General features: G+C 36.8%; 8 protein-coding genes and 1 long non-coding RNA gene across 11 annotated transcripts; 4 read left to right on the top strand and 5 right to left on the bottom strand.

The window, feature by feature from the left end:
• Positions 1–2,577: 2,577 nt before the first annotated feature.
• On the bottom strand, positions 2,578–7,434 carry LOC110943918. Its single transcript, XM_022185649.1, has 6 exons — positions 6,448–7,434; positions 6,125–6,365; positions 5,347–6,032; positions 3,202–5,281; positions 2,813–3,093; positions 2,578–2,586 (listed from the first exon to the last, which is right to left on the bottom strand). Exons 1-6 carry the CDS (start codon positions 7,432–7,434, stop codon positions 2,578–2,580), a joined length of 4,284 nt encoding a protein of 1,427 aa, XP_022041341.1.
• Positions 7,435–10,695: 3,261 nt separating this feature from the next.
• On the top strand, positions 10,696–16,856 carry LOC118492392. 2 transcript variants are annotated; one of them, XR_004893540.1, is made up of 7 exons: positions 10,696–11,061; positions 11,726–12,019; positions 12,107–12,174; positions 12,535–12,686; positions 13,730–13,775; positions 14,015–14,060; positions 16,697–16,856. It is a non-coding gene; the product is annotated as an uncharacterized LOC118492392 (long non-coding RNA). The 2 variants fall into 2 exon arrangements; XR_004893541.1 differs by lacking the exon at positions 11,726–12,019 and having other exon boundaries at positions 10,697–11,061.
• A 7,335-nt stretch (positions 16,857–24,191) lies between these two features.
• Positions 24,192–25,818, top strand: LOC118492393. Its single transcript, XM_035990362.1, has 2 exons — positions 24,192–25,393; positions 25,573–25,818. Exons 1-2 carry the CDS (start codon positions 24,268–24,270, stop codon positions 25,611–25,613), a joined length of 1,167 nt encoding a protein of 388 aa, XP_035846255.1. The 5' UTR covers positions 24,192–24,267; the 3' UTR covers positions 25,614–25,818.
• Positions 25,819–36,410: 10,592 nt separating this feature from the next.
• LOC110941796 lies at positions 36,411–41,594 on the bottom strand. Its single transcript, XM_022183461.2, has 8 exons — positions 41,438–41,594; positions 40,851–41,099; positions 40,623–40,694; positions 39,312–39,373; positions 39,073–39,229; positions 38,390–38,473; positions 38,201–38,290; positions 36,411–36,737 (listed from the first exon to the last, which is right to left on the bottom strand). Exons 2-8 carry the CDS (start codon positions 41,097–41,099, stop codon positions 36,585–36,587), a joined length of 867 nt encoding a protein of 288 aa, XP_022039153.1. The 5' UTR covers positions 41,438–41,594; the 3' UTR covers positions 36,411–36,584.
• Positions 41,595–54,702: 13,108 nt separating this feature from the next.
• Positions 54,703–69,288, bottom strand: LOC110943917. Its single transcript, XM_022185648.2, has 6 exons — positions 69,216–69,288; positions 56,735–56,864; positions 56,395–56,622; positions 56,052–56,183; positions 55,120–55,272; positions 54,703–54,969 (listed from the first exon to the last, which is right to left on the bottom strand). Coding segments are annotated over exons 1-6 (897 nt in total). The 5' UTR covers positions 69,218–69,288; the 3' UTR covers positions 54,703–54,717.
• A 4,049-nt stretch (positions 69,289–73,337) lies between these two features.
• LOC110939367 (protein RKD3) lies at positions 73,338–75,250 on the bottom strand. 2 transcript variants are annotated; one of them, XM_022181027.2, is made up of 4 exons: positions 75,060–75,246; positions 74,867–74,991; positions 74,186–74,796; positions 73,338–73,777 (listed from the first exon to the last, which is right to left on the bottom strand). In XM_022181027.2, exons 1-4 carry the CDS (start codon positions 75,164–75,166, stop codon positions 73,493–73,495), a joined length of 1,128 nt encoding a protein of 375 aa, XP_022036719.1. In that variant the 5' UTR covers positions 75,167–75,246; the 3' UTR covers positions 73,338–73,492. The 2 variants fall into 2 exon arrangements, with proteins under 2 accessions (XP_022036719.1, XP_035846256.1); XM_035990363.1 differs by lacking the exon at positions 73,338–73,777 and adding an exon at positions 73,797–73,907 and having other exon boundaries at positions 75,060–75,250.
• A 12,152-nt stretch (positions 75,251–87,402) lies between these two features.
• On the bottom strand, positions 87,403–89,350 carry LOC110941795 (geranylgeranyl diphosphate reductase, chloroplastic). The gene has a single exon (XM_022183460.2). It carries the CDS (start codon positions 88,947–88,949, stop codon positions 87,561–87,563), a length of 1,389 nt encoding a protein of 462 aa, XP_022039152.1. The 5' UTR covers positions 88,950–89,350; the 3' UTR covers positions 87,403–87,560.
• Positions 89,351–112,657: 23,307 nt separating this feature from the next.
• On the top strand, positions 112,658–115,728 carry LOC110941793 (GDSL esterase/lipase At1g74460). The gene is made up of 5 exons (XM_022183459.2): positions 112,658–112,909; positions 113,744–113,874; positions 114,118–114,357; positions 114,444–114,693; positions 115,299–115,728. Exons 1-5 carry the CDS (start codon positions 112,672–112,674, stop codon positions 115,544–115,546), a joined length of 1,107 nt encoding a protein of 368 aa, XP_022039151.1. The 5' UTR covers positions 112,658–112,671; the 3' UTR covers positions 115,547–115,728.
• Positions 115,729–140,242: 24,514 nt separating this feature from the next.
• Positions 140,243–141,412, top strand: LOC110943916. Its single transcript, XM_022185647.1, has 2 exons — positions 140,243–140,953; positions 141,176–141,412. The coding sequence occupies exons 1-2, from the start codon at positions 140,243–140,245 to the stop codon at positions 141,410–141,412; spliced, it is 948 nt and encodes a 315-aa protein (XP_022041339.1).
• Positions 141,413–144,179: the final 2,767 nt, after the last annotated feature.

Below are 144,179 nucleotides of genomic sequence, written 5' to 3' on the forward strand. Positions count from 1 at the left end.
CGCCCTTATGAGGCATAGTTTTGGTTTAAAATCATTTGGGGCATAATGAAAGGTATCATTCTGATATCACAACATATTTTAAGCATATTGACTTCAGAAACTTGTATTTGACTCTTATGGTTACTCGTTACGCATTATACGCGTTCGGATCGGCTTATGTGACTAGTTTGGCCATTTTAGCCGAAACGGGTCAAACCATATCTTTTCGGTCTCAAAATCCAGAATGTGATTATATTACCCATGTTAAACAAGTATGCAAGCTTGTTGGGTCAAAACCACATTCTAAAACGGTCTTCGCCTTATTGTGCGCTTAAAACCGTAATCTTCCTTTATAACTAACCGGTCTAAGCTTAAGACCCGTTAGAATTCTAATAGGTTATTAAAACCTTAATTTACATCTTTCTAGGAGCCCAGTAAAAGCTACGTGCATTCGCTATTTTTGAATTATACTTTGCGCAGGTAAATACGTTTAACTTATTTTCCCTATACGGGCTTGGCGTACGGTATATAAAATACCGCTTGGTCGGGAATTGACCTTAACCGGTCTTGGTTATGTGCAGTCAAATTAACCCGTTTGAAAATGTTGTTTTGTTTGTTTAACGCCTTTGGGGGCTTAATGACCATGTCCCGGATATCCTTGGCATCATTCAAAGAATGGCCACGACCTTAGCACTCGGGTGTAGGCGTACACCCGTAGTGTAGTACAACATGTATAATCGTCGGTACGAGAGAAGTCTCGCGGCGGAATTATATTAAGTGGTGTGTCTATTAATCTTTAACCCGGCACGACCCGGGCTACCGAACGCAGAATAAACATGTAATTCTTTTACAAGATTATTAAGCAAATAATTATCCCAAGTTATAAAAAGTTTTATGCCACGAGCATTTAAATCAATTTTAAACATTTTCAAAATGAGTCAGTTGAATTGTATTTACCAGTGTAAACTGACGTATTTTCCAAAAAGACTAAGTGCAGGTACTACGCGTAATAGGCTGGTCACTCCTTAAGCATCCATAGAAGTCTCGCAAGCTTAGGATGCAAGAAGTCTGTTGAAATGAAGTTTCCTTTTTATTTGATTCTGCCTGTGGATTTTATTTCGACATTTTGTGATACTCGAATATTACAATAAATTAAGTTGAAATAAATCTATCTTTGCTTCCGCTGTGCATTATAATTTGTGTCGTTTGACTATGATGATATCAACTACGTCACGGTAATCCCCCACCGGGCCCACCGGTGACACGTGGAAATTAGGGGTGTGACATCGGGATGCCAAAAATGTCTTTCGCCATCTTACACAAAACCGGAAACTTGCTACAATGTTGGCTCCACCACTTCAACACATCAAATTTTGGATCTATACATTTTAGGTTCGGCTTATCCAAATACTCCACAAGTTCAGATTTTCTTTAAATCGAAATGGTTCTTGAATTGAGGCAAGCAAAAAAATCATTTGGATCCTCAACAATCGAACTTGAACTTGAGCAGCAGCGGCGATTGTACCGTATCCGTATGAGTTGAACACTTGAACTTGAGCAGCAGTGGCGAGGTATGTAGCAGACTAGAAGGAGGTATGTAGCAGGAGATTAGGTGCTGATGAATTTTTAGGAATTAGGGTGGTATTGGGTTGGGCTAGTATGTTTCTTAGGCTTTTAATTTTTCTTGGGCTACTTATCTATATAAATATAGATATATAGGGTTAGGTTCATTTTAGAACTCTAATAATTACAGAACTTTCAGAACTCCAAATAAACAATCAATTATTATATATATTTTTTATACTTAACATACTTTAATCATTTATTATATGTAATTTTATAATTACAGACATGTTAAGAGTAGTTTACATATATGTAATAGCCAAATTATATATATGTGTAATAATTAGTTACATATATGCAAAAAACTAGTTTACATATGTGTAATTATAAAACTAGTAGGGTGCCCGCGCGATGCGGCGGGGGCGACACTTTGCATTGCGGCACTCATTTCTGGTAGTTTTCTTATTCGTATAATATTTTTATTATTGTGGTGGATATATGTCATAGGTGTTACATATGTCTAGAATTTTAATTATACCCTAATTCAAGAAACCATTGGTGTAATAAAGTAATACACGAATAAGAAAAAATAATCTTAAACATAATTAAAAGTTATATAAAGTAGCACACAAATAAGGAAAGATAAGTCTTAAACATAAATGTTGAAAACTAAAAGCTCAAATATCAAGTACTTGCATGACGAGGTTAAAAATTTAGTGATCATATGGCTTAAACATCTCAAGGATCTCATCCATATTGTCATGCCACCATTTCTCATCATCGAGATCAACGTCCTCTGGAATTTCTTGTATCTCTTCCTGTTTGATTGTTACATCTTTTGGAGGATGAGTTTCTTCTTTGATCTCCTCTTTTACTGATACATCAGTAGTAGCTGCTGGAGCAGTTTGGGGAACTGAAAGAAATGTTAAGTATTTTAGTTACATATGTTTTATCATGTAAGTTATAAGATATGATAGATAGGTAGATACCTGACACATCTTCCATTTTGCTCTCTGTCTTATCCATAACAAATTCTTAATCAATCTGCAAGAGAAAAATAAATAAGTGAGTAAAAGAGACCAAAGTGTGTAAAATAATAACATCATCTATACTATATTTAGAACGTAATTGCGTAAACCACCAAATGCATAAAAAAATCATCACATTCTCACTCACAAGTATTTCATTCGTCATGTAACACCTCTCGATAGACAACATTTGAGGTGTATACCCCTTCTCGTCTGAAGTCTTTGGCAGGATGTACTAATACCTTTGTATTAGCACGTGATATCCCTCTTGATAAAGCGACATAAAGTTGTCCATGCGAAAATACTGAATCCGGAAGATAAACACCAACATGCGGAATTGTTTGACCTTGAGCTTTGTTGATTGTCATGGAAAAGCTAAGTCGAATGGGGAATTGTTTTCTTTTTAGCTTGAACGGGAACATGTCGTCTTCAGAAAGACACAAAGGGATTCTTGGCAAAAATACTCTTTTTCCGGCATGTTGCCCGACAGCTATCTCTGCATCAATAACATTACGCTGGAAGCCTTTACATATCAATCTTGTACCATTACATAAACCATGTGATGGATCGATATTCCGCAACAATATTATAGGTCAACCGATTTTTAAACGAAGCTTATGAGGCGGCAAACCACTAACAGTTAGTGAGTTTAAGAACTCGACCGGATAGAAGTTGTGGCGATTGTCTTCGACTTCATCGAAACTATAGTAAACCTTTTCATCCCCTTGAAACATGTCAATCATTTGATCATTGATCTCGTCAACACTGTCATTTTTAGTGGACAATATTGCTCTAGAGATTATATAATCAGAAGAATATACATTACTTTGAATTGACGGAAAGACTGCATTGATCAATTCTTTTATAGAGTTTTCTGGAATACTGAAAGGAATTGTCATGTCGTCTGGTATGCGAATATAGCTTCCTTCGATCGATTCTTCAGACCCATCACCGACTCTTAAAAGAAAATCAGAATACCACGGATCATTTAGCGCTCTCATGTTTATCGTCAACCACATCTTTTTAGTCAAATGCCAAAGAGGCGACATCCGCAGGCTGGAGTCTACAATCTGTGCTCTAGTTCCGCGTTTAACAACCGGCAACACTTGTCTAAAATCTCCCCCCATAACCATTATCTTTCCACCAAATGGGGGATTAACACCTATAATGTCTTTCAATGTTCGATCGACTGCCTCTATCACCTGACGTTTTGTCATTGATGCCTCATCCCATATGATTAACCTTGAGGACCTAATTAGTTCAGCTACCCCACTTTGTTTTTTTATGTTGCACATCGAATTGTTATTGACACAAATGGGAATCTTGAATCTCGAGTGAGCCGTTCTCCCACCTGGCATATTATTAGCGGCGGCACCTGATGAAGCTGTCGCAAGAGCAATAAGACCACGTGAACGTACTTGAGCAAGCAAAGCTTTGTACAGAAATGTTTTTCCCGTTCCACCCGGACCATCTATAAAGAACACACCTGGACGATTATTATCCAAATGTGCCATGATCTCATCAAACACTCTTCTTTGGTCTGAATTAAGTTCATCTATGGCAGATAAGTGTTCAGGTTCCACAACTATCCCATACTCCTCTTGCACCTCACGTTGAACTGGATGTTGTAAGTTGAGTTCTGTTATTTTCGGAAGATCGAAATCATCAATATTTTTACCCATAGATTGTAGGATGACACTGATGTCAGTAAGAACCATATTTTGAACGTGTTCCAAACTTTCACATTGTAACCTGTGATCTTCAGATAGTGCATCAAAGTGATCATTCCACAGCTTACGAATATCACCAGGTTCGTAGAAAATCATTATTGTTGCGAATAACCTTCTAAGAGCATTGGGAAACTGAAATAGAGACGCTTCTGTGAGACATTGCGATAGACTATTATCATTCTCTATCAAGCCTACCTCAAGAGCTGCTCTTCTGAATGACGTGTACTTAATACCATTAACCGTGCAAAGATCTTCAAAAGAAGTAGGTCCTCTGACATTACACAAGAGTAGGGGTAAGTAGTACCTTTCCCCTTCGGCTGGATTGGCATTAACAATACGACCTCTTTGTGGCCTAGTAGCACGAGGACACCAACAACGTGAGGATGCGTTCCATGTGAAGTGTTTCGGGAAATCCTTATACAAATATTGCCTTGACGGTTCATTCCCATGGTTATACTCAAAAAATGCAGTCAGCATGGTTCTTTTATCTCTTTCCCTATCAACAATTGCCAACCTAGAATAATCTTCTCTAAATCTAACCATCTGCTTATTCGGGAGATGAAGTTGTAAGGCTAAAACAGCAGGATAGATATTAGAAAGAGGGAAAGAAAAAATACGCCACATAGCCTCCGGGGGGGATACGTAGCGTGTATCCTGAAATCTCTTTATCTCATTAATAATAACATCAGGTGCGTCTGGATCAACATGAATAACCTGTTTGTCATGTCCTTTGTATACATATTTGAACAGATATTTAACAGATTTTATACTCGAGCAAACCTCGACATTCATGTGGCAATTATACATCATTAAAAGCCTTGGGTTATAAGGGACAACCCATCTGTTATCAAGAGTTTGTCCTCGTACGTCCACCGTTATTCCAGTGTCTCTCCTTCGGTATAATGGATATGCATCTTCTCCTTGTGTTGTCTGCTCATTAAACTGTCTAGGATAATGAAAGCGACATACCTTTGGATCACCCTGCATACAAGGACTCTTGTCCGTAAATTTCCGCATGGACCATGAATCATGTTCTTGACAACAACCTCATGTAGTTGTGGATGTCGTTCTTTGTCAGGAATTTCAGCACAAACAACCTTATCATAATGGTCTGGATTATTAATCTTGTATGGCGGGTGCATGATAAGGAGGAAATGTGCATGCGGCAAACCACGCTTTTGAAACTCAATGACATAAACGTATGCCAGAACCTTTCCAAGTAAATGTTTCTTGAAGAGCTGCTCTTTAAGATCCTCTAATTTAGCACGAAATATTCGTGAAACAAGATCTGGACGATCTTGTGCGGTTTGACCAGGTTTCAAATTATCACATATCTCTGGCCATTGAGGATTACACGTCATCGTAAGGAATAAATCAGGTTTTCCATCATCTTGCACTAAAGTCATAGCATCTAGAAACCGTCGACGCATGTCACGAGGCCCTCCAATGAATGACGCAGGCAATACAATACGTTGACCGACTCTGCTAGGACGCACCTCACCTGCATGGACACAATCCACAAGACCTTGATATAATTCAGCTCGTATCTTAATTTGGTTTCGTTCACAAAATTGTAAACGTGATGTCTCAAGCTTTATATAGACATCTACAACAAATTGCTGTAGCAATCTACCGCCAAGCAAAAGCACGTTCTCCGTACTGCGAATTTGAAACTTGTAACAGTAGTATTCTCGCATAGCTACGGTTGTCCTACCCCCTCGTGGGTTAGCCACTGAGTCAAATAAAGAACATATAATTATATTACATTAAAATTTGGGGTATTTATGTGATTGACATGTAAAAACATAATAAAGTTCTTCCTACCTTCAGCGTCTTCGTCGATGTCATCGTAATCATTATGAACGTTATTGATTGATACTCCATTACGTGGTATGTTAGGATGCCAACCCGCCTCACCATTAGGGAAGAATAAAGGATACGATAATGGATCGTAACATCCATAGTACGGCTGAATAGTTTGAGGGTATTCAGACCTACCGTACACTACAATACTTCTTTTGTAGGCAGTGATATTGTCATTACCTTCAACCCAAATACCGGCAACCTATATAAATGTGTAGTAGAAATCATTAATATATTTCTAATATATCAATGTTATTTGTAAATAAAAATAATGTTAATCAAACCTCAGATGTGGTTGGTCGGTTGTACACCCTCTGGTCAAGTTCAACTGAAGCGTTCAGAGTGACTTTATAGTTGTCTAGAGGACCTAGCTCCGCAAGACTTCGAAATGTCTCGACATAAGGGTTGCTGGAAAGAACACGTGCCAACGTTTGTGTAATATTTCGATCAAGATTTGGCCATTGGAGTCTAAGATCTAACTCAGTGTCAGGATCAAAAAAATATAGCTGTAAGTACCTAGGTGTTCCATCTCTGGGAACTAATTGGTCAATTCTGTGATATATTCCTTTATGTGCACGAAAAGTATATACACCGTCTCTCATATTGGCCAACGTATCATCCAATGTCACACCCATCGAGGCGAAAGAAAAATTGGTGTTATAAGCACGTATATTTGTCCTAAACATTTTCCCAATTTCATCTTGGGATGTGAAGAGCAGGTACAATTCATCCGGAATTACTGAAGTTGCTAATTTTGTTTTCCCACTCATGCAACAAAAGGTAGGGAATTCATATTTAAATCGTTTTGCTCCACAATGTGGACATGGAATGCGTTCATTTAAGATGAGAGATTGTCTAGGTAAACCATCGTACACAAAATTATATGGATCATGTTCTACGGTATCGTCTCGTATGGGCGGTTGATCACCGGTCGAAATCTGTGTACTCGGGCCACCATTTGAAATACGTTGTCTATTAGACTCGTTTCTTGCATTGACCAAAGTACATGAGACAGGCTCATTTCTCATTCGTATAGCGTGACCACGATTATTAGTTTGTAATGTGCTTAGCGGCGTCCTCTCATTTGACTGATTAGTCCTAAATGGTACAGATGAATTGCTTTGAGAGGCATTGCCGTTACAAACTCTTGCTTCTTTGGTATTATCTTTCTGTAAGTAGTATCGTCTATTGTACTCTTTTCGTTTTCCATGTGACGTTGATGCAGTTGAGGCCGATGCGCCAGTACGATGGTTTTGTTGATTGTTACTCATAGTAGTAGAATGATGACTACCTTTTGTATAAATAATAACGTTGTGAATATTAGTAGAGATTATATAAGATACTACAAACATTTTTAACAACCATTTAAATAACTAATCATGTACATTCATGAAAAAATAAAATAATATACAACTTAAAACTGGCTACCATCTTCTTCTTTCTAAATAAAGGTAAGTGTAAAAATATGGAACATACCATTATATTTTTTTTCACATACTCTAATTTTTATTTTTGCTTAGTTTTAAAATTATAAATCATATATAATTTTTATAGTTGTGTATTATTTTTGTATTTGTTGGAGGTTGATTTGGATGTTTCTTTATTTCATTTAGCTATTTTGTGCATCTAATTAACATCCTGCAATATCATCTTAGATTAAATTTGTAAGAAATATCAATAATAATTATTCGCAATGTAGTAATGTATATAAATGTAAAAGGAACCAAAACACCAATACAAAATGTATAAATAAATTATTAATATAAAAAGGAGGTCAAACTGAATTAAAAACTACATTAATAATCGAACATTTAAATAGCATGAGCCTCATGCATGTTTGGTTCAATGACAATGGTAGTGAAATCAGTTGACCGCAAAATATACCCTATAAGTGAAACAAAATAAAGTATAAGTTTCGTTTAATGTAAGTAAGTCTTTAAAAAACAAGTATAGTATAACATACTGTCTGGAGATCGAACCAACTTGACAAGAGACACATAGACAATAGATTTTCTTAACATCGCACGGAAAGTTATGACCATTTGAATCTGTCTCGAGTCGTATAAAAATAATTGTATCGTGTGACCGCTGCCACATATTATAATTGAGATAGATTAGTTAACATAATCAAAACTGTATATATAAGCCTATTAAAAGAACATTATTTTTTTTCACAAGAATAGTGCCTCACGTAAAATCTTGAAGATCCATAAGAAAATGTCCAAATCGTCTCTCACCCTTGACAATCTTCCCAACGACATCTAAAACCAATAATGAATTGTTCTTTATATATATAATGTAGTAATAAAGTATCATGTCATAAAAGTTTGTATGTATCTAAACAACTTTTACGTACCAGTAATTATTTTTTCGTATCTCGTGTCGTCCAACAGATTTTTTATAGAAGGCACTATTGGATACATACGAAACCCTCGTGGAACATGACTGTTAAATTGAATAAGTTTAGTGTGCTTTGTAAATACAATCTTGAATTCACTCCAAACCAAGAGGTAGTTTTCATGTTTTGGCCATTCTTGGTAATCGAATTTTTCTCTTTGGAAATGCTTAAGTACGAACATGTTGCCCACCAAATTCATATCTTTGAAGAATTGCATGAATGGTGCTGGGACAAAACCGACCAACTTTTGTCTCTAAAAAATAAAATAGTTATTAATATACCAATTACACTTTTTGGAATTTAATAAGATGAACGGATCTTACGTGTTGGTCTAGAAAAACTACTAATAATTTGTTTTCACCTACAATAGGCAAAACAAAGTCGACCCAAACGAAACACACAGTATACGAAACTCCGTACTGTGTGACTGATGAGAAAGAGTCAACAATGAAATGCAAATCCATGAGCAAGTATACCTTCAAATATAAAAGAAATAAAAGTTGAATTTTGATATTAAAATATAAGATGCATGCCATTGAAACAAAAGTTCAAAAAAAAAAAAAAATACGGGTCGAATAACCGGGAAAAGTAAATATTACTGCAATAAACATAAAGACAATAACTCTTAACAAATGCATGAAACTAAAATCCCGGTGAAAGAATTGTCTCTGTGTAGACGGAACCATGGATAATACGGCCAAAAGTAGCAGGACTAAAGAAATCCCACTCATCCAAGTGTAAATCAAATTCGATCACTTGTCCCCACTCCGTGATCATAAGACATGAGTCTTTCAAATTGAGATATGTGATGGATGTAATTTCTGGAAATGGAAGACACCTCCTAAAAGGAAAAGAGCACAACAACATCCACGATCCATTGTGAAGCTTCCACAAATCCACAGGCCGTTCGTAGTAACCGCTAGCAACAAACATATGAAGTTCGGATCTTATGCTGACTAAAGCACCATTAGGTCCCTCACCGGAGGCATTCGGAAATGGTAATTCGGAAAACTGCTTTGTGTTTACTTCGAAGCGAATTATCATCTTGTGACCTGCAAGCCAATATTGCGAAACTCGGAAGTATAAACCATCACCACTGAAAGTCGCCGAAGACCAGCTGTATGTCTGGCCATGGTATGGGCGCTTTTTAAGGAAGCGTACAGACTTCCACGAGCCAAGTCGCAATGAATAGATGTAAACCGCAATAGTACCTCATCTACGTTTTATGTGAACTATATTGTAGTCAAAAGAAGAGTCAACATAGAACCCAATAGCATCGTGTTGGACTTTGTAAAAACCCTGCTTAATAGAGTTTGACAATATCTTGCAGGCACGGGTTAGCGGATTCCATAGAAGTAACTCACATGTGTTTTTAAGGCAAACACAGAGCATGCCATCCAAGATTGCTAAGAATAACAAATTCCTTGGACGAACATTAAATGGGGTTGGAACGTCGGTGGCTAAGAAGTAGTTAGCATCCGCAAAGTTCAACGAACGTACTAAACACAAGCTAGGGTTTCCAACAGTGAGGATTTTCTGATCGGGTGATGCTCGCATGAAATGACAATGCACCCTTAGAAATTCCGGTTTTGAGATGTAGGCCAACCATTTCTTGCTGACCGTCTTGCATTTTGCGACAGCTAAGGGGGGGGGGGAGCCTTGCAATTATATCCAGCATAATTACATAAAATGGTAGTGACGACATACTGACCTTGATCTAAAAAAATGAAAAAATAACAAATATGTCACTGTATACTAATGAAATGTAATTGGACACACTCTCGTAGCTCCTAAAGTGCATGTCATAAAAAACGAAAGGAAATAATAAAAGTTCATTCGATTAAAATAAGAAACTAAAGTGCATGTCATGTGATTTTGATGTAAAACAAAAGGAAATAGTAAAAGTTCATTCGATTCAAATGAAAACAAAAGGAAATAATAAAATATTCAAATGAAGATGACAAAAATATATATAAATAAGAAACTAAATATTTGGTGACATAAGTCTCCGTATAAAGAGCTTCTTGTAGGCCCACTATTCCAGCTCACAGGACATTACCGGTTTCCAAGTTTCTCGAACCGGCATTTGCCAGTCATTATCTTTATCTTTGTTTCCCCACTAATTTTATACACATCTAATGGATGATTTGGGTAATCTAAAGAAAAATTCCAAGGTGGGTGGTTGAGCTTGAGAGGAGCCGAAGAAAAAGAAATGCAAAGACAAACAAAAGCAAGGTGGTCACGGTGGTTTCCTGGCGCCAACGACCGTCATTCCAAGGTAGGAAAGCCACATGTGGTGGTGGTTTGTGCATACGAGGGGCGGTGATTGGGTCCAACAGCGTGCCAGCTCTCACACCGGCATCACCAGTACTCAACATCGACGACATCTTTGATGAATTTGGTGGCGGTAGTGCAAGATGTGGATTTGGTTTTACGGTGGCCCTTGGTGGCGGTAGGCAGGATTCGTGATGGCCAAACTATTCAGCACAAATCACTTCAGGTACTTTCTTTTCTTTATGTTTCTATTTTTAATGTTGTCCATAAGTTGGGTATTTAGTTTTCTGATTGTATTGAAAATTGGGTGTAGTTTTTGGTTAAAGCTTATGACTTTAAGATTCCAATTTGGGTTTTCTTGAATTTCTAATTGATTGTGTATTTTCAGCAATTTAGATTAGATGACCCTTTTGTTTTGTTTTTTATTGAAAAAAATGGAAAATTTTGATTTGTTATTAATAGGAAACAACATGCTCATAAGTTTATGATCATGTGATTTTGATGTAAAAAATTAATAAAATTTGTATTTGATTCTTAATAAAATTTATATTCAAATGAATCTGTGTATTTAAAAAAAAGTTAATAAATTAAAGTTATTATGTGAAAACAAAATAAAAAATCATATATTATATAAAATTTCACGAATAAAATTGAAACTTATATTAAATAATACTATTCTTTCCCCATCTTTTTATCAAGTAGTATTATTTGTGAGTGAAACTTTAATATTATTAAGAGTATTTATTTCTATAATCTGAATCCTTTATTTAAAATATTACTGAATAAATAAAAAAAGTTATAGTTGGTTCTAGAACCATACCACATTTTATTTTAATAAATTCAAAATAAATAATATGTTGGTATGGACGGTGGATGATGTGTATTGGAAGATGAGATGTGTGTGGACGGTGGATGATTGTATTGAGACATGGGATGAATATCAGACAAACACTTCAATGATTTTACACAATCGAAACCCTAAGATGCCGCCTCCTCCTCCTAAGTTAGAATATCTCTCATAAACACCATCTGTTGCACATCGCTCACACTTCAGATGCCGCCGCCTCCTCCTCCTCCTCCTAAGTCCTCTCTCCTTCTATCCTTCACTTTCCGATTCGATTAATTCGTTCTGTTCAGTTCAGGCTTCAAAGTTCAACCGTGTCGTGTTATAAACTGCCAATTAGGTATTATTGTTAGCATAAGTGAAGTTTTTGATTGTGTTTTTCAGTTCGTATTTGTGTCTTAACTGGTGGTGTTATTATCTTAAACAGGTCGCATTCCGTCCCGGAGATCCACCTCCGGCGGCTCTTTTTCACACAGATTCTTCTCATCTGAATCGGTAATCTATTACTACCTCCGTTTGTTTTCAGTTATATCGATTCGAGCTTTGTTTTCAAGGCTCGAGCTCGGCTCGTTTGTATTTTCTCAAGCTCGAGCTCGGCTCGGGCTCGGCTCGTTTATTATCTATTAAAATTAATATATTAAATAAAAATAATATAAATAATAGACTCAAGCTCGGCTCGGGCTCGATAAGGCTCGGCTCGTTTCGAGCTTTTTCTCGAGCCGATCTCGAGTAGCTCGCGAGCCGCTCGGCTCGTTTGCACCCCTACGCTAGATGTTTGAAATTTGATTTGTTCGAAATGCATGTGTCAGTGTGTGTGTGTGTGTGTTAATAGTGTTTCTGGATGTGTGTGAACAGAAAGTTGGAGGATCAGCGTATATGATAGTTGATCATACATACGAGCCGGAGGTGCGGGTTTACGAGCTGCAATTGGTCTATCTGAGCATGGCTTTAATACTGCTTGTATAACTAAGCTGTTTCCAACTCGTTCTCACACTGTTGCCGCTCAGGTTTGCTGTATTTTTTAATTAATTGGCTGTATTTATGCTTGCTTTGTTTAGATTTTGATGAATTGATCTTAGAGAGTTTGCAACTTTACTGAATGGAGATCTAGATTATTGGCTTCATGTGATCCTACAAACCTCCTTTAACAATTGATTTTGTAACCTTTGGGAATAGAAGCAAAAAGAATTGGGGCAAATAATGTAAAAAAGGGGACAAGTGATCACATGACTCTTGTTTCCTACACTTTATCGCTTTCTCATTTGAACCAAATAAGTAGTTTAAGCATAGTTGTAGGGGCGTGAATTTTTAACACGACCCGAAAACCCGACACGAACCTAACACGAAATTCGCGGGTTTAGGTTTAGTTTAAACGGGTTCGGGTCAGTTTTAGGTTGAACCCGTGAACCCGTTTAGGTTAACGGGTCGGGTTCGGGTCAACCTGGTTGGGTTGGCAGGTTGACCCGTTTAACACATTTATACTATATTATATTCTTTTACAATATATTTTATGTCATAAATTAAATGGGGTATGTATTTATGCAATGATTACAATTTAAAAAGAGAAATTAACAAAGATTTTATAATTTAAATATGATATTATTATATACATTAGTGTTTTTTTAAGTAAATTTTAATTTTAATATATTAATTTCAGAAAAAAATAAAAAAAATTCGGGTTGAACGGGTCGTGTTCGGGTCAACCCACGAAACTTCGGATCGTGTTCGGGTTCTTATGTATGATATGATTTTCGGGTTCAGGTCGTGTTCGGGTTTGTGTAAAATTTTCGGGTTCGGGTCGGGTTGAACCCGCCAACCCGCGAACACGACCTGTTTAGCACCCTTACATAGTTGTATATCTCACCTCAAAAAGTTTTTTATTGCAATATACCATTTACGTTTGGAACATGAAAGTAGACTAATATGATCATAGATGTACTGTAAGTATAAAAACATGTAAAAAATATTATTGTTAGCCTAAGTGAAGTTTTTTATTGTGTTTTTCAGTTCGTATTTGTGTCTTAACTGGTGGTGTTATTTTCTTAAACAGGTCGCATCGTGTCTTTACAAGCGCTATATTTTCCGGCAAAATCAAGGTATCATCCTATTTTATGTACATAAGTAGTTTAAGCATAGTTGTATATCTCACCTCAAAAAGTTTTTTATTACAATATTCCATTTACGTTTGGAACATGAAAATAGACTAATATGATCACAGATGTACTGTAAGTATAAAAACATGTAAAAAATATTATTGTTAGCCTAAGTGAAGTTTTTTATTGTGTTTTTCAGTTCGTATTTGTGTCTTAACTGGTGGTGTTATTTTCTTAAACAGGTCGCATCGTGTCTTTACAAGCGCTATATTTTCCGGCAAAATCAAGGTATCATCCTATTTTATGTACATATACATTCCCCTAAAAGTTTTTTGTTGATTTTTTTATAGCTTATTAGGGTTATAATTGGGGGAAATGGTTTACTGTATAAAACGTGAGATCTAAACTGTTTGAAAACGGAATGATTAATATATCTAAACATGATGCATCTTTAGAAGAACAAAGAAAATTATAAAACACAACAGTTAGAAACATATAATTTTATAAAATAAAGCATACATCATAATCATTTTTATGAAAGAATCCATACCTGTCTAAGATCAACTCAGGATGAACTTTGATCAACTAAAACCACTGCAAGGATGAATGTTTAGATTAAGAATTGTTTGCAAAAGTTATTGTGTATTGACGATGTAGAAAAACTTGAATACGGTTCTTACCTGCTAAACCCGCCAATTGAGAAGAACTGGCTTTTTGTTGGAGTAAAACAAGTAATGAATAAGGGAGTTGTATCTATATATAACACACTTAAAACCTATGAATTTTTAACAAACTGTAGCTTTTTTGAATCAACTAATCTTATCTTATTAGTCAAAATTTTAAATAATAATCCCTATTATAATGCAACAGTATCTAGTTTACTTGCTGTAGCTTTTTTAAAATAACTTAATCTTATCTTATGCTGTTTTTAAATGATAATCCCTAAAAAAATGCAAAAAGATCTAGTTTAAATTTGCTGTAGCGTTTTTGAAATAAAGTAATATTATCTTATGAGTCTAATTTTTAAATAATATCTCCTAAAAAAATGCAACAAATACGAACTATCTAGTTTAACTTGATGTAACTGTTTCTTATAATATGATACTTACCCAAATTAGGGCTTTTTTTAGGGATTTTTTATATTGGTTACGTGCTATATATAATGCATAGTTATTACGCTTTTTTTAAAGGTGTTAAATTTTCACATTAATCATTAATTGATTTAGATTTTAGTAAGTTTATGGATTTGTGTTAAAGAGAAATTTATGAGTATAAATTTACAAAATTACGTTATAATATAACAGGACTTCAAAAATTTGGTAGTATATGATATTTACCCACTACCAGATTATTTAATTGTATATAACTATTTTTAAAAATTTAAATTTATCATCATCTCATCACTATCAGATTATTTAATTGTATATCTTTTCTTTTCAAACGACAGACATGTGTATTGTAACCTATATGAATTTTTATCACCGTTTTCCTTTTCGAATGGCACATAGATACACATTACGAGAAGGTAAAGTTTTACAAAGAATATATATGGTGTCTAATGCAGTAAAAATATATAAATAAATTGAAGTTTAATATATATTTATTATTACGAAAATATAGCTATGCAAATTATTTTTTTTATTACTGTAACTGCAATAATTGTTCACTGGATTTAAGAGGATGTGGGAATTCAAACACTGAAAATTTAAAATATAAAATAAAGTTTATTAGACTGCATTAATTCTAAAAAAACTGAAAATGAAAACAAAACAAGTGAAAATGAAATTGTCTAGATCAAACATAATTAAAAATGAAAAAAAAAAATAAAAGCACTTGAAAGATTTCATATTATGCTGAATGAAATCTATTCCTCTTCTGAATTGACACTTGAGGAATTTTTAATTCGGTTTTCTTCTTTGCGCTTGAATCGGCTGTGTCTTCTAGTTCTTCTTCTTTGTCATCTTCTTTAGAATCATCTAAATTGATAACTTGACTCCATTTCCATTCTGATAGCCTCTTGTATCTCTTCCTTTGAGCTTCAAATGTTCGATCCTTAAAAAAACAAAAACTGAATAAATTCGATCCTTAAAAAAAGACAAAAACTGAATAAAAAAGTTAAAAAAAGATTAAATAAACCCTAAAATTACCTCTTCAGAAAATTCACGTTGAAGATGAGACTTGTACGGGCTGAACATGTGACCGTAACTGATTATCTCAACAGATTTATCACCGTCATCCTGCAAAAAACCCGTTAATATGAACAGCTCATAATTTATTTTTTCGTTTGAACAGAAAAAATTAATAAAACAATCAAAATCGAAACCTTAGAAGCGGGAGCTGCAACTGGAGTGTTCAAATCGACGCGTTCACCTTCCAACTGAAACGAAAAAAATAACATAACAGCTCGTTATTTAATCGATGTTTGAACATAAAAATTAATAAAACAATCAAAATCAAAACCTTAGAAGCGGGAGCTGCAACTGGATTGTTTAAATCGGCGCGTTCACCTTCCAACTGAAACGAAAAAATAACATATATTATAAAATTAAAACAGAATTTATAAATTGATACGAATTAACAATCTAACCTTTGAAAGTACTACATCATATGATTGTTTTTTCGCAATCACTGGATTCGAAATTGGATCCATAATCAAATGTTATGTTAAGCAATAGAAATGGGTGCCCTACTATAATAGTATTTATAGTAGGAATATAGAGGTGAATTAGGGTTATTTTGAAATCTAGCACCCTTTTGTTTAGAAAGTTAGTTGCATAATCTGGCACCCTTTTGTTTAGAAAGTTAGTTGCATAATCTGGCACCCTTTATGTTTATATCTTGCTTTAAAAAAAAAACAAACGATTAGCTATTTATTTAGAATTTATTGGCAGCCCATTTGAAGTCTTTTTGTTTATATCTTGCAGATTAATGACGTGGAGTTGAGCTGAATAGAAAATATTGAAGGAAAAAAAAAAGATAAAGGAAACTAAAATATAAGAAATGATGTTGCTATTACTTGGCTTTCAGTTGTCATTTTCAGGTTTTTTTTCGTATGCATTAAAAATATCGAGATATGTTGTCTCCCTTTTTTTCGTATGCATTAAAAATTTGTTTTATAGAACAGAATAATACAGTACAAATTTTTGATACAATAAAGATGTCAAATTTTTGTTTTAAGAAGTTTGTTTTGTAATAGTAAAAAGTATTAATAATTCACCTTTAAAAAGTATTAATTATCATTTTAACTGATTAATAATTAAAGGATATTAAAATTGTGTTAAATTTAGTTAACAAGTTTACTTGCGTTTAACAATGTTAAATGGTATTAATTTACAAATTAATTGTGACATTAGTTAATAAAAACGTATTTGAAAAACTTATTTTAGTCCAAAATGAAGACCAGTTCAACCTTTTGAAAGTTTCCGTAGCTTTATTCTTTATTGATTTGAGATTTGGTTGGTCAAAGAAAAGGATTAAAATGTAATTAATTTGAGGGGTTAAAAAATAAATAGTGTTTAAAAGACCACTTTACCCTCATTTTAGGGGTTTATTTATAAATAAGGGGGGAAGAAGTTCTTAACTTTTGGGAATCCCTTCCTCATGCATTATAATATAGTATAGATTACAAACAAAAAATGATAAAATTAAACTTAACATGTATGTAATCTTAAAAATACATATAATAAATTATTAAAAAACCCTAAATATAAAAAATATGAATAAAAAGATTGTTTATTAAGAGTTCTGCCAGTTCTGTAAATATTTAGGGTTCTGAAATGATCTTCACCCTATATATATATATATATATATATATATTATTTAATAAAAATAATTCGAGCGAAACCGAGCGATCGACGAGCAAGCGGACCTTTGCTCATGCTTGGCTCGTTTTCAAATCGAACCGAGCCTAGGGGCTCATTTACAAACTGAGCAGGAATCGAACGAGCATTTTTCGGGCATTTTTCGAGCGATCTTCGAGCAGTTTGGATAGCCCTAATGTCAAAACATGTTTCATTAGTATATATAAATTGATATGATGTCAAAATAATTGGTTTAGATAGTTAAAAGTCCAATTAGCGCAAAACGCATATTTACTAGTTTTTACTTTTTAGATATAACATGCTTGACTCATCATTTTGCCTATTAAACGTGATTGTCGGAGGGTATGATCACAGGGGAAATCACATAGGAAAGTTCGATTCGAACTTTGACTTGACCATAATGGTCAGAACTGAAAGTCAAACTGTTTGACTTTGAGTTGAATTCTAACTAAATAATCGGAATTGACCAATGGAAATGACTTACTACATAAAGGGACTATTGAGAACAATAGGGGCAACTTCTAGCTCCAGAAATGCTCCAAGAAAGATTTAGCAGTGAATTGTGAAGGTGTGAGTTGAATGAACAACTTGATCATCTATTTATACCACTCTAAATGGCCTCAAATCATGACAAGTGTTGCCAAAGATCATTAGGAGCTGATTAGTGTCGCAACACATGGAGGAAGGAGAGTTAGAGCGGCATAAACCAGAGAGCTAGGTGGCAACATGGCAGGCAAGCTGCCATATTTCTGTCGCTGGGCACCTCTTACGGACCATAAGAGGTGGGTTACGGTCCGTAAGGGGTGTTTTCACTGCCTTACGTTTTCAAAACCCCTTACGGTCTGTAAGGAGTACGTTACGGTCCGTAAGGGACCTCCGGAAGCTGAATTTTTGGCATTTTATCATTTTAGTCCTTGGACTTTTATATTATTCCCTTTTTTTGACGTAATTTGACCCTCTCCTTCCACAAATCGAAATTAAACGGAGAGTTTGGACACGTGTCGCGTCAAAATATGATAATTTGTACAGTATGTTACATAGACGGTCCACTTTGGGTAATTATGATTACTTGGGTGATTATCTTATTTCTTGGTCATCTAAAAGACAACCCATAGTCTCACGTTCCAGTACCGAAACTGAAATATCGTGGAGTTGCTAACGTTGTTGTTGAAACAAGTTGGCTACATAACTTATTTCTTTAATTGCATGTTCCAGTTTGCTGTGCCACTATTGTCTATTGTGACAACTGTCAACGTATCAGATGTTTATTTATCTAGAAATCTTGTTCAGCATCAAAGGACCAAACATGTAGAACTTGATATCCACTTTGTTTGAGAAAAGGTTCGCCTAGGCACATCCGTGTTCTTTAAGTGCTAACCTCCTACCAATACACGCACATCTTCACCAAAAGCCTTTCAAGACAGTTATTTCCTAATTTTCGTTTCAGTTTAACAGTGTGTCAAAACTCCGTTTAAACTGGGTAATATTAGCGGAATATATTATGTATCTTAGGAAAGGATTATGATGTCCATAATCATAAGAGGTTAGTTAGACTAGAGTCCTCTATATATTGTATTGAAAGGATGACAAACATTATACCATAAACACTTTTAGGTTGGTCAATAGAAAGATGGAAATATGGAAAACTAAACTTACGTCCAAATGCATTCATGATTTAATACTCGGAGAAGATATCCCAAGAAGAACTATAGTGAATTTACAGTTTCTTTTTGGTTGAAAAGTAAGAACAAGGATGACGAGTTGCAAACATAATTCGTTTTAAATGGCTAATTTAGTTTCAACATAATTGTTTATAAAAAAGGTAAAATAAAGTAGCACCAAATTTCAATTTGCTTTAAACTTTTTGGAATATAAATTATGAAGGCATATTTCTCTTGACTATTCTTCACATACATAATGTTGGAAGGAAGTTTGTATAAATTAGATATATGCTCTAAACTTTTTGGAATATAAATTATGAAGACATATTTCTCTTGACTATTCTTCACATACATAATGTTGGAAGGAAGTTTGTATAAATTAGATATAAAATAACACGAATTATTGGGTCATCTTATTTCCACATCTCAATGTCTTATTCTCACATTTTTTTTTACTCACTCTCTCTCTCTCTCTCTCTCTATCTACCTATCTTTTGAACGATAAAGAATCTCACTGTAAACTCACTCTGCTCGGGGCTATGTCCAAGGTCGACTCCTCAACCGTGCACCCCTGATGCGCAGAAATCGGATCGAATCCGTAAACTCTCACCCTCGTCAGGTTCGAACCTGGGATTAAAGCTTCGATTCATCCCTTCACCCAAATGTCCCTCGGAAATGGCCCAAATGAGAATGGAACCTACATCTCCACTAGGGAGGGCAGACATTTTAACCACTGAATCAACATCTCAGGACACACACTCTCTCTCTCTATTTATATAGAGAGAGATAGAGGGGAGGGGTGTGTGAGTATTAACACCCAAAAGGGTCAATTTATCATTGTAAATCATTATAATTTATAACCCACATTTTATTTTATTAGTATAAATAAGCAACAAAAATATGCAATACAACTTGTACCTTGTGCTTTGAGACTTTTTCAAAAAAAAATTGATTTTTTACTTTTAATCCAAAAGTTTTTACCTTTTGCAATTTTAACCCTGCATAATTTGTTTTTTTTAACTTTAACCCAAAACTTTTCATTATTTGCAATTTAACTTCACAACTTTTCTCACTTATAGTTTTCATTTTTTGCAAATTTTCGTTTTACGTATAGTTCTAAATTTTTCGAGTTAATACGACGCAACGTACGACTGTGGTCCAACTTTTTTATGTTTTGTTTCAAATTTTGCAAGTTAATACGGCGTAGCGTGTATGTGTGGTTCAACGTTTTTACCTCTGTTTTTCCATGTTTGTCAGGTTCGTCGCAACACGTAGATCCTAGGTCGAGTCAGTGTTGGTGGTCGATGACGGTTTTGTGGCATTAGTACTATTTGACACCGTTTTACGCCCCGCCGCAACGCTGGGTGGCTTTAGCGGTTTCTCAAAGAAAAAATGGTTATGCATATGGTTGTTGTAACCTTGGCTTTGGGGGTTTTCCAAAAAAAAGTTGATTTTTTTTACATTTCACCCAAAACTAATTCATAAATTATTTTTAACCCAAAACTATTTGTTTTTTTACTTTCAACTTTGCTCCTTTATAGTTTTCATTTTCCGCAAATTTTTCGCTTTATGCTTGGTTCTAAATTTTGTGACTTAACACATCGCAATGTGCGTCTTTGGTTCAACGTTTTTACGCTTCGTTCTAAATTTTGCGAGTTAACGCGACACAACGTGCGCGTGTGGGTGAACATTTTTACATCGTCTACTTTTTCCCATTTGACAGGTTTAACATAACGTGCGGGTCCTAGATCGACTTAGTTATAACTAAAGAATCCCCGCCGCATTGCGGCGGGTCGCAATATTTGTTATTTTACTTTTAACCCAAAACTTTTTATCTTTTGCAATCTATCCTCACAACTTTTTTTACTTTCAACTTTGCTCCTTTATAGTTTTCATTTTCCGCAAATTTTTCGCTTTATGCTTGGTTCTAAATTTTGTGACTAAACACATCGCAACGTGCGTCTTTGGTTTAACGTTTTTACGTTTCGTTCTAAATTTTGCGAGTTAACACGACGCAACGTGCGTGTGTGGGTGAACGTTTTTTTCCCATTTGACAGGTTTAACATAACGTGTGGGTCCTAGATCGACTTATAACTAAAGAATCATCGCCGTATTGTGGCGGGTAATAATTCTAGTTTATCATAAATTCTTTTCCATTTTTAATCTCAGTACTTTTCTACTTTCAAACTTTGGGCCTTATAATTTTAACGTCGCAACGCGTGGGTACTAAGTCGACTTAGTTTTTTCTATGTTTTACGTTTCGCTCTATCTTTTATGAATTAGCACGCTCTAACGCGAGTGCATAATTTAACGTTTTTTTATGTAAAATTTTTTATTTAAAGATTTAGTCGTAAAGCTCGAGTGCTAAATAGTAGTATTTTTAAAAATAGTAGTATTTTTAAAAGTGCATAAAGAGACCGACGGGTGGGCCGTTCCTGTGCTCTGGTCGGATCCCCAAATCGAAATATACCCAAATTGAATTTCCCCAAAAGCGAGAGGCAGATTTTGTTGGAGAAAGAAAGAAAGAAAGGATCTGCTGCAGGGGAATTGAAGGAAGGAAGATGAGCGTGGCAGAGAAAGAAAGCATTGAAGTCATCGCACAAAGCATCGGCGTGACCAATTATCCCCCGATATCTTGCCTTCTCTCGCCGCCGATATCGAATACCGAGTTCGCGAGATCATGCAGGTTTTACCTTTTTCTAAATTATTCATTGATTGATAATCAGTGCGTGCTAGTTAGTATTGTATATAAAGATATATTAAGTTGGCATGTCCGGTTTTTTATTAGAACAACAATCTAGTTAACATAGAATACGATATGAAGAGTTAATTACGTTTTTGATCCTTTTAGTTTGTTGAAAGTAACCATTATAGTCTATTAGTTTAAAAATTGCTAAAACAATCTCCGTACTTTCATTTTTTGTAACAATTACAGTCCACCCTCACTAATGTCATCCAATTATTTTGTTAGTTTATTTGAAATGACCATAATGCCCCTTTTATTAAAACTGCAATAATAAATAAATAAAGTGTTATTTACACTTTCCATCCTTGTGGTTTGTTGAAATAACTATTACAATCCATTAATTTAAAAATTGTCAAAACAGTACTAGTACTTTCACAACTTCCCTTTCAAGTCACCAACAATGGCGGTTAGCAGCTTCATCTATCTATTATCCTTCACTCTAGTCTTCACTTTCTTTGTTTCTTCAGGTCCAGTCGAAACATCACCTGCTCCGGCTCCACACTTTCTCCACTTCATCCATCTTCAACATCTCCCACCACCACACACACATACTTGAACGATGACCATCTCCACCACCCATTCTGCTTACCACCGTCATCAAACTACCACCCACGGGGGCAGAGCTAGTGTATTAGAAAGGGTAGCACGTGCTACCCCTCAACCCCGTCTTCGTACCATTTTAGTAGTGTAAAAAAACAAAAAACTCTGGTTTTATACAAAGGATACGCCTAATCCCCAAAAAAATAAATTGGGATGTCCTTAAACGTTTAGGCTAGCTCTGCCACTGACCACACACCCCTACCCCTACACCACATGGCCATTCTCTTCAAACAAATCATTAACAAACTCCTTTTCTACCGATGAATTCTACCCATTCCGACCACTACACAGGGCACCGCCCAGACTTCGTCTCCTCCCCTCAAGTTTTTCGGGTAGGCCTCAAGTTTTTTCATTAACGTCGATTGTGATGGGGAAAAATAGGTAGCCAACGATTTCGATTTTGATGTCGGATAGTTAGATAGTTGACGATTTTGATTCTGATGTAACGGTTGATGGAGACAGAATTAGCGCTCGTGGAGGTGACGGAGGAAATCCGGTTGACGGTGATACGACGAAGGGGAGCGGTGGTGAAACTGAGTCGTCAGAACAAAGTTGTGGAGCCGGAGTAAGTGATGTTTTGGCAGGATATGAAGAAACGGAGAGAGTGAAAAGAAAAGTAAAGTGAAAGATACTGGTAGTGTTTTGGCAATTTTTAAACTAACGGACTGTAGTGTTTATTTTCAACAAACAGTATGGGTGAAAAACGTAACTAACTGTTTATTTATTTTTCTTTTAATAACATGGGCATTATGGTCATTTTAAATAAACTAACAGAATAGTTGGATGGCGTTAGTGAGGGTGGATTATTGTTACAAAAACGAAAGTACAGGGACTATTTTAGCAATTTTTAAACTAATGGACTGTAGTGATTATTTTCAACAAACCACATGAACGAAAACGTAATTAACTCTTACATAAAAATAGACTAAGTTATTATAAAAAGGTTTAAAATTCGGCCGTTTTGGATTAAATGATTGAAAAAAAAAAGATGATAATTGTACATACTTGCATTCACATCCTACCCACCAAAATATGTGAGAAGTGGTTTTTATATTATAAAAGGTATAAAAAGTGGTTGTAAGTGGAGGAGAGAGAAAATGTTACTGTTTACTTTTATATTTAAGGGGACATTGTTCACCCTCTATAATTTGTTAATATATTTTGATAGTGGTTGTGACTGGAAGTGAGAGAAAATGTAATGATAAAGGTATTTCAAGGTAAAAAATGATGAATATGATGTGAATGCTCTTAGGCTGGATGGTATGGGGACCGTCCCGCCCCGTCGTCGTGTGATAGACCATATAATTAAGTTACAGATTAGTTTTATATATCATTATATTTAGTGGTACTAAAGTGTATCTTTATGTTCTATATATATATGACATTCCTGTAATCATTATTCAAGATCAATAATACAATCTTTACGTTCTATTATGGCATCAGAGCCATTCTAACCCTACCCAAACCCTACTGCCGTCGCAGCTCCTTCTCTCTAAACTTGCTGCCGTCACGCAATTCTGTTCTTTTTTTTAAACCTCTGATCATCTTCTAAACCAACCATTCCAATGGCGATGCTCTCACCCTTCACCACTGTAGAGAAAACTGCCCACAATTCGCATAAATTCGCCTTTAAATTAACTCCCACAAACTATGGCTTCTGGAAGAACATGATTCATCCCTTCCTAGTCACTAATGGCCTGTTTGGATACATTGATGGTACCATACCATGCCCACCTTCCAGAACTGCGGCCACCACCGACACAGCTTCTGTTGATAATCCCAGCCACTTGTATTGGGTTTCCAATGATGCCCACGTCCGAATGATTCTCATCTCCACCATCTCTGAATCCAGTTTTTCGCATGTTCAGGGTGTAACATCTCGTGACTTGTGGCTGTCCCTTGAAAGAGCCTACGCCCCGAATAACTCATCCAGGGAATACACACTAAAAACGCAGCTGTTGAAGCTTCAGATGAAGGCTGATGAGACTTCTGCCTCTTATCTGAGTCGTGTGCAGGAATATGCAACAGCCTTGGCCAATATTGGTGAGCCCTTTAAAGACAAAGATATAGTAATGCTTACACTTGCTGGTCTACGAGATGAATATAGCGGACTTAAAGCCAATTTACTTGCTCGTTCACCACCTGTTGCCTTTACTGAATTACACGGCCTGCTGAGTGATCATGAGTTCATGATGACTCGACATACACCAGCCATTCCTACTGCCTTCACAGCCTCCACTTTCTCAGCCCCACCTACGGCCAACAGCACTGCTGGCCTTCTCCCCAACCCGGCACCACCACAGAATCAACTGGCTACTTTACAACAATTGGCTGCTCAGCTAGGGTATAACATCAGCCCTGCTTTTACCCAAAACCAACAGCCGCAGGCCTTCTTTACCAACCGTCAACCAACCAATTATCGCGGTAACCGTCGTGGTAATTCTCGTGGCAACTATCGTGGTAATTATAACAGGAACCGTGATGAGTCTCAAACATCTGGTGCCCAGAACCGTCAACCACAGTTTGCTTGGGCCTCTACTCAGAACACCGTGTATGGTCATTGTAACCGGTGTGGTATTGGCCACATTCCTGCACAATGTCCTAACAAGGCTGGTCAATCTTCCACACGCGACTCGCCCCAAGCAAATTATGCAGCCTTTTCTGAAGCTGGGTCTACAACTGGTTCACTCTGGAAACCTGACACAGGAGCAAATGGTCATGCTACACCCGACCTTGCAAGTTTGGACAACTCTGAGGCCTATCTTGGTAACAATTTCCTTCATGTTGGCGATGGTAATCCTCTCCCTATTTGTCATATTGGTTCCTCAAAATTCTATTCTCCTAATAAAACCTTTTCTCTCAATAATATTCTTCATGTACCCGAACTCAAACAAAATCTCTTATCAGTTCAACAATTTTGCTTAGATAATAACGTTTTCTTTGAATTTCATTCCTCTTTTTTTGTTGTGAAGGACGAGTCTACACATACCATCCTACTCACGGGCCCAAGTGAACAAGGTCTCTACTCACTTTATCTTCCAAAATTGAAGTCCCTTCCACATGTTTCCTTCACAGCAACTAAAGCTCCGTCAGCGATCTGGCATCAACGCCTCGGCCATCCCAATGCTCGAGTTTTTCAATCTATAATGTCTAGTAGTCAATTACCTGTTTCCAATAAAGTGTCTTCTTCTTTATGTTCTTCTTGTCAAATGGGGAAATCCTCCAAATTGTCGTTAAAACTATCAAATTTTCGTAGTAACAATGTTTTGGATTTGGTTTATTGTGATGTTTGGGGTCCCGCACCCTCTATTTCCTTTAATGGTTGTCGCTTTTTCTTATTATGTGTTGACCATCATTCACGCTATATGTGGTTTTACCCTTTAAGGAATAAATCTGATGTTTTCTCTGTTTTTCAATTGTTTGTTAAAATGGTTGAAAGACAATTCAATACGAAACTTAAAAGAGTTCAATCTGATTGGGGTGGTGAATTTCGTAATCTTGCTTCGTTTCTAACATCTCTTGGCATAATTCACCAACGCTCATGTCCACATACGAGTGAACAAAATGGTGTTGTCGAACGCCGACATCGCCATGTTGTTGAAACTGGCTTGGCGCTTCTTGCTCACTCTCATGCCCCTCAACGTTTTTGGGAGTTTGCCTTTGAAACCGCGGTTTACCTAATAAATCGCATGCCCTCAAGAATCAACTCAAACAAATCACCTTTCCAACACTTATTCAACCGACCACCTGATTACTCATTTTTACGAGTCTTTGGGTGTGAATGCTTCCCTTTCCTACGCCCGTATAATCATCATAAAATGGACTTCCGGTCCACCCCGTGTGTTTTTCTAGGCTACAGCTCAGTTCATCATGGGTATCGCTGCCTAGATTTACAATCTGACCGGATTTACATTGCTCGTCATGTTCGCTTCAACGAACACATTTTTCCATTCAAACCACCACTCATACCCACATCTCCTACACAATCACCTTCCTACTATTCTTCCTACCCCATACCATCAGCCTGTCCTTCCACTTCTACTTCCACTTCTACTTCCCAACCTTCAACCGAACCTCATAGAGCTGAAACACAGCCTTCGGACCACCATCAAACCCATAACCAACAACCCTCGAACTTGTCCCACACAACAGGCCATGAACCCACTCATTCCAGCCCTGAACCGACCCTTTCCAGCCCTGAAACAACCTGTTCCACCTCAATTCCTACTACCTCACAGTCCTCAGCTCACATTTCCTCTTCACCACCACGTACTCGTCCGCCTAATCTTCGCCAAAATCCTAAGCCAACCATTCGATATGATCCTTCAGCTTACCATGTCTCTACAAATTCTTCCGAGTCTATTGAACCTTCCTCTTTTACTATCGCCAACAAATCACCGGAATGGCGCCAGGCCATGGCTGAAGAGTTTGACGCTCTTATTCGGAACGGGACATGGTCTCTTGTTCCCCGTGTTGCGAATACTAATGTTATTGATTCAAAATGGGTTTACAGGATCAAAAAGGATGCACATGGAAAGGTCACTCGTTACAAAGCAAGACTCGTTGCCAAAGGTTTTAACCAAAAACCCGGTGTTGATTACCAAGAGACCTTCAGTCCTGTTGTCAAAGCAACAACGATACGGGTTCTTTTGTCTCTTGCTGTGACAAATCAGTGGTCTCTCAGACAGTTAGACGTTCAAAATGCCTTCCTTCACGGTGATCTAAAGGAAACTGTCTACCTACAACAACCACAGGGGTTCGTTGATAATTCTAAACCCGATCATGTTTGCTTGCTGCATAAATCTCTTTATGGCCTGAAACAGGCACCACGAGCATGGTTTGAACGTCTTAGCAGCACCCTACATCATATGGGCTTTACCGGTTCTAAAACGGATCCTTCACTTTTTATACTTAAAGCCCGTGGGACCTTGGTCTACGTTTTGGTCTATGTCGATGACATTATAGTTACAGGGAACAACACAACAGCTATCAATGATGTCATTGCAACATTAGGCACATCATTTGCGGTAAAAGATCTGGGGGACTTGCATTATTTTCTGGGTATTGAGGTTATTCGTCATGGCAGCAACTTAATCCTTTCTCAGCGGAAATACATTTCTGACTTGATTCACAAAGCTGGGTTATCCGAATGCAAACCAGTTCCTTCTCCTATGAGCACATCTCAGCTTCTCACCCTCGGTGACAGCCAACTTCTTGCTGATCCAACCAAGTATCGACAAATTGTGGGTGCTCTTCAGTATGCATCATTATCTAGACCTGACATCACTTTTGCAGTAAACAAAGTGTGTCAGTTCATGCAAACTCCCACAGAAAACCACTGGTCGGCTGTTAAACGGATCCTGCGGTATCTCAAAGGTACCTCTCATTTTGGTCTGTTTATTCGTCATGACTCTGCCTCTACTCTTCATGCCTTCACTGATGTCAACTGGAACACCACTTTGCGAGCTTTTTCTGATGCTGATTGGGCCGGCTGTCCAGATGATCGCCGGTCCACCGGGGGGTTTGCCATATACTTGGGCTCCAATCTTATATCATGGAATGCTCGGAAACAGCGTACGGTGTCACGTTCTTCTACTGAATCTGAATATAAAGCTCTAGCCGACACTGTTGCTGAATTAACATGGCTAGAGGCCCTTCTACATGAACTCGGTATCATCTCTAAGATTACACCTACACTCTGGTGTGATAATCTAGGTGCCACGTATTTGTCCGCTAATCCTGTGTTCCATGCTCGCACAAAACATGTTGAGTGTGATTATCACTTTGTTCGCGAGAAAGTTGCCCAGGGAAAACTTCAGGTCAAGTTTATCTCCACACATGATCAAATAGCCGACGTTTTCACCAAGCCGCTACCGTCTCAAAGGTTTCTAATGCTGAGGTCCAAGTTGCAGGTCGTTCCCCGCCCTCAACTTGCGGGGGGATGATAGACCATATAATTAAGTTACAGATTAGTTTTATATATCATTATATTTAGTGGTACTAAAGTGTATCTTTATGTTCTATATATATATGACATTCCTGTAATCATTATTCAAGATCAATAATACAATCTTTACGTTCTATTATCGTGCCCCCTCTCCATTTCTCCCACTTCGTCGCCGTGCCTCCGTCGTCGAGATCGTCGGGGGTGCGACGATTTGGACGGGCCTCCACCTCTCTCACACGCCTATACATACAACATATACATATATATTTTAGGCCCATCTCCTATTTTCTTACCTCCATCCTCTTTGTCCCATCCTCACACCTGATCTACGTGCCACTTACGTGGCAGATCATCCTCAAAGGATGGGCCTCTACCACACCGCATAGCCTTATAGGCCATGGCCATACAAGAACTTTTTATAGGGTAGGTCAGTCCATTACACAAACCTTTAATACTTTGGCCCTTCAAATCAAGAAAAACTACTCATTGTGATGTTATGAACTTCATTTTGGACTCTAGAAGATGCACATTGAATATTACTTGTACCAGAAGCAACTACATGAATCACTCTTTGATTCAAAATCTGAGAATATGAAGCATAACGATTGGGATCTACACTTCAAATGTATGAGAAGTCATAAACTTCAAATAAAGTTTTCTTAATACGATTTTTAGCCAGTACAAAGATGAAAAATAGTGTGGCAATTTTGAATTCTGTTCAATATAATCTATGTTAGTTTCTATAGAGACTACATTTGATGATGAGACACAAGAACTCTTATTATTATCTTCATTTTTCGAGAGTTGGTATAGACCCTTACAAAGTTGGTAGTTCATATGGACAAACTAAGCTTATGTTCAAAGGAATTGAACAAGCTAGCACCAAAATTTAGTTTCCTCTAAACTTTTAGAATTGAAATCATGAAGACATATTTGTCCAAGTATTTCCTCATGTATACAAAACTTTTAAGGAATTAGGTATCATTTTAAATAATTGTTTTTTAAGACCAAATTGCAAGTGAAAGTTATTTTTAATCATTTTCACCAATATTAGTATTTACCAAAATAATTTAAGTAAGTATATGCAGTTTTTTAATCATAAAAAACTCTAGTTAACATAAAATATTATACAAGAGTAGACTAAGTTATTATTAAAAAAAAAGTTCAAAATTCGATTTTGTTTGGGGAATTATATAAAATAAAAAAGAAGATGAAAGATGATAGTTGAAAATACAAAAGATGATAGTTGAAAATAAAAAAGAAGATGAAAGTTTTTAGAAATATTGGATTTTAATAATCGCAGCTATTTGTCGTTGGCCATCAACAGTCTTAACTTCAAAAATAACCATTGGCAGTCCCAACTATTGACATATTTGCCGCTAATGGACCCTAACTAACAGAACCTAACGCCGTTAGTCTCCGGTCGTCGGAAAACCGTTTTTGGCCAGTAAAAGGTTAAGGTCTAATCTAAGGTTACAAAGAGGTTTGGGAAGAGGATGTTAAGTTTTCCGGCCAAAAATTTGAGTTTTCCAGCCAAAAATAAGTTTTCCGGCGAAAAAATGAGTTTTCCGGTGACTTCAATAATTGAGGCTTTTACTAGAAAAAGGTTTCTAAAGGTCCGTAATAAGGTTACAAGAGGTCTGGGACAAAAATGTTGAGTATGCCAGCCAAAAATGAGTTTATCGGCCAACGACGAATAGTTGGATTATTAAAATCCAATATTCCCAAGTTTTTACATAATTAACAATGACTAAAGAGTTTAATATGCAATAGGCCATGGCCCATGGCCATCCAAGATTTTTTTAGGTAGGTCAGCCCATTAAACAAGCTCTTTATGACTTTGGCCCATCGAACAAGAAAAAAAACTAGCAAGTATGATGTTATGATATTTGAACGACTTAAGGCAACTTGATTAACTAAAGTCACAGGCAACAAAGGCAGTCTGAAGTGCATTCTTTTAGTTATTTAATTTAAAGTTTAATTATGTCAATCCTGAATTTGCGATTTTTACCCATTTCAAGGGCAAACCAGCCCAAAAGAAGCTGATACTTATTCCCTAACATAAGGGCAATACGACCCACATTATGGTGAACGGTTGGATACATAACGTTGAAGATAAAACCCAAGCACTTATTAAGCAAACACAGCCTACGGATCTCTCAGGGTCCGTTCACACTTCTTTTTTCTTTTTTTTTCTTTTTTAGCGGAAAATCCTGACTTGACTTCCTTGACCTCCTAGAAAATTAGACATTACTCTCATAGCCAACACAGATTTTAGTGGACTTTTATCAACTACATAGAAGATTTCTTAAATATCTTGATTTGAGATGGTAATCCAGTATGTTTTTTAGGTGTTTATTCTATATAGCCCCCACTAAACCAAGAGCTTTAGGTCACGAAACAAAAAGGCCTCCAATCTTTTAATAAATATATCAAGTTTAAATAATTATTAAAAAATTAATAAATTTACTAATGCATATAAAAGTGTTAGTTCCAAATTCTAGCAAAAAAAATGTATTTTGGAATTTTAAATTTACATCTCTTATATGTTCCGGTGGAGCTGGAGTATAATCTTTAGACACTAAAAAACAATTAAAATTACCTACTTATAAAAGAAAATGTAATGAATACTACCTTACAAATCTTCTTCATTGGTAACACTCTCATCAATACACTAAATTATAATAATAAAGTTTAGGATTAATTTCATATATACTCTTACAAATTTAAAAATCTTTTATATACCCAGTAAAAATTAAAAATATCATATATGCCCTTACGAAATAGTCAAAATATCAAATATACCCAATTTATTAAAACAATCTAATAATAATCATTTTACCCTTATTTCTTTGAATTCAAGTTTTCATAAATGCTCATCTTGTAACTTCATATCTTTATATAACACATTTTAAGTTTAAATTTATTTTTACCCATTTTTATATTTTTTTCATAAACAATATTCTTCATATATAATATTTAAGCTAAATAAATTAAGCAAGAAATGAGTAGATATAATATTTGAAGTTAAAGGTCATATATGAGATCTCAAAGTTTAAGAAAATAAGGGTAAAATTTTCATTTATTAAATTGTTTATAATGAATTAGGTATATATATATGATATTTCAACTACTTTGTAAAAAGTATATATGACAGTTTTCAAGTTTACAGGGATATATATGATATTTTGCAAGATTATAGGGGTATTTATGAATTTTCCTCTAAATCTTAATTCATTTACAAATGCATATTTTGTTTATAGGATCATGTTAACTATTCATGTAATGGCTTCTTTCATAAAACTTTTCATTTTAGTTACTTAGGATCCATACACAGTGTCAATTTTTTAATAATGTGGTATTTTGTTAATTGTAATAGATTTGTTTTAATGATTAATTGCACTTTATTTCAAGCTGCCAACAATATAAAATTTGGGTTTATCACTGTTTATGAATAAAAATATAATTGTTACTCTTTTTTTAATGGCTAAATTTACACACCATAGGGATTGAACTCATAACCTCCTACTACCCCGAACCTTAAATAACTCACCAACATCACTCGACTATTCCTATGTGGATGATTGTTCCTCTTTTGATATGGAAAAGACCTCAAAATGAATTTCATTTCAGTCCCCAAAACAAATAGTAGACGTGGTTGATAATATAAAGGTGTGTGTATATATATATATAGAGAGAGATTAAATTTTTGATCAAACAAAACTATAGAAGCTGAACACACCTATAAAACAACTTGTGAACTATGATTCTCCTCTTTTTTTATTAACACACCAATCTTGTTAACATATAAAAGACGATAATTTAAAAAATGAAATATATTTATAAAGAGATGGCTGAAAATGACCTAAAGAGTTTGATAGGCCATGGCCTCAAATCAAGAAAAAACTAGTTATAAGACTTTGGCCCATTGTGATGGAAGATGCACATTGAAGATTACTTGTAACAAAAGCAACTACATGAACCACACTCTGGACCAAATCTGAGAATATGAAGCACATTCATTGGGATCAACTGGAATGGCATGCACTTTAAGACCAAATTGCAAGTGTAAGATATTTTTTAATCATTTTAACCAATATTAGTATTTAACAAGATAGATTAAGTTAGTCTATCCGTTTTTCTTAATCATAAAACACTCTAGTTAACATAGAATATCATATAAATAAAAGTAGGCTAAGTTATTATAAAACAAAAAAAAGAAAAAAAGCAAACTTGAAATTCGATTTTGTTTGGGGAATTATTGATGATAAAAAAGAAAATGAAAAGATGATAGTTTTGACATAATTAAAAATGCTAAAGTGTAGGCCATGGCCCATGGCCATCCAAGAACGTAGGTTAGTCCATTAAACAAGCTCGTATGATTTAGAAATGAATAAAACGGTTTATTTTTTTCCTTGAACCCAAGCCGGTTTGGAACCGGCTTTGGTTTTGCCTCGGTTTGGTCGGTTTGAAACACTGGTTTCGGTTCAGTTCAGTTTAGGTTTCAGTTTGTAAATTGGTTCTTGCACGCGCTTTTTTAACCGTTTTGACAACAAAAAGGTTAAGAAACATAAAATACGAATTTTATTGTTTTCATAGTTTTCAAAACATTTTAGGATAAATATAACAAGTTTTTTCTAATTTTTTAAAAATAGCTCAATAAAATAACATTTGCATTAAAGAAATGGACCAGTTTTTCTGATATGGTCCAAAATGGCCACACATGCATGCGTGGGGCACAACAACAACATAGAACGGAATGCATGCAAATTTGGACCATATCAATTTGCTTGCATTCCGTTCCATGTTGTTGTCCACGCATGCATGTGTGGCCATTTTGTACCATATCAATTTCTTGCTGTTTTTTTTTTCCTAGAACGGTTTGGTTTTTTGGCATGGAGAACGGGAACCGGTGCCAAACTGCTGGTTTGGTTTCTAGACCAGTTTGTATGGAACCGGTTTCAGTTTCGGGTCAGGTTGGCGAAACCAGTTCGATTAACCATATGTTGTTCATCTCTACTTTGGCTCATCAAATCAAGAAAAGTTATTATTTATGATATTATAAACGATTAAAGGCAACTTGATTAACTGAAGTCACAGGCAACAAAGCCAGTGTGAGATTACAGTCTTTTTATCTTATCTAGTTTAAAGTTTAATTATGTCAATTCTGAAATTGCCATGTTTTACACATTCCAAGGGCAAACAAGCCCAAAGAAGCCGATACTTAACAAGAGCTTTAGGTCCCAAAACTGAAAAGCCTTTCGGATTCTTTAAAAAATATATCTACTTTAAATAGTTATTAAAAAAAATAATACTGTTATTATTGCATATAGAAGTGTTAGTTCCAAATTCTAACAAAAATATGTTTTTGGAATTTCAACTTTCGTGTACTATACCTTAAAAAGAATTAAAACTACATACTTACAAATGAAAATGTAATGAATAAAACCTCATCACAAATCTGCTTCATTGATAACACTCTTATCAATAGACTAAATAATATTTAATAAAACCTAACTAATTTACAAATGCATATATTGTTTACAGGATTATGATAACTATTCATGGCTGCTTTCGTACTTTTCTTTTTAGTTACTTGGGGTCCAGAGTGTCATTTTTTTGATAATGTATTTATTTTGTTAGTTGTAATAGATTTATTATAAGGAGTTAATTGCATTTATTTTAAGTTGCCGACAATAAATAATTTGGGTTTATGTTTGTTTCCTATAAATAATAGAGAAAGGTGTAAAAATGCAGAAAAATGTCAGTTAATCTTGAGAGCAAAATAAAAGAAAATTACAATCTACACTATTCATTTAGCTAAGGTTTTAGAATGAACAAGAGAGATTAAATTTTTGATCAAACAAAACTATAGAAATTGAACACACCTATAAAAGAACTTGTGGTGAACTATGATTCTCCTTTTCTTTTTTCCAAATTTTGAGAATCTTTCATCTTGTATTATGAATAGGGTCCGATCCTCTTCGAATTCGCCTTTTGTTTGATTGACTTGGATCAAACATCATTGCGGGTGTTGGTGCAATATTCACAAATTGCTCAACTTTTAGAACGCGCGAATTTCTTGAAAACAATCTTTCTTCTCCCCATCTTAAAGCAAGATCAATGCTTGTACGTGCGGAAACCGTATTGGAATGTGTAGATAGTAACATGATACAAACAAAGATCATCATCATCATCATCACTTTGTAACTAGCAATCCCCATGGTTGGAGAGTGATATTGGTGATGATGGTATGTTTGTTTTATGGATTGTGACTTATACATGTAAGGCAGGTTATGGTCTTTTATGAGATTTGGATGAAAATAAAGGTTGAAAAAGCCAACAAGTAGATTCATTTCAATCATAAGGTTTGATGTGCCATAGAAGCCACATAGAGAGAGAGAGAGAGAGAGAGAGAGAGAGAGAGAGAGAGATGTTCTTTAGAAGACAGTGACAGGTTTGAATGAAAAGAAAGTTGGAACAGCACTCTTGGAATGTTTATAGAATTTGTTCCTTATTTGTCCTACTTCTTCAACTTCCTTGCAAAGGAAGTACATAAATGTTTTACCGTTGGATATTGGATCATCATCATCATACTCAGTATATCCCATCAATAGCAAAGCTAAGGTAGGGTCTGAGGAGGGTATATGTACTATTTGCAACATTTTATAATCATTTATGATAGATTAGGATGCGAAATATAATGTTTGGATGTCGTTTTTGTTATTGTAACGAGTTAGTATAATATATTTGCCTAACATATTCAGTTTTGTCACAACTCTGATAATTAGTTTCAAAACGCAAATCCTAAATAGCTTCATAGAATCAAAATTTAAATCCTTAAAGCAAGCTGAGATTACAACAAGTGCAAGAAAGCCAGATAAAGGAAAAGCTGAGGGAATAGAAATATCTATATTAAAATAATAGTAATAAAACTTAGAACTCACCAAAGTGCTTGCTTTATGCTCTCTCTTGAACTCAACTTTAGAATTCCAAGCTCTTATATCCATGCAATATATAAGCCAGTCTTGATTTCTTGTACTTGATTTTGCTTTATGCTTTTCTTTGCTTCCGTATAACCATCTATTTTACTGTTTTTACACTATTCCCTTTTTTGGTTCTCCTCTAGCGAACGGTTTGTGGGCCGTTCTACGGGAAGTTCGTTTACGTTCGTCCATTTAATTTAATAGATAAACAAACATGAACAAGAAATTTCCGTCGACTAGTTAAGTGAACGGACACGAATAGGGTCTAGTTCGTCAAATTGTGTTCGCAAACGTTCGGTAATGTATTCATAAACGTTTATTCATTTATGTTATTTATCAGAGATTTATTTGCATTTATTTATTTTATCTAAACCTTTTATATTATTTAATTTTTATTTATTATATTACCATGACAAATGGAGTAGGAAACCTCATTCTCACCTTGTTTATGCATCATTCCACTTTCCTTCTTATGATTTTACATCGACGAATACTATCAACCTCCGTTCCACGATTAGGGCTTTATGTTCCAGCACTGCTCCCTCGACTATCCACCTCTAGCCTCCACGAATTTCATTCGTGTTCGTTTGTGTTTATAAACCATTCATGAACACATTTATTTCCTTAGTGAACGAACACGAACAGAAAATCTCGTTCAGTAAATTTTCATTCCGCCGATTTTATTTGTGTTCGTTTGTGTTTGTAAAACATTTATGAACACGTTTATTTCCTTAGTGAACGAACATGAACAGAAATTTGGTTCGGTAAGTTTTCATAAACCGTACACATTATTTCCTTAGCAAATGAACACAAACAATCGTTACATTCGTTTGCAACCCTATTCCCATTTATATCTTATTGTGTGAATTTTATTCAATTGGTACAACATTAAATTTTATATATATAAGTATATTCAAACTTAATACAAGAAAAGAACTCAATGGTAGAAAGCCTTTAAGACACAATGGCACCCTGAACACACAACGCAAATTTCATGTTGATCAATATAATTTCAAGAACAGAAATATAAAAGTTATGCTTTGTGTACATATTAATGAAGTGGGTCATGGACTGCGATTACTGGTGGTGTGACTGCAGGTGATGGGGCCACGACGGTTCCTGGTGCAATTGTGACCTGCAAGCCTCTATGTTGGCCTGCCTGGATCATGAATGCAACGTCTGCCGCCGCCAATGTTTCAACCTCCTGATTATTCATAAAAACGGTATAACGAAAACAGGCTATTTACTAAATCCTGAAGAAGATCGAATCAGGCAGTAGGCACTGGTACATAAAGTTCAGGGGGTAGTTTTACATTTAAGACATAAGTATTTTATTTATTTATTTATTTTTTTTGCCTCGCATATGTGATGCGTGCATTGCACATCACGCATCGGTTTTTAGGACCAAAACGCATTGGAGCGCATCGCGCTTTTTAAAACCAAGGATGGTGGCATTTAAGGTCAAACATTCCTTATGACCCAACATATATCCAGTCCACTGCCGATGTGGGTTTGCCTCACCATTACAGTTCGGGTCAAAAGCGGGTCAATTCATAACGGGCTGACACACCAACACGTTTAAAATGCCTTCTTTTAAAGAAAAACGTTATAGATAATTAAGATATTATTTTTTATTACAAAAAGAAACTATATTATTTAGATGATATCAACTAAGGTGTCGAGCCGGGGGTCTCATTTGGAGCAGTCTCTCTATTCTTCCGAGATAGAGGTGACTAATGTGCTTGATATATATTAATAGGGGTGTAAATGAACCAAGCCTTCCACTACTCGAGCTCGGCCCGTCATGTTTTTCCGAAGCTCGAGCTCAGCTCGGTTCGAGCTTACTCTTTTGAGATCGAGCTCGGCTGGCGAGTAAAACCTAGCTCGAGGTAATTTGAAGACAATCTCAAATGAACTAAAAGCTCGTCTCGAGCTCGCTTCGATATAGCTTAAACGAACAACAGCTTTCGAGCTCCGCTCGCCAATGTTATGATCGTTATATTATATATATAAATAATTTAAAATTATGTTTGGGATTGTTTAGGCTCGCGAGCCTATAAGATCTTTGTATGTAAAGCTCGAGCTCGGGCTCGATAACTACACGAGTCATATTTCCGGCTTGAGCCCAGGCTCGGGCTCCTTAAGGCTCGGCTAGTTCGAGCTTTTTACCGATCCGATCCTGAGTAGCTTTCGAGCCGCTGCGCATCGTTTACACCCCTATACGTTAACTAATGTGCTTGATATGTAATATTAGAGGTGGTAAAATGGGTGTGGGTCAGGTAATGGGCTCACGCCAAAGGGGTTACTATTGAGTTTGAACTTAGAAAACATGTCAAGTGGAATGAGCCACCAACACCATGAATCATGTTTTTTAATATATATACACACACACAAACACTATTGAAAATGAAGACAAAAACTATATTCTTTATGATGATGATGTAACTTTATTAAGTAAAACCATTAAGTCAAATTTTGAACACACTTTCGACAACTTAAGACCCCTTTGACTTGTTTCCTAAATTGTTTTCGAGTTTAACTGTTCCACTCGTTATCAATAAAATGCAACCCAAAATGACCCTTTTAACATACAAATCAACCTCTGAGAAAAATAGAAAACAAGGATTGTATTAATTAACAAAGAGTCAAAAGATCATCGTGTTTTACCTGTGCTTGCCTTCGACGTTGCAATATACTGATTGCCCAAATCATTATGTAGCAAGGAAGGAGAAAACCAGCTGCCCGAAGCAGGAAAATCTGTCAGTAATATACAACTTATCAAAATTTGCAATAATAATCTACCTCAAATATGTTTTTATCAGGAATATAAATATGCATGCAATTAATTTCACGTACAGCAAAAAATACGGAAGGATCATCATCGTCACTATCACCATCTCCAATAGTCAGAGCATGCCTCAATAACAGAAGAGCCATCAACTGACCAAAACAATTGCAAAACAGTTGAGAATAATAATTATTCGAATCCAGGGGATTTTCTGCCATTTTCCAAACTAAAAACTAGGGATGTGATTGGTATAGTACACATCCCTGTACCGGAACCGTAAATACTGATACCGAATTAAAAAAAATAAAAAAATTGGGTACCGATTACCATACCGAATATATTGGTACGGTACATGTACGGGTATTTTGGTACCGATGTACCATACCCGCTTTTGAGTTTGGTACCACTTTTTTTAGCACTCGTACCGGTACCAAATAGGTAAAATGGTTATGAGTACAAATGTGATACGGGTACCAAATAGGTAAAATCGATACGAGTATCATAAATACCATAACATGAAGGAAAAAAAACTCTTAAAGTTCTATATAAAGTTTGGTACCAGTACCATTTTTACCCGTTCCCGTACTGATACCGAAAGTACCAGATACCAAAATCAATAAAACAGGGTACTGATACATGTACCGAATACCTAAAATCGGTACAGGTACGGGTTTTGGGAAAAGAATTTCATCCTACTACTAAAACTCAATTCTCATTTTCTATATTTATTAGAGGGATAATGCGGGCTTACTATGATGGCAACTGAACGGCAAAGGGAAGCACCACTAGCACCGTTGTCTTCATATTCATCATAGTCCGACTCGATAAAACGTTGTTCAGCAGCTGCCAAAGCCAAGACTCGAGGATCATTCAGATCTAAAGGAGTACCAGAAAGTGTCCAGTTTCCACTGCAACGAAAAACAATTTATTTACGTCAGTTCAAACTGATACCATCAAATTATTTGTAATGATATTAATAGGAAAACATGCCTGATGTTAATGATGGTGTCATCAGGTTGAGGTGGGGGAGCAGTGTAGCCAGGTTTGTAAGGCTGTGTAACGAAGATTTTTCCAAGAAGTCAGCCATTTATATAACGTATTACGTTAACAATATCGTCGGGAATACATTTAAACCAATATTTATACAAAAGTTAAGTGCATGTTGTAGATGTTATGCGAGCCACTCAGCAAAACACAATAAAGGGTTCAATCTTGGTTTTATAAAAGCGTGAAGCAAGAGCTTCATGTACGTGAGACATTTGGTATTCAGAAATTCTTATATATTAATTTTGAAAACATTTTCTACTTTATTAATCCTTAAAACACAAAAAAAAAGATGATAAATAATATTAGACAAAGTATTATAGTATAGGATTAGGGACTAGATGTGTAATATGGTGTTCTATATAAACACCCACCATATGTAACCCTAATTATACAATTACAATCAAATACAATTCTGATTACAAAGTTTAACTAATAAAGATAATTATAATTTAATTCTAGATTTTCTTACATCTGTATACAACCAAACAAAGCTCTATGTACAACTAAAAAACCACAAGACACGAAATAAACAGTTCAAAGACCATAATTCAACGGAGCACCGCCTCCGACCCACTTTAGGGTATCACATCGCTTCAGGTAGTGTGAAGCCTTACTGCCAACGCTTCTGACCCTTGCCTCAAGCACATGGCTTTAAAACGCGTGAGGCGCTCTCCAAAGCTTTATAGGTCTCAAATGCCGAGGCGCGAGAAAAGAGCCTCACGTAAGCGAGGCGTTGCTCTATGTACAACTTTAGTTGCATCTCTTTTACTTATCATCCTTTTTATCAAGTAAACCATTCATAATTTCTACAGTCCTTGGGTTGTTTTTACAAACGAGCCTCCTAACTACTCTAATTTTGACCAACTTTGACAAAAAAATTGACCCAGATGTGCATGAGGCGTTCTCTAGATCGCCACGATTGTCATGGGCACTTTTTAAAACCAAGATGACTAACTCACTTTTTTAGACTGTTTTCAACTTCTAAAATACCCTTCAAATTTCAATACCAATAATATTTCAAACGAGGAGAATGGGAACATAGTAATGCATAGCTTAGTGTAAGTACAAACAAATAAACATGAGAAAAGTACAGGATATCTGATATTAAATTCAAAAGACGGATGACGCAAACAATATATTTGTGGTCGAAATGCAAATAACCACAACGAATTGTTATATCTTATTCACAGCAGTTTGTCACAGGAGAATAGAGAAACAGGCAGCAAAACAAGATTAAAATACAAATTCAGGTACCTGATGACAGATTTCACAAATTATATCTCTTTTCTCATCGCACCATCGCTGAACACATTTCCTATGTGCAAACTGCAATATAAAAAGTACTTTCGTATCAGCATGCTTTACTCATATAACAAACCGTCCACAATAAAAACAAGTATTCAGATTTAACATAAACCATGAACATAAGCATAAATATCAGTAAACCACCACCACCAGCCTTTAAATAACAAAAAAAACTACCTTAAGACTGCCACTGCAAGCACAAGGAACTTCAAGGTTCTTTACACTATCTTCTTCCTGGCATATCCGGCATTCGATCGACTGAATCAACGGTTCTTCCTCACTAGACACATTACATTCTTCAACCACCTTACTATCAGTAGTCAAACCACCAGTTTGACTACAACAACCCTTTGTAACAAACCCTGAATTCCTCCCTTCCAGTGGCACCACAGGCCGGTCACCACGTAAAATTCGCTCGTCTTCCATCTGCAAAATAACACCTTAATCAGCAACAATTCAACAATTTCAAACCCCCAAATTTATCATTGTTCAAAGTTCAAACCCTAATAGTCAAATTAGAGCCACTACTAACACAATTGTCAATATGTATTCATACAATTACGGTTACAACAACTAAATTTCGATAATCCATAAGTCAATTTCATAGTTTACAGAATTATTACATAGATTGATTCGAATTTATTTGATTTACATGTATGGAGACTATGGATGAAAAATTAGAGAAATTAAACCGAAAACGGTAGCGAAATGGAGATCAAAACATGGAGATTGATGAGAAATATGATGAATTAAAATTGGATTACCTTTTGAGAAGTGATCGAGTTTGAAATCAGTTGTTGAGATGTAGATATTGTTATCGGTGAAGGTGAACATATATTATTTATATCAACAACATGAGAAATGGACGTTTGGATAATATATATGAAAAAGGAGGATCATTTTTGGAGTGTTTCGCACAATCTTTTGACGGCCGTTTAGTGCTTGTCTTAAAAAATTAGAAGTCGGTATAACTTTTTTCTTTTTAACGGAAAAATAAATCACCGGATAATATACTGCGATGTTTTCAATCGAGCAAATGCATCATCTCCTTCATAGTGTTCAGAGTTGGATGCATATCTGAGCCACCAGTTTCGAGGAAAACCCGCCAAAGAAGAGAGCCATTGCGGTAAAACCCGGTTTGGCTTGGTTTTGAACTGGCGACCTTAGCTGTGCGACACCCTTAAGACCAGTCTCCCTCCGTCAAAGGAGGGCGTCATTCTCCCCTCCGCCATCACAATAGCGAGGTGGGGGCCATCTTGAGTGAGCTAATCAAATTATTATTATTATTATTAAAAAAAGGGATGGTTAAACCACATGATCAATGTTAAAGAGGGACATCATTGTTGTGCTGAAACCTACGTGGAGTCTACATGGTGCAATACAACCTCTAAAGGCTTTATTTCACACCATCCAACCTAAAAATCACTTTACACCATAGTGCGTCGGGTTGCACATTAAGGGTGTGTTTGTTTTTTTGTGAAAAATACCTGAAGGGGTATGGTCCCAGATCTCGCGTCAGCATGACCGCGAGTGACCATTACCCTTATTAAAACCCCCACTAGCTAAAGACTTATCTGTGTCCGTGCGGGCACGCGCGAACACAGAGGTCGAATCCAATCTGCCCAGTGATGGAAGAGGACTTACCTGGAGTATGAGAACGGTACCGCATCTAGTGTATGAAAACGGTGTACGCATAGCGATGCGGCCTAGCACTGCATCCTGTGAATACTTCTATCAATACAAGGGATATGGATAACAGCAACAGTCACCACAAGTGGCGATGCGGCCTGGCACCGCATCCCATAGTCTTTGCCAGAAGGACAACACGGGAACAATGGCAGTTACCGCAGGTAGCGATGCGGCGCGGCACCGCATCCTGCCCACAAGGCAAGTGGGACTGACAGTACAGAGCAAGTGGCACCAATGACAGTCGCCTGTCAGGCCATACGTAAGCGACAGATTGACACTGCAGTAGGACGTGGCTTCACCTCCTCAACCGACAAGCCTGACACACCTGCATAAGGGTTGCACGTCGTCCGTCCGTCCTTTCAACTCCTCCTTCACTCCTCGGCTATAAATACCAACCCCAAACCAGGTTTGAGGTATCTCTTCACAACTCTCTCTCACTACTACTACTATCACACTTTGTTTCCCAAGCAAACTACTGATTCTCACGCCGGAGAGTGGTAACAAGGAGCACCCCCCACCCCTCCAATGATGAATTAACGCGATATTTGTGTTTTACGAGTCACGGCTTGTTTCCTTGTGCAGGAGATCAACCGGCGGACGATCCAGCCAGCGATCCTCGAGGGGAAGGGATTAACCCTTCTTGACGAGACCAGTGAGTTAACCCTGCCCGGTTAACCATTGTTTTATCAGGACCTTTTATGTCTGCCTCACGCAGACCACGCGCAGACGTTTGAGTCTGTAGTGTGATTGTTTTTTGGAAGTGATTTTATTAAAAAAGCTCTTCTAGACCTCTTCCTCACGCAGATCAAGACTCACATCTTCAAAGCTTTTCTCCTTCTCTGCTCTTTCAAAACACAACAAACCCTAGCATGTTCCTCCTCCTAGCCGACACCTCTACCTCCTCCGCCACCACCACATCTCCGTCACCTCCACTTCCTCTGCCACCTGCTGACATCATCGTCATCGTCGTCGACCCCTGCTGCCTCGACAACCACCTCCTCTATCGCTGCTGCCTCACACAACCACCTCCTCTGTCGCTACATCAGTCATCGATCCATTCACAGATTCATGTCTTTTTTTTGATAAATTGTTGTTTTTCATATTATGTTTCAATTAATGTTCATTGTTGAATTAAGGTGTTGATTGTCCAATAAATTGTTGTTTTTGTTCAGATTATGTTTCAATATTTTCATTGTTGAATTAAGTTGTTCATTGTTCATTACAAGATAAATTGTTATTTTTTTTTTCAGATTATGTTTTAATTATTTTTTTTCAAATTAATGCTTAAATTGTTGAATTAAGGTGTTCATTGTTCTTAAATGGTTATGATTATTGCTTGATGTTCATTATAAGATTATTTGAATATATGGTTATGGTGTTCATTACAAGATTATTTGAATTAAGGTGTTCATTGCAGAAGTTAAAAACAAACAGGCTTCTTCTTGCAGACTGCAGAGGTTTGGTCCACCTCATCTGCTACAGATGTTTGCAGATGTGGTCCACAGACTGCAGACATTTTACCTTTAAAAAAACAAACAACACCTAAGACTCCAACCCTATTTAGCAAAGCATAGTGAGTTGCTAGACTGTAGACCATCGACCGAGACTACCAATATTGTGGGTATAGATGACTTTGTTCCATGCAACCATGTAATACTCCTATCTTTTAAAGAAAATCCAAAGAAAATGTTTTTTTTCTAGTAGCCACATGTTTATGAATTGTAATGGTGCTTTGTAGATTTAAAAATGGTAAGCACCAAGCAATCAAGCATTGTAATTATAATGGGTTTCAAAAGTTTTCAATGACTTCCATATGATAAGGTTTTTGATTTCTAATGGACAAAACTTTGGTATTGCAAGGAACTTATGATACTAACTTGACATTAAAGAGGAGTACGTAAATGGAGTCCACATCTATGGCATATATTCACATCGACTCCAAATGAGAAGTTGACAATTGCATATATATTCACATATGACATAAGAGGATGGTATATTTTCATTTATACATTAGTGTTAACTGAATATACATCTATAGGAAGCTAGATAAAACGGTATTTTTATGATGCTGTGTAACATTTGCGCTCTGTAAACACTGTACGATGTAGAACAATATCCATTATCAATGAAACAATGTGTTCTGGTCTCAATGTTTGTTTATTTTTGTTTGACAATTTCATTTTTGATTCTAGTTCGATTTCAAGCTTTTAATCGCTTTCTGGAAAGTTATACGCAAACTATTACGTAAACGTAATCAGTTAACGCGACAAAAACTCCGGAATAGTGACATAAGCTAATCATACCCTAAATACCCTTTACATAACTTAGAAATAGGTTTCGAAGGGCTAGGGACGACTAAAACATGTTTATACAAGTATAGGGACTATTTACGACAAGTTATGAAAGTATGCTGATTCGTATAGCAACGTACACTCTGGAACATGATCATAAGCTAAACATACCCTAAATATCCTTTACATAGCTTAGAAATAAGTTTTGAGGGGTTCGGTATGCGAAAATACGCTTATTTGATCACAGGGACTAAAAGCGTCAAAACTGCGAAAGTATGCATTTTCGTGCATATTTAGCGTTCTGACCATATCCGGACATCCAAATATTTTTGTGATCACTAGAATAATGTATTTTAGTAATTGGAATACAAAAACTTCATTCGTTTCGCAATTTGGGTCGTTTTCGCGTCCATTACGATTTCCGTCGTAATTAACCGAAAAACGCAACCGTACAGCCAAACGAACCGACATCCGTAACATTTTTTAGCATAATTCAAGTTAAATATACTTTAACTTCATCATGGAGCTTGAAAATGGGTTTGACGGGTGTTAGAAGTGCCGAAACGCGACGAAACAAGTTTAGGGGCCAAAGCTATCAAAAAACAAAACTTCAGCCCCTGAAGCTAGCTTACGGACCGTATACCCTTGACCTTACGGTCCGTATAGAGTCTCCAGCATAGCAGATTCACTGAATCTGCAAATCAGCTGCTGAACTTGGTTTCTTTGCAACTTGTGGGCTGGTTTGTGTGATCTCCAAGTCCCCAAATCAGAACATTACAAGTGTGTGGTGATGATTATGCCTTGATCAATTCAAAAACACTTGCAATGATCTTAATAGTTCATGAAAATCTATATAAACCCAAGCCATTTCATTCACAACTTGCTCATTCTTCTCATTCTTCTTCACCTGCTCTATTAGAGGCTCTCACACTTATTGAAGGCCTCCTACCTGGTTTTCTAGTTCTTTTTCTTCAAGCATTGGACCATTGTAAGTATTCATTCATGCTTGATTAGTTATTTTAAGCAAGAAAGTCAAACAGTGTTTGACTTTCAGCTTTGACCATGAATTGGTCAAGACAAACTTCATTTGAACTTTGCGACGTGAGCGCAATCAAGATGGTTATAGTCCCTTGTGACTATACCTACTGATTACCACGTTGACTAGTCGAAGTGACGAGTCAAAGTTTCGGTCAAAATGCACGTTCATGTGCATTTTGCATCGAAACTATTTTCGGGTATCAAAACAGTTTTCTAACTTAGTTAAACATGTGTTTAACATGTTTAACTCGTCACTTTTAGTTTAATGCTTACTTAGGGTCGTAAGTCAAGCGGTCTAAACAACCGCTTAGACTTTCGCACCCGACCCGTTTGGTCGATCATTAGGATCCGACCAAATACATTAGGTGACCATAGTTGTATAGGGAATAACCTTCCGAGGTTATACCTTATGGTCACTTCGTTTAGTTAGTTGTATGATAGGTAGTTTATATGCCTTAGGAAAATGACCAAAATGCCCTTTTTGCACATAATTTCATTTTAAGCATATGTAACCAAAGTTTTGACACCTAAAATGATTTTGTAACATAATTAAACATGTTAGGGCATATAATACTTATCATAGGGCTAGTTAGACCATCCGAATGTGCTTTCACGCAAATGACGCGTTAAAGTAGCTTAAACTACCTTAACGGGTCATAACGAGTCAAAAGCACTTAGGATGGGTTTCAATTCAGAATGTAGGCTTTCTTAAACCATATCATATGAGTTCCAACACTCATTTTGTAACGCCCTGCTTCTACGTACTTTCCATAATTAGAAAGCTCGCCTTGTAATGTTATTTTTGGAAATCTTGTATTATTATAGTCGTCTTCTCGTTGTAAAATACGAGACTTGGATCATAAATAAAATTCGTATTTCTTTAAATTCACCATCTACATATTCATACATGTTCATACGTTCGAATTCATTGTACATCGAATCCTTATTTGTAATTCATACTTATACGATACTTATTCACGATGCATGTCCATGCTTGTCCTTAAATTGTTGATACCTAAAACCCCCTAATAATATGCTTATTTATACAACGGTTAATCATCTAATATGTGACATATACTTGTCACTTACAAACATATTACATACTTGTACATTACACTTTTTACCTAGTTAAATCATGTTTTATTTCATATTTCACCTTGTTACAAGTTAGGGGAAACATTGTTGCATATTATTACACAACTTAACTAACAAAATTACTCATTATAATGTTTTAAAAAAAAATAAAAAATAAAGAGATATGGCAGCCCCAATTCAGCAAAATTCAGCCCCATATAGTTGGGTTTTGTGGGCTAGTTTCAAGGTGTAACCCCTTCTAAACACTTCCAAAGCCCAACCCATTGAAACCCTAATCCTTCCCCCTATAAATACCACTTATAACCAGCCTCTCTACCACTTTTGCAACACTAAAAACTCTCAAAACATCCTCCAAACCGTAGCTGAAAGCAAAGGTTCGAGCAGATTGACACCCCTTCACGAAAATGAGCATAACTCACTCATTTCTTAACGAAATCACTTGATTCTTTTTCCTACTTACTTGGATAATCATGGGGTTCGATTCCTAGACTTCTCCTTGGAGAAATCAGACATGGAAATGCCCCGAAATCATCCATAAACTTTCTGTTTGTTTTTATGTTCATCAAAAACTTGTTTATACCTATGTAACTTGTGTTCAACACATCTCATACCTATGTCCTAATGCTTACAACTTATCCCATGGTTGGTTAAGCTTAAAAACAAGGTTGAGACATTTAAAATCAGAGGATTAAACCTCATAAACTTGGTGTTTTGTCTAGGGTTTCAACCCACAAATCATGTCAAACATAGCCTTTGATACATGAGTGATTAGGGAACAACTTGGGTTGTCCTACATACAATCCTCACATGATTTGATGATTTCTCTATAGTTAGGTTGTTTATGTTATTGTGCTAATCCTAGTTCGTGACCCTCCTTGGTTGTTTTTTTACATCAAGTGAAGTGGTGAACATTCAAGGGGTTCCTAAATGGAAGTATGTTCTTCCTACCCCATACATGACATCTATGATAACACGAGGTGCCTAAATGAAGATCCTAATCTTCTACCTCCTACTTGAATTATTGGACTAAATAATATGTAGTACTTAACCTAGATATATATATACACTCATTCGAACCTTTGATGTTGAACTCGTGTTTATATGTTAAAGTAGTAGAACATCACCTAAGACCTAAACCTTGTTGTGATTCTTATGGGTGTTCAACTCATGAAAACATTATCATAACCCTTGTGGTTACCAAGTGTCACACAAGTGTTAAGTGTTGAAGATGATTATTTTCACATGCTATTCTCATATCTTACTTATATGTTGTTTTAATACCGAATCTCGACTCTAAGCATACCTGAACTTTAACCCTACACATTCAATCTTCTAACCTCATCAACTCGTCAATAAATGGATAATTGGAAAGCATATGCAAACTTTGTGAGTATACTCGTATTTTCCCCTTTTTACTTTTACCACTTTTGGGGTGTAACATGTTTATCTATCAACAAACTTACACATGAACATTTTGCTTAAACACATGAACATTCCTATAACATGCTTGTATACGTGATGGCTTGATGCTTTAAACTGGGATTTATCTTATGTGTTGAATTTATCATTAACTTCGTACGAGCCAAACCGTGACATATGTGGCGCTATAGGATTAACGACCCGCCCCTTTATCTCGGTTATGTCATGAGCATATTGCGTTTTCTTGGTTTGATATGTTAGACACATACCATATTTAAAGGCTTATCTTGAATCACATGCTTGCTATGAGGAATTGTTCAAACTTATCTTTTGCTATATACGTATCAAACTTGTATACTCGCCTTTGCTTTTGCATTGAACTTTATTTTAACATGTTACAGGTGGATGTTGACGATGCATGGAATCTAGTAGGATGCTTAGATACCCACTTAGAAAGAATTGTATTCGTATTGTATCATTTTATTATTCATGTTGTTGTACTTTGTTTCAAAACCTTGTACTTGAATCTTTAGAAATGAAATGAAATGATTATTTAAATACTTGTCACAATTATTAGCGTTATGATGTCTCGAGCAATCTTCACACTTCGTCTCATCCCGATGTTTCCGCCATTGGTTGGGGTGTGACAGATTGGTATCAGAGCCATAACTATAGGGAATTAGGAAAAGTAGGAATGCTTTAACCTAGTCTATAGTTCTAGAGCCTTATTCGTACCTTTTACTTAAAACTACTTGCATGCTATCTTATTTGCTTTTATTTATTCTCTTGATCTTGTAAGCATATGTGTCACTTATGCGTTAACACTTAACATGCTATACTTATTTTTATTATGTGTTAATACCTGTTTCATCGTCTTATCCTTTATGTGTGTTCTTGACGTACTTTTTATGCATTAATATTCGTTTCATCATTTCACTTTTATTGTGATATTCTTGACATGTTATACTTGTTTGTTTAATCTTTAATATACATTTTCCTCACGCGTTTTACTCGACTATTCTAAATCCGACAACACACATATTACACAAACGAGAAGAGTTCACCCAAAATAGGCGTGAAACCCACAATTTGGTGAATGACTCTCAATCCTTCTACTTTTCTTTTTACACGGAATTCACCACCAAGTTAGGAGTGAAATCCTCACCTTGATGGAGAAATTCGAATTTCAAACTCTAGTGGACCCTCGCCAAAGTGTTGAAATTAAATTTTGACCCGACGAGTACCAACCACACTTAGGATACGAAATCGTCAAGTTAGGGGTGAAACCCGCACCTTGGCGACTAGTTCCACTCCTTGATATTTTTGTTAAATCCCGCCAAGTCTCGAGATTTCGATTGATTTGGGACATGTAGTAACCGGAAGGGTAAATACCGTTAACCGACTTGTCGGCGAGAGTATTTTACCTATTAGGCCAAAGCATGCTCCTCAAATTCAAAAGACTTTTCGACCACTTTGGTTAGTCAAAGTTCCATTTGGAACACTCCAAACTTTGGTCAAACATGTGTTTCTATTGTTCATTGTATACGATGCAATCTTTCAACCTCGAGTTTACCTTGATTTCTCTTTTCACACGCACAACATATCGAACCTTTTCGATACATTTATATATGCATGATTTTCATATAATTTAAATTCATATTCCTTGTAACAACTAGTGGAGAGGTATCATCGAGATTGGAGTGATTTCCTTACCTTGACGATTAACTTCACTCCCCTTTTCTTAAAAATGACCTCACCAACGAGTTAGGGGTGATTCCCTTACCTAGGTGATCATTACCAAAACGTCTCTTCAAAATATCTTATTATGCAAACTCGATCATATTTTATACCCAAATTGTTTATCATTATTCAAAATACCCACTCATACCGATTTCAAAATACATTGATTTGTCAAGACGTACTCAACTCATATACACGAGATTCTTAATCATGTCTTAAAACGTTTTATTACGCAAACTTCAAAACCTTACGAAATGCTACCTATCAATTTAATCGGCCCAATGAAACTCTTGCCCATGAACTTCGTATTCGACTTAATCACTAAAACTTGCTCACATTATATCGTCATACTAGAGACTTCCATTCTTAATTGAAACCAAACCAACCTTTCTCAATTACCTATAGGATCTTATAGATATTATGAGATCGTTTTACCAAAGAATATTTCCAACATCAACGAACCATTTGTCAAAACCCTTTAAAATGAACACTAAGACCTTTGATAAATCCCTTTTCCAAGGATCAACGTATTCACAAAAACTCCAAAATTTCTTGTTTTGATGAAACGAACTTACCTTTTCCTACACCTATTTTTCAAGACACGTGGGCAAGAAGACTCCATGGGGACCGACCATCTTCGGATTTCGTAAACTTTTTTAAAACAAAGGTAGCATTTCCATTCATTACAAAATACGATATGCATGACCAATAAGTACTTTATATCCTCTTACATATGCAAACTATATTCTACCTTTTTAAACCAAGCCCAATCTAAATTTGATTCAATATACTCAACGTTTCGTTTAAACAACTATACATGCATGTCATCATACACGTTTTGTCGCTTCATCGCAACAATTTCACTTATATCGTTCGTATCTACATACTCAACCTTTTGAGCACTCTTACATACGTAACTTTGTTATGTTTCAATTAATACTATATACGTAATCAATAGTATTTGTACTCACCCTCTCACTCATATTCATAACAACAGATTTTATGCTTATACTTGTAATCGTATTCATACTTGTACTCATGCGTTTTATGATTTTAATTATATTTATACGTTTCATGCTTACACGTATACTCATACTACGCGTACGTTTGATACCCATACTTACGTGTATATTCATACTTAAACTTATACTTATGCTCATAATTTTGCTTATACTCATGATTCATACATTCGTACCTATACGCGAGCGTAACCTGAGGGATTCGCTTGCATGGGTCCCACACATACTTAAACATGGACTTGCTTATATACCATATTATTGTACGTACACATTCTAAACTTTTTATGTATACCCCGATTCATACACAACTAGTACAAGCTATGCGGATCATGCGACGATCAAGATAATCGCAGGTGCACACGGGATTATAGTGATTGGCTCATGAAAAACCATAGAGTGTACTACTGTGTATGGTAAGACACGGAATGTCACATGACACCGAACACGAAACGGACGTAATGTGGTCAAAACATGGTGGATACGCCGCTGGTACTTCCTATACATAAGTGTTTTCATCATGTTACCAAACTTTCGTAAGACGTCCCATGAGAAAATCAGTGTTTTGCAGACCTTTTAGACCTAATTCAAACTTTAAACAACTCACAAATGCGCTATATCCGATTATCCATGACGAGACTTCATTCTTAGCATGCTACTTTGTCTATCCAATACATATGCCATTCTTATACTTGCATTCGTTTATTAAGAGTCAATCGTTCAATTCCATATACGCAACTATACTTTTCCAATTATGTTTGGTACCTCAAATCATTTTAGACAAACGAACTCCTTTGCAAACCTATCTTGTCATCCTTCAAAATTTCATACTTTTTAAGTTTCAAATTTTTCAAGTCTCAATTCTTAATAGTCACCTTTTGCCAAAACTTTTTCAAGTCTTCCTCTTAAATAAATTTCGGGACGAAATTTCCTAAAGGAGGGGAGACTGTAACGCCCTGCTTCTACGTACTTTCCATAATTAGAAAGCTCGCCTTGTAATGTTATTTTTGGAAATCTTGTATTATTATAGTCGTCTTCTCGTTGTAAAATCCGAGACTTGGATCATAAATAAAATTCGTATTTCTTTAAATTCACCATCTACATATTCATACATGTTCATACGTTCGAATTCATTGTACATCGAATCCTTATTTGTAATTCATACTTATACGATACTTATTCACGATGCATGTCCATGCTTGTCCTTAAATTGTTGATACCTAAAAACCCCTAATAATATGCTTATTTATACAACGGTTAATCATCTAATATGTGACATATACTTGTCACTTACAAACATGTTACATACTTGTACATTACACTTTTTACCTAGTTAAATCATGTTTTATTTCATATTTCACCTTGTTACAAGTTAGGGGAAACATTGTTGCATATTATTACACAACTTAACTAATAAAATTACTCATTATAATGTTTTAAAAAAAATAAAAAAATAAAGAGATATGGCAGCCCCAATTAAGCAAAATTCAGCCCCATATAGTTGGGTTTTGTGGGCTAGTTTCAAGGTGTAACCCCTTCTAAACACTTCCAAAGCCCAACCCATTGAAACCCTAATCCTTCCCCCTATAAATACCACTTATAACCAGCCTCTCTACCACTTTTGCAACACTAAAAACTCTCAAAACATCCTCCAAACCGTAGCTGAAAGCAAAGGTTCGAGCAGATTGACACCCCTTCACGAAAATGAGCATAACTCACTCATTTCTTAACGAAATCACTTGATTCTTTTTCCTACTTACTTGGATAATCATGGGGTTCGATTCCTAGACTTCTCCTTGGAGAAATCAGACCTGGAAATGCCCCGAAATCATCCATAAACTTTCTGTTTGTTTTTATGTTCATCAAAAACTTGTTTATACCTATGTAACTTGTGTTCAACACATCTCATACCTTTGTCCTAATGCTTACAACTTATCCCATGGTTGGTTAAGCTTAAAAACAAGGTTGAGACATTTAAAATCAGAGGATTAAACCTCATAAACTTGGTGTTTTGTCTAGGGTTTCAACCCACAAATCATGTCAAACATAGCCTTTGATACATGAGTGATTAGGGAACAACTTGGGTTGTCCTACATACAATCCTCACATGATTTGATGATTTCTCTATAGTTAGGTTGTTTATGTTATTGTGCTAATCCTAGTTCGTGACCCTCCTTGGTTGTTTTTTTACATCAAGTGAAGTGGTGAACATTCAAGGGGTTCCTAAATGGAAGTATGTTCTTCCTACCCCATACATGACATCTATGATAACACGAGGTGCCTAAATGAAGATCCTAATCTTCTACCTCCTACTTGAATTATTGGACTAAATAATATGTAGTACTTAACCTAGATATATATATACACTCATTCGAACCTTTGATGTTGAACTCGTGTTTATATGTTAAAGTAGTAGAACATCACCTAAGACCTACACTACTAGAAAATCTGAAATTTGTTACACCAGTTTTCGTAGGAAATGCGTTACAAAACAGGCTTTCCTACACATTTGTGACAAATACCTGATGTAGGAAAATGCCTCGTAGGAAACCTGTTTCCAACGCATTTCCTACGCAATTTCTTACCCATTTCCTACAAAATCGCCATGTCACAAACTGCTACAGATCTCCTACAACAATTCATAGTTATTTTTAATATATTATTTATGATAAATATTAATTATTATATTTTCAGAATTTTTTTAGCTACACATTTCCGACAAAAAATAAAAATAAAAAATTTCATTCAGCATTATTCGTGACAAATTTCCGACAGAAAAATAAAAAATAGTTGTTACAAATTTCCGACAAAAGCATTTTTCGTGACAAATTTCCGACAGAAAAATAAAAACAGTTGTTACAACTTTCCTATGAAACTCAGTATTTTTCGTGACAAATTTCTGACAGAAAAATAAAAAATAGTTGTTACAAATTTCCGACAAAAGCATTATTCGTGACAAATTTCCGACAGAAAAATAAAAACAGTTGTTACAACTTTCCTACGAAACTCAGTATTTTTTGTGACAAATTTCCGACAGATAAAAGGAAATTAAAAATAAAAATTTACTATTTTTTTGACTGTTTTCCGACAAAAGTTTGTTTTTATGTTGTGACACATTTCCAACAGAAAAAAGCAAAGTCATTTTTTTATTATGACACTTTTCCGACGACCTTAATTTTTAATAGAAAAAAATTGCAAAATAAAATTTAAATTTACATTTTTCTAGCAAAAAAAAAATGCAGGAATAATCTTTGAACCAAGAACCTGTTTTACAAAATTCATCGAAATTCCAATAACACAAATTCAAAAATCATGCGTTGCAACGCAAGTTCAAATATGTTTAAACCGTAAACTAATACAATTTAACATATTTCCCAAAAGATATCAGAAACTATAACTAATTAGAAGGAGGACGCCAATTGTTCATAAATTCTTGAAGTTGTTGTTGAAGTTCTTCCCTTGCTTTCCTTTCTTCGTCAAGCCGAGTTGTAAGTAGATTCCTTTCTTCTTCAAGCCGAGCTTCAAGATCTACCATTTGAGTTCGCATAACTTGAACTTAAAACATTGTTAAAATGTATATAGTTATAATTAGTAACTACATTTTACAAAGAAATAGTTGACGCAAAGAAAAGTTCTTTATTGGTTTAATTTCGAAAGATAATAACACATGTATACATTCTAATACGATAAATTCTAATGGTCGGATCCTGTTTTATATGGTTTGTTTTTAATATGATATGACAAGAACTAACATTTTTAACTTTTTGTAACATCAATCGGTAATAAAGATACTTCTTCTTGAGACCGTTGGTACTCTGCGTGCGATGGTGCAGACCCGACAGAAGAAGAAGATGTCCCGGTCACCAAATAATCTAGATCCGAAGAACCTATCCCGTATACCCGGCGCGTGCGACCTTGTCCGACCACACGTGCCCACACCTCAGGGTCATCTGGAAACTCGCTATAGTTCGGCCCGTAAACCTCACGCATCGCACTCAAATAATCCCCCTACAATTTATCAAAACACGAACATTATATAAAAACAATACGAGTTAATTGCCACAGTAAACAACACATAATGAAGATGAATCTATGGAGAATAAATTAAAGGACAAGGGACGAAAATAAGTTAGTACTCAAATAATAAAGATAAGTTACATATACTTTTTTGGCTCGTTCCGTACAAAACTTCAATTCCTCCAAGTTATATATGTCAATGTCCCCGTCCCACAATTTTTGCTTGCATTCTTTAGTGAGGTGGGTGTCCAGAAAGATTCGTTTAAAATTGGGTTCCTCATTCATTTTCCTTTTCTAAAAAAAGAGTGAAATAAATGTAAGGATTAACTTTATATATGGAGTTTTTTATTTCACTTGATAGCATGTGCCGGTAACGTAAACCAGTACCAATGGAATTTCCGTCGTGTCTCCACAGCAACCTGTGGGTTGAATACTGCTATTTAACAATCAAAACATTTAATAGAACAAGAATTTTTTACCCGTGTTTTGTGCCGGAGACCCGGTTGGCACTGGTTCAATTAATTAAAAGGCGATCACATGTTTGTCGGCCGGAAAAGACGATGGTTGCCCATGGAAGAAAGTCATCAGACGCCCCTTTTCAGAGCGTCTCAATTTCTGTTTCATCCAGGTCCATCCTTGGTCGGCACTGCATGACCAGCAGGTTGCAGCAAGACCACCGACACCTCGAAAGTTGTCCAACAGTATTTTTTTATATATAAAACCATGTGATTAAATTATTTAAAACAACTTTATTAGTATTTAACCAATATAAATTTGTCGTTGTATTTGAGACACTAATTAGTAATAAAATATTTTAAATTTTAGGCAACGTGCTATAGGTAATTGGGTCTACTTTTGAACCTTTTTTTATTTTGTCAACACAGATGCAAGTAGTCTACTTTTTTATTCTGTGATGAAATGGAATGGAATTGAGACTGAGATCAGAATTAGATGCTTTGCAAGGTAGTGTACTTTCTTTGCTTTTTATATTAACAGGAATTAACATGTGTACAAAATAATCTATCATACACACATATCATAATTAATCAAGGTATGAAAACTTGTTCACTTACCATACGGGCACGACGCTCAGCATATCCCATTGATCCACCCGTGTGTCGCGATGACTTGCCACTACTATCAGCGCTCCTACGGTTTTTTGACCCATTCTTGGACTTGTTAAGCCAACCTTTTGTGTTCCAACGCTGTCAAAGAGTGTATAAATATGTATATCATAATATAATATCAAAACTTAATTAAGATAACCGCACAAAAAACTAAATATTTCTTTTTCTTAATATACACATAGTTAAGGTATGAAATCCATTTAATTGAAGTGGTTATAGCAGATATATGTAGCCATTTAAAAGACAAAAACACAAACTAGTATATTTAGCTTATTAAATACTCGCTTACCTTACACAATTCACGCCATACTTCAAGAGATATTGCAGGAGGCGGAAAATCACGAATTTTGTCAAATTGTAGATAATTGGTTGGATCCATATCTTCGTGGACGGCACATGCCAACATTGTGGAGTCTATTCTCAACTGCCTCATTATGTCTCTATAACGTTTCTTCAGCACGTTAATAAACCCTTCATGTATGAGTTGCTCGTTAGCCAGATCCCAACTCCAACGGGTCTATAAAAATAAAAATAAAAGTTAAAAATGAAAACTTAGTAACAGTAGTAATTCATTCTATATTTAGAACCAATATTTATATAAGATAAAAATTAAAGAATTTATATATTACCCTAAAGCATTCGAACATACGAGCCAGTTTATCCCGTGGAATCTGCCTAAATGTCATCCAAGCTCCATCGTGATGCTGAGATAGTATACGAGTGATGCTCTTATGAACATCACCATGCTCAACCTCAAACCTTGTAACAACTGTCAATAAAACCGGTAATTAGGTTAATAATTATCCAATAAGAAAACCCTAATTAAGACACCCAAGTAATTTGGCATAAACCCTGAAATTTCCGGAATAATCGGAATCAGGATTAGGGCCCCTAAAACTCGAGGGGGGCAAACCCTAATTGATAATTATCTAGTTTAAGCCGTTGCTAAAAGCTGATTGGTTGAAATTATTGAATCACCTAAGCTACAACCGAACTCAGCTAGGCTAGGAAAAATAGGTTGCACCTTTACGGACCGTAAAGGTTGGTCCTTACAGACCGTAAGCAGACCAAGTTCCCTTACGGACCGTAAGGGGTTAGGCATACGGTCCGTAAGCAAGTCGAAATTCCAGCTATAAATAGCCGACCTTGGCACTTGAACTGTGGTGTTAAAACGACGTTCTTAGCTTCTGTATACGTCGAAATCTCACTGTTATATCACAATTAAACACACACGATCACGAAACGCTGCCGCAATCAGGGTAATAACTCGATCGCTATTACGATTCAACGTCCGATCGATTATAACTATCCAACGATAGTCCGGGTGCTGCTCAATTGAGCTTGTACTTTGATTATTCGTCGTGATTTCGACTTGAATATTTGAGTGCTGTTCAAATTCGGACTATGCTCTGTTATTCGTTGTGAATCCGACTGAATTATCGAGTATTGCACTAATTAATCGTTGTGAGGGTTTAATCTCGTGAATTGACGTAAATGCTGTATTAGTTACTAACCTGCCTGTGTGTGCATTGTGTTAAACTAGGTGTAATCAAGGCTAATCAGTAGGCATTATCTATTTGCTCGTTAATCTGCAAGGTGAGTCATTCTTCTTTTTAAACTGTTTTCTCACAGTTTGTGAGTAAGTATTACAATACCTCAAATTATTTTCAAGGTTATAATTACAGGGATTAAGTCTTTGTAATCACCAAATTACAGTTGGTATGTGGGGTATTGTGCACATTACTATTTTTATCACTCTAGGTGAGTGAATATCACTCTAGGTGAGTGAGCCGTCACGATTGGGGCGACGGGACCCAATAGTGGTATGACCACAGTCACAGATCCGGTCGAGTGACAAATACCCATTCTTGATAATTGGTTGATAAAAACATTGTAATCGCCCTTAATACTGTAATTTATAACTAACAGGTCGTTTTGGAAAACTGAATGATTCACTCAGTATTTCCCCGCTGACAAAACCTTTTTCAAACATGTTTCAGGTGATCTGTGTGATCCAGGAAAAGTGCAGTAAAGCACTATCAAGCTCAGGGAAGTGGCTCAGTGTGAATAAACCAATAAAACATGTTTTGGAAAATAAAGATTTCTGTGTGAAATCAACTTATTGTAAATTATGGGATTTATCCCCTAAAACTTTGTGTAATATATTAAACGAGCATTTTACGGTGAAAAGATCCTGTAATAAAAGACTTCCGCTGTCGCATAAAAATACTACGGGTACCACTGGGACTGCTCGCGGCCCCTGACTCCGTCCAGGGTGGGTCGGGCGACGCGACAGAAGGTGGTATCAGAGCTAATAATTAATAACTATTGAGCCACTGATCGAGCCGCTGATTAAGCCTAATACTAAATTAAGTATTTGACAAAATACTTAATTCTACTAGTTGTTATTATGTGATTATATGTTTTATTAACTGATTATTTGATAGTTACAGTATGGGTAAACAAAAGCTGTCTGCTATCTACCACAAACTAGATGTTGCATCTTCTTCTAAAAACCCAGTAAACCTAGAAGAAGGAATCTTTGTCCGCAAGCCAAACTACGAGAATCCTCTTTCCCCAGAGAAAAGGGATTCGATACTTAAAAAGAGTCAGGAGAAAAAGAAACCCCGCACCAAGAGAATTAGGTTTAACCCAGAAGTCCAAGAATTGGGTAATAGTGCACCTTGGGAAGATAAAATAGACGGGAAATGGGCAAATCTCTATATGCTAGCTACTGTAGCAGAAAATGCAAATCTCTAAATATCTGATAAGTTGAGACTAGTAAGAAAAAAATCACTATCCAGTAAATAAATAAAACCCCAGTGTGTTTATTTCTGTTGTCCTTTGTATAAATTAAAATGCAATAAAACTTCAGTGTTTGTTTGTTAAACTTTGTTCCAAAGTTTTAACATTGCATTTTTATTTTGCATATATACTATGCAGCATGAGTGAGATATCGGAAGCATTTCAGAATCTCAACTTATATCCAGTGCCTATCGAAGTCTCTTACGACTTTACTGGTTATGTTGCTAACATAGAAGAACCTGTGGAATTCCAAGCTCCACCGCTGGAAAAAGCCAAACCTAAAAAGAAGAGAAGATACGTAGGGTGGAGGAAAGTACGCCGTAGGAAACCAGCCACTAGGAGACTCCCTAAAATAGAAAATCCTGTGAGCATGAGTAAGGGAAAGGAAATAGAAACTGGAGAAAGTTCGAAACCACCAGAAAAGGAATTAGGAATAGACCTAAAGCAAAAGGGAATAGAGATCGGAGAAAGCTCTAAACAGTCTGAGGAAATCACGTTCCAGGACGAAATAGACCGCCTACTGGATAATTGTGATGTTCTAGAGCCTATCAACGATAATCTCTTCTCTTACCCGGCTACAGCCCAATTCCCACTAAACCTAGGACCAGCTATTCCAGACCCACTAGTTCACACCAGACCATTAGGCCAAATGGAGGAATGGTGGACTAATGACTGGCAATTCCAAAATATAGTTAATAGTCCCTATAGTTTTCTCCCACAGTTTGATCCAGAACCTATCCCTAATCCTCCCATGAGTAATGAAAACCTAGCTGAACTTCGTCAGTTCGGTGAAGAACTGATAGGTACAGGTAATAGGATCAGGGAAATGGGGGAGCAACTATCTTGGAAGTACGACGAGAGGGAGCGTCGTTACTGAAACTGCCAGTAGACCAAAAGATAGGAAGGGCTGGAAAAAGTTTGCCTGTATTATAACTAATATAGTAAAACTGATTCTGTAAAATGGGCAATAAAACCTTGTAAGATATGGTGTGTACGGAGGCATATACAATATACAATAACAAAATGAAAGTCGAGAAATCGACAATTTTGGTTATGTTTATATGTTGTAGTAATATATGTGTTCATCTCTGCTAAATTTGTTATTAATAAGTTAGACACTAATAAATTCCTACTAATTAGCAGATGGAAAACGCTAACAATGAACCAATTAATGAAGTAAATCAATCTGAGCAAGAACCGGAAGATCAATATATAACCCGACAAGATATTGAGCACTTTAGCGCCCAAGGAATAGCCCATGCTATTCCAGAAATTGTGGCTGCTGTTCAAAAACCTGCCGAACCACAATTAATTCCTAGTAAACGTATTCCAGAAGATAACGGCAGTAACAGCATAAATGGAGGCGGCAATCATGACGATCATGATCCGCAACAGGCCCCACTCCCTAAGAGAATGAAAGCTGCAACACCTGGTTGCACTTACAAAGAATTTCTTGCTTGCAAACCCACTGAATTTGCAGGTAACGAAGGGGCAACCGCAACACTGCGCTGGTTAGAGAAAACCGAAGCAGTGATTGTAATAAGCAAATGTGCTGAAGAGGATCAAGTGATGTATGCATCAAATCTATTCAAAGAAGGAGCATTAGAATGGTGGAATACGATCCTCCAGGCAAAAGGAAGAAGGATAGCCTATGCCATGATGTGGGAAGAATTTAAGAATCTGGTAGAAAGAAAATTCTGTCCCGAATATGAAAAAGATCAAATGGCAAACAAATTCCTAAGTCACCGCATGACAGGGGTAGATTGCCGGGGCTATACTTCGACATTCTTCGAATACGCAAGGGTGGTGCCAACACTGGCTTCGCCAGAACCGGTACTTATTTCCCGTTACATCTGGGGGTTAATTAGTGAAATCCGAAACATCGTTAAAGCTGCGAGACCTCGTACTATTGACGATGCTGTAGAATTAGCTAACACTCTAACAGATGAATTGGTACGCGCAAGAGAAGAAGATCGTAAGAAGGAATTAGCTCAAAAGATTACCCAAGGATTTCGTGTGGGTAATACCAAGAAAAGAGGAACGGGGCAATCCTCATCATCTCCTTTCTGCAAAACTTGCAAAAAGAAGCATTATGGACAATGCAACATGGTTTGCAATTTTTGCAAGACCAAAGGACATCGGGAAGAAGACTGCAGGAAGAAAACAAGAATTTGCTATAATTGCAGAGAAAGAGGTCATTTCCAATTTGAATGTCCTAAATTAGCTAAACCTGTAGCCAACCAAGCCAAACCAGCTGAAGGAGCAACAAAGAGAAATGCGCGAGCATTCCAGCTAACCACTCAAGAGGCCGAACTCATTCCAGATGTGATAGCTGGTACGTTCCTAGTACATGATGTGTTTGCAAAAGTATTATTTGACTCTGGTGCGAACCAAAGTTTTATCAATACTTCATTTTGTCAAGATCTTAAGCTACCTTTAACCACTCTTAGGCAAATCTTCACAGTTGAAACCGCAGAAGGAAATTCTGTGAAAATAGATAAAATCTGGCAAGAAGGAAAAATAGAACTATTAGGCCATAAGTTTTCTGCAAATCTGTTACCAATGAATTTAGCCGGATTCGATGTAGTGTTAGGAATGGATTGGTTAATAGCCAACCATGCTAGAATCCTATGTGATAAAAACGCTGTAGAAATTCAAACTCCTTCCGGAGAAGTAATTTTTATTACTAGAGATAAACCTCGAAAGCCACTAAAATTCATTTCAGCAATGAAATTGGCTAGTTATTCAAGAAAGCAGGAAATGGTGTACATGATTTCGGTAATCATTAACACTAAAGATAAGGAACTTCAGGACATTCCGGTAGTGTCAGAATACCCAGACGTTTTTCCAGAAGAATTACCTGGGTTACCACCTGATAGAGAAGTAGAGTTTAGAATTCATTTAATTCCAGGTACTGCACCAATAGCCAAAACACCATATAGATTAGCACCTACCGAAATGCTAGAATTGAAAAAGCAATTAGATGAATTATTAAGCAAAAGATTCATACAACCTAGTTCATCCCCTTGGGGTGCACCAGTGTTGTTCGTGAAAAAGAAAGATGGATCGATGAGAATGTGTATCGATTATAGAGAATTGAATAAAGTTACGATTAAGAATCGATACCCATTACCTAGGATTGATGATCTTTTTGATCAATTACAAGGAGCTAGGTACTTCTCAAAGATAGATTTAAGATCCGGATACCATCAGTTGAAAGTACAAGAAGAAGACATACCTAAAACTGCTTTCAGAACTAGGTATGGTCATTATGAGTTTACAGTTATGCCCTTTGGGTTAACAAATGCCCCAGCAGCATTCATGGACATGATGAACCGCATCTGTAAACCATACTTGGATAAATTTGTAATCGTTTTCATCGACGATATACTTATTTACTCCAAAAGCCAAAAAGAACATTGTGAGCATTTACACGTTCTCTTAACTTTGTTAAGAAAAGAAAGGCTTTATGCCAAATTCTCGAAATGTGAATTTTGGTTGCAAGAAGTACAATTCTTAGGTCATGTGGTAAATCACGAAGGTATCCATGTAGATCCTGCTAAGATAGAAGCAATTACAAAATGGAAAGTCCCACAAACAGCAATGGAAATAAGAAGTTTTCTAGGCTTAGCTGGATACTATAGACGATTTATCAAAGATTTTTCTAAGATAGCCGTACCTTTAACCAAGTTAACCTGTAAAGCTGCTAAGTTTGAATGGGGACCTAGACAAGAAGAAGCCTTTAAGATTTTAAAGCATAGGTTGACAAATGCACCAATCTTAACTTTACCAGAAGGAACAGAAGACTTTGAAGTATATTGTGATGCTTCAAAATTAGGCTATGGATGTGTGTTGATGCAACGCAAGAAGGTAATTGCGTATGCTTCTAGGCAATTGAAACAGCACGAAGAAAATTATACAACTCATGATCTAGAATTAGGAGCCATAATCTTTACCCTTAAAATTTGGAGACATTATCTGTACGGAAGTAAGTTTACTGTCTATACAGATCATAAAAGTTTAAAATATATATTTGGGCAAAAAGAATTAAACATGAGGCAAAGAAGATGGATGGAGATGCTGAGCGACTACGACTGTGATATTCAATATCACGAAGGAAAGGCAAATGTAGTTGCCGATGCCTTAAGTCGTAAGTACCATGAGAAGCAGAAACGAGTCCGTGCTCTGAGATTAAATCTCCAAGTAGATTAAATAGCACAAATAAAAGAAGTTCAGAAAACAGCAATCAAAGATGATGCTGAAGGAATGAAAGGTTACCTAAAAGAACTAGAACAAGGAAATGATGGAATTTGGAAATTCCATAAGAAACGAATTTGGGTACCTAAGCAAGGAGAGTTAAGAAATAAGATTCTAGAAGAAGCTCATAAATCTAGGTATACCATGCACCCAGGAAACAATAAAATGTATCAAGATTTAAGAAATAATTTCTAGTGGACAGGAATGAAAAAGGATATAGCCGGATACGTATCCAAGTGTTTAACTTGTTCACAAGTTAAGGCGGAACACCAGAAACCTTCAGGATTACTTCAACAACTAGAAATGCCGGTATGGAAATGGGAACTCATAACAATGGATTTTGTTACTAAGTTACCCAAAACCAAAAGAGGTAATGATGCAATTTGGGTAATTGTAGACCGATTAACCAAATCAGCTCATTTCTTACCAATGAAAGAAACTTTTAGCATGGAAAGGTTAGCACAACTGTACGTGGACGAAGTAGTATCCCTACATGGAGTCCCACTCTCCATTGTATCGAATAGAGATAGTCGATTTACTTCTCATTTCTGGAAAAGTTTTCAGAAAGCAATGGGAACTCGATTAAATCTAAGTACTGCATATCATCCACAAACAGACGGACAGAGTGAAAAGACAATCCAAACGTTAGAAGACATGCTCCGAGCATGTGTAATTGACTTTGGTGGTAATTGGGATAGCCATTTGCCATTAATAGAATTCTCCTATAATAATAGCTATCATTCAAGCATCGAAGCTGCACCATTCGAAGCACTATATGGACGCAAATGCAGAACTCCCGTATGTTGGGCGGAAATCGGAGAAAGTCAGTTATCAGGTCCAGAAATTGTACAAGAAACTACTGACAAGATAACCCAGATCAAAGAAAGACTGAAAACAGCTCGAGATCGTCAGAAGAGCTATGCAGATAATCGTCGCAAACCTTTAGAATTTCAAGTCGGAGATAAAGTACTTTTAAAAGTTTCTCCTTGGAAAGGTATAGTACGATTCGGTAAGAAAGGAAAGCTAAGTCCGAGATACGTTGGACCATTCCCTGTGATTCAATGAATAGGACCAGTAGCTTATCGTTTACAACTACCAGAAGAATTAGCTGGAGTACATGATGTATTTCATGTATCCAATCTCAAGAAATGTTTAGCAGATGAATCCCTGGTAGTCCCACTTCAAGATATAGAGGTAAACGAAAAGTTGAAATTTATAGAGAAACCATTAGCGATCGAAGATCGAAAAGTCAAATTCCTCAAGCATAAAAGACTGGTATTGGTCAAAGTCAAGTGGAATTCAAAGAGAGGACCAGAATACACTTGGGAGCTGGAATCCGAAATGAAGCGAAAATATCCTCATCTCTTCCAATAAATCTCGAGGACGAGATTTTTCTTAAGGTGGGGAGGATGTAACAACTGTCAATAAAACCGGTAATTAGGTTACTAATTATCCAATAAGAAAACCCTAATTAAGACACCCAAGTAATTTGGCATAAACCCTGAAATTTCCGGAATAATCGGAATCAGGATCAGGGCCCCTAAAACTCGAGGGGGGCAAACCCTAATTGATAATTATCTAGTTTAAGCCGTTGCTAAAAGCTGATTGGTTGAAATTATTGAATCACCTAAGCTACAACCGAACTCAGCTAGGCTAGGAAAAATAGGTTGCACCTTTACGGACCGTAAAGGTTGGTCCTTACGGACCGTAAGCAGACCAGGTTCCCTTACGGACCGTAAGGGGTTAGGCATACGGTCCGTAAGCAAGTCGAAATTCCAGCTATAAATAGCCGACCTTGGCACTTGAACTGTGGTGTTAAAACGACGTTCATAGCTTCTGTATATGTCGAAATCTCACTGTTATATCACAATCAAACACACACGATCACGAAACGCTGCCGCAATCAGGGTAATAACTCGATCGCTATTACGATTCAACGTCCGATCGATTATAACTATCCAACGATAGTCCAGGTGCTGCTCAGTTGAGCTTGTACTTTGATTATTCGTCGTGATTTCGACTTGAATATTTGAGTGTTGTTCAAATTCGGACTATGCTCTGTTATTCGTTGTGAATCCGACTGAATTATCGAATATTGCACTAATTAATCGTTGTGAGGGTTTAATCTCGTGAATTGACGTAAATGTTGTATTAGTTACTAACCTGCCTGTGTGTGCATTGTGTTAAACTAGGTGTAATCAAGGCTAATCAGTAGGCATTATCTATTTGCTCGTTAATCTGCAAGGTGAGTCATTCTTCTTTTTAAACTGTTTTCTCATAGTTTGTGAGTAAGTATTACAATACCTCAAATTATTTTCAAGGTTATAATTACAGGGATTAAGTCTTTGTAATCACCAAATTACAGTTGGTATGTGGGGTATTGTGCACATTACTATTTTTATCACTCTAGGTGAGTGAATATCACTCTAGGTGAGTGAGCCGTCACGATTGGGGCGACGGGACCCAATAGTGGTATGACCACAGTCACAGATTCGGTCGAGTGACAAATACCCATTCTTGATAATTGGTTGATAAAAACATTGTAATCGCCCTTAATACTGTAATTTATAACTAACAGGTCGTTTTGGAAAACTGAATGATTCACTCAGTATTTCCCCGCTGACAAAACCTTTTTCAAACATGTTTCAGGTGATCTGTGTGATCCAGGAAAAGTGCAGTAAAGCACTATCAAGCTCAGGGAAGTGGCTCAGTGTGAATAAACCAATAAAACATGTTTTGGAAAATAAAGATTTCTGTATGAAATCAACTTATTGTAAATTATGGGATTTATCCCCTAAAACTTTGTGTAATATATTAAACGGGCATTTTACGGTGAAAAGATGCTGTAATAAAAGACTTCCGCTGTCGCATGAAAATACTACGGGTACCACTGGGACTGCTCGCGGCCCCTGACTCCGTCCAGGGTGGGTCGGGGGACGCGACATAGCGATCGATTATAACTATCCAACGATAGTCCGGGTGCTGCTCAATTGAGCTTGTACTTTGATTATTCGTCGTGATTTCGACTTGAATATTTGAGTGCTGTTCGAATTCGGACTATGCTCTGTTATTCGTTGTGAATCCGACTGAATTATCGAGTATTGCACTAATTAATCGTTGTGAGGGTTTAATCTCGTGAATTGACGTAAATGCTGTATTAGTTACTAACCTGCCTGTGTGTGCATTGTGTTAAACTAGGTGTAATCAAGGCTAATCAGTAGGCATTATCTATTTGCTCGTTAATCTGCAAGGTGAGTCATTCTTCTTTTTAAACTGTTTTCTCATAGTTTGTGAGTAAGTATTACAATACCTCAAATTATTTTCAAGGTTATAATTACAGGGATTAAGTCTTTGTAATCACCAAATTACAGTTGGTATGTGGGGTATTGTGCACATTACTATTTTTATCACTCTAGGTGAGTGAATATCACTCTAGGTGAGTGAGCCGTCACGATTGGGGCGACGGGACCCAATAGTGGTATGACCACAGTCACAGATTCGGTCGAGTGACAAATACCCATTCTTGATAATTGGTTGATAAAAACATTGTAATCGCCCTTAATACTGTAATTTATAACTAACAGGTCGTTTTGGAAAACTGAATGATTCACTCAGTATTTCCCCGCTGACAAAACCTTTTTCAAACATGTTTCAGGTGATCTGTGTGATCCAGGAAAAGTGCAGTAAAGCACTATCAAGCTCAGGGAAGTGGCTCAGTGTGAATAAACCAATAAAACATGTTTTGGAAAATAAAGATTTCTGTATGAAATCAACTTATTGTAAATTATGGGATTTATCCCCTAAAACTTTGTGTAATATATTAAACGGGCATTTTACGGTGAAAAGATGCTGTAATAAAAGACTTCCGTTGTCGCATGAAAATACTACGGGTACCACTGGGACTGCTCGCGGCCCCTGACTCCGTCCAGGGTGGGTCGGGGGACGCGACATAGCGATCGATTATAACTATCCAACGATAGTCCGGGTGCTGCTCAATTGAGCTTGTACTTTGATTATTCGTCGTGATTTCGACTTGAATATTTGAGTGCTGTTCGAATTCGGACTATGCTCTGTTATTCGTTGTGAATCCGACTGAATTATCGAGTATTGCACTAATTAATCGTTGTGAGGGTTTAATCTCGTGAATTGACGTAAATGCTGTATTAGTTACTAACCTGCCTGTGTGTGCATTGTGTTAAACTAGGTGTAATCAAGGCTAATCAGTAGGCATTATCTATTTGCTCGTTAATCTACAAGGTGAGTCATTCTTCTTTTTAAACTGTTTTCTCATAGTTTGTGAGTAAGTATTACAATACCTCAAATTATTTTCAAGGTTATAATTACAGGGATTAAGTCTTTGTAATCACCAAATTACAGCTGGTATGTGGGGTATTGTGCACATTACTATTTTTATCACTCTAGGTGAGTGAATATCACTCTAGGTGAGTGAGCCGTCACGATTGGGGCGACGGGACCCAATAGTGGTATGACCACAGTCACAGATCCGGTCGAGTGACAAATACCCATTCTTGATAATTGGTTGATAAAAACATTGTAATCGCCCTTAATACTGTAATTTATAACTAACAGGTCGTTTTGGAAAACTGAATGATTCACTCAGTATTTCCCCACTGACAAAACCTTTTTCAAACATGTTTCAGGTGATCTGTGTGATCCAGGAAAAGTGCAGTAAAGCACTATCAAGCTCAGGGAAGTGGCTCAGTGTGAATAAACCAATAAAACATGTTTTGGAAAATAAAGATTTCTGTGTGAAATCAACTTATTGTAAATTATGGGATTTATCCCCTAAAAATTTGTGTAATATATTAAACGAGCATTTTACGGTGAAAAGATCCTGTAATAAAAGACTTCCGCTGTCGCATAAAAATACTACGGGTACCACTGGGACTGCTCGCGGCCCCGGACTCCATCCAGGGTGGGTCGGGGGACGCGACATAGCGATCGATTATAACTATCCAACGATAGTCCGGGTGCTGCTCAATTGAGCTTGTACTTTGATTATTCGTCGTGATTTCGACTTGAATATTTGAGTGCTGTTCGAATTCGGACTATGCTCTGTTATTCGTTGTGAATCCGACTGAATTATCGAGTATTGCACTAATTAATCGTTGTGAGGGTTTAATCTCGTGAATTGACGTAAATGTTGTATTAGTTACTAACCTGCCTGTGTGTGCATTGTGTTAAACTAGGTGTAATCAAGGCTAATCAGTAGGCATTATCTATTTGCTCGTTAATCTGCAAGGTGAGTCATTCTTCTTTTTAAACTGTTTTCTCACAGTTTGTGAGTAAGTATTACAATACCTCAAATTATTTTCAAGGTTATAATTACAGGGATTAAGTCTTTGTAATCACCAAATTACAGCTGGTATGTGGGGTATTGTGCACATTACTATTTTTATCACTCTAGGTGAGTGAATATCACTCTAGGTGAGTGAGCCGTCACGATTGGGGCGATGGGACCCAATAGTGGTATGACCACAGTCACAGATCCGGTCGAGTGACAAATACCCATTCTTGATAATTGGTTGATAAAAACATTGTAATCGCCCTTAATACTGTAATTTATAACTAACAGGTCGTTTTGGAAAACTGAATGATTCACTCAGTATTTCCCCGCTGACAAAACGTTTTTCAAACATGTTTCAGGTGATCTGTGTGATCCAGGAAAAGTGCAGTAAAGCACTATCAAGCTCAGGGAAGTGGCTCAGTGTGAATAAACCAATAAAACATGTTTTGGAAAATAAAGATTTCTGTGTGAAATCAACTTATTGTAAATTATGGGATTTATCCCCTAAAACTTTGTGTAATATATTAAACGAGCATTTTACAGTGAAAAGATCCTGTAATAAAAGACTTCCGCTGTCGCATAAAAATACTACGGGTACCACTGGGACTGCTCGCGGCCCCTGACTCCGTCCAGGGTGGGTCGGGGGACGCGACAATCCTACAATATTAAAACAACCAAATAAGTATATTTAATATTATTATTATTATTATTATTATTATTTATTGAGATTCATATTTTACATTTCCCCAGCACGCCTGATCACTCTTCCTTGAAATGTATCACCAGATGCGCCTTCATATGAGCGCTGAGATAAAGGACACAATTCTAACGGAACAAGCTAAAAAATAAATATTTTATCAAAAATGTGTAGGAAATATAATATTTTTTAATTATTATACTAATTTTACTATTATATATAAATATAGAAGTGTTATCCTTAACTGTTTGTCGGAAATGTGTCACAAGTTGTGACACAATTCTGACGGAACGATTAAATCAGCTAAAAAATAAATATTTTGTCAAAAATGTGTAGGAAATATAATAATTTTTAATAATTATACTAATTTTACTATTATATATAAATGTAGAAGTGTATATCCTTGTATTTATTTTTAATAAAATTAAGTAATATGACTTAGTTGTCGGAAATGTGTCACAGGTTGTGACACAATTCTGACGGAACGATTAAATCAACTAAAAAATAAACTGTTTGTCGGAAATGTGTCACAAGTTGTGACACAATTCTGACGAAACGATTAAATCAGCTAAAAAATAAATATTTTGTCACAAATGTGTAGGAAATATATTAATTTTTAATTATTATACTAATTTTACTATTATATATTGACATAGAAGTGTATATCCTTGTATTCATTTTTAATAAAATTAAGTAATATGACTTAGTTGTCGGAAATGTGTCGCAACTTGTGACGCAGTTCCGACGGAATGTTTAATTTAACTAAATAATAAATATTTTGTCACAAACTTGTAGGAAATGATTTAATAATCAACCTTTTGTAGATTATTTCTTACATATCTGTGACGCAACTGTCAATTAATTAGGGTTTTTTTATTTTCTGTCATTGTTGCGTCAAAAATTTGACATAGAATTTTGGAAAAAAAATCGTAGGAAATTTGTCACAAATGTGTTTGAATCTGTGACAAAAATAATTGTGTAGGAAATTTCCGTAGGAAATTATGCACTTTTCTAGTAGTGCTAAACCTTGTTGTGATTCTTATGGGTGTTCAACTCATGAAAACATTAACATAACCCTTGTGGTTACCAAGTGTCACACAAGTGTTAAGTGTTGAAGATGATTATTTTCACATGCTATTCTCATATCTTACTTATATGTTGTTTTAATACCGAATCTCGACTCTAAGCATACCTGAACTTTAACCCTACACATTCAATCTTCTAACCTCATCAACTCGTCAATAAATGGATAATTGGAAAGCATATGCAAACTTTGTGAGGATACTCGTATTTTCCCCTTTTTACTTTTACCACTTTTGAGGTGTAACATGTTTATCTATCAACAAACTTACACATGAACATTTTGCTTAAACACATGAACATTCCTATAACATGCTTGTATACGTGATGGCTTGATGCTTTAAACTTGGATTTATCTTATGTGTTGAATTTATCATTAACTTCGTACGAGCCAAACCGTGACATATGTAGCGCTATAGGATTAACGACCCGCCCCTTTATCTCGGTTATGTCATGAGCATATTGCGTTTTCTTGGTTTGATATGTGAGACACATACCATATTTAAAGGCTTATCTTGAATCACATGCTTGCTATGAGGAATTGTTCAAACTTATCTTTTGCTATATACGTATCAAACTTGTATACTCGCCTTTGCTTTTGCATTGAACTTTATTTTAACATGTTACAGGTAGATGTTGACGATGCATGGAATCTAGTAGGATGCTTAGATACCCACTTAGAAAGAATTGTATTCGTATTGTATCATTTTATTATTCATGTTGTTGTACTTTGTTTCAAAACCTTGTACTTGAATCTTTAGAAATGAAATGAAATGATTATTTAAATACTTGTCACAATTATTAGCGTTATGATGTCTCGAGCAATCTTCACACTTCGTCTCATCTCGATGTTTCCGCCATTGGTTGGGGTGTGACACATTTGGTTTACAATACCTCATTCTATCCGATTCCTCGATTTATGTCCCGTTACGCTAACATAGTATCTGATACATTAGGAACCACTTCAATACTTGAACTCTCGATCCTTTGAGCTTGTTTGTACTATTTGAACAAGAACTATACGCAATCCCAAGTGAGTACATAGTTCCCCTCTTTTACCGTTTTTAAATGTTTTGGGGTGATTCATATGTGTAACCAATTTGTTTTCCAATGTATGGCATATATGTGGTCACTAAGTGCTTTTATGTGTATTATTCCGATTATGCAAATACGATGTTTATCCAAATCCTTAAAATATATATCTATCTATCTTCATAGTTAGATTCTTATAGGATATTTGAAGTACAGTCTTAGATCTTCCTATCTTCATAGTGAGATTTTTAAGAAGTACTTTACGAGACGATGGTTATGGTTTATGTGTAGATTGTTGGTGATTTAGATAACGAAACTAGAGTAATACAATAAGGACATGGTGGATACGCCGCTGGTACTTCCTATATATAAGTGTGCTTATTGTATTACCCTTCGTGGCGTTATCCCGAATCATCATTAGGATTTAGAATGTTGTGATGCAATGATTCAATGTGACCGAAACCAAATCCTTTTAGCATCAATTTATCTTCATACACTGATTCTTGTAGGATGTTTAAAGTGCTAATATTAGAGTCCTTGTTTGGATTCATTGTGTACTTTAATGCGTATTTGACTAGACAATGTGACAGAAACCAAATCCTTATAGCATCTATCTATCTTCATAGATTGATTCTTATAGGATGTTAACGTACTAATATTGGAGTCCTTGTATGGATTCATTGTGTATTTTAATGCGTGTTTACAAGTTGGTGACAAGTTGACGATTTATGTGTTTATGCGGTAGTTTTGATTTAGATAACGAAACGGGTGTAATAAAATAAGAACATGGTGGATACGCCGCTGGTACTTCCTATAAATAAGTGTTCTTATTTTATTACTCTTGTAGCGTTATCCGAATCACTTTAGGGTTTTGTGTACGATTGATTCAATGTTCGATTATCCAAATCCTTGTAGAATCTTCCATATCTTTATATGTTAGATTCTTAGAAGGATGTCTAAAGTATTATTATAAATCATTGACTTGATTTATATAATACTCACACAAGTTTTGATTGTTTTCAAAACAGTTATTATTAATCCTTAATTGGATTTCTAATAACACATTGACAAATTTTACGATGATTTCAACGAGATTACAAAGTACAATTTCAACGACATAAAAATTACTTAGTAATAATTATATTGCCATATACAAACTGTTTGCCATAAGTTTTCACAATCAAGATTTTGTATTGCAATACTAAACTTTTGCCATTCTCTGGCTTCAAGATTTATTTTCAATCGACAACTCTCGTAGTTGCCAAAGTATTGCAATACCAAATGTTTTGCCATTTATTTGGCTAACAAAACCTATGTACTCGCCGGCATTTTTATGCTGACTATTTTTCACATATGTTTCAGGTTTTCAATTATTCGAGCATGCAACGTATAGGACTGCATCCAGGCCTTAGATTTCCTAAATCAAAAGACAATTGCATGTGTTCTTTGTTTGTAAAACAATGATAACAATAATGAAACAATTTAGTACCAGTAGTTGTGAGCAATTTGTAACGTGACTCCCCGATATTTTCGCCGCGTGTTGTTGTCTTACGCGATTGGGGTGTTACATACTGTACAGACGATTATTATATTTCTAACATGCGTCTAGCTACTTTAATATCACTACAAGAAAGTGAATCTCCTCACGCAAAGCTCATCCACATAAATAAATCTATATAGCGACGACTTGTCGTTGGTACAAAGATTCTAAATTTTTTACCGGTCAAAATCATTAGTCGTCGCTACAGATTTTGGTAGGGTGGCGAGAAATTAGGTGCCATTTTGAAATCTTTTACTAATGATGTCGTCACTGGAGCTAATTTTTTTTTCCTTACATTCTGATTTTATAAAGTACATGTATAAACATGTCCACCTACACATAGATACTTTAATACGAAAAAATCATAGCAAAGACAACACAACTTTGGTGTATGTATATGTGGTGCTAGCCGCTTGCTAGATTTAGATTTAGTGGAGTAAAATTTTCGTTGGCCGTTAAAAAAAAATTGTGAATGAGTTCAAGATGAAGAAGTAAACTGTAAACATATCCGAATTCCAAACTTAATGCGAGCAAAATAGCAACATTAACTTGTACGGTACAACTCGACCAAAAAAAGTAGTACGATAATATTACTATAAGGTCTATGATCCCATATGTTCAACCACAAAGTGTTTCTCAAAACTCAAAAGCATATACACTCTTCAAAGTTAAAACAAAACGTTGCTTGAAAAGGGAAAGCAGTCACAATAACCATCCTCCATAGCTTCAAAGCTTCCATGATCATCAACACAGGTGCTAGAACACGAAGAAGATGACTGCATATTAACATTCAATGTCTTCCTCTTCTTGTAATTCGCTTTGAAGCATGATTGTCTCAATCTTTTCGTGTCATCTTTGAGTTGTAGATCCGGAATTTCTTCCATTTTCTTCTTTTCTTTCTCCAATAACTCGATCACTTCTTCCGCTCCATTCCCAGATGATTTCTTTAACTCCTGTTACGGTTCAGGAATTTATTTCACAAGCATAAACACAAAGAAACATACCCGACAATGTCTCACTCGTAAAAGTAGCGTCTCAAGTGGTCATAACCTTTTAGTCAGCGTCATCATAATAATCTCTTCTCTACATAGACCCAACTCATGTTTTTGTTAAAAGTAAAAAAACAAAACATTATATATAAAAACTCAACAAATTCTAGTGATCACGAGCCAACGAACCTTTTTACCCCTCTTAGTTCCGCCCCGCGACAAACCTCTTTTCATATAAAATAATAATATAAACAAAAAAACTCTTCAAGAAATACCCTTTGATGGTTATAAAATGTGCACATGATAAAAATGCAATCTTTATTAAAAAAAAAAAAAAAAAAAAAAAAAAAAAAAAAAAAGATGAAGACTAACCTGAACATTGGTGATTAGGGTTTGAAGGCTCATAAGTTTTCGATGAGGCCAACGACGAATACCCAATTCACGACATCGTTTCTTCAAGAGTGTCAACCCGACATTAAGTTCTTTTGCAGCCTGTGTGATCGGCATGTAAAAGTACTGTGATATTACCTCCCTGCTTAATGTCACTCGTGACTGATAATTAACACCACAACCATCACCATTTCCATTAACACCATTAAACTCAACCTCCTTTTGCACTTCTTGACACTCAGATCCTACCGTTTTCATCTCTTCTTTATCGTTAACATTCTTTGTATCCATAACTAACTGATCTTGTTTGGTTTGATAAGAAAACCCTAATGAGTTCATCATGTAAGTTTCTTGATTTGGAAACAACCCGAATGAGTAATTCGCTGCGTTTGATTCTTGATTTGAAGACAACCCGAATGAGTAATTCATGTTGTTTGTTTCTTGATTTGGAAGCAACCCAAATGAGTTCATTGTGTAAGCTTCTTGCATTGGAAACCCTAATGAGTTCATCATGAACATTTCTTGATCATGAAACCCTAATTGATCACCGTATCTTCCACCCATAAAACCATCTTCAAAAGGTGTAGAAAGATCTAACAAAAGATCACAAAACAAGAAACTAAACATATGCATGATCAAAAAGTAAGAATCTTTATAACTAACCTGGTAAGATATCTATTGAAGAACACACTGGATAACTTTTTGACATGATATCCATAACATAAGTAGCATCAAGGTCATGACTTTGACTTTGCAAATTCATCAAATGATCGTTCAAATCGCAAGTGCTACATTTCAAGATCATGAAATTAACATATGTTGTAAAATTTAACAAGAAAGTTTAAGTCTTGATTACCTTATATCAAGAGAAGGCAATTGGTATTGAAAGGTGAAAACTTCATCTTCTTTGGCCATGATTTCATGGTTTGACCACTCTAGTTCCAAAGAATGTTGACTTTCCATTGTGAAGTTTGACTTGTGCAAGTGCTAGAACACAGGTAGAGTATATTGGGTGTCCATTTTATTTATTTTTTGGAGGGATATATCATATAGGAATGGGAGAAGCCAAGTGATTATAAATAAGTAATTAATGGCAAGTTCGTTATTAGTGTTAACTATGTCTTAAATGCTTAATTTTTTATGGTGTTAATGTGAAAGTAATTAATCATTTAACCAATGTGGGTGAAGATCATGCGCCGTCCTGTATTGCAAGTCTGGATATGAGTTTCCACAACAAAGGTATGATTAGTGACGATGGATATTACGGTGTCGCGAAAGAACTACAAATCAGTGAGGGATAAAAGAGTAAATTTGTAAATGTTAATTGAAAAATAACGTACTTATCATTAGTAATTGTAAAATAAGTAGTGGTGGTGGTGGGTATTAATTACATCATCATGAACTAGAATTTATGAACTATTACCATGTAAGTTACATTTTCATCCGTTGGATTTTTTTTAAAATTCCCCACTATCATGTATTAGATTATTTTTTTTATATATACTTGATCAACATGTTAGTTTTTCTTCTATCGGTTAGATTATTGTTCATTAGCTCTTAAGTTTGCTTTAATGAAGTAGTATTTGTGTAGTTAGAAAACATTAGAATCGGCGGGCCTGGGTAACAGATTAAAATATGTTGTTTTAGAAAGTATTATTTATGTTTGAGTCCAAATTGTTTATGATTAAAATGAGTTTGGGTTGAAATGAGTCGCCTTTTATAAGGAAAAGTATTGAAATGGGTTCATTCGCAATATTGTCTTGTAACGGTTAGTAGTGGCGGTGATAGTGACAGCGGAGATGGGGTAGTGGCGGTAGCAACAATGGTGACGAAGTTGGTGTTGTTGTGATGCTGATTGTGGCAATTACGATAGTGGGAGCAATGGGGGATGACAAGATGATGTTGGGGTTGGCCATGTTAGCTTAAGTTGTGGAGGTGGCGAAAACGATGAAGTATTGGCGGTGGCGGAGGGTAGTGATTTCGGCAATGGCGGTGATGAATACGGCATTTGAACACGTTTTAAGTAACAAGTATTATGTGATTTATCCGTTTTGATCAATTATATATTTTGAATAGACCCAAATACCCCAATTTAACCCATTTCTTGCATAATGGGTAATAAATGCGACTAGTGACGCAATGAGAGATAAAAGTTTGATGTTTTGTCTCTGAGGAATTAAAGCTAGAATTACGAAATTGGTCGTGTTTGTGGATTAGCAAATTGAAATAAAAATAATTTGACACGAATCCAAACATGGTAGAACCCGAAGTCATGTCAGAAACAGGAACCTGAATGCGACACGCTTATTCACGGGTTGACACGAACACGACCCGTTTAACCCGAATTGTTTTTAGATACACAATTACCATTATACCATAAAAGTGGATAGTTATTTCTTTTTTTCTCGTTTGAATTCTCACATATATACCAAATTATATATAAGTCTAATTTCTAACATTGGGTTGCATTAATGGTTGTACTCACTGCTTAAAGTTTTGTTTATTGAAAAGTAATTGCTAAGGCTCTGTCAGCTTGTACTCACACGTGTGAACCAGAAGCTTCCCACCTTTTTGCTTTACCATGATTTAGGGTTTTCACTTTCTTCTACACCCACAATTTTAAAGAAAGTTGGTAGAGAGAGAAGAGATTGTGGTCGGTGGGTCGGCCGGCCGGTCGGTCCAGTACGACTTCTACAATGGTTGTTCTGAAGCCAGAATTCAGTGTGCAATCGATTCCTTCTCACACACTTTTCAAACCCTAGGTTTATTCACGTTATCACAGCTCCGATTAACCTTCACCATTCCGATCATCTTCTCTGACGGATGGATACATCTGCATCTGCAACATCTTCATCAAACTCGCGTAGATACCCTCTTCGTTACTTGTATTGCAATTGTTTCAAATGGTGTTGCCGTTGTTTGTGCGGCTTCTACATCTTCATCAAACTCGCGTAGATACCCTCTTCGTTAATTTGAGTTTCGTTTCAATCTAAAATGCTTTGTTTGATTTGATGCTGAAAGATGTTTGATTTGATGATTCTATGTCATATGCAGATATTATTTTATGATGATGAACTTAGGTATTGTTCATTTATGAACCATCTGAGAAAGAACCAGGGGTTTATCTTAATCCATATAAAATTGTGATTTGTACCGAATGTGTACACCGGGTTTTGTTTTCTCTAGCCAATCTGATTTGAAAATGTCGAGCTATGATGCGTAAGCTAAGATGAAAGGTTATGATGGTTGCTTGAGCCTCTGTAGTTGGCTAAGAAAGTTTGTATATGAGGTGCTTGATGGAATGCTTTAAAGTTGTGATGATCGTTGTAATTTGAGGGGAAGTTGAAGATCCAGGTAGCATCTTGGCAGGGCAAGATCCGGATGGCATAGTTTCACTGTGCAACTGTGTGTTTGCAGCCATGTTGTTACCAGGGTGTTATATGTGTTCATCCCTCAAATACATATCTGAGCTTTTTAAGGTTGTTTTGATAAACAAGGGGTTGTGTTTTAGGTATGTATTTTAACATTATCAATTAGCCACATTGGGCTGCATTAGTGGTTGTACCCCCCGCTTAAAGTTTTGTATATGGAAAGTCATGGCTAGGTTTTAACGCGTGTCCCTTGTGCGTATGAAGCAGAGCACATGTTTTCTTACACCCTTTTTACTTAACCATGGGTTTGGGTTTTTACAGTTGTTTCTTTTTAACCGGCAATTTTAGACTTTATGATTTGTTCTAGAGTTGTGATGATCTTTGTATTTTTAGGGTACATCGAGCATCCGGGTAGCATGTTGGTGAGGCAACATCCAGATGGCATAGTGCTCACTTTGCAACTTTGTGTTTGCAGCGATGGCGTAACCTGTTCTTAGATGTGTTCATCCCTTGATTACATATCCGAGCTTTCAAGGTTCCAATGCACAAACACATTCACATCTCGATAACACTTTTTTGGCAGTTGTCATGTAATATCAATATTGTATCTACTTCTGGGCTATGATGATGTGTTTTAGTTTAAAGAAACTGATATTTTAGTGTTTATTGGCGTGGCAAATGAGGTCTTTAACCTCTTAGTGTGCAGCCAACGCGAGTAATTTTTGTTTCTTCAACATGTCTGAGCCTATACAGCTATACTGTTGATGGTGTGCAACATGTGATGGACCACTTGACTTTTTAGTTGAAGAAAACTTATGTTCTTCTGGCAAGATGATTTCAACTAACAGTGGGGGAAGCAACAACTCAGATTTGTTGCTCAACTTATTAATTAACTGATGTTTGCTTTGTTGTGTTTTTGTTTAATCTTCATTTTCTCATGTTCTAGCGTTTCTTGGTACGATTTATTGCTATTCAAAATGGGCATTCTGCTGTCTTAGTTCTGGTGAGTATCGTCCACCAAGTTTATTTTACAAAGTCCACGTTTCGTTAATCTGAGCTATATCAGTTATAGAAGCTCGCTTGGCCTACAAAGTATGCATATGCTTAGATTTAGTCTCATTTGCTACATCTTTTTGTCAGATGTTAATTTAGAACCACACCCGTATCATAGAAAGGTTATATGCTTTGTTTTGGGGGCTTATGTAGACTGTATGTTTAATGTGTTGTTGAGTCCATCTGTTCAGTATTACATTATTACCTATGTGGTTGTTGTTGAAGTCTTTGTTATTGTGTCTAGGTCGTTGATGGTGTTTGCCTTTTTTATGTATGATGCTTGATTGTTGATTCTGTTGTTTTATTTTTCTTGTAGAACTACAAGTCGTCTATTATTTGGGAATTTAGATAATTATTAGAGTTTGTTTTAGCTAATGAATTATAGACTCAATCCTATTCATAATTATGCTTATATTCAAAGGTTTTTTTTCCAAAGGCTGCCATTATTTATTGTAAGATTAAATATATTATATATTAATATTTAATCTATAGCCATTATAACCATTTACATTATATAGATCAAAATATATAATAACCTATTAAATAATTAGTTGGTAATTGTTGATGGACCATATTACCCTTATTAACTAATTAGGTTTCCTCCTAGGTGCTTATATAAGGAGACTTATGTGGAGGTTAAGGGGTTAGACAGTTACACAATTAGAGATACCCCATAAGCATAACATCATCACGATCGACCTCCCTCTCCTACGGCTGATACCCTTTTCGGTTTTCTTAGTCACCATCATCAGTCAGCACCCTAAGGAGGAACCAGATCACCTTGACAAAGATGTCGAACTCCATGTCGTCTTCTCTCACTGGATTCTCCACTACACTGTCTGCGGTGACAGGTATGTTTTCATGTTTTCCATTGTGTTTAGAACAGAACTGAACCAACATGTGGTATCAGAGCGTATGTTGATTAGTCAGTTCTGTTTTCGTATCCATAATTCTGGGATTGAAATCATGAAAACAGAAATTTTGAAAATCTTATGAACATCACAGCCGTTTTTGAGTCATATAAAACCACTCGAAATCTCTGTTTTCGAGGAAAAGAACTATTTTAAATATCTCAAAACAGTTAAAATTATGTCCGAAATCTGTTTTAGAAAGCCTTAAAAATTCAGGTTTCGGGTTCCAGAATTAAGTATTGATTTTTTAGGGTTCATCACATGTTCTTAGAAAATTCGAAGATTCCTTTATGTTTAGGAATATGATTCGGATTATTAAGTGTTCTTTCCTGTTTTGATCTGATTTTGTCCTCTAAAGATTTTCGAAAACTGTTATTAGATAAACAGTTATAATTTTCGAAATATTTTGATAAAATTAGATCATCTTAAAACAGGAAACACTATCACAAAATCCCTTAGAATTCGAATTTTCTGTTATGCTTTCACATTCACAGCTGTTAACAGGAAGTCTCGAGATCCCTTCTAACGAGCCGAAACCTAGGTCTCGACTCGAGACCACGAGATCTCGACTCGAAATCATAAAGGTTCTCACATATTCACAACTCGAGACAACGATTTCGACTCGAGATCATAAGGTCTCGACTCGAGACCACTGCGGTTTCGACTAAGGGCTTAAATTTTCATAACTCGAGACTGTGGTTACGACTCGAGACCTCATTATGAGTCGAGATCTCATAAGGTATAGTAGTCGAGACCATGGTTCCGACTCGAGACAACAAGGTTGCGACTCGAGACCTCATAACTGACTCGAGATCTCATAACTCAGTCGAGACCTAACTCGAGACCTGACTCGAAACCTCATTAGTTCGATCCACGCTAACGGGTGGTTTGCTATTAAATGATTGGTTTTGTAATTATTTAGTTAATTAATCAGAATCAGATAATGTTTTGCAAAACCAAGATGGCTTAACTTGAATGAGCTTCTGATGTATCACTTCTGGCCAAAGCTGATTTGATGCATCTACTTATCATCCAAGTATTACGAAAGCTATGTTAAGTGTGCATCATAAACATGAATGTCTTAATTTCTGGCCAAAGCTGATTTAATTCCTTCATAGATGGCATACTTAACAAGTGCATAACTAAAGTGATTGTCTCAATTTCTGGCCAAAGCTGATTTGTTACAACCACTTTGCACATATGCTTAAATGATTACACTTCTGGCCAAAGTTGTTTTGTCTTCGTTTAAGTAGAATTTTAACTAAGTCTATTATTTTTGATGTTAGTAATAGACAATATCACAGCTTCATAACGTAAAATGGTCATTATTTATGTCTGCCTTAGTTTAATGTGCCCTTAGATCACATTAGGACTTCTTCCTTAGTATCATAACTTGCTCATCTTATTTCCACTATCAGCGCCCAATTGCGGGATTCCACCTTTGACCGGTGATAACTATGCTGCATGGAAGGATGCTCTCATGCTTACACTTGGATTGCTGGATTTTGATTATGCTCTAAGAGAGAATAAGCCAGCGGACCTTACCACTCAAAGTACTGCTGCTGAGCAGTTAACTCATGAAAAGTGGACTAGGTGTAACAGCATGTCTCTCATGTTTATGAAGCAGTCCATAAGCAATGCAATCAGGGGAGCTATTCCTGATTCTGAAGATGCTAAAACCTACTTGGAACATGTGGAGGCGCAGTTCAAAGGGACGTCTAAAGCACACGCTAGTACCCTTATCCTCAAGCTGGTGACAACTAAGTATGATGGGAGGAGCGCCATTCGTGAGCACATCATGATGGTGAATGACATGGCCAATAAGCTGAAGGGGCTGGAAATGGAAATCAGTGATGGTTTCCTCGTTCATTTTATCATCACTTCGCTTCCTTCGTCCTTTGAAGCATTTAAGATCAATTACAACACTCAGAAGGAAAAATGGACGATGAGTGAGCTGGTCGCCATGTGCGTACAGGAGGAAGAGCGCATGAGGATGGATCGCACTACTGATGTTGCCAACTTCACCACCTCCAACTCTAAGAAAAGGAAGAACAATCATCAGAGGAAGAATGCTTCAAAAGTTCAAAGGCCTAATCCTAATACAAGTGCGCCTTCCAGCTCTAAGAACTTCTTAGGCAGTATCCGCTGCAAGTTCTGTAAAAAGACAGGACACATGCAGAAGGAATGCCCTGACTTTAAGGAGTGGCTGGCTAAGAAAGGTAACGATTATTTTATGATACTTGAGTCCTATAATTTAAGTGTTCCTGCTAATTCTTGGTGGTTTGATTCTGGTTCTATGGTTCATGTTACCAATTCAACTCAGGGATTCCTTTCAATCCGGAAGCTGGAAAGAAACCAAAGAACGCTTAAGGTTGGGATGATCGAGAATTAGAAGTGAAGGCCATTGGAACATTACAATTAGTTATGAAAACTGGTTTATGTATTAAACTTGATGATACCTTATATATTCCTGAGGTAACTCGGAACCTTGTATCAGGACCAAAGTTAGACATGGACGGTTTTATTGTTTCCCTTGGTCATCGCAAACTCTCTATCCTCTATGATTCTGTTCTTTATGGTACTGGTGTTCTGGATGGTGGTCTTTATAGATTAGAACTAGATGATGGCTTTTCCAAATCTTTGTTGTCATATAACATTAATGAATCACTCACAAAGATGGAAGAGAAACGAGACTTAGAGACTTCATCCATGTTGTGGCATCAGCGTTTAGGCCACATTTCAAAAGAACGATTAAATCGTCTCATAAAGGATGAAGTCTTACCTCCTCTCGATTTCTCTGATTTTGGAACATGTGTCAAACGTCTTAAAGGTAAAATGACATTAGCGAATAAGAAAGGTGCCACTAGGAGCTCTAATTTATTAGAACTCATTCACACTGACATTAGTGGTCCTTACCAAATCGCTGGCATAACAGGACATACTTCATTTATCACTTTCATTGATGATTATTCTCGTTACATGTACTTGTATCTTATTAAGGAGAAATCTGAATCTCTAACAACTTTTAAAGATTATAAGGCTGAAGTTGAAAAGCAATTAGATCGTCAGATTAAAGTTGTGAGATCAGATAGAGGCGGTGAATATTATGGAAGACATACTGATGTGGGTCAAGCTCCTGGTCCATTTTATGAGTTTTGTAAAGGCCAGGGGATTGTGAACCAATACACCGTGCCTGGTACACGTCAGCAGAACGTTGTCGCTGAAAGAAGAAACCGTACCCTTATGAACATGGTGCGCAGTATGTTAGCCAACACTAATTTACCATTATTCCTCTGGACTGAAGCGTTAAAAGCAGCTGTTCATATACTCAATAGAGTTCCTTCTAAGTCTGCCCCTAAAACTCCTTATGAACTTTGGACAGGAAGGAAACCGAGTCTTAAATATATGAAAGTATGGGGCTGCATTGCTGAAGCAAAAGTTTACAATCATTTCCTAAGGAAACTTGACCCTAAAACAGTTACATGTTTCTTTATCGGGTATCCTGATAATTCTAAGGGTTATCGTTTCTATTGTCCTTCCCATGTCACCCGTATTGTTGAAACCAAGCATGCCGCGTTCCTGGAGGATTTCAAGGTCAGTGGGAGCAGTACCAACCCTTACGAAGAATTGCAAGAAGTACAAGACGCGGGGGGGAGAGATTCGTCGCTTACCATTACTCCGATTACTCCTCTTGTACCCAATGCAACTACTGCACCTGAAGCTACTGCACCAACTCCAAATTCACCTCTACAATCAGAACCCATTATACCTCATGACGAAAGCACATCAAACGCTCATAACCAAGACAACGATGAACCCGATAATCCACTCAGGAGGTCATCTAGGCAAAGAAGGCCTACTAATTGGGATGATTATGTTACCTACCTGACTGAAATGGATCCGGGAAAGCTCAATGATCCTATCTCTTACAATGAAGCCATTAGCAGTGATCAGTCTTCTGAATGGAATAAAGCAATGATTGATGAGCTTGAATCCATGAATAAAAATGACGTTTGGGATTTGGTAGAATTACCCAACGGAGTCAAACCCGTAGGATGCAAATGGGTGTTCAAAACAAAACTGGATCCGAATGGGAATGTTGAACGCTACAAATCGAGATTGGTTGCATAGGGCTACACTCAGAAAGAGGGAATTGATTATCAAGAGACGTTTCACCTGTCTCTCGTAAAGATTCATTAAGGATCGTCATGGCCCTAGTAGCTCATTTCGATTTAGAGCTGCATCAGATGGACGTTAAAACCACTTTCCTTAACGGAGACTTGGACGAAGATGTTTACATGAAGCAACCTGAAGGCTTTAAACCTGAAGGTCAGGAGCATCTAGTCTGTAAGTTGAAGAAATCCATTTACGGGTTAAAACAAGCATCACGTCAGTGGTACCTCAAGTTTGATGAAGTCATGAAGAAGCAAGGTTTTATGAAGAATCAAGTGGATCAATGCACCTACCTCAAGATGAGTGGGAACAACTTTACTATACTTATCCTTTATGTAGATGATATTCTATTGGCAAGTAAGAGTTTAGACATGTTGCATGAGTCGAAGCGGTTACTCTCGCATAACTTCGATATGAAGGATCTCAGAGATGCTTCTTACTTCATTGGCATCGAAATTCACCGAGATAGAAACAAAGGGATCTTAGGATTGTTCCAAAGGGCTTACATAGATCGTGTCCTCACACGTTACAACATGCAACAATGCAAACCCTCCGTCGCTCCAGTAGTTAAGGGAGATGTTTTCGGTTCATTCCAGTGTCCGACAACAGAGGTTGAGAAGGAGCAAATGAGCCAGATACCTTACGCGTCAGTAGTCGGGAGCTTGATGTATGCTCAAGTCTGTACTCGCCCAGATATCGCTTATATTGCTGGAATGCTAGGCCGTTATCAGACTAATCCTGGCCTAGATCACTGGAAAGCAGCTAAGAAGGTACTTCGATATCTGCAAGGGACGAAAGACTATAAACTGACTTATAGAAGAAGTGATCATTTAGAAGTGGTGGGCTATTCTGATTCTGACTTTGCCAAATGCAAAGATGACAAGAAATCCACTTGGGGCTATATCTTTATGTTAGCAGGCGGCCCTATCTCATGGAAGAGTCATAAACAACAGTTGACCACAACTTCTACAATGATGGCAGAGTACATTGTTGTTTATAACGCAACATGTCATGGAATGTTGCTTAGAAATCTGGTCACTGGACTCAAAATCGTTAATTCCATTTCTAGACCATTGAAGCTTTATTGTGATAATTCAGCTGCCGTTAGTTTCTCGAACAGTAACAGTTCGACTGGAGCTGGTTTATATCTCGATACAAAATATCTGTTCGTACGTGAACGAGTTGAGGAAAATAATCTTTGTATCGAGTATATTAGTACTAAAGATATGCTTGCGGATCCGATGACTAAAGGTCTCCCTCCTAAGGTTTATGAAGAACATGTTCGGAATATGGGATTTAGTAAAGACCTTATTTGAGCATATTGTACTAGCTTATGTTTTATGTTAATGAAATTTCCTCAGTTTGATTTTGTATGTCTCTTAGAATATGTTCAACCGGTATAATGGCATATAGACAAACAAAGTTACAAATCAAACAAAGGGCTTATGCGTATTTTGATCATGACGATTAGGTTTTAAATTAAGGCTATAGTATGATTAATGGGGGTCCTGAGTCGCATAATGATTCAACGGCTGTATTTATCTGCTATAGTACTTGTTTAAGGCTAAAGTGAGTGTTAACTCTTGATCAGGCTTATCTAATACTCATAGTAAATGATTACTCGGCTAAGTGGGAGAATGTAAGATTAAATATATTATGTGTTAATATTTAATCTATAGCCATTATAATCATTTACATTATATAGATCAAAATATATAACAACCTATTAAATAATTAGTTGGTAATTGTTGATGGACCATATTACCCTTATTAACTAATTAGGTTTCCTCCTGGGTGCTTATATAAGGAGACTTATGTGGAGGTTAAGTGGTTAGACAGTTACACAATTAGAGATACCCCATAAGCATAACATCATCACGATCGACCTCCCTCTCCTACGGCCGATACCATTTTCGGTTTTCTTAGTCACCATCATCAGTCAGCACCCTAAGGAGGAACCAGATCACCTTGACAAAGATGTCGAACTCCATGTCGTCTTCTCTCACTGGATTCTCCACTGCACTGTTTGCGGTGACAGGTATGTTTTCATGTTTTCCATTGTGTTTAGAGCAGAACTGAACCAACATTTATATCATTTTTTGTACAGAAACGTGCATTACTAATTATGTCTATGGTGCAGCTTTGGTTCCATTTGTTTCTCTTTGTTGTTGATCTTGCTTGCTATAGTCCTTGCTCTCCAGGTTTGCTCTTATGCTTTGTATAAGATACATGTGAATATATTTTTTATTAGGCTATATGTCTAGCATGTTTGAAATGTAGCTTCTTAATAGTTTGTTTTCATAGTTGTATGAATCACCCAGTCGGGTTGGTTCGGTTTAAAGTTGGTTATTCTAAAGATTTTTTTTTAAACTGTAGGAGTTAAGGTTTTTTCCGGCTAATGAAGAGGTGGTCGCCTAACTAGAAATCGAGTCAAAGCTGGTTATTTTTTATTCAATTACTTCTAGAAATGAATGCATTGTAACATCTTCTATTGTAGGGGAAATTGAAACTAAAGAATTTTGATATAGTAAAAGTTGGACGTAGTGGCAAAGCACTTGTAAAGAGTTATATATTGACATGAAGTAATGGGTCTTCCGTCTCAACGTGCGGGGGACAACCGAATTTGTATTTTTTTGGCTGCTTGAGTTGGTATTTAGTTAAAGGTCCTTGAAGATTTTATTGTTGTAATGTCTGCTCCGTTTATGATAGTTTTTGCTCCTTAAACAAAAGAAAATAAATAAGAAGGTACAGGATTGAAGCCTGCATTGTTTTGAGTTTAAACTTGGTTGATTCGAAAAGGATTGTGTAGACATCGTTTATGATAGGCTCAATTTGTATGCCCCAGCCGCAACGCGGCGGGCCTCTTATCTAGTTATATCTATTAATCACATTTAAAAAAAATTATATATACACATTCTACTTCGATAGTTAACACTTTACCAATGTCCATGAATGACCCATGAGTGAGAGAATCCTCTCGAATGAAGAATACCCACAAAGTCTTTAAATCAAAGTCTCTTGAGGGTAAAGTCCAACTTCCAAGAATCCAAGCTACTCAAGTCCACCAAGCCCGTTAGTGACCTCAACATAGTCATGGAACTCCACAGTTTTCAGATTGGGCCTAAAAGCCCAAACCAAGCCCAATCATGAATAAAAGAGCCACCCATCATCATAATAATAAAATTGAAAATTAAGAACTAATCTAAAAAGTTTAACGACTGAAAAATACATGATTTGCAAGTCTAAGACAACAAAAAGAATATGCATCAGCCCATCTACCACGACCTACTTGTATAAAAAATTTAGTTCCACCATATATACGATATTTTAAAAGATTTTGTATGATTTTAGACAATCGTCATGAGAATCTTTTTTGTGATAAACAAGTAGTTTGTTGTCAACATCGCTAAAGATTTTTATTTCTTGAACATGCACCAACCACGAAATTTAGGTCCTACCACATCCCATTGATGTCACAACATACACCAAACCTATGTAAATTGGCCAATGGCAACGAGGCGGGTTTGTGACCGGTTGATAAATACATCCCCCAACCCGATAACTAAAATGGTTTGCGACGGGTTGACAAATACACCCCCCAACCCGAAAACTAAAATTGGTCCGATCCTCGTTCCCCATTGGTCATCGATTTCATTAGTTTCATCAATGGTAATTAAAACAAAAACTAGAATTGAAGAATTTATCAATACACATTTCACTTGCAAGTTTCAACAAACAAAAGTACAAAACTAGTGGAGAGATTGTGCATTCATAAGCTCTAAAAATTACATATTATATGACTGAAACATAAGTACCAAGTAACATTACATTACAAAAACATTAACATAATCAAATCTTGGCCATCTCATTCCTGAGTGCATTGGCTCTAACCAAACTCCCAATCGTATTAACCGCAAGCTTCAAGTCCTCCAAAGGGTTCCCCGGCGCAACCTTCTTGTACAAATAGCTGTCGAACGTCATCTTCTGAACATACTCGTCCGCGCACATCTCCACAAACGCCTCCCTAGCCGGATTTGACCGATAAAACACCTTCTGAAGAATATCCAACACCTTGTAAGTAGGCCAATAAGTCTTATCCCACTTCTCCAAATACTTCCTCAAATCCGCCTCCTCCACCATCCTCGTCCCATTCTCCGACCCCTCCACGATCGCCTCAGCGCACATCCGTCCACTCTTCGCCGCAAAATAAATCCCCTCGCCCGAACATTTCGTCACATACCCAGCCGCATCCCCGACCAGGGCGACTCTCTCAGCCAGTCGTCTCGGTCGGGGGTGCTCAGGAATCGGGTGGGCCTCCACCCGAATAATCTTCCCACCTAAAATCTTGTCACGCGCGCGTAGGCGTGTGGCTAATTGAAACTTTTTAATATCCGGCTTATGAGTAACGGTACCGGTTCCGACCGCCACGTGGTCACACTTCGGAAACACCCAACCGTAAAAATCCGGTGACACGTCATCTCCGACGTACATCTCGGCGAGATTTTCATAATACTGCATTTTATCGTCCGGTATTTTGATTCTCTCCTGAAACGCTATCGCGTACTCGTAATCTCCGGCGTCGATATTTTTCGCCACACGAGAATTTGCGCCGTCAGCGCCGATAACGGCGTCAACTTCCATCGTTACCTTTTTACCGGCGGACCCAGGTTTTCCGTCATACTCGTTATAATGAATAACATACGGTGCGTATTTATCCAACGGTTTATCCAATTTTGTAAACAAACCGTTGATCACGGTGGCGCCGGCGGCGGTGGCGCGGTCACGGAGATAAGCGTCAAGAATTTCACGGCGGACCATTCCGATGTACTCATGGGGTTTAAGAGTTTGACCAATGTCAACGGCGACGTTCGACGGAGATATCATTTTCATTTTGGTTACACGGCGGTCGATAATATCCAACGGCAGGTCAAATTCTCCGACCATGCATAACGGAATAGCACCGCCGCAGGGCTTCGCGTTGTCCATTTTGCGTTCGATGAGAATGGTTTCGATTCCGCCTTTGGCTAGGGTTTCTGCGGCGGCGCCGCCTGCCGGACCGCCGCCGACGACGGCGACGCGGAGGTTCCGGCCGGTGAGTTTGGGGCTGGATTTGCTGGCGAGGATTTTAACACGGCGGTGGTGGGATTTGGGGAGAGTGGTGATGGAGGTGGTGGAATGGTGGTTTTCCGGTGAGGAGTGGCGGAGGCCGGTGAAGGATTTGAGGGTGATGGAGGCCATGGTGGTGGATTGTGGTGGGGTGGGGTGGGGTGTGAGTGAAGTGGTTTGGTTTTGTAAGATTTTGAGGATATGGTTTGAGATATTGTGGTGGTTGTGACCGTAGGATTTGAGGGGATTGATGGTTGTGATTTGGTGTGGATAATGGGAGGATGTATATGGTTATGATTTGGCCCTGTCAAATGTTTTTGTTGTGGAAGTAATTGTTTCACATGTGTTGTTATAACATGTTAAATGCCTAACCTAAGGCTGAACTACTTGGGTTGGCCTTGGTGCAGCGATTGGCCTGCACACCGCCCCCCTTCCCCCGGGTCATCACCGTCGCCCCCTAGACGTTGAAACCGGGTCACTTTTCAAAAAACATTGCCGTTGCCAAAGGCTAATTGAATAAACAAATATTTTCTTTATGAGTTTATACCAATTATCCCCCTTTTCAAACCAAATTAACCCGATCTCTCTCACTATTTTACACACTTCTTCAAATTTTCTAAAGTTTTAGCAATGTCCTCTTCATCGTGTTGTTCATCATCTTCGAGTGAAGGTGATTTGTTTTTTGCAAACGTCGTAATGTAGGCAGCACAGATGATCATCGAGGAAGAAGAAGATGAAGAAACCATGTCACAACCGCGAATTAGGCAAGCCGCCATAAACCGAGACGGAGAATGTTATATTATTTTTCGGTGTTAATAATTTAGATGTATTATTTTTCGGTGTTAATAATTTAGTTGGGTAGGAGTTGGCTACAAAGTCCATTTTTCCTACAAAGTGTACAAAGTCATAAAACACTATAATGCCAACCATAAAACACATTCAAAACCCGCAAATAACAAAGTGAAGATTACTAAAACGCCATATTTGTGGGTTTTGTGTTGTGTTTTAGATGATAAGGCTTTGATTATCGAATGACTAACATTAGTGTGTTTTTATGTTGATTATCATGTTGTGTTTTATATTCATAGTTCTACGATGGTGTGCTTAAGGTTTTTATGGACCGTTAGGGTTTCGATATTGTGTTTTAGTGATTTTCACTCTGTTATTTGTGGGTTTTGAGTCTGTTTTATGGCTGAAATTGTGGTGTTTTATGACTTTGTACACTTTGTAGGAAAAATGGACTTTGTAGCTGAACCACACCCTAGTTATATTATTTCTCGGTGTTATTATTTAGTTATATTATTTTCGGTCTTAATTATTTAGTTATATTATTTTTCAGTTAATTATTTATTTTTACGCTCACATGTTGATGCCCATAATAGATTAGTGGCCGACTATTTTGCCGATGAACCCGTGTACACGGCCGCGATGTTTAAACGTCGGTTCTGAATGAGTCGTCGACTGTTCTTACGTATAGCAGGTGACTTGTCGCGGTCTGGTCCGTTTTTTTACATTACGATACGACGCTAGAGGCAAAAGGGGATTCACCACTTTACAGAAATGCACACCGGCCATTCGCCAACTAGCATACGAGACGACACCGATTCGTTGGACGAGTATTCAAGGATGCCCGAAAGAACTACACGAGAATGTTTGTACAAGTTTTGCGAATGGGTGGTGAAGCTGTATAGTAAGAAATATTTGCGGAAACCAAACGCAAATGACGTTCAAAAATTGTATCAGTTACATGAAGAAAAGCATGGTTTTCAAGGAATGCTCGGGAGCATTGATTGCATGCACTGGCCAGTGGCCATGGCAGAACTGCCCTACTGCATGGCGATGTTAATTTACACGAGGCGATCATGGACATCCAACTATAATACTAGAGGCTGTTGCGTCACAAGATCTGTGGATTTGGCATGCTTTTTTCGGTGGTCCTGGTTCACTTGACGACCTTAACGTCATCTACCAATCAGAGATCTTTAACGATGTCATAACAGGAACTGGTCCAGACACCAAGTTTACGGTTTCGGGGGTGGAATACAGGCGCGGTTATTATCTTGCTGATTGAATATACCCAACCTACTTTACAATCGTTAAAACTATTCCGCACCCGACGGGCGATAAGAGAAAGACATTTGCCAAGTTTCAAGAGACGGCGAGAAAAGACATTGAATGGTGTTTTGGAGTTCTAAAAACTAGCATATCATTGAGATAAGAAAGCCTAGAGTCGCCACAATTGCGGACGTGCTTTTACACACAGAAGTTGTGATACTGTATGTATGTTTGTATCTTGTTGCATAACATGATCATCGAAGATGAAGGTAGAGCGATTTGTGAGTACGACGAAAATGCGCCTAACGGGAATTATGTTCCAGTAAGTCTGGAACAACAAGATTTAAACGGGTTCTCTTTACGTAATGAGTACACACATCAAAACCTTCAAGCGGACTTGATTTAATACATTTGGACACCCGATTCGTTGGACGAGTATTTAAGGATGTCCGAAAGAACTGCACGAGAATGTTTGTACAAGTTTTGCGAATGGGTAGTGAAGTTGTATATCAAGAAATATTTGCGGAAACCAAACGCAAATGACATTCAAAAATTGTATCAATTACACGAAGAAAGACATGGTTTCCAGGAATACTCGGGAGCATTGATCGCATGCACTAGTCGTGGCAGAACTGCCCTACTACATGGCGATATCAATTTACACGAGGTGATCATGGACATCCAACTATAATACTAGAGGTTGTTGCGTCACAAGATCTGTGGATTTGGCATGCTTTTTTCGGTGGTCCTGGTTCGCTTGACGACCTTACCGTCATCTGCCAATCAGAGATCTTTAACGATGTCATAGCAGGAACTGGTCCCGACACCAAGTTTACAATTTCGGGGGTGGAATACTGCCACGGTTATTATCTTGCTGATGGAATATACCCAACTACTCTACAATCGTTAAAACTATTCCGCACCCGACAGACGATAAGAGAAAGAAATTTGCCAAGTTTAAAGAGACGTCGAGAAAAAACATTGAACGGTGTTTTGGGGTTCCAAAAAAGGCATATCACTGAACATCCAACACGTGCTTTTACACACAGAAGTTGCGATACTGTATGTATGATTGTATCTTGCTGCATAACATGATCATCGAAGACGAAGGTAGAGCGATTTGTGAGTACGACGAAAATGCTCCTAATGGGAATTATGTTCCGGTAAGTCTAGAACCACAAGATTTAAACGGGTTCTCCTTACGTAATGAGTACAACATCAAAACCTTCAAACGGACTTGATGGAATACATTTGGAACAACGCACAAAACGAACCCAATGACGACGTGCCAAATAAAGACTAGTAGTTTTTTTAATTAAGTTTTCTTTAAGTTCAGATTTTTTTAAATGTAATGTAAGCATTAATATTAATTTTAGAGTTTAAATTAATTTTAGTTATATATATATTGCATATTTGACTTGCAAAAATTAAAAATAAAAAAGAGAGGAAATCCATCCTTCACACCCCTGGACTATCATTGTAGCCTTAGGTTGGGCGGGGTACCCACCGAAACCCCCATCGGGGACCCCTTTTACCGAAATGGGGGGTGCTGCCAACCATTCGGGGAGGGAAATCGGGGACCACATTTGGTGGTTGTTCACCGCGAGCGGGGAGGGAGATAGATGGTGGGGCCCATTTTTCCAACCAATCAAACCATTTTGTTTTTTTTTTTTAATAAAAAAACAAGGGTAGTTAAGAGGGGAGTGGCGCCATCAAATTGGGGTGTTAGGGGAGTTTAAGAGGGGAGTTGACGTGGCACACGAGGATTGGTTTGGCGTAAGAGAGGGGACTCACCTATTAGGTGAGCACCCCTTACACCCTTAGAGGGACATCCTCCTTGTGTGGTGACGTAAAAGACCATCTTTTTAAGGATAGGGCTCCTCCACATTTCATAGTCTAAGAGCATTTTCATTCAATCCATCAAATTATACATACATTCCACTAAAAAACAACTTCTATATCAACATATTTCCACTAAAAACAAATACTTTTTCTCTCTCATTCTCAATTAAATAATATTATCATCACATTTTTCTCTTTCCTTCACTCACAACCACTTTCAATATATATTAAAAAAATTATACTGGGTGAACAGTGTCCCAAAAATTAGTTGAGCTTGTCTCACATACTTGCGTGTGAGGACTAAAACTTTTTCTCTTAATAGGATGTATGATGTATCAAATAAAAAGTGAGGTGTATTTAGACAACTCATTATGATTTACAAGTGAGGTCAGACATGGTTAACATTTAACAACACCATTTCAATGTGCAAAATCCTTATTGCATAACAAAAATAATCGACTGTTTTGGTCCCCCATTTTTGCGGTTTATTAGGGATTTAGTTTGCAATAAAAAAAATTCCACATGTTCAATGTATGGTTTGTAAATCGAAATTTTCCTAAGCCTAAAGCAGACAATACACAGGTTCCCAATGTTTTAAAATCCGGTTTTTATAGCGTATCGGATTGGGTTTAGAAACGATTTAACTGGGTATACCAGGCACTTTAACCGGTTCTACCGGCAAGGGCAGAGCTAGTATATTAGAAGGGGTAGCACGGAAACCTGATCCTAAAAAAAACAAATTGGGATGCCCCTGATTTTGGGGTAGATCCGCCAATGTCTACCGGACAATTCAACTGATACTACCGGCTGGTTTGAACCGGTTTTTAAAACAAATGTTATGAAATTAGAGTATGATATTAACTGGACAGTCCCTGGCTATTTCAAATAAATAGTTTAATATGAAGGACAATAATACATTCGTTCCTACTTATGGTCACATGTCACCTGATCCGAATGGCCGAAAATGTGCCAAGTACTTAAAAGTTGTACAGCTTTTCACTGCATCCATTAATATACGTGGGCCAATTTCAACCACCATCACTTTTTTTATTCTAGAAATTATATATTTTTAACCGCAGCTTAATATTAAAACAGAAACAAAGTACAGAAAGCCCAAGTCTAGCCTGAACTAGAACAGGGACAAGAACAGAAAGAGATACCCTAAAATTACTTACTTTACAATCTAAACTAGAATTGAGACCCGCCGGGGATTCTTTAATTATAACTAAGTCAACCTAGGACCTACACGTTATGTTAAACCTGTCAAACAGGAAAAAAATAGACGATGTAAAAACGTTCACCCATACACGCACGTTGCGTCGTGTTGACTCGCAAAATTTAGAACGAAACGTAAAAAGTTAAACCAAAGACACATGTTGCGATGTGTTAAGTCACAAAATTTAGAACCAAGCATAAAGCGAAAAATTTGCGGAAAATGAAAACTATAAAGGATCAAAGTTGAAAGTAAAAAAAGTTGTGAGGATAGATTGCAAAAGATATAAAGTTTTGGGTTAAAAGTAAAAAAAAACAAATAGTTTTGCGTTAAAGTAATTTATGAAATATTTTTGGGTGAAAAGTAAAAAAAATGATTTTTTTTAAAACCCCTAAAGCCAAGGTTACGACAACCATATGCATAACAATTTTTTCTTTGGAAAACCCCAAAGCACAACCCGCGTTGCGGCGAGGCTTAAAACGGTGTCAAATAGTATTAATGTCACACAAACGTGATCGACCACCAACATTGACTCGACCTAGGATCTGCGTGTTGCGACGAACCTGTCAAACAGGAAAAAATAGAGGTAAAAACGTTGAACCACACATGCACGCTGCGCCGTGTTAACTTGCAAAATTTGAAACAAAACATAAAAAAGTTGAACCACACTCGTACGTTGCGTCGTATTAACTCGAAAAATTTAGAACTATATGTAACGAAACGTAAAAACGTTAAACCAAAGAAGAAAAGTATAATTGACAAAAGTTGTGAAGTTAAATTGCAAATAATGAAAAGTTTTGAGTTAAAGTTAAGAAAACAAAGTTTGTAGGGTTAAAATTGCAAAATGTAAAAACCTTTGGGTTAAAACAAAAAAAAATCAAGTTTTTTTTTAAATCCCCAAAGCATAAGTTACAAGTGTTTATGCATGAAAAAGTTACTTATTTATATATGGAATAATGAGACTCATCCCCTAGTACACAAATGACCCAACCATGAGGTGATTTAGGCCAAAAGGTTCGGTCCTAGAATCACACGTTATCGCCTCGCATTAAAAAGCAAAAGAGTTAAATGCCATTTTAGTTCCTGTGGTTTAGGTCTTTTTGTCAATTTAGTCCAAAAATTTCACTTTTTGCATGTATGTCCAAAAAGGTTTCAACGTTGTCATTTTAGTCTACTGGTTTAACTTCATCCATTTGTTCTGTTAACGAGAGGGGCAATTCAGTCATTTTATATGGCCGAATTGTCTATTCTAGTTAAGAGAATTACATATAAAATGACTGAATTGCCCTTCTCGTTAACAGAAAAAATTGATGAAGTTAACCTAGTGAACTAAAATGGCAATGGTGAAACCTTTTTGAACCCACAGGCGAAAAATAAAACATTTGGACTAAACTGACAAAATGACCCAAACCATAGGGACTAAAATGACATTTAACTCAAAACAAAATGTCTAAAGGTGTGGGTTTAAAGAAACTGCACCTTTTGTCTCTACAACCGCATCTTTTGTCTTTAAATTTTGGCAACCAAACATATTTAAAGGTGCGGGTAAGGAATCACACCTTTCCATGACCGAGGGAAAGAGACCCTTGGGATCCTGCACAGGAGAGATTTAAGTCAAAAGGTCAACGTAAGACATGGTCACAAGGTGGACCCATAATATTTTTTCTGAGAGCGGAATATTTTTAAAGATTTTAGACCCCTATCCATATATAAAAAAATCGGTTCATAGCAGGTCGGATCGGATAGTGTAAAACAAAAGAACATTAAACTAAAATTTGAATATTCATCAAAAGCACATAAAAGTGTGAAATGTCATTACAAACATATTTTAAACCGGGTCCTACAGGTTTTTATTTTTTGAAAATTTATTAAAATATCATCAAGAGAGACCTTCCTAAACAAGTCTTAGGGGCTGTTTGACAACTTCTGAATGGTTAAGTGCTGAACCAGTAAGAGGTTTGAAGCATTAAGTGCTGAACCAGTAAGAGGTCTGAACCATTAACAGCCAGTATAATGTTTAACCATTCAGAGGCAAATGTCTGACTAATTCATATTAGAGATCTTAACCATTCAAACTATTTATAATTCTTAACCATTCAGATGAACCATTCAGACATTTGCTCACGAAAACAAACAATCTGAACCATTAAGTGTTGACCCGATAAGAGGCTTGAACCATTAAGAGGTAAACAAACAACCCCTTACTCTATAAAAATCGCTCTACAAGTCCATAAAAAACACCAAACAAATATACAAACATCAACCATAATACATAATCTTCAATTTTAAGTTTCAAACATTCAAGCCCTACCAGATCCGAGTGAGGGTCTGCTTGTGCTCGGATTGAATTACAACTGAGCAGATCGGTTCGGATCGATTATGCAAAACCGGGCACAAAAGTGATGCTCACGCTCGGTTCGAATTTTAATCGAGCGGATCATTTTCGCTCAGTTCTCAGCACCTTAATTGAAGCATGTGTAGCAACAACGAAAAAAAAAACTAAAAACAAGACTATTACAAGGTTGCATTCAACAAAAACAAATCCTAACTTAATTAAAACATGTCCTAACACCTTACTAGGCTGCATTAAACAATAACAAAAGCAATAAATAACTGAAATCATGATCCTAAAATGTTCTTAATATCAAATCTGTAGCACAAAATAAAGTACGAAATACAAATTGTCATTTAGCTCAAAAACCATAAACATCTTCTTAACACTTGATCATCTCCATCCACAAAATTCCACTTCAAATCAACATATATAACCTATTAACACAGCATTAAAAAAACCCATTAAGTTCTACACATTACATAGCAGTTTTTATGGTTTGTTAATATAAAACAAACTTTCATTTATTAGAGTTAATTACATAGTTAGTCCCTGTGGTTTGCACAAAATAACATACTTAGGTACTAATGGTTTAAAATCACCTTCTAGGGTATTAACTTTTCATTTTGTAACGTTCGAAGGTATTAACTTCTAGGGTATTAACATAGTTAGTCCCTGTGGTTTGCACAAAATAACATACTTAGGTACTAATAGAATGTGATTTTAAACCTACAAATAACGTTAATACCTCCAAAAGTTACAAAATGAAAAGTTAATACCCTAGAATGTGATTTTAAACTATTAGTACCTAAGTATGTTACTTTGGGCAAACCACAGGGACTAACTATGTAACTAAATCCATTTATTATGAGACCCGTCTGGAGACAACACATCAATTTCCAATTTTTCTTCATCTCTTGCAGCTTGCTACACATTAAAAAAACAAAATACAAATGTTAATGCATAAACTACAAAAGTATAATTAGACTATAGATGTAATAAAAGCTTACTTTCAATGTTTTTAAGGTTGTTTTTTAGCTGGCCTTTAACCAATCACTTCTACAAACAAGAAGTTCCACCATATCCTTTGAAAGAGAGCTCTGGTAGTCATCCGATATACGCCCCCAGCACTAAAGGCTAATTCGGAAGCCACGGTAGTGATCGGGATGCCAAAAATGTCTTTCGCCATCTTACTCAAAACCGGAAACTTGCTACAATTTTGACTCCGCCACTTCAACACATCAAATTTTGGATCCATACATTTTAGGTTCGGTGTCACGACCCCCGACCCCATCTAGCCGGAATCGGTGCCGTGAGCAGTCCAGTGGTACCGGTGATTATTTTAAAAACATTGCAGCGGAAATTTCATCAGGACCGTGAGTTAGGAAAAATATCAGAGTTTAGAAACACCGGATTTTATTTAAAAAGATGGAATAAATTCCATGTTTTACAAAGGTAGCTTTTAATGAAAACAATATTTCTTAAGTTGATTTAATTAATAAAATAAGCCACTTCTTGAAGTCTTTTAGTGCCGGATCCAATCCTTATTCCAATCTACTGTAATTACCTGAAACGCGTTTTAAAAAGGTTTTGTCAGCGGGAAATACTGAGTGAGTTCATTCATTTTACTGAAAACGACACATTTGTTATAATTCACAGTATTAAGAGTTTTTACATATTTTTATTATCAACCAACATTTCAAGAATAGGTATTTGTCACAGACCAGCTCTGTGACTGTGGTCATATCACCATTGGCTGTCCCAATGAGTGACGTATGTCACAATTAGGCTCGCCCACCTAATGTGAAGGAAACAATGATAACAATACTGTGCACAATACCCCACATACCGGCTGTAATTTGGTGATTACATAAACTTAATCACTGTAATTATAACTTTTGGAAAATGATTTGGAGTATTGTAAAACAGTTGATAAAAAGAGAATGACTCACAAATCAGCATGCAGGATTGAGTTAACAACTTCTTGATTCTATTTCTTCCGATAATTAAGCATGCACTTTATTATTCTGGATCTTCTGATGATTTAATAGTTTATTTGATTGTAAGGGTGTAGTTGGGAGTATTTCTGGTGGTTTAACATAATGGAATACGTATTGGTGAAAAACCTAAATCAACCTTAACGAATTTCACAAAAACCGGGTTAATGCTCAATACAGCAGTTACGATAATTTCCCGAGATCAAATTTTCACAATCAATGACCAAGTGCAATACTTCAACTCATTTATCAAAATGACAAACGACAAAGTATAGTACTTCAACTCATTATCGATTTATCGACAACGACAAAGTACAATGCTTCAACTCATTTATCGGATTACCGACAAACGACAAAGCATAACCCAATGTGGGCGGCACTTAGGCATTCCTTGGATATATTGATCACTCGGAAAATGAATCGTAATAGCGATTGAGTAATTACCCTGTATCGTAGCAGAATTTGTGATTGTGGGTGTTTTATAGTAAAACGGCTATAACTCGGAGTGTAAGACGAAATTTTCCGTCGTTCCAACTCCAGAAATCAAGTCCCAACCTCCTCTATTTATACCCGAAATTTGACACCGTCGCGTAGCGCGAGGGGTACCCCCTATAGGCGTCGCGCTACGCGAGTGGTAACCTATGTTCATAGGGTAGGTTTTTGCGTGTATAGGCTTGCTGAGTTGATAGAATTTTAAAATTCTATTTCGACAGAGAGTTATTAAGATAATCGTTGGCTAGGGTTTATCCCCCCCTGAGTTTTAGGGGCCCTGATCCTGATTCTGATTGTTCTGGAAATTTTAGGGGTTGTGCAGGATTACTTGGGTGTCTCAACTATGGTTTCCTATTGGGTAAATAAAATAATAGGCATGACTTTTGATGAAAGTTTGTTTACAAAATAGAAATAATAAATAATAAATAATAGTTTTGGGTAACTCACAAAAAGAGAATAAAATGGTGAGAAAAAGGGATGGACCCACTGTGTAACTTTAGGGTTCATCTAGAAGGATTCCTGATATAAATTTTGGGTATAACTTTTGGGTTATTAAAAATATATATTGCACTTGTGTTAAATATATAGTACCCCTAAATCAACCTTGTCCCGATGTTCCGAGATAGAATCCAAACGAACTTAGTCGGGCAGAGCCTTGACATGCGTTATGGAACTCAGATCCATCAGAAAGGGTAGCGGTGATTGGGAGTTTCAATACTTAAAATAGGACAGGGAAAAGAAATATTTAAAGGAAATAAAATAGGGATTATGGAAAGAGAGAGGGAGCAATCGAGAGAAAGAAATGGTCTGCGCAATTTATTGAAGGAACTATACTGCTATATATATAGTTTTTTTCAAGGTTTGGAAAAGGAACACATAGCAGGCGTCAGGTTACTTTAAAATTCCTATTGGACACGTATTCATGAAACTTTGAAATTTGATTCCATATTTACTTTACACGTATACTTTTCAATTGTTGATTTAATTTTTTTATTATTTTTATATTTCATTTTGTTCTTATCCGATTATCTTGATGCATCCATAATTCAAAGATTTCAAGTGTTTAGATTTATTCATTTATTATTTTATTATTCTATTCTATATGATTATTTTAAGTTATTATTATTATTGTCCATGCATACACATACGTATGCATGAGTGTATATATAACAAAAATTAAGTTTAGTTTTAATATTTTATTATTATAATTAATTCAACAACTTTACTTATTTGGCACTTATAAATATAACGTTTTATAAAACAATGAATATGTCTTTAGAATGAGAATATTTTTGTCTACATTTGGGTCTAAGTTTTTATTAAAACGGAGTAGGTTCAGTTTATAATGTACTTTTATAGTTTAGTTATTAAACGGTTCCTGGGCCCATCCAGGTACTTCATATTTCTAATAATTAACTTACCCGTAAGTTATCTGTCTAATAATATAAGTTTTTATAAACTTTTTATTTTATTAGAAAAGGTATTCATACACAAGCCAATTAATTAATATAATATTTCAACCCACTATATAAAATAGTGTTTAAAACTATTTGGATTGAATATTTATATTAGAAATAAACTATTTACTAGTTACTAGTGGTTAATAAATTTAACCAAACCTTATAATTCATATGATAAAAATTGGTATGTTACATTCGGCTCATCCAAATACTCCTCAAGTTCAGATTTTCTTTCAATCGAAACGGTTCTTGAATTGAGGCAAGCAAAAAAATCATTCGTGTTTGTACTTGATTCATTATAAGATGTTTTTGAGCTACCCATGACAACCACAAATGTCTTATATGCATTACAATGCACTACATATCTCTTTCTTCACTTCATAATTTTCAATACGAAACAAGTTTGAAGTTGGATACGATGTGCCAGAAAACAAATTAGTAGCTTTTAAAACACTACAAGTAGATTGCAAACTCTTTCGGCACGATTCCATTCATCAACTATGGGGTACCATACAAAGTTGGAATCTCTCAACGCATAACCTAGAAAAGCTTCTTTATAGTGAATAGTCGATTCTAGCATACGATGTGTTGAGTTCCACCCAGTTTTTACATCGGTACATAAAGATGCCAAGTGTTATTGCTATTTCACCAAATTTCAATAAACAACCAGAAGACTTACTCAAATATTTGACACCTTCTCTAATTTTTAGAAGACATGATTCGATAGTTCCTAAACCATCTTGCACTACCAAGTTTAAGATGTGAGCACAACATCTAATATGAAAAAACAATCCATCAAAGTTTAACTTCCCCTTTCCCGTAAAATTATTGATCAAAATGTTGGCTGCCCTATTATTGTTCGATGCATTGTCTAAAGTGATGTTACCTATTTTGTCTTGGATACCCGATTTTATAAGACACTCTAAGATACCATCGGATATAACCTCACCACTATGGGGTGGTGCAAGCTCATTGAAACCTATAATGCATTTTTGCAATTTCCAATCACAATCAACAAAGTGAGCCGTTAAACACATGTAACCAATCGTTTGGTTAGATGTCCAACAGTCACTAGTAAGGGATACCATCTCAGCCTTTGTCAAAGTTTTCTTTATCCTCTCTTTTTCTACATCTACAACTTTATGCAATCTCGAGTTATTGTAGACCTACTAACTTTTTTCATATAGAGGATTCATATACTTCATTAGGTGATTAAACCATTGCTATTCTACAAACAAAAAGGGTAACTCATGTATATCATTTTTTTCAATTATTTCACGAACTTTCAATTGACTATAACCCCATTCGAATCAAAATCCTCAAAAGCATCATAATCATTTTTACCACTACCTAATGACTCAAAGTTGAGAAAACCGATTTTTTTATCTTGCGCTTTTTTGAATAATCTACATTCTAGAAGGTGTCATGTCATACTTGTTGTGCTCTTCGAGTTACCGCTTACATATGTATGCTTGCAATAGATGCATTGTTTTTTTGGCACCATTTTCCCTTTATACAAACCCTAAACATCTACAAAATGTAGATGCACATCGGAAGAATTTTTTCTCTTTTTTGAATAAGCAACTCTGGCCGCTGTATCAGCCATATCGGTATCACCCGATTCATTAATTATTGGATTCGGGCCATCCTCTCCATCAGTCAAGTCAACATGAGCAGCCGGATTCTCGTTTGATTTTTTGTAAGAAGACATTCTACAAAAAAAACACCATTCTTAATAAACATTTTATTCAAAACAGAAATTCAATTTTGTTGACTGGCCCCTTTGTTTCATAGCATATCGAAAGAAACTGAACGATATTCTAGCCCTAAAACAGCCCCCCCCCCCCCCCCCCCAAAAAGTTATCACTCTACTCCCTAAAACTAGCCCTTGTTTCATCACAAAAACTGTAAAAAGACCCACCTTTTAAATTTTTATCACCATTCACAAGTAAACAAACTTTAAACATTTTTATGGCATAAAAAAGTGAAGAAAAAAATAATATGATTGAAACTCCACATTCGTACAATAATCTGTTTGAAAGAGGGGTTTAGGTCTACTGAATTATCACGTACTCTCATATTCAAACGCATAAATTCAGATAATATATTAATTGATGAATATTAATGGATAACAAGCACAAAGATGTTGTGTAGCATAAGAAAACCGACCTATACTCCAAGATTCAAATTGGGGATGAAGATGTAGGACAGACTTTTCAGTCGCCGAAGCGAGGGTCCGCCGTGTTAAGAATTAAGATAATCAAAAAGTAACCCGAGTAAAAAAAATCGACAATTTAACCTAAGCATACCAACTTAATAATATAAAATATATTATTGGATACAAACAATAGTTATTAATTAAGTATCAAATAACATGTATAAATACTTATAATTGTACTAATAGTATTCATACACTAATTTACAAGCGTGTTATCTAGATATATTATCAAATTATCTTAATAATATTATTTGATAGCCATGTTGGTGCAATACATGCGTTTATTTAACCTGAGCAATACACAAGTTTTTTTTTAAAGACATCTTTTTTTTTTTGTTATTAAGTATATAACATTACATTACTCAAGCCGTGTAATACACATGTAATCTAATATTTAATAATGATATTAATAAATTAAAGGATAGAGATTAGTAATATTACACAATATTAATTTATAGGCAAAAATTATAAAAAAACATATCAAATGTAAACACTGTATATAAAATGCAATATATAAAATCTAATATTAATTTATGGTTATAGATTAAGATCAAAGTTTTGATTTATATTTTTGAAAAAGAATTAAGAAATACTCACGGTAATCACTCAAGCTGACATAATTAGTAATATTATCGACGAATGTATTGCGCAATATAATGGAGACGAAGAGATTGTAAATACCGGTATCCCACTTCTAGTATGTCATTATTATTGGAGATATTGACATAGCTCTTTGAGTTTACATTTGACTGGCTGTTTTAGTTTACCCTACTTACGTGAAATATTTTTTTATTTAACCCGTGTAATACACATGTATAACCTGGTATACATTTTATAATAATATATATCGTAAATTATTTTGTTAATCCATCATGTATTTTTTTTGTACATAATCCTTTTTCAAATGATAAATTTAAAGAATACAACAGGTCTTGTAAGAACTCATAATTTTGAACATATACAAAGTCAAGTGGCGGTAATAGTAACTTTCACCTATTGGGTGAAATGTGCGGTGCTGACCATCTATTGGCTTATGTGAATGGCAAAGTGAATAGTGCCAGACAGCTGTTTGACACTCCTCTATTGGCCAAAAAAATGTACGATTTTATCCTGCTTTAAATTTACGATTTTACCATCAATTTAAAATTATGCTTTTACCCTCCACTAAAAAATAAATTAACGCTTTTGCTCCCATCTAAAAATTTCAATTTTGCCCGTGGTTCAAATTTACGATTTTGACCCTTTTAAATTTACAGTTTTGTCATTAGTTTTTCCTCTTAAAATTACGATTTTGCCATCAGTTCAAAATTATGTTTTTCCCTCACTTAAAAATAAATTTACGCTTTTTCTCCCATCTAAGAATTCCAATTTTGCCATCGGTTCAAATTTGCGATTTTACCCCGTTTAAATTTACACTTTTGCCATTAGGTTTTTTTCCTCACAGCCAAGTTACGATTTTGCCCTTAATTTAAATTTACATTTTCTCCATCGTTTTTCTTTGATTTTCTAGCTAAAATACAATTTTGCCCCCAGTAAAAATTACAGTCATGCCGGCAGCTGCCTGACACTCCCCCATTGGTCCATTTAATTTACATTTACAATTTTATCCCTGAATGAAAAATATAATTTCGCCCTCAGTTAAAAATTACGTTTTTCCCATCGTTTTAGTTTTTTAGCCAAACTATAAAAGTTTTTTGTTTTAATTGTTTGACTCTGTTTATTTTTTTTTCGGTGTCAAGGAGCTGCCTAACACTCGCTCATTAGCCCTGAAAAATTACAGTTTTGCCCTGAGCCGAAAATTACGGTCTTATCATCAGCAAAATTATCGTACTGTTTTTTTAATTGATTTAGACTTATTCGGCTATCGCCCCGCAACGCGGGCGGGGCAACTACTAGTTTTGTTATAAAAAGCAAATTTAGTTATTATTAAACGAAAATTATCAAAGATGACTAGCTTTTCGTTTTTAAACTTTAAGAAGTATTTATTTATTGAGACTTAAATATGTGTACTAAGCCCAGCTCATAAACTCTATTTGGGCTTCGTGTTGCTTTCAAAAGCTTTGGACATGAGTGCAAGCCCGTAATAGGTTAATTTTGCTGTAGCTTACCTTACAACCAATTAAACATGCAAAACATAAATATATGGGTTAAGTTATTTTACAAAGGCTCATAATTTTAAGAAGTGTAAGAATAATTTATAGAGTGACAAGTGTCCAATAACCTAAAACCTGAACCCTAGGTATAATATTTAAAACAAAAAATTTGAAACTACTTTGTCTTGAAAGAAATACCAGAAGTATTAACTGTTGGAAAAATAGGTGAAAATAGCATTTTTCACAAATATAGGAAAATGATTTTTTCCTATTTTGAACTAGAAATAAATATAATAAAATGAGCGGGTTTTATGTATTTATTTGTGGGTTTGTGTTCTATGTTGGAAGAGCTTCGCAACGAACTAAACCACGTCCAAAACCGAGCTAAGATGAATGAGATATCGATGCTCAAAGTTGGGTGTTTGGAACATTCAATGTTGAAACTAAAGGGAAAGTAGCACCTTGTCCCACATAGGAGGAGAGATGGAACTTAAATGGGTATTTAAGGTGGAACTCTCCATCCTTATTGTTTCATGGAAGCACACACTAGTGTCCTCGCGAAGGGTGCGGAGCACCCTAACTCGCACTCGCACACGCTCGCGCGCGCGCGCGTGGCGTGGGCGATGAGGCGCAATGTGGCGCTTTGATGGCGCACTTTGCACGCCGCACGACAGTGAGCCAAGAGGCCGCACGCCGCATGGCAGTGAGCCAAGATGCCGCACCGCGCATGGGCGCGCGCGCGCGCAGAAGCTTCCAGCATTGAATGACAGGGCAGTTTCAGTCCAGCTTCGTAACTGACGAGTTAATAGGCTTTGACTGAGAATTAAATGACGTATTAAATTGCATTGAAGACGTTTAATGCAATTTAAACCTCTCATTTAATTCATTTTGACTGTTTCAACCTAGGAGCTGTATAAATACAGCTCCATACCCACTTTAGAAAAATACCAGCGACACAACAGCAATCCAAACTTCCTCTCTAGAATTTTTTTCTTGCAGCTTTCAAGGTAACCTTCGGGTTGTAGGCGAACTCCGGCAGTACTACTGCTCCAGCTGTTGTACCCTGGGAAACAAAACGAGTACTCTTGGGAGACTCGGAATTTGTTTTAAGGGAAGCGTGTTGAACACGTGCCTCAGTCAATTCTGTTTCTACCCCTTCTTGTATTGTCGTTTATTTCAGTTGTAATAGTAATAGTTGTTAGCTTTCTATTTCTGCATTGTAATCAGTAATAAAATATTGTTTATTTTATTTATTTACGCGAACGGTTCCTACAATCTTAAAACAAATTCTTAAAACCGTTCGTGTAATCAAAACCTTTCTGTTTGTGATTCAAACCAGTTTTGATTTCACTCAGTTTGTGTTTTAAAAACAATTTTTTTTTTGTTTTCTTCTTCAAAGGAGCGACTTTGGTTGAAAACAATTTTGGTTACATCAGAATTGTCCTATAAATTTGCTAAAACTTTCTGACTTGGTCTTCAAAGTTGGACTTAGAAGCCAATCAGTAAGTTCTAATTATTAAAATTTTCTGTTTTGGTCTTCAAAGTTGGACTTAGAAGCCTAAACAGTAAATTTGTGGTAAAAATTAAAATTTAATTGTTTACTTCTGGTTTTGCGTAAATCAGAATTTTTTGACTAAATTTTAATATTTTAATTTGTTCAGCATGTCGAACGAAACTGTCAACGTCAACAACACCACAAATGTTGTGACGGGAAACCCCCTTAACGCCACCACTGTGGGAGCGTCCACAGTGGCCAATCACGCTGAACGACCCGAGAAGTTTTCGGGTCAACACTTTAAGAGGTGGCAGCAGAAGATGTTCTTCTACCTGACCACCATGAACCTTGCGAGGTTCTTAACTGAATCCGCTCCCCAACCTGCGGAAGGGGAGACCAGCGCTCAGGCTCTGAGCGCGGTAGAGGCTTGGAAGCACTCGGATTTTATTTGTCGAGGCTATGTGTTAAACGGGTTGTCGGATGCGTTGTATAATGTTTACTACAACGTCAAGACTTCCAAAGACCTTTGGGATGCATTAGACAAGAAGTACAAAACGGAGGATGCTGGCACAAAGAAATTTGTGGTAGCCCGTTTTTTGGATTTCAAAATGGTAGATTCTATAACAGTTATGAATCAAGTCCAAGAATTCCAAATTATACTTCATGACATCTCAGCGGAAGGCATGACACTTAGCGAGACATTCCAAGTGGCAGCGATGATTGAAAAGTTACCTCCTAGTTGGGTTGATTTTAAGAATTATCTTAAACACAAACGAAAGGAGATGACTATAGAGGATCTTATTGTTCGTCTTCGGATTGAAGAGGACAATAGAGTTGCCCTAAAAGGCAGCGTTGCGCAGACTAGTGCTAGCGCAAATCTGGTTGAGCATGGGCAATCCTCTAAGGGCGCGAAGGGCAAGGGGAAAAAGGACAAAGTGAAAGGGAAAGCAAAGGCTAGCAACCTTGGACCGAAGAAAGGGGTTGTGAAAAAGAAACCTCAAACGTTCCAAGGGACTTGTTACAACTGTGACGAGCCGGGGCATCGGGCTAACCAATGCAAGAAACCGAAGCGTGAGCGTGCGCACATGGTGGATGAAGACGGAATGCCTTTGGTGGCAATGATTTCCGACAAAACCGCAATGTTGGATGAGGTCAATGCGGTAACCAACACTCCAAAAGGATGGTGGATTGATACGGGAGCGACCCGTCATGTATGCCCAGACAGGAGCATGTTTACCACCTTCAAGGAGCTTGCGGGAGATGAGAAGCTGTACATGGGAAATGCAGCCACCGCGGACATCAAGGGTGAAGGAACGGTGATTTTGAAGTGGACTTCAGGGAAGGAGCTCACTCTAAGCAACGTGCTATATGTCCCAGACTTGCGCAAGAGCCTAGTCTCGGGTTGGTTGCTTAATAAGTTTGGATTTCGTTTAGTTTTTGAGAGCGATCAATTTGTACTAACTAAACGAGGAATGTATGTAGGCAAGGGCTATGCCCAAAATGGAATGTTTAAGTTGAATGTAATGGCAGTCAAGAAAAACATGAATAAAATTGCTACTACTTCTACTTATATGCTTGAGTTTTCTGAATCGAATAAATGGCATGGTAGATTAGGTCACGTTAATTTTAATTCAATACGCCGTTTAATCAATTTAAATTGTATACCAACATTCCATATTGATTCACACTATAAATGTGAAACATGCGTTGAATCCAAACTTACAAGAACATCATCAAAATCGGTTGAACGAATAACCGAACCCCTGGATTTAATTCACACTGATATTTGTGATTTAAAAGCGGTACCCACAACAGGTGGAAATAAGTACTTCATCACGTTTATTGACGATAGTACTAAATATTGCTATGTATATTTACTAAAAAGTAAAGATGAAGCAATAAGTAAATTTATCTTGTATAAAAATGAAGTTGAGAATCAACTTCAAAAGAAGATAAAAGCTTTGCGAAGCGATCGAGGAGGCGAATATGTTGCACCTTTTGCCGAGTTATGCGCAAAAAGTGGCATTGTACATGAGTGTACACCTCCATACTCTCCACAATCAAATGGCGTGGCGGAACGAAAGAACCGCACATTGAAAGAAATGATGAACGCCATGTTGATAAGTTCTGGGGTGAGCCACGAACTGTGGGGGGAAGCCATTCTCTCGGCTAATTATCTTTTGAACAGGATACCACTCAAAAAGAGAGACGAAACTCCATATGAGTTATGGAAAAGGAAGAAACCTTCATACAAATACTTGAAAGTGTGGGGGTGCCTAGCAAAGGTGACTGTACCACCTCCTAAGGCTCTTAGGATAGGACCCAAACTGTGGATTGCATATTTATTGGGTATGCACATCAAAGTAGTGCACATCGCTTTCTTGTACATGAGTCCAAGAATCCTGATGTACACGTAAACACTATTATGGAGGTGAATTCTAACGTTGTGTCTTACTTTGAAAATGTGTTTCCTTTGAGAAGACAAACACATGCAACGTCATCAACACCCAATTTTGAAGTAGGTGAAAGTTCATCTACACCAGTTGATGAGGTGGTTCATGATAAGACACATGAACAACCTGAGGTTGAAGAAACCAATCGTAGGCGAAGTAAAAGGCCAAGGGTTGAAAAATCCTTCGGTCCAGACTTCGTTAGCTATATGGTTGAGGGCGAGCCCAATACATATCGCGAAGCGGTTTCCTCTTCAGAAGGACCTCAATGGAAAGAAGCAATAAGAAATGAAATAGATTCTATATTGCAAAATCATACTTGGGAGTTAGTAGATCTTCCACCTGGTTGCAAACCACTTGGATATCGTTGGATATTCAAAAGGAAGATGAAAACTGATGGAAGTATTGATAAGTACAAGGCTAGGTTGGTGATTAAAGGATTTAGACAAAAGGAAGGTCTAGATTACTTTGATACCTACTCGCCTGTGACGCGCATAACCTCGATTAGATTGGTTCTTGCTATAGCGGCTTTAAGAAATTTGGAAGTTCACCAAATGGACGTTAAAACCGCATTTCTAAATGGCGATTTAGAAGAAGAGATTTACATGGAGCAACCTGAAGGTTTCTCCGCCCCAGGTCAAGAGGGTAAAGTATGTAAACTCGTCAAGTCTTTGTATGGCTTGAAGCAAGCACCAAAACAATGGCACCAAAAGTTTGATCATGTCATGATTGACAATGGTTTCAAAATAAATGAGTGCGACAAATGTGTTTATTTCAAAGACACAAATGAAGGTTATGTCATCTTATGCCTTTATGTAGACGATATGCTTATCATTGGGAGTAATGATAAAATTATCAAAGCTACTAAAAGCATGTTGAAAGCGAGATTTGACATGAAAGACATGGGTTTAGCGGATGTGATTCTTGGAGTAAAGATCATAAGAACCCAAGAAGGTCTTGTGTTAAGTCAATCTCACTATGTGGATAAAATTCTTGAAAAATTCAACTCGGGAGATACGAGTGTCGCTCGAACTCCAGTTGATACCTCCCAACATCTCAAGAAGAATAAAGGAGATGGAGTTGCTCAGTTAGAGTATTCAAGAATTATAGGCAGTCTAATGTATCTAATGACATGTACTAGACCCGACTTGGCTTACGCGGTGAGTAGGCTAAGTAGATACACCAGCAATCCGTGCGCAGATCATTGGAAGGCTATCACGAGGGTGCTTAGATACATACGATACACAAGAGACTATGGACTGCATTATACCCGACAACCAGCAGTGATCGAAGGATACACTGATGCAAACTGGATATCAGATAATAAAGATTCCAAATCAACAAGTGGTTACGTGTTTACACTTGGAGGAGCTGCTATTGCTTGGAAGTCTTCTAAGCAAACGGTCATAGCGAGATCCACAATGGAATCTGAATTTATCGCCTTGGATAAGTCAGGCGAGGAGGCGGAATGGCTACGTCAATTCGTGGAAGATATTCCAAGATGGCCAAAGCCTTTGCCAGCCATATGTGTACATTGTGATAGCCAATCAGCGATTGGTAGAGCTCAAAGCTTGATGTACAATGGCAGATCAAGGCATATGCGACGTAGACATAACACGATACGACAACTACTCTCAACGGGTGTTATCACAATTGATTATGTGAGATCAGCGGATAACATTGCGAACCCGTTTACAAAAGGCTTAAGCAGAGAGTTAGTAGAAACGTCGTCAAGAGGAATGGGACTAAAGCCCGTGGTTAATGGGAATATGAGGGAAACCTAACTTAGTTGACTGGAGATCCCAAGATCTAAGTTCAATAGGACAACTTAATCATATTACCAAAACGGAGTCACTGTGGGGGAGTTACATATACTTCCTAGTCCATTCCAATCAGTGACATGAAGTGAGGTTAAGCATATTAAGGTTAATGATTTTGGGAAATCAAATAACCATGATGCTTTTAATGATTTATGGGAATCACCTATGTTAGAGAGAAGTGGGGTCGCTTCAAATGAATTTGTGGGGTGCGCAAATCCTAGAGCTCTCGCAGAACCAGGCCAGTGTTCCAGGACCATAATAGGACACGACAATGAGGAGTTGGCCAAACCAGGGAGAGTATTGTGTGAAGTGTATTGTCGTTTACACAAATGGGGGTATGTTCAAGGACATCGCGTCTACACACCGCTAGTAAGCTAAGTGCGCTTCACAAAAGAAGGTTCAAAGGCTTCAACCTACCTATCTTGCAATACTCAATTGTCGAAGTTTATCGTTGAAAAGTGTAAGGAAAAGATCCATTTCCATACATGTGGGGGATTGTTGGAAATTTGATGAAAATAGCATTTTTCATGTGGGGGATTGTTGGAAAAATAGGTGAAAATAGCATTTTTCACAAATATAGGAAAATGATTTTTTCCTATTTTGGACTAGAAATAAATATAATAAAATGAGCGGGTTTTATGTATTTATTTGTGGGTTTGTGTTCTATGTTGGAAGAGCTTCGCAACGAACTAAACCACGTCCAAAACCGAGCTAAGATGAATGAGATATCGATGCTCAAAGTTGGGTGTTTGGAACATTCAATGTTGAAACTAAAGGGAAAGTAGCACCTTGTCCCACATAGGAGGAGAGATGGAACTTAAATGGGTATTTAAGGTGGAACTCTCCATCCTTATTGTTTCATGGAAGCACACACTAGTGTCCTCGCGAAGGGTGCGGAGCACCCTAACTCGCACTCGCACACGCTCGCGCGCGCGCGCGTGGCGTGGGCGATGAGGCGCAATGTGGCGCTTTGATGGCGCACTTTGCACGCCGCACGCTCGCATCGCCGCGAGCCGCTTGAGAGCCGCCTTTGTATTTTTGACCGCGCGCGCGTGGTGAAGCACAAGGGTTGCAAGGACCAAGTGGTAGGTGATGCGGCGCATGACGTGGCAGTCATACGCATGCGCGCGCGGGTACATGAGGCGCGCGGTTGGGCGCATGGTGCATGGGTCCTACTGTGCCGTGTGCGGCGCACCAGAGTGAGCCAATACGGCGCGACTGTGTGGCGCGCACGTATAGACTCACAGGTGACGTGGCGCACGCCGCACGACAGTGAGCCAAGAGGCCGCACGCCGCACGACAGTGAGCCAAGAGGCCGCACGCCGCATGGCAGTGAGCCAAGATGCCGCACCGCGCATGGGCGCGCGCGCGCGCAGAAGCTTCCAGCATTGAATGACAGGGCAGTTTCAGTCCAGCTTCGTAACTGACGAGTTAATAGGCTTTGACTGAGAATTAAATGACGTATTAAATTGCATTGAAGACGTTTAATGCAATTTAAACCTCTCATTTAATTCATTTTGACTGTTTCAACCTAGGAGCTGTATAAATACAGCTCCATACCCACTTTAGAAAAATACCAGCGACACAACAGCAATCCAAACTTCCTCTCTAGAATTTTTTTCTTGCAGCTTTCAAGGTAACCTTCGGGTTGTAGGCGAACTCCGGCAGTACTACTGCTCCAGCTGTTGTACCCTGGGAAACAAAACGAGTACTCTTGGGAGACTCGGAATTTGTTTTAAGGGAAGCGTGTTGAACACGTGCCTCAGTCAATTCTGTTTCTACCCCTTCTTGTATTGTCGTTTATTTCAGTTGTAATAGTAATAGTTGTTAGCTTTCTATTTCTGCATTGTAATCAGTAATAAAATATTGTTTATTTTATTTATCTACGCGAACGGTTCCTACATTAACAAAGTATAAATACCAGAATAAACAAAATATGAATACTAAAGTAGTAAATAATCACTACATAAGATTTTGAAAAAAAAAAACATTTTTCTTTTGAAATATGATCCAACCGGTCTAAATCGAGGTTGTTTAAATGGACTCAATCAAACTTGTTATCAGTGTAATCCGGTTCTGAAAACAACGCCTACCATATGCTAGCTAATATATTAAAAAAAGTTACAAAATAATTCGACCAAATAATTTACAAACTAAAAATATAAAATATGCATTTATTATTTATATATAAAAGCCTCAAATAAATTCGACCAAATCATAAAGTAGTTGAACTCCCATAAACTTATGTTGACTAGCAACTTTCCCAGGTGGTTGTAGTAGTTACAGTTAGCTTATCAAACTCCATGCATTTCTAAATCATTTCCATGTATAAATTCCAACTTCACACCTGCATGATAATAAGATAAAGAAAATCTTGAACTAAACGGATGAAGCTAATTGTGACATTGGTGTTGGTTTTAGCGACAGTCTTTTTGGGTCTGATAGACGGGTATGATTGCAAGATTGTGCAGTTCATCTTTGGGGACTCGTTATCAGATAATGGGAACAACAATCGGCTTTCCAAGAGTTTTGCTCAAGCGGCCCTGCCTTGGTATGGCATTGACTTCGGTAATGGAATGCCGAATGGCAGGTTCACCAACGGCCGAACCGTCGCTGATATCATAGGTACAGTCTTTGATTAACCCTAGCAATTTGTTGGTTAATGTTTTGCGGTTTTAAAGTGTTGGTATAGTATAGCTGTTGTTTTTGTCACTCTTAGGTATACTTGACTAGTTATGCAACTCTATTTATAAGGAAACTCACCATAATAGACAAGTTAATGGAAGATATTAAATAATAGACATTGATTTTTAATATTTTAAAATTAGACATATGTAACACCGACCAGCAGGAGACTACAACAAATAAGCAAAGTCGGCTAAGGAGTAAGGAGACCGAAATTTAGCTGACACAAAAATCAGTGGGTCCATAAACGAGGCAATCTAATAGCTACACGTGTAAAGTGACAACTAGAACTAAGCCAATGGCCAAAGGAGTCGGCTATATTTTAATTGTCACAAAAATAAAAAGGAGCTAAATCAGAGTGGCCGGCTAAGAGATAACCCGTCCCATTAGCCATCGACTAAGATCTACCCCCTCTTTTTTCTGTGTCAGCTAAGATATAACCAGTTTCTTTAGTCGCCGGCTAAGATCTAGCTGCCACTTTACACGTGTAATTTTTGGCTTGGTTGTTTTGTGCACTCATTACCCAAGTCTGTTTTTTTGATGTTCTTAGTGCTGGCTAAATTTCAGCCTCTTTAACTATTTCTGTTTATTTGATGTTTTCTTATTGTTTGGTTTTGGATATGTTTATTTTTTAAAGCCAATCTCATATTTTGTTAATTTCTTAACTCAACTTGCTTATCTATTAATGATTAATATTTAGTCACAAAACATGTATAGCGAACAAACCATACATGACATAAATATATATGTCTGACTAGTATATTTTTGCTGTAGGTGATAAGATGGGACTACCCCGACCTCCGGCTTTCCTCGACCCCTCGTTATCCGAAGATGTAATTCTCGCCAACGGGGTGAATTTTGCTTCAGGAGGTGGCGGGATCTTGAACGAAACTGGTGGTTTATTCGTAAGTTCCCTTTATTTCATCGCGGGGGTTAAATATAGATATTAGTTAGAATTTATTGTAATACTTTTTATCATAATAAGATTTGATTTGATTACTTTTGTAACTTACTCTTATAGACTAATCAAATCATCTCTTAATGTTGGTACAAATATTACAATACTAGCTAGTATATTCTATCGAATTCACAAATAAAAAAAATAAGTGGTTGTTAGAAATTAACCAAGTCTGATAAAAAATTTACAGATTCAAAGATTCTCATTTTACAAGCAAATAGAGTTATTCAATGGAGTTCAAACTATGATCCGAGGCCAAATTGGCGACGAAGCAGCGACCAAATTCTTTCAGGAGGCAAAATATGTTGTCGCGTTAGGTAGCAACGATTTCATCAACAACTACTTGAATCCCCTTTACTCTGATTCTTGGACGTACAATGACGACACTTTCATCGACTACCTAACGGAAACTCTTGGTGCTCAACTTACGGTAAATAAAATCTGACCCGTAAAACAAAACCGGCTAAGTGAAAATTCGTCGCTAAAGGTTTTTTTTTTTTTTCAACAATTTTGTAGGTGTTGCATGGGATGGGGGTAAGAGAGTTGATGGTTTTCGGGTTAGGGCCTATGGGTTGTATTCCTCTTCAAAGGGTGTTGAGTACTTCTGGTGATTGTCAAGAAAAAACAAACACCCTTGCTCTTAACTTCAACAAAGCTGTTGCTAAACTCATGGATGATCTGTCGGCAAAGCTTCCAAATGCGAGTTACAAGTTTGGAGATGCTTATGATGTTGTTAATAATGTCATAACGAATCCTAGTAAATATGGTACACTTCTTGTTTCTTGTTTATTTATTCAGTGACGATAAATGCTTTTGTAACAAATAGGCCTGCAAACGAACAAAATAAATATTAATGGAGGCATATTCATGAACGTTCGTTTAACTTCAACCGTACAAACAATTAATGAATTAAACACGACCATTTAAACGAATGGTTTTCTTGTTTTTGTTCTTTTGCTAGGAATATGAACATGCTCTTATTCGTTTGTCTATTCACTAGTAGTACATACGGGATTAAACTAACAGACATAACTAAACATAGATGAATGAACATAACCGAGCAAACACCAATTATAATGAACATGAACATAAATATGTCGGACCTAAAAATTTAATAAAACTGTACTAACTACTAAGTTGTAACGGATGATATTTAATTTCATAGAACTAGACTAAATTGGAATGCACCTGAGAAATTGAATGCATATCAAAAGAACAAACATAATTAACAAATGTAAACTGACGAACATGAACGTTCACTAACATAATCGAATAGTTCTTGAACGATTCGCTGAAAGTTCAGTTCGTTTACACGCATAGTAACAAACAACATCGTCATTGTTTTGTTTATGTTTTCAAGTGGGGTTGCAGGTTTTGACAATGCCGATTCGCCATGTTGCTCGTTTGGAAGGATTAGACCAGCTTTGACGTGTATACCGGCATCAAGATTATGTAAAAACCGAAGTAAATATCTGTTTTGGGATGAATACCATCCATCGGATCGTGCGAATGAGTTGATTGCTAATGAACTTATAAGAAAGCTAGGGTTTAAGCCTATCAAACAAACTGATGGCCCGTCCGCATCTCCGACCTCTGCTCCTGCTCCCAGTGACGATTGATCTTGTAGGTTACACCCGTTATATTAATGACCGTATGCTAAATATCATGTAGGTTACATGTTGTACTATATGTAGTTTTCTGGATGATGTTTCTGAATTGTGTTATCAATTCCAGATTCAAGTATTTCGTTGTGTAGATTACTCGAAATCTTAATTGAATAATCCAGAAAACTCAAAAACTAGTATGTATGCTCTGTGGTGATCCTATATCCAAAATAGACTAAGGTAGTGTTTGGTATGCAGTAATGAGAGGTGGAATGGAATGGATGATTACGGGGGAATGAAGAAAATGGTGTTTGGTTGGTCAATGGAATGAAATCACCCATTCCAAAAGGCATTCCATTCCCTCAAAATCATTCCTTCCACCCCCCATGTTTTTTTTCCATTCCATCTCCTCTTACACCATTCATCAACAACATCACAACCCAACACCAACACCTTCGCCACAACCCACCACCAGCACCCACCACCCACCATCGACGCCATTGCCGCCACCCGCCACCACCTCACCCCGACAGCCACCGCCGCCACCCGCCACCACCTCACCTTGACGGCCACCACCGCCGCCACCACCCACTTGCCACCGTTATCACCCACAGCTGCGACCAACCGCCAACGCCACTTGCCGCTGCCGCCCACCACCATCGTCGACGCCACCACAACCAACCACCGCCGCCACCGACCTCCACCTCTGCTGCCACCCACCACCAACGACCACCTTGCCGCCACCACCACTCGTCGTCACCGCCGCACCGCCACTCGCCGCCACCACCATCACCCATCGCTGCCGCCGACACCCACCACCGCCACCTATAACCAACCACCCACAATCACTACCACCGACCACCACCAACACTCACCGCTGATTTTATTACTCCGTTTTTCTTGCCTACCGAACAATACACAATAATAATGTATTCCATTCACACATGGTAACCAAACAAGACATGGAATGGTAATGATCCATTCCATTCCCTCGTCCATTCCATTACCTCCTCCATTCCATTCCTTCGTCCATTCCATTACCCCATACCAAACAGAATGTTTTATAGGCATCAGACCAACACAACGTTCATTTGTAAACAACACAATGCTTCATGAAACAAAGTGTTGGTTTGGCTATTTAAACAGTTGACGGTTAATTAGGGTAATCGACTACCGATAGCTCCTACCGTTGGCTTCTGTTTATGTCTGGCAATCATGACCCATCCATCAATATGGGTTGATTAGGGTAAAAAAAATTACAGTTGGGTTCCTCTTGGTCCACCCTAATTGTACAACGGGTCAATCTAGGCCAATTAAAACTAAGTAATGGGTCAAAACGAATTTGGTGTAATTTAAGCTGTTAAAAAAAATAAAGAACACTAAATCACAAAACCAACTATAGTACTACAACTTATTAATTTAAATTTAAACCTATCCTTATATTTCGATTTGAATGAACTTTTCTTCCCTTTCAAGTACCTTCTTCCACAAGGAGTAAACCTTCATTATCGCCCTGTTGAATTAGTTCTGTTTAGGCATAATGGAAAACATGAAAACATACCTGATTGCATCAGCACAAGCCAGCAGAGAATCCAGATGGAGATGTAGCAACAGTGTTTGACATAGTTGTCAGTTTGGTCTGGTTCCTCCTTAGGGTGCAATCTAATGATGGTGGTAAGAGGAACCGATAAAGGGTAATCGGCTGTAGAGAGGAGGTCGATTGATGTTATGTGAATTAGTTCTGTTATTTTTCTAACCCCAGAACCTCAACATAAGTCTCCATATATACGCACCTAGGAGGAAACCCTAATTAGTTAATAATGGTAATAAGGCCCATCAACAATTACCAACTAATTATTTAATGGATTGTTATATATTTTGATCCATATAATGTAAATGATTATAATGGCCATATATAAATAAATATATTATTTATTTATTCTTACATTCTCCCACTTGGCCGAGTAATCATTTACTATGAGTATTAGATAAGCCTGATCAGGAGTTAACACTCATTTTAGCCTTAAACAAGTACTATAGCAGAGAAATACAGCCGTTGAATCATTATGCGACTCAGGACCCCCATTAATCATACTATAGCCTTAATTTAAAACCTAATCGTCATGATCAAAATACGCATAAGCCCTTTGTTTGATTTGTATCTTTATTTGTCTATATGCCATTATGTCGACTTGACATATTCTTAGAGACATACAAAATCAAACTGGTGAGGAAAATTAACTAATACTTAGTCATTCATAGTACGATATGCAATTGCGCACGGCCACTAATTAATACCCGTCTATGAGCTCTCTTAATAAGACTTATGGGTAATAGCCCTTCAGTTATAGGATCCTTAAGCATATCATGAATGTATTCGATACAAAACTTAGTTTCCTCAATTTGTTCATAAACGAATAATTAATTGCGTATCGAAATTTAATGCAGCACCTCTTGAACTGTTACTGTTCAAGGAGTTATGGTAGCTGACTTTATCACACTAATTCTTCAAAACATTAATTATATGGAGTTAATAAACTTATCAGTCCACTGATAAATTTCCAACAACATTTAGTGACTATATTATGTCGTTATAACTTAGGTTGTTATTATCAGTGCATTATGACTCCTCCATGAGATAGGTTTTGTCTGCTAACATAAAGATATACCCGAAATTACATTTTATCATCTTTGAATATTTCAAAGTTAGAGTAATCAACCGGTTTTAATTCTCACTTCTTCTTCAAATTTTAGCCTATCGTTTCTTTTAAAGATATTGTAATACTCCATTAGATGCTTCACATTAATCTAGACATATCTAGTGTGTTGCAATGTGAGTAATATCTAAACGAGTATAGACTTAAACTTACATAAGGCTTTCAATTAATGAAGCGTAAATAAATAATCTCATTTACCATATTATCCTCTGAAGGAGAGCAATATTGTTTGTTACATATGTAAGGACCCATTTAATGTTAAACTTATGGAACGACATTAATGTCCCATTGGGTCTAGCTCGGTATGTTATGATATCTATTACATAAGAGACATCTCTGAGATCTATTATATCAAAGTTTGTGTTAACAATGCTTTGACTTATGTAACATATACTTGTCAAAAGAATATCATCTATATAGACAAGTTTATCTTAGTTGCTCCCACTCATTTTGAGGTAGGTTCATTAATCCACTTGATTCTTAATGAAAATAATTACGTTAGCTTTTCATCACATTATGATGTTTGCATTAACCCATACATGGATATTATTGGCTTACAAATAAAGTGTTCTTTAACCTTCAGTTTGAAACTTTAGGTTGTTATCTAATGAACATGTAAATATGTCAGCCATTTGTTAGGGAAAATTGTTTTTAATGTTCATCTAATATAGCTTTAAACCATTATAAGCTACTAGAACAGTGATGATCCTCAAAGAAATCTTTGATAATTAATCTCTTCCTAAGTATAACCTTTGACAATCAATCATGCTTCTTAGTGTCTTAACGCTTGTATCAGGATTTGGTTTAGTTATGAACACTCTTAGGTAACTCAATCAAATCCCAAACGTTATACGAACATATAAAATCAGTTTTACTAGAAAACTGTTTTATTCCATTTAGAAGATTGACTGACACTAATGGCTTAATTAGAAGAGATAGGATCAGTAAACATTTCCAAAATCCATTTCAACTTCAGTTAGGGAGGTTATGTAATCATCAAAGTTAGCAGGCTTTTAAACCTAGATGACCTCCTGAGTTGATTATTGGGTTTTAAAAGTTTCAGCTTTATGGATTAGCTCTTGGTTAGGTTGCTATCAGTTTCATTCTAAGTTTTGTAAGAGTTGGTGCAGTATGGTGTACAAGAGGTGTAATCGGAGTTAAATTCGGAGTGAAATTTAATGACACTCTTCCCCCCGCCTCTTGTATTCCTTACAAATCATGATAAGGACTTTGACTGCTCCCACTAACCTTAGAAAACTTTAGGAACTCAGCATGCTTAGGGTCAAGATTTAACGACCAACAAATTCTAATAGAGAAAACAAATTAATGACGTTAGTCGTTGTGATCTCTCTTGTTGAGGATTACGTTAGTTTAGGTAAGAAATCTAAGTGTGCCCACAATTAAGCAACAATGAAACTTTTGTAAGAGTAGCATTATATTTTAATGAGACAAGTTATGATAGAACAATGTCAAGATGGAGCAGTGTCTTGTAAAAGAGGTGTAAATTGAGGTAATGTGAAATTTTCACTCCCCCACCTCTTGCAATTGTTGCAAGTTATTATTAAGACACTTAATGCTCCCACTGATCTTTAAAATCTCTAGAATGCTACAAGAAAAATTTCAATAAGTTACGTGACGTGGGAACCTATCATATATATACGTTAGACTTTATTTGATTTCTTTAATGTCCAGATATCATAAGAAACTCTAGGGACATATGTAATAGAAATCTTATTAAGTATATATATATATGAATAGATTTCTTCTAAGACCATGATCCATATGCGACAAAATTTAGATACAAGTTGATAGTCTGTTAAATGATAAATGAATTATGTCTGAATATTCCATTTGGAATAAGTTCCACGAATGTCAATGAATGACTTATGATGGACCCATGCTTATTCCTTAAGCCAAGTAATATTTAGGGCTGTAACGTCATGATTTAAAATCACTTAAAATGAGATTAAATGAATGATCATCCTCATTAACCATGTCATGATTTCTCATGAATTTTGGTTGTAATGGATGGAATTTATAAGTCTCATTTTCCTTTTGTCAAATTCTCATTTACATGATAACAAAAGTTGTGAAAAATGTAAGGTATCATCTAGTTTTATCTTAGTAATGTTTCAATCCAGATATTTAGAACAAATAAGATGAGAGTTTAAGATAAGTGTGACTTTATGTTGACTATGCAAACCTCACAATCTTCATAACATAGCCTAAGTAATGATACTGTATTCTGATTAATCTTCAGAATATGTAAGGTATCGACAAGCGTTGTTAGAAGACTGCTTATTATGGTCCTTATAGTCTTAACATTTAATTTTGTCACTAACTCACGTTAGTTATTTGTTGACTTCTGGTAAGGAAACGTTTAAAACTAGAGTCAACTAATCATGTGTTAATATGAATATTAAAGAATTATTAGACTTAAATATCATTAGTAAGTGACTATCTAATTAACTTATCCAACTATTCTTCTGAATAATGGATAGTCTCATTGCTTATGCCTAGTCTAATGACATAATTATGCATTGAGATTTTCCCTTGAAGAACCTTAAAGTTGGAATTAGCACTTGTAATTTGTTTATGGACCTTAGAACAATCCTCTCTTAAGGTTTTAGTGGTTGTAAGGTGAATAACATCTTATTTTCCAGTTTCAAACATTTATTTCTTTGTACATATGTTGCTTATCAACACACTCGTTATACTTTGGTATTTTTGAGTGTTATAGTTGATTTATAAGGCATCAAATTGTACAAATGAAAATCTTAGTATGTAATGTACTGGAAAATGTACTTATTGCCATGCGTAAGCCCTTAATTTTATGGGTCATGGTATTGTACATTGTTATGTATTCACATATACCACTTAGCTTTATAAATTATAATTTTAAATGAAGGCATGCATCTTAGGAGCTCTTGTGATTATTCCACAATTATAGATTAGTCTTAGAAAAGACTTAATCTGGAATAACTTTAGTGATAGCAGTTATGTTAGAGAGTTCTTGATTATCATAAGAGACATCATGTTCGATTTATCCTAATCATCATGCTCTACTTTTCTTCTGTAGTGCCTTATCAGAAGAGAGCAATACGATTATCGTGTCTTAAGAGATAATCAAGGATTTAATTTAAGAGCTAATTCTTATAGAGACTTTAAGTAAAACATATTAGATTTAGGAATTAGAGTGGATGAGATATAGATTTATTCAAGAAAATTATAGTGAGTAAAAAATTATGGGTACTAAGAATAAGGCAGACGAAATGATCATAAAAATTAATTAAGGATCATTAATATAAGGATCATTGTGTGAAGAGGTTGTGATATGTCTATTACTAACATCAAAATAATAGACTTATTTAAAATTCTACTTAAACGAAGACAAATCAGCTTTGGCCAGAAGTGTAATCATTTAAGCATGTGTGCAAAGTAATCGTGACAAATCAGCTTTGGCCAGAAATGAGACAATCACTTTAGTTATGCACTTGTCAAGCATGCTAAACATAAATGAATTAAATCAGCTTTGGCCAGAATTAAGACATTTCACGTTTGTAATGCATACTCAACATAGCTTTTATAATACTTGAACAATAAATAGATGCATCAAATCAGCTTTGGCCAGAAGTGATACATCAGAAGCTCATTCAAGTTAAGCCATTTTGGTTTTGTAAAACATTATTTGATCCTTATTAATTAACTAAGTATTTACAAAAACCAATTATTTAGTAGCAAACCACCTGTTAGCGCTGGGGTTGCAGGGGGGCAGCGTGCCCCCGTACGGGGTTCGGGGCGGAGCCCCGAGCTAAATCTTAGTTCACATTAAACAACCTAAAATAATGAAGTTTCGAGTGAGATCTCGACTCAGTTATGAGATCCCGAGTGAGATCTCGAGTCAAGTCTCGACTCAGCTTATAACATTATGAGGTCTCGACTCATTAATGGTCTCGAGTCGCAACCTCAGTGTCTCGAGTCGTAATCATGGTCTTGACTGCTGTGAATTATGAGATCTCAGACTCCTTATGAGGTCTAGAGTCGCAACCATGGTCTCGAGTTGTAGCTTTATGGTCTCGAGTCGCAACCTTATAGTCTCGAGTTATGACCTTATGGTCTCGAGTCGAGACCTTTGTCTCGAGTTGTAAAGATTGAAGCCCTTAGTCGAAACCTCAGTGGTCTCGAGTCGAGACCTTATGATCTCGAGTCGAAATCGTTGTCTCGAGTTATAAACATTTGAGAACACTTATGATTTCGAGTCGAGTTCGTGTGGTCTCGAATCGAGATCTTGGTCTCGGCTCGTTAAAGGGATCTCGAAACTTCTTGTTACAGCTGTTAGTGATAATAACTGAAAATTCGAATTCTAAGGTTTTTGAGATATGGTTTCCTGTTTTAATGATGATCTAATTTTGTCAAAATATTTCGAAAATTTTATCTGATTATCAATTAACAGTTTTCGAATAAACTTAGATGATAAAATTGGATCAAAACAGGAAAAAACACTCAATAATCCTAATTACATTCCAAAACATAAAGGAATTTCGAATTTTCCTAAGAACATGATGAACCCTAAAAAATTAAAACATAAATTCTGGAACCCGAAATCTGTTATTTTAATGATTTCGGAAAGGTGAATTAATAGGTTATAATTTCAGAATATTTATAAGACATCAAAACATAAGATCCGAAATTGTTTATGAAGAAAAACTCGAAACAGGGTTTCGAATTTATGTTTTTCCCGAAACAGTGATTTCGAGATACTTGGTCTCGAAACAGACTTTTAAATTTTATTAAGTTTTCAAAACTCTGTTTTCCAGATTTCAATCCCAGAATAATGGATACGAAAACAGAACTGACTAATCAACATATGCTCTGATACCACATGTTGAATTAGTTCTGTTTAGGCATAATGGAAAACATTAAAACATACCTGATTGCATCAGCACAAGCTAGCAGAGAATCCAGATGGAGATGTAGCAACAGTGTTTGACATAGTTGTCAGTTTGGTCTGGTTCCTCCTTAGGGTGCAATCTAATGATGGTGGTAAGAGGAACCGATAAAGGGTAATCGGCTGTAGAGAGGAGGTCGATTGATGTTATGTGAATTAGTTCTGTTATTTTTCTAACCCCAGAACCTCAACATAAGTCTCCATATATACGCACCTAGGAGGAAACCCTAATTAGTTAATAATGATAATAAGGCCCATCAACAATTACCAACTAATTATTTAATGGATTGTTATATATTTTGATCCATATAATGTAAATGATTATAATGGCCATATATAAATAAATATATTATTTATTTATTCTTACACGCCCTAAATCCACCACTCCGAGCAAGTTTCTCATTTCTCCAAACTTCTTCTAGGCAAGGCTTTAGTTGAAATATCTGCTTTTTGTTCATCCTCTCGTACATATTTAACCCAATCTTCTTCACTTTCAATACACTCTTATATAAAATGAAACCTTGTGTTTAAATGTTTACTTAGACCATCGAAAACTAGGTTTTTCATAAGAGTGATCACCGATTTGTTATCAACTCTAAGTTCTACCACTTTTTCTTTGCTTCCAGCTAGCTAGCTAAGAAGTCCCCTTAACCACGTACCACATTGACTCATTGTGGGTATCGCTCACGTACATCTTAGGATGAACATTTTCCTCATTTAACAAGATTTTGTTGTCCACGAGTTCTGCCATCACTAGAGCTGGTCCACGATTCACAACTCTATTTAAGTTTGCTTCGGGTTCAGATTGTTTTGTACATTCCCATGCAAAATGACCAAACGAATTGAATTTGTAACATCTCACACTTTGCCTATCTTGAAATCACTAATCATCACACATCCTAAGCTACAAGGGTTTTATGGTAATTAAAGAAAAGAGTGGCGGTTACAAAGTTCAGGGGCTGTTTATGACATTTCAGAAGTTGGTAACTTCCACCCCAAAGGGTGCGAAACCCCTAGGGCTGCCTCTTTTGATAGATGGCTTCAAGGGGCACCACCAAGAGACACATCTATTCAATTAGTGGCTGTGATTAAGAAGGAAAAGACGCATCTCTTCATATGTGATCACAACCATTCACCCAAAGGACATGCCTATTCATGAAGAGACATGTCTCTACACTCGTACCCATTAGATTAGTATAGATAGGGATAGATAGTTTCATTTGTAATCATTCCATTGTATTCAAATTTCAGTGTTCAATAAAGTTACGTTTATCATTTATGATCTAGAGATCAAAGATCATTCTGGGCAACAATTGGTATCAGAGCATCAGGCTCTAGGCATCGCAGGGAATTCGCGATCAGGTTTTATTATTCTTTCTCAATTCGCAAGTTAGTTTATTTTCGGTTCAGGGTCGAACCAGGGGTTAGGAATCTAGGGTTTTGATTCCGGGGGTTTAGTGCGAATTAGATTGATTGTTTGTTATGCGTTGATACGCGGGGGTGAAGGACTAGAGGTTTGTTGAAACCAAGAAAGATAAAAGTTTTTGAAAGTGAAGATTGTTCGGTCGGAAGACATGTCAGGTACAACCGGACCAAATTCACAAATTGTAATTCAAAAGGAAGGAAGTTCTCTTTCCCAATTCCAGTGTCCTATTTTGAAAGCAACAAACTATACGGTTTGGGCAATTCGCATCAAAACGATTTTGGAGGCGAATGAACTTTGGGAAACTATTGTACCGACAGAAAATACGCAAACGGATGTTAAGAAAGATAAGGCGACAATTGCTTATATGTTCCAAGCAATACCGGAGGATGTTGTATTGCAAGTTGCAAGTTGTAAAACTACAAAGGAAATTTGGGAAAATCTCAAGACTAGACACGTTGGTGTTGATCGGGTACAGAAGGCTCGGTGGCATACACTTTTATCAGAATTCGAGTTAATGCAAATGAGGGAAGATGACACTATAGACTCCTTCACCGCAAAGATAAACGGTGTAGTTACCCGGGCAAGCGAATTAGGGACAACACTGAGTCAACCGACTCTGGTACGCAAACTCCTAAATGCAGTGCCAGATAAGTTTACTCAGATTATCGCCTCGATGGAACAGTACTCCGATCTAGAAACAATGACGCTAGAAGAAGCGGTCGGAAGGTTAAAAACGTTCGAAGAAAGACTTAAGCAAAAGAAAGGAAGCCCAGGAGAAAGTCAAGACAAGTTGATGTTTACACATCACGACAACAACTAAGGCAGAGGAAGACAGTTTGGAAACCGCGGGCGTGGCAGGTTCAACCAACCGCGTGGAAACTGGCGAGACAATAAAGACAAGCAAAGCATTAAGTATGAAGGATCTTTGTACAGACTTAGAGATGGAAAGTCTGAGAATTGAAGGAATTTTGGAAGAAACCAGACAGACATAAGTAAGATCCAGTGCTACAAGTGTCAGAAGTATGGACACTTCAAGAAAGACTGTCCTGAGAAAGATGGTGTACAAGAACATTCAAATCTCGTCGAGGAAGACGAAGCACCCGTATTGCTAATGGCAATACAAGAAGAAAATGTTGTTCAAGAAAGGGTTCTACTAAACAAAGAACGCATAGAACTAGCAAGTTACGCTACAGAAGATGAAAGTCTATGGTATTTAGACAACGGGGCCAGCAACCACATGACAAGAGTGCGAAGTCACTTCAGAGAATTAGATGAAAAGGTGACAGGGCAAGTTCGGTTCGGTGACGGGTCGCACGTAGAAATTAAAGGCATAGGTTCAATACTGCTGGAATGTCTGAACCAAGAACAAAAGATTGTTTCTCAAGTATACTACATTCCAAGTCTGAAAAGCAACATATTGAGCCTCGGACAACTCACAGAAATCGGTTGCAAAGTAGTGATGGATGGAGACTTACTAACAGTCACCGACATGAACAGAAAGTTACTAATGCGAGTCAGGAGAATGAGGAACAGGTTGTATAAAGTAAAGTTGAAGATTGGAAGGCCAATCTGCCTGCTCTCAAACACAGAAGATTTAGCATGGTTATGGCATGCAAGGTTAGGCCATTTACACTTCGATGCTATTAAGGAAATGACTCGAAAGAACTTGGTACATGGAGTTCCTCAAATAAGTTATGCCAATCAAGTATGTGACGCATGCTTATTAGGAAAACATACTAGGACACCCTTTCCAAATCAGGCAAAATTCATATCTTTGAGACCTCTGGATTTAGTCTATGGTGATTTGTGTGGTCCTAAATCCCCACCAACACATGCTGGGAAGAAGTATATATTTCTACTTGTAGATAACTGTACTCGCTACATGTGGGCATATCTACTAACTTCCAAGGGTCAAGCATTCGAAACTTTCAAACAGTTCAAAGAAAAGGTGGAGACAGAAACTCGAACCAAGTTAAAAATGCTAAGGACGGACAGAGGAGGAGAATTCACGTCGGCTGAATTCAACAAGTATTGCAAGGACAATGGCATAGCAAGACAGCTTACAGCGCCATACTCCCCACAGCAAAACGGAGTAGTGGAAAGAAGAAACAGGACGATGTTGTCAACTACTCGAAGTATGTTAAAGGCAATGAACATGCCACAAAATTTCTAGGGAGAAGCAATAAGACATACGTTATATTTATTAAACCGGATTCCAACAAAGGCTTTGGTAAACAAGACCCCGTATGAAGCATTGAAAGGAAGAAAGCCGAATCTGGAACACTTAAAGGTTTTTGGCTGCACAGCATACGCTAAGGTATTACCACTTCAACAAAAGAAGTTAGATGATAGAAGTGCACCTATGGTTTACCTTGGAATAGAAGAAGGATCAAAGGCATACAGATTATATGATCCGGCGAAGAACAAGATATGTGTCAGTAGAGATGTAAAGTTCATGGAAGGTCAACCATGGAACTGGAATAGTTATATGGAAACGGTAGATTCAGGGAATCCCGAATGGACAAACTTTGTCATTCAAGAAGATGACAACCTACCAGAGTTAGAAGAAAATGAACCAAGTAGTCCTGGTAATAGCGGGCCACATCATGATGATTCAGGAGTAGATCAGACAGAAGAACCAAACTCCTATGTAACCCCGCCAGCACATTCGTACAATCAGAACTCAGCAGGAAGTTCAAGCAGATTATCAAGTAGAGGTCCATCTACCTCTGAAAGTACAACGGAGAGTATTAGTGACACTCCAGTAAAACTAAGAAGTCTCGAAGAACTATACGAAGAGACATAGGAAATTCAAGTAGATCCACAAGAATTATTACTCGCTGAAGAAGAACCAAGGAATTACAAGGAAGCATCTAGTGACAAAAAGTGGATTGAAGCAATGAAGGCCGAGTTAGACTCGATAAACAAAAATAACACTTGGAGGTTGACAGAGTTGCCAAGAAATCACAAGGCAATAAGTTTAAAATGGGTATTCAAGACTAAGAAAGATGCAAACGGAAACGTGGTCAGATACAAAGCAAGGCTGGTAGCAAAAGGATATGTTCAGCAACACGGAATAGACTTTGACAAAGTCTTTACACTAGTAGCACGTATAGAGACAGTTCGACTAATGTTGGCTTTAGCAGCATATCAAGGCTGGGAAGTACATCACTTAGACGTGAAGTCTGCATTCTTACACGGAGATCTCAAGGAGGAGGTCTATGTCTCACAACCAGAAGGATTTGTAAAGCCAGGAGATGAAGGAAAGGTTTATAGACTATCAAAAGCACTGTATGGATTGAGACAAGCACCAAGAGCTTGGAATATGAAGTTAGATCAAACCCTAAAGTCACTTAACTTCAAGAAGTGCACTTTAGAGAATGCAATCTATACAAGGACGAGTGAGACTTCTACACTGATAGTTGGAGTCTATGTTGATGATTTGATAGTCACTGGAACATCAAGGAAGGAGATAGATGTTTTCAAATCTCAGATGAAGAACAAGTTTGAAATGAGCGATCTAGGATTGCTAGCATATTATCTAGGAATAGAAGTTATTCAAGCAAGGGGTGAGATAGCCATCAAGCAGACAGGCTATATCAACAAGATACTCAAAGACGCTGATATGTTATCCTGCAACGACACAAAGATTCCCATGAATCCAGGAACACAATTAGCGAAGACTGAAGAAGGAGATCTAGTGGATGCAACACATTATAGAAGCCTGATAGGTTCTCTCAGGTACTTATTGCATACAAGGCCAGATCTATGTTACCCAGTCAGTCTGCTTAGTAGATTCATGCAAGAACCAAAGGAGCAACACTTGAAAGCAGTGAAGCAAATACTACGTTATATCAAAGGAACTAAAGAGCATGGAATCATCTACAAGAAGCAAGGAGGATGTAAGATCACAGGTTATAGTGATAGCAGTTTTGGAGTTAATACAGACAAAGGAAAAGGAACAGCTGGTCTGGTATTCTATTTTGGAGAATCACCTATAACCTGGTGTACACAGAAGCAACAGACAATGGTATTATCATCATGTGAATCGGAATTCATGGCAACCACTGTAGCAGCATGCCAAGCACGATGGCTTAAAAGACTATTAAGTGAAATTACAGGCTGGAAGGAAGAGAAGATAACACTCAGGGTATAAATGTTTATGCAATAGCACTCATGAGAAATCCAGTCTTTCATGGAAGAAGCAAGCACATTGATACACACTATTATTTCATAAGAGAATGCGTGGAGAACGAAGATATCACTGTGGAACATGTAAGTGGAGAACTACAACGGGCAGATATACTAACAAAAGCACTAGCAAGGATCAAGTTTGATACTATGAGAGAACTGCTCGGAGTTCAAGATTTGCAACAACCTAAGGATGTTCATGATTAGGGGGTGAATGAAATCACTAATCATTACACATCCTAAACTACAAGGGTTTTATGGTAATTAAAGAAAAGAGTGGCGGTTACAAAGTTCAGGGGCTGTTTATGACATTTCAGAAGTTGGTAACTTCCACCCCAAAGGGTGCGAAACCCCTAGGGCTGCCTCTTTTAATCGATGGCTTCAAGGGGCACCACCAAGAGACACATCTATTCAATTAGTGGCTGTGATTAAGAAGGAAAAGACACATCTCTTCATATGTGATCACAACCATTCACTCAAAGGACATGCCTATTCATGAAGAGACATGTCTCTACAGTCGTACCCATTAGATTAGTATAAATAGGGATAGATAGTTTCATTTGTAATCATTCCATTGTATTCAAATTTCAGTGTTCAATAAAGTTACGTTTATCATTTGCGATCTAGAGATCAAAGATCATTCTGGGCAACATATCTCTCCCTATGTTCTTATTATATTTTCGCCGATTCTAATCTCTTCCCCATTCTCCTTAGACTAGGTTTGGACGCCGCTTTGAGTTTTGTTTTGTTGGTGATTTTAGCCTCATCCATGACCATAACCACGACCATGTTCTCTACCTCTATAATTCGATCCTCTTCCTCGGCTTGTATTCCCGTTTTAGTCCTGGCCCTAATTACGATTTCTATTACTTGATTCGACCTTTTGAAAATAAGAGATTTCCTTCTTTCTCGAAAATTGCTTCGTGACCCTTTATTCTCTCTTCAACTCGTTAAAATTTGTCACATACTCCGATATCTTCCCAGAAAAGTCTTCCACTGTCACTTTCTCTCCCATCTTTAATTGATCAAAATCCCGTGCAAGTGTTGATAAACGTGCCCGTTGAACTCGGTCTGCAAAAAAAAATGTACCCGTAATGTTTCCTGGATATGTTGAGCACTCTAGGTTATGGCTACATGTATTAAAATATTCTCCAGTAACGCTTGATAGATGATGGCCCTTGCCATCTTGTTCTTTCTTTCATCTATGGCGTCACCGATAACGGGATAAACAGCTTCCCCCAAACCTTGAACGTCAGGATTTGCTTCCATCATAATGGTACATGTGTTGTAAATGGAACTTGTGAACTTCAGACTTGTTAAGGTCGACGAACTTGGTTCCCTTTGATGAACTATGATATGTTGCGGTACACCTTGAGGAACTTCTGCCATGGTTTATTTATTTTACTGAGTGTGTTATATTTACACACCCCCAAACACCAGTCCTTCACTTGCGGACTGACTATACACCAAAATCTGGTACAAAAGCCTATTCTTATGAACCGGTTATTCACCCAATTCACCCGAGAAAGAATGGCTGCCTTCTTGACTCTTGGTTATGCTTCCTGATATGTTGCAAAACACATCTAATTATCCATATAGTTTGTATAGGTTTAAATAGTTTTGAGTCGTTTTTGGTCTTTATAGCTTGTACTTAGATAGTGTTGTATTTTGTAGGTGAACATGTAGAATGAAGAAGAAACGAGCACACGGGTGAATCGGGAAGAAGAAAACAACTTTCTGATGAAACAGGATGTTGGCACGTCATGAGAGAAGACGACCTTGTGCCTCGTGACAAGCCACGATTGAAAATATCAGCACAATTAACAAAATGACCCCGCATGACTATTTTGTTTATTTATGTGGCATTGGCGTGTTGTGAGGCTGTTAATGCTTTCTCTCGTGACGCGCTAAGGAACAGTCCAACAAGAAACATGATTCTTGCACCTATTTAAGCATTATTTAACCCTAGTCGTCCATACTTAGCCAGTTAGCCATTCACGAATTGCAGAGCTTCCTTAGGATGATTTTGGGTGATTATAGCAAGGAGAAAGCTTAGAGATCAAGCGGGCTGGTGCTTTTCAAGTGTTTTCGGTTAGATACTAGTTTATTGTTTCCGGTTTGTCTAAGAATTATATACTATGACTTTGTTTACTGAATTACTTTGCTTTGAACTTGCTTTTGATTTTGCTATGAACATAAGTAGCTAAACTTTTTATGCTACCTAGGCTTTATGATAATTGTTAGCTTGTAAACGGTTTTCGGTTTGGATAATTATCGATTTTGGATAATGTTTTGGTAAAAGGTGTTCTAATCAGGTTTCTTTTGTTTATGAAAGTTTGATATCTGATGTTATTACATGTTCCAATTAATTATAGTTGATTGACTGTGTGTTGATTCATCTTGATTTTGGTGATTTTCATAGACTTTGTATTTTCGATACAATCTTGTAGTTGCTAGACGTAGTAAAACCTAGGAACAAGTAATTAACTTATCCGGTAATTTAGCATTCTACCACCTTTTGAGTCCGAGAGGAGATTAGATGTCAGCGTGTCTAGGTTTATATATATTATGGACCATGGTCTACATGAGAGTGAGTCATACCTAGCATGTCTATTTAGTTAGCATCCCGTGTTAGAAACCTGTTAGAATCACTACCCATTGCATCCCTTAAACATCCCGAATTTATTGTTTCTGTTGCATCCCTTAAACTTCCCGGATGTATTGAGGTATAACTCCAAGTTTAGCTCCTTAAACTTCTAATACCTCAATACTAAGATAATCCTATGTGATTTTTGTGAGAATGGTGAATGAAAGAAATGATTTGTGTGTTCTTGTCTTGAGCTAGTTTTAGATAGAAAAATAAGAGGTTTCTTTGAAGTTTGAATGTATACAAGTGAGATGGATAGATGTTATAAGTCTTGTGCTCAAAGAAAATATCAAGGGACATCATGATTGCACACATAAACTACTCTCTCCAAACCATACTTCTGACACATCCAATTCAACAAGCCAAGAGAAGGAAAGTATGTGGAGGGGGGGGGGGGTAGGTTGGTCAAAAGTAAACATGGGTCCCACCTTGTCTCTAGATCAGGTTAATTATATCTTAATTATGTTTATGTCTAATTACCCCTAATACTTGTAATTTAGGGTCATTATCATTAGACAACAATTAATCACCTAATAACATATAGTTTGGTGAAAAGTTATTTGTATATATGTTAGAGTTCGTTAGAATAAATATGTACGCGATAAAACGATAAATTACGATACTTAATATCCGTAATGTGTTTTTATCTATTTTCCACACCAAACATATAATAATGCCATTGGTTTAGTGTTCCAGTCATATTGGAACAATTTCAACATAACAACACTTACCAGATAATCACCAACGCTCGTTAAAGTAAAGTTCTATCATTACGCGATAAGACGCTACTGACGGTACCAAATGCAATAACCCATGCATTTCCCCGGAAATTTCTAGACTTTATGGACTCAATTAACACATAATTAATTCTAAATGCACGTAATTAATAATTTAACAGTGATTAGGTTGTACGGATTATCCTGAAATTTGGCTGGATGTCACATCGGTAATGATACAGGAGTTAGAGGGAGTTGAATATGATAAGATGGGGAATGATAAAAAGAAGAAGAAGCATGTTCGATTTAAGGAAGAGGTGGAAGTCATGGGAGAAGTAAAGGATGCGTTTTATGGAAACTCGTGGAATGTGATAGAGGAAATTGAGTGGGAAGAGCTTAAGATGGCAATTGTGAAAGGATATAAGTGTGGGGATGAGGTTTTGGTTTTGGTTTGTAATTCATGATTTAAATTTTCCCTGGGTGAGTATAAGTCAAGTTGGAAAGGAGTGTCTAATGGCGAGCTTTGGAAGAATAAGGACCATGGTATGAGTGATTTTGTTAAGAGGCCTAGTGTTAGGTTCGGGGAAGCTTTGGATCTCAAGGATGACTGATAAAGTGATGTAGCGTGTGATACAATGTTTAAGGATTGATCACGTTGATTCTATGAATACCCGTGATAATCTTCCCCAAACCTCCAAATTCAACCCAAAAGGCAAAGAATTCGAAGTGGTAAAATGATTATTGCCAAAACTGATAACTGACTATTCGAATTACATGAGAAGGATATAAATAAAGACAAAAATTCGAAATAGGCCACAAAAAGGCCATGGGCTAAACACAAGCCCAAAAACAAAATGCATAAAACACCGAAAAAACGTAAAAATGTCCATAACTCCCACTAGGATGCGTTATGAGTGTTTTCGTAAATCACCCTTGGTACAGAAAAGCCATGGCTTGATCTTCTACATTTGGGCCTGCATCATAAAGTGTTTGAGAGAATGAGGGTAGCTTCTCGGGTTAGAACCTGAGTGTAGAGTTTGTATATTAGTGTTTATCGGGTTGTGTGTTTTGTTTTTGCTTTGCTTGTGGTTTATTTAGTGAGGAAAAGCATTAATATTGAAATTCCAGGTAAGCATACATAAGATTTTATAGTTAAAATGTATTTTAAAGGTGTACGAAAAAAATGCTTTTGGAATTGGGAAACTAAAATAACTTTCTGTCTAAAATGGACTTTGGTGAGTCGCGAGGCACATGGCCTCTCTCATGGTTACATGAGCTCAGAGACTATTATCTCACGACTCAGGAGGGTCGAAATCTCATGGAACAGCTCACACAAAAACCTGAGTCGCTTCCAACTCCCCAACTTCATGATGGCTTGATATACACCCACCACCAATTACTCATTTTGTCGCTTCCTTCTCTCTGAACAAAAGTATTGCATGTATTCCATGCAAGTTTTCTAGGGGGTCACTCCAGAATAACAGCCACTGTTAAAAGGTTGAGTGGTGCTTTTTCATGGTCAAATCTACGCCTGGATGTCACACAATTGATTTCGAATGCCACATATGCCAACAAACCAAGTACTGAACACATAAACCATACGGTTTGTTGCGACCTTTACAGATACCGGTGCATGTTTGGGAGGAAATCTCAATGGATTTCATTATTAATTTACCATCCTCTAATAGAAAGTCAGCCATATGGGATAGTGGCCCGTCTTATGAAATTCGGTCACTTCATAGCCCTCTCTCCAAACTTTACAGCACACTCACTTGCCCCTAATTTTCTTTATCAGATTTACAAGTTGCATGGTGTACCAAAGACTATTCTCTCGGATGGGGATCCATCTTTCTAAGTAAGTTTTTGACATAGCGCTTTACCAACACCGGAACAAAACTATTACATTCAAGTGCATATCACCACCAAATAGACGGCCAAACCGAAGTCCTTAACCGTACCTTCGAAGGTTACCTATGTTGTTTTACTTGTGATGAACCCCGTATTTGGGCTAAACACCTCTACCATAGTGCCATCGATATGACACCGTTTCAAGCCTTGTATGGCCGACCTCCACCAACTATTTCCGATTACGCACTTGATAACTTTGCATCTTATACTATTGAAGAGACCCTACTGGAACACCATCAAATTGTTGAGGTGTTATGGGAAAACTTACATAAGAGCTAACAAAGGATGGTTGAGCAAGCCAACAAACACCGACTCGACAAAGAATTTGAGGTTGGAGATTTCGACCTGCTCTACCTTCACATCTATCGCCGTGGGCGGCTCTTATGGTGTGCGGGGAGGACTTCCGCACAAGGCCTGTGATTTCGAAGGGCATGGGATTTTTAAAAAAAAATCGATATATATATGCTATTTTTTTTTAAAAAAAAAGTTGTAAACACATACCAAATCTAATATAAAGGCCCATTATCAAATACCTTTTTATGTTTTATAATTTAGCCAACTTAACATTAGGTTTATTGGGCCCAACCCAATACTAATATGATTTTAAAAAATAAAAATAATATAAATTGTGAAGAGTTGATCCAGCAATTTGCTATGAAGAACGCAAGGAGGGCTACACAAATTATTGGTTAGCTATTAACTTATTAGTTATTACGGTATGTAACTCATTAGAATACTATGATTTTATCATAATTGCATTGTTTATTAAATACTACAATTTTTGTCATTTTTGTAATTATATTGTTTATCATTAAAGCATATGGACACATTTTTCGAGCTCGAACAGGGTACGCGAATTCTCAGGGTGACTACCCGCCAAGTTGAAAAGCTTACTCCCCGTTTCTATGGGGCATTTAAGGTCCTTGAGCATATCGGGAAAGTATTGTATCAATTAGAACTACCACCGAGTGCAAGCATACACGCCGTTTTTCACATTTCTTTGCTTTGCCCTTGCAAAGGAAACTAGACAAAACTACTGCCAAGGTTACCATCAGAATTACTAGCTGTTGAGGACAAGGTCGATCTTCATGGGGGGATAATAATACTACCCATGGAACCGAGACAACCCGTGACAAGCCCACAAGCAAAACTGTAGAAACAAACATCAACTCAGGCCTAGAACGCTCATCAAATGGCCCAGTCGGTTCCGTAATGAATTGGTGGACTAGTTGCCTTGTTTAAATGCATGAAATTAGTGGTCTTGTTGACCGCATGAATTTAGGAAACAAAACTATACATGAGTAGCTCCATTCCCATTTATGTTCCATTTTTAATTTTCTTATTTAAAGTTGATTGTAAGATGTAACGAAGCATCCGGAAATAATATCAAGTTCTATCTTCTACCTTTATACTTTTCTTTGGTAGTTTAGCCTACTCGAACAGGCTCTTATTATATCTTGTATGAAGTAACATCCAATAACCCTAATGAATTGGTAACACTAAAATCATCTGCACAATGCTTTACATGGGCCAAATTTTTCCCTGTTCACATTTTATACACGATTTCTTGTCATAACTTACGACCCTTGTTGACATGTACATCCATCACAAAACTTATCGTAATTCGTAACAAAATAACATAAGGTTTCCTTATTTTAAAAAAAAAACATTATTTATTTGTTATGGTTGTTACTATACCTTGCAAGTAAAAAAGTTATATACAAATAGCCACCAACTTTTTTATCCGTCATTGTGATGGTCTCAGTGGCCACAATACCCATTTGTGTTGTAGTGTGAGGATATATATACAGGAAACAATTTAGTTGAGGTGCAACAATAATTATATTAGGTTTGAAAGTTTTGGATATCCATGTTAAACGGATAAAGATATTTTTAGGTTTGAAAGGTTTGGATATCCATGTTAAACGGATAGAGATATTCATAACTTTAATAAATAAATACAACTACTATAACTATGTTAATTTTAGAATAACAAATGTATGTTGGAAAACTGATAATACATTGACATAATTTTTTGAACACACACTTTACATATATGTATTCCAAGACCACATACATCAATGTGTCAAAATTTTGATACGGACACACAAAAACGTATTCCAAGGCCATATACATCAGTGCGTCAAAATTTGGATAAGGACACACAAAACAACTGTGATCATTATAAGAATCCGTTCGTGCAAAAATAAATAAAAATTTATTAATTTGAATTACTAAACTATTACAGAATGAAACTGAAAATAAAATTACAATTACAACTGAAAAATGAAAATTAAGAACAGAAAAACTGTTCACAGCTGAGAATCGTATTAGACACAGGTTCCTTAAACAAATTTCGAGTCTCCTAGTAGAACTCGTTTTTCCAGGATACAACAGCCCAAAGCAGTTGTACTGCCGGTCTTGACTTCAACCCGAAGGTGTACCTTGCTGCTTGAAGATGAAGAAGAATTCAGTAGAGAGAAAGTTGTTTGCTGTGTGTTTTGATGTGTTTCTGCTGCAGAGGTGTCCACCTATTTATACTGCAGATCTGAAGTTGAAACTGAAAAACGAATTAAATGGGAGAATTAAACTCCATTAGACGTCTTCAATGCACTTTAATTCGTCATTTAATTCTCAGTCAAAACCGTTGACTCGTCAGTTTCAAATGCTGAAATGTAACTGCACTAGCATTAACTGCTGAAAGCTTCTGCGCGCGCAAGACAAACTGGTGCGCGCGCAGGTCTGCACGCTCATGCGCGCGTGCGCCATTTTGGCTCACTTCCATGCGCACGTGCGCCACACAGTCGCGCCGTATTGACTCACTTTGGTGCACCGCGCACTTCACATCAGTGCCCATGCTCCATGCGCGCAACCGTGCGCCTACCTGCCACGTGTACTCGCGCGCGGACCCACCTCGGTCATGCGTCTGCATGCCACGTCTCTCACCACCTGGTCCTTGCAGCCGCTGTGCTCCACCACGCGCACGTGGTCAAAAATACAAAGGCGGCTCGTGGCGCGGGCGCGTGTGGGAGTGCGGGTTAGGGTGCTTCGCACCCTTCGCGAGTACACTTAGTGTGTGCTTCCATGAAACAATAAGGATGGAGAATTCCCACTTAAATACCCCTTTAAGTTTCAACTTTCCTCCTATGTGGGACAAGGTGCCACTTTCCCACTTTTTTCAGCATTCAATGTTTCAAAAACCAAACTTTGAGCATCGATATCTCATCTATCTTAGCCCCGTTTTGGACGTGGTTTAGTTCGTTGCGAAGCTCTTCCAACATAGAACACAAACCCACAAATAAATATATAAAACCCGCTCATTTTCTTATATTTATTTCTAGTCCAAAATAGGAAAAAATTATTTTTCTATATTTGTGAAAAATACTATTTTCACAAATTTCCAACAATCATATGCCAACCTTCACATGATTTTTTCTGCCTAAGTGTGACCAAAGGTCAAGTCATTGTAGGCCTTATACGATCATATGGACGTTTAGTAGTTGTAGCTACTTGAATGTGTGGCTAAAGGGTATCAATGTTTCTTGCTGGAATCAAGCAATCAGTCTGCTAAGTGTTGCTAAAGGGTTGCAACAGTCATATGCATATCTTATTAGAGTGACCGTTTCTATTATAGAGTCACAAATAAAAGTAAAAAAGTTTGTTTTAGCGACATTTATATAATTATACAGTGGCAAAATGGTTGTTGTAATCAAGAATTTTGTCTCACTTAGTATGGTTATAAACTATTTCATGACACATAAGAAGTTTTGTAATATAAGGAGTGACTATTGTCTAACTTTTGGTCACATATATCGTTTTGTCCATAACATTTGCTATCATTTCATCACACAAACAAAATAACTAGTAAAAATGGTGTGGCTACTGATATTTTGTAAATCCACATGATATTTTGTAATTTTTAGTGTGACTACTATGTAAGTTTTGGTCACACATAGTCTATATTCCCATGACGTTTGCTATTAGTCCGTCACACAAAATAAAACAAAGTGAACATGGTGTGTCTAGTGGTTATAAGTAAAGCCTCTTGAAAATTCAGATATTTTGCGTGGCTATTGCCTAACATTTAGTCACACATAATTTCTTTTGGCCATAACATTTGCTATCATTCCATCACACAAACAATAAAAAATTATAATGTTTAGATGAGCCAATGTCTTACCACTGGTCACCCGTAATATTTTGGGCCGTGACATTTGCTATTGTTCCGTTACACACAGAAACAAAGTGGGATGGTGTGACTAATAGTTATATAAATCCACATGATATTTTGTAATTTTTAGTGTGCCTATTATATAAGTTTTGGTCACACATAGTTTATATTCCCATGACGTTTGCTATTAGTCTGTCACACAAAATAAAACAAAGTGAACATGGTGTGTCTAGTGGTTATAAGTAAAGCCTCTTGAAAATTCAGATCTTTTGCGTGGCTATTGCCTAACATTTAGTCACACATAATTTCTTTTGGCCATAACATTTGCTATCTTTCCATCACACAAACAAAAAACAAAGTAATGATAATGTGGCTAATGGTTATGTAAAGCCATATGAAATTTTTTTAATTATAACTGTGACTACTATTTAACCTTTGGTCAAACATATTTCCTATAATTTTAAGTGACAATTTATGTGTAATTACGCATTTTGTTTTCAACTTTTTTTTTATATAATTAAAAACAACATTAAACACGAGAAAACCTAAAATACAAATGATATACATAATTATAAATCAAAATCTTTACATAAGTTTCCAACATAAATACTAAAAATTCATTTCTTGGCTGGGTTTTATTTTCTTCTTCATTGCCTTTTTTTCAATATCATCTACCATTATAAAACATTTCTTTTGCTTCTTAGCAAGTATAATTGAAGTATTTTGGTTCAGGTTGGTTGGCGGATTTGGTACATGAACCAACAAAACATGGAAACAAATATGAATAGTTGTTTTGGTTGTACTTAATCAGATATTAATTAAACAACAAATCGTTTGGTCAAATGTTTTGAGAAGGGATCTTGGCCAAGGAACAAAACTACGTACCTAATGCCTCCGCAACTGTTTCGAAGTCGCCTATTTGTATTGGTTTTTTATTGCCCCATTTATAGCTTTATCAACAGAAACTTTTTGACAATCATCTTGTATCTTGTAGTGGAACTCCATGAATGGTTTGTTGTTCCGTGGAAAAATAAATTATACCCCATATCATGCGGTTGTTCAAAGATAAAGAATACATAGCACACTTAGATGTCTACGAAAATGTATAGCATATTAACATAATAAAGTCAAATTCTACAAAAATGTGTAAATTTCGTGTAATAAATACCTGTGGGGCATCATCTTGTGGTTCCAAATGAGATATCATTCCAGGAAGTGAGACATCATATTTAGCAATTGGTTTTTGGTTAATCAATTCGGTTTATTTGGTTACATTGACGGTTTTTTGTTCGGTTCATTTAGTTTCGGTTAATATGAAAACCAAACTTAGGTTAAAACATTTGCTTAAAAATACATGAAATTGTGGTATAACTACATGATATAGATGTATAAATACATAAAATGGAGGTATAAAATAAGAAATACATGAACTAGAGGTATAAAGTTAGAAAGATATGTATAAATACATGAAATGGTTCAGTTCGGTTAATTTTGGTTAAACAAGTGTACAAAAAAACGATAATCAGTTTTTGGTTTATGTGGTTTTTGATTAATCAGTTTTCAGTTAATTTGGTTTTTAATTGAATTTGGTTCAGTTTCGTCGGTTTTCGGTTCGGTTTTGATTAAATATTCAGTTATTATTCACCCTTAGACATTGTTAGTTACGTAATATATCAATTTTTAATAATTAAAAATACTATACTCAAACTAATGAGAATACAATGCTAGTTTTCTATTGTGAATTTGTTTTTTAAATATTAACATACAAAAAAGTTATGGCCATTTAAACATGTAGTTAGTTTTTTTTATTAAAAGGGAGGATGTAACTACTAACTCATTATCCTTAATTTAGTTAAAGATGAAGGAACTAAAGTGTAATTAAGATAAGGAGATTAAAGTGTAATTAGTATATGAAAGACTAAGTTATCCTCATTTTGGTGTTGTACTTAGAGGTGTTCAGAACTCGAGAGGGCACGTTAATGCAGTAATGACGAGGAGTGGTAAAGCCACGGGACCTGACAAATCGGACTCACCACCGATCACTAAGATGGTCCAAACTGACGCTTCAGACGAGGTGCACGCTAGGCGAGACCCAGCAAGTACAGCACAGTTCCATGAGCCAGTTAAAGATTTCACTCCTCCTATCCCATATCCGAGCAGATTGAAGAAGCAAAAGAACGATGAACAACATGGTAAGTTTTTAGAAATGTTTAAACAATTACACATAAACATATCATTTGTTGAGGCGTTGGCTCAAATGCCTAAATACGCAAGGTTCTTAAAAGACATCCTCACAAACAAGCAGAAACTTGAAAGCATGTCTTGTGTGTTGATGAATGAAAACTGTTCAGCCCTTCTCCAAAACCGTCTACCTGAAAAGATGGGAGATCCGGGCAGTTTCACTCTTCCCTGTCTCATTGGCAGCATGTCTGTCAGTCACGCATTAGCTGATTTAGGAGCTAGCATAAACCTTATGCCATATAAAGTTTTTGCTAAATTAGATCAGGGTGAACCTTCACCCACTAGAATGAGCATTCGACTTGCAGATCGTTCAATCAAGTATCCGCGAGGATTCGTTGAAAACATGCTTGTTAAAATTGATAAATTTGTTTTCCCCGTGGATTTTGTTATTTTAGACATGGACAAAGATTCGAAAGTGCCATTAATACTCGGACGCCCATTCCTCAATACTGCTAGGGCAATTGTTGATGTGGCAGCTAGCCAAATCACGCTCCGAGTAAATGACGAGCACGTGAGTTTTGATATTAAAAGATCAATGCAACATCCGCAAAGTCACGATGACATGCTTTACTATGTCGACATTGTCGATACTTGTGTAAGCTCTCATTTCCAAGGCACGATCGAAAAAATTGATACGGACACACATCTGTTGTGTGAGAATCAAAATGGCATTTCGCAGGAGGGCCACGAAGCTGAGCAGCCAGTTTACCAAATCAGTGAAGATGGTTCCCAAAGTCCAGATCAATTTGTGGAGATTGACCGTGAAGTTGAAGAAAAGTCAAAACCCTCGGTTGAAGATCCACCATCTTTGGAGTTAAAAGAACTCCCACCGCATCTCGAGTATGCATTTCTAGACAAGGAGTTTCACTTGCCAGTAATCATTTCAGCATCTTTAGCAAAAGAGGAAAAGAGATAGCTTCTCGAAGTTCTAACGCTCCACAAGAAAGCCATGGCGTGGAAGATTATGGATATCAAAGGCATTAATCCTTTTTTTTTGTACTCATAAGATTCTAATGAAGACAATTACAAGCCTAGTGCACAGCATCAAATGTGCTTGAGTCCTAACATGCAAGACATGGTGAAGAAAGAAGTAATTAAGTTGTTAGATGCAGGGCTGATTTATCCTATATCTGATTCTGTTTGGGTAAGTCCAGTGCAAGTAGTACCCAAGAAATGTGGTATTAATGTAGTTCCAAACGATAGGAATGAACTTATTCCTACCCGTACCGTCACCGGATGGCGAGTTTGCATCGATTACCGCAAACTAAACGATACCACCCGTAAGGACCACTTCCCGCTTCTATTCATCGACGAGATGTTGGAACGTCTGTCGAGGAAGTCATTTTTCTGTTTTCTGGATGGGTTCTCTGGATAATTTCAAATTCCTATCGCTCCTGAGGACCAGGAAAAGACTACTTTCACATGTCCTTTCGGCACATTCGCCTACCGGCGTATGCCTTTTGGACTATGTAATGCACCAGCCACATTTCAACGTTGCATGGTAGCCATTTTCCATGATATGATCGAAGACTCCATGGAAGTATTCATGGATGATTTCTCTGTTTTCGGGAGTTCTTTCGATCAGTGTCTTGGAAATCTAAAAAGAATGTTAATGAGATGTGAGGAAACTAATCTCGTGCTTAACTGGGAGAAGTGCTACTTCATGGTGAAAGAAGGGGTAGTTCTCGGGCACAAAATCTCTGAAGCTGGGTTGGAAGTCGATCCAGCAAAAGTGGATATCATTTCTAAACTTCCTCCCCCTACCTCGGTCAGAGCAATTAGAAGTTTCCTGGGTCATGCAGGGTTCTATAGGCGATTCATAAAAGATTTTTCAAAAATCGCAAGACCTATGACCCGTTTATTAGAAAAAGATGCTCCATTTGTGTTCTCTGACGAATGCATGAAAGCATTCAAGCAACTAAAACAAAGGCTTATCGAAGCCCCTATTTTAGTTGCACCAGATTGGGCATTGCCATTTGAGATAATGTGCGACGCCAGTGATTACACAATAGGAGCAGTCTTAGGACAGCAAAGGGAGAAGCATTTTCATCCTATTTACTATGCCAGCAAAACTCTACACGATGCTCAGGAGAATTACACGACTACAGAGAAAGAGCTTCTGGCAGTAGTTTATGCTTTCGACAAATTCAGGTCGTACCTTGTGTTGTCCAAAACAATTGTGTATACGGATCATGTAGCAATCAAATACCTTTTTAGCAAACAGGACGCAAAACCGCGTCTTATCAGATGGATCTTGTTACTACAAGAATTTGACATTGAGATCCAAGACAAAAAGGGAGCTTTAAATGTTGCAGCCGACCATCTCTCGAGACTTGAGCATGGCAGTTCTGAAAATCCGTTAGAGGAACCAATAAACGACAACTTTCCCCACGAATTTCTCTTGAGTATTGAGATGAATGACGAGTCACCATGGTTCGCTGACTTTGCAAACTACCTCGCATGTGGAATCCTTATCAAAGGATTGTCATATCAGCAAAAGAGGAAGTTCTTTGCAGATTTGAAGTATTACATTTGGGACGAACCATACTTGTTTAGAATCGGAGCCGATCAGGTGATCCGAAGATGTGTATTTGGATAAGAGGCAGCTAGCATTCTGCGCCACTGTCATGAAGGGCCAACTGGAGGTCATCATGGAGCAAACTACACTGCAAAGAAAGTGTTAGACTCTTGGTTTTACTGGCCCACAATCTTTCGTGATGCGCATGAATGGGTTAGAGCGTGTGATGCTTGCCAGAGGGCAACAAATATCTCTGCACGTAACGAAATGCCTCAGCATCCAATGCAAGTCTGTGAAGTGTTTGATATATGGGGTATCGACTTCATGGGGCCATTTCCAGCCTCACGAGGTAACAAATATATCCTAGTTGCTGTAGACTATGTCTCAGAATGGGCCGAAGCTCAAGCTTTACCTACAAACGATGCTAGGGTAGTCGTGAGGTTCTTAAAAAGCTTATTTGCCCGATTTGGTGCTCCAAAAGCACTAATCAGTGACCGAGGAATGCATTTCTGCAATGTGCAGTTAGAACGAGCCTTGTCTTGTTATGGTGCTCATCATAGATTGGCTACGCCATATCATCCTTAAACGAGCGTGCAAGTGGAGGTTACGAATCAGGGTTTGAAAAGAATCCTTGAGTGGTCCATTAATAATAACCGCAAGGATTGGTCAGACAAGCTAGATGACGCTTTGTGGGCTTTTAGAACAGCATTCAAGACGCCTATCGGGACCACTCCTTTCAGGTTGGTTTACGGAAAAGCCTGTCATCTGTCTGTCGTGCTAGAACACAGGGCATTCTGGGCCTTGAAGACGACAAATATGGATTAGAAAAGCGGAGGTGAAGCCCGTTTTCTGCAAATCCACGAGCTCGAGGAACTAAGAAACCATGCCTATGAAAGTTCTAGCAGGTACAAAGAACGAGTCAAGAGGTTTCATGACAAAAGATTGAGAGAACATAAAGATTTCCGCGTTGGAGATCTTGTTTTGTTATACTCCTCACGACTGCGTTTATTCCCCGGGAAATTAAGATCCCGATGGTCGGGTCCATACACGGTCAAAGAAATATTTCCATATGGAGCCGTAGTCATCGAAAATTTAAGCGGGGAAACATTCAAAGTCAACGGTCATAGACCAAAAGTTACATCAACGGACCGGTTGACCCGGTGGA

Source organism: Helianthus annuus, chromosome 5 (genome assembly GCF_002127325.2).
Source record: "Helianthus annuus cultivar XRQ/B chromosome 5, HanXRQr2.0-SUNRISE, whole genome shotgun sequence".
NCBI classification, from domain to species: Eukaryota; Viridiplantae; Streptophyta; class Magnoliopsida; order Asterales; family Asteraceae; genus Helianthus; species Helianthus annuus.

Excerpts from the sequence above, each read along its gene's own strand:
- LOC110939367 (XM_022181027.2), bottom strand. The coding sequence starts at position 75,166 with ATGGAAAGTCAACATTCTTTGGAACTAGAGTGGTCAAACCATGAAATC. Across the intron at positions 74,797-74,866 it reads TTCAATAGATATCTTACCAG|ATCTTTCTACACCTTTTGAA; the intron begins GTTAGTTATAAA and ends ATCTTTTGTTAG. Across the intron at positions 73,778-74,185 it reads CCCTAATCACCAATGTTCAG|GAGTTAAAGAAATCATCTGG; the intron begins GTTAGTCTTCAT and ends GAACCGTAACAG.
- LOC110943918 (XM_022185649.1), bottom strand. The coding sequence starts at position 7,434 with ATGAGTAACAATCAACAAAACCATCGTACTGGCGCATCGGCCTCAACT. Across the intron at positions 5,282-5,346 it reads GACATCCACAACTACATGAG|GGTGATCCAAAGGTATGTCG; the intron begins GTTGTTGTCAAG and ends CCTTGTATGCAG. Across the intron at positions 3,094-3,201 it reads AAACTCACTAACTGTTAGTG|GCTTCCAGCGTAATGTTATT; the intron begins GTTTGCCGCCTC and ends TGATATGTAAAG.
- LOC110941795 (XM_022183460.2), bottom strand. The coding sequence starts at position 88,949 with ATGGCCTCCATCACCCTCAAATCCTTCACCGGCCTCCGCCACTCCTCA.
- LOC118492393 (XM_035990362.1), top strand. The coding sequence starts at position 24,268 with ATGATTCATCCCTTCCTAGTCACTAATGGCCTGTTTGGATACATTGAT. Across the intron at positions 25,394-25,572 it reads TTTCCTTCATGTTGGCGATG|GACGAGTCTACACATACCAT; the intron begins GTAATCCTCTCC and ends TTTGTTGTGAAG.
- LOC110941793 (XM_022183459.2), top strand. The coding sequence starts at position 112,672 with ATGAAGCTAATTGTGACATTGGTGTTGGTTTTAGCGACAGTCTTTTTG. Across the intron at positions 112,910-113,743 it reads AACCGTCGCTGATATCATAG|GTGATAAGATGGGACTACCC; the intron begins GTACAGTCTTTG and ends TTTTTGCTGTAG. Across the intron at positions 114,694-115,298 it reads AACGAATCCTAGTAAATATG|GTTTTGACAATGCCGATTCG; the intron begins GTACACTTCTTG and ends GTGGGGTTGCAG.
- LOC110943916 (XM_022185647.1), top strand. The coding sequence starts at position 140,243 with ATGACGAGGAGTGGTAAAGCCACGGGACCTGACAAATCGGACTCACCA. Across the intron at positions 140,954-141,175 it reads CATTCCTCAATACTGCTAGG|GAGGGCCACGAAGCTGAGCA; the intron begins GCAATTGTTGAT and ends GGCATTTCGCAG.
- LOC110941796 (XM_022183461.2), bottom strand. The coding sequence starts at position 41,099 with ATGGAAGACGAGCGAATTTTACGTGGTGACCGGCCTGTGGTGCCACTG. Across the intron at positions 40,695-40,850 it reads CTTGCAGTGGCAGTCTTAAG|TTTGCACATAGGAAATGTGT; the intron begins GTAGTTTTTTTT and ends TTTATATTGCAG. Across the intron at positions 39,374-40,622 it reads TTTGTGAAATCTGTCATCAG|CCTTACAAACCTGGCTACAC; the intron begins GTACCTGAATTT and ends TTCGTTACACAG.
- LOC110943917 (XM_022185648.2), bottom strand. Across the intron at positions 56,184-56,394 it reads TATGGCGTGAATTGTGTAAG|CGTTGGAACACAAAAGGTTG; the intron begins GTAAGCGAGTAT and ends ACTCTTTGACAG. Across the intron at positions 54,970-55,119 it reads AACGAGCCAAAAAAGTATAT|GGGGATTATTTGAGTGCGAT; the intron begins GTAACTTATCTT and ends GATAAATTGTAG.